The following is a 144,179-nucleotide window of genomic DNA, read 5'->3' on the forward strand; positions in this document are numbered from 1 at the left end:
GTATTTTCTGATCTATTTTAACATGATGCAAATATGTAAACTTTATCCTGGAACGGTTTCTGCTTTGAGTAGCCTTACATTCCTTAAGTCCTAGCAATCATCAAGCTATTGCATGCCCCATTTATGAAAAGTATGCTTTGTTGGAATGATGTAGCTTAAACAGTTATATTTCAAGCACTTCCTTACCTAGAGCTTCCATTAAATTATATTAATTTAAAATATCTATTGAAAGTTAAAAAAATAACCAAAACAAATTAATAGGTTGATTTTATGAAAATGACTCTTTACAGGGAGTAAAAAAGATTTATCACAGTTTTGGTAACTTGTATGAGTTCGTATTGAAACAAAATCCTTCACATGATGGATCGGATGTTGTTGTGCTCTAGGTACATTCACTGGTATGACCTGAAGCAGTAGACCCCATAGAGCTTGTGCTTTTTATCTGGAAAGCCCACAAAGCGTACTGCTGCTTCAGTAGGACTGCAGCGTTTCCTTGGCCTGGAGATTGGGTACCGAACACTGCCATCAGCCAGCCAGCCGGCATCACAGCGGTCATATCCTAGGAGTTTCCAGGCTGCAAATATTTGGCCTACTTTAGCAATCTGTGCACCATCTTTGAGGCAGGCTTGCACAGCTTCATCATAGGTCAGCTTGGTTGGATGTATTAGGTAGTAAAAACGGCCTAATGAAAGCAGAGAAAATCATATTAAACACATTAAAAGATGAACAAGATAAAGTTAAAATACATTTCAGAGCTTGGAAAAGTTACTTTTTTGAACTACAACTCCCACCAGCCCCAGCCAGCATGGCCACTGGATTGGGCTGATGGGAGTTGTAGTTCAAAAAAGTAACTTTTCCAAGCTCTGATTTTCTTCCCAGTTCATTAAAGAAATCTCTGTTGCAGAATAATGAAGTTAAAATTACAGTTCTCTTTTTAAAGAAGAATGACTTATTTTTTGACACATTCCAATAGCTCTCACTTTATAATCTGTTGCTTCAGTTCTTGGGGAAAACTACATTGATTGTGGAAAAGCTATTATGAATAATATCTCTTATTAAAAATCTTGGATATTACATTGTCTTTTGATAAACTGTAGGGTTGTATTTACCTACAGCCACAAACCAGAAACCTCTATTGATATGAAGGGATGGACTACATACTGAGATTAAAACCCCTTCAAAACAATAACAGCAGCTTTAAAAACATAGACCAAAAATCTCATTTTTTTTTCAAAAACAGTTTAAACAACTCAGCAATTTCACAAAAGCCTCAGCCCATTTGAAGACGTGTACTGTAGGGATAATATACAATTCAGTTGCTAGATCTTAATCTGACTCTTTGAGTCTTAAAATCTCAAAAAAACGATTTGCTGGTTTCCTTGATTCTGCCATTTGGGGGGCAAATCTACGTATTCTGTGGTTAAATTTACACTTGGAGAACACCTCTTCTGATTATCGAACATTCTCTAAAAGTTTGCATGGAAGGAATGAATGTAGATAACACTGAGTTAAAGAGAGAAAATTAGAGACCACCTGAAATTAGTCTTATAAGGTAGCTGAGTTCCACTGTGGGATGTGATTGTGTATATATATGTACACGTAATTAAAATATCCAATGTTATTTATGTCAGTTGCTCAATATACAATGGATCTGACTAGAGCAGTGACAGAGTTAAGATTGCTAACAGTCAACATAGATGAATTTTCATTCTGTACATAATGAAATGATTTTTTTCGTTCAGGCTTTACCATAGAGTTAATAGGGGGATAAGTGCTTGAGGTGCCCTTAACACAGCTTTATAAAGTCACCAACTGGAGAACTCAGTCTTTCATCCAGCAGCCTACTGATGCCAATGTTGGGTGTGAATGAGGGGGTTTCCTTTCTCTGCAAGCTCACTTGCTTTCTATACTGGGCACAGATGGAGCATTCTATGCCTCCTCCACCAACCTGTTCACTGACCTACATGCAATTCCTTGTCACAGTTACAAGGCAAGAGGCCCAATGCAAGGCTGCCTTAATGTATGGCCATTTCTGTTATCATTTATGTGGGATGGTCCAGGTGTAAATGGATATTCCTATTTCTTCACTGTAAATAATACCATGTTTGGGCCTTCAAGTAGTGCAATGAACATGGAACCTGTGCAGAATGCTACACTTTCTGCCTGAATAGGTGAAGCCAAGTGGTATATTACTTTCTAAAAAGGCAGATGCTGCATTTCAAGCCTTTGTGGAAGCCACACTCTGAGATGGAATCCCTGCCCCGATCAAAGATGTGTACAAGCACATGATCAAGGAACTCACTAGTAAGATGGAATGGAAATACTTTCTGCACAAGTTAAGTACAGCCAGCTTTGGTATGCTCTTATGCAGCCAGAGTCTCCCTACTTACTATGTTAGTCTTCAGGGCACAATAGTCAGGAAAGTGGGTATTTTTTTTTAAAAAAAACTTGGGATGCTAAAGAAGCAGTTTGTTCTATTACATAATGCAAGCATGCTCACACATCTACACATGGGAAGGAGTATGAAAGAACCAGAGCTTATAGGGTGAAATAAATTTTCATTACAATTATTCAAAGGCTAATTAGCCTTTTTTAATGTCATGGTACTTTGTTTATTATGTATTCCCTTTCCACAGATTGCATAAAACTGATAACATGGCAGAGGATTTATTTGAATTAACCAGCCCCTTCTGGAACAATTTAGCTGGATCTGGATCAGGTAAACATTTGCACAATGTTTTGACTCTGGTTTTGAACACTATTTGTTTTGGAAATGCAAATTCAGGATTGCTCAGAGCAAAATAAGTGTTTATTCTTTGCATGTTTTAAGGCAAATAAATTTCACTGTGAATATTCAGAGTGTGCGTAAGCAGAGAATGGGAGCATCTCTTAGTGTGCAGGCTATAGGCCAAACATCTGCTCTCCAGCAAGCATACAAGTTAAGGCACATGGGAGAGGCCCATGTCTGAGGTACAGAAGACAGTCCAAGTTGTTGCTGAAGAGGGAAGTCTGTTGTCTGATGGCTCTCCTCTCCTGAACAAAGCAGTGATTTCCAGGCTTTAGAGCAATTCACTTATATTTATCCGTTAATTTATTATTGTATTATTCTAGCACTGAACAAAAATGCAACTTCCCCTAATTTTCATGGGCCCCACCCCTGAAAGTTTGAGCAGAAGGTTCTCATTCATATTTAAATTAAATAAATGATACCAAGTCACACTATTTCTTCATCTAGCCCAGTATTGCTTACTTTGACTGGCAGTGTCTCTCATGAAAAACTACACATTATGCTTAATGCATAGCATGCAGCTATATGTCTTGTTGTTCTCAAATGAATTACAGCTGTGAGGTAACTTGATTGTTATCGGGATTGAAGCATGCAGGGAATGGAGGATTATTCATTCGCTCCCCAGCCGTGACCCCCTGAATATCACCCTTCATAGGCTAGGAGTCTTGGTAAAAATAAAGTTCCCACAAGCCCCTTCCCTGCATGTGCAATCACAATAACAACTGGAACCCCCTACAGCTGTAATTAATTAAAGAAAGATAAGAGGCATAGCTGTACAGTGTATATTAAGCATAACATAAAGCTTGACCCTCAAAGTCTCCAGCAGAGATCTTTCCAATCACCCATTACCTGATCCTTTTAAATGGAGATATCTGGAAATGAACCAGTGACTTTCTGCATGCAAAACATGTGCTCTACCAGTGAGCACATTGTTCTGGCTTGTCATTTCCCCCCTCCCCCTAAAGCTGCAATAGGCCCTTTAAAAAAGTAGTCAGAATTCCTTACCATTAAAATGAGATGTAAAACAGAAGACATCATATCTACTTTGATCTTTATTTGAGAAGCCATAATTCCGAACTCCAGGCACTGTGTTCTTTCCACCACAAGGCTCCCTGGGTTTTGTGATGGGGTATTGCACTGACCCATCGCTGAGCCAGCCTGCATTGCACCAGTCCAGGCCTCCTCTCCATGCTTCGTACAACTGGTCAAATGAAGCTATAACTGCATCTTGGTCCAGACAGGCTTGCTGAGCCTCATAGAAGTTTAAGTTGTAGCGACCCAGTCGTGGGAAGTAAGGAAATACAATGCCTAAGAGATAAAATAAAAGGAAGTGAAAGGCTATTGATTCTTTAGCCATACTTTTAAACATGTGTATCTGTGTGCCTTAACATATGTATGCCATGAGAAGAGCTGGAATGAAGTGGAAGTCGGTGGTGGTGGGAAGAGTTATATGCATGTAATGCCAAAATAGCAACCCACTAAATTTTATATCTCGAGATCAACAAGTCAGCTGTTTAGTCTGAGAGTTTTGCCTGTCTCCACAGCAGGCTTCTCTCCCAGACTGAATCACACCCTTTCCTGTTGGAATGCCACCAATTCTGTATGCTATTCTCAAGTCTGGGTTTTCACCAATTAGAAACATTACCCTCATTGATCAATTCTGCTCTCCACAGTACAAGCACACCGACATGGAGAAACTTACAGAGTACTGTGAACAGCAAGGCAAGCAACTTGGGAGATTGCTTCATTTAGACAGAAAAAACATATTGAGAACTGGACAAGCATGTTGTTTGGTATGGGTTATAAGGAACAGTTATAAAATAAAACTTTGTTTAATTCCTGTTGCATCTTGTAGTGCCATCTCCATGATAGCAAATATCATGTCACTGGTCAAATACATAGGGCAGGGCACACCCTCAATTTGGTGTTGGCTCCAGGTAGAGGAATGGGTGGTCTGGAGATATGGGGTGGTGGTGGATGTCACCCCATTGTCATGGTCAGACCACTTCTTGGTGAAGTTTAGATTTATGGCTCCAATCCTCCCCTACAGGGGTGGTGGACACATTAAGATGGTCTGCCCCTGGAGACTAATGAAATCCACTGGGTTCCTGAATGCTCTGGGGGAGTTTCCAGTAGATAGAGCAGGCCCTTAACATGGTTGCCCCTAAGTGCCCTCTCCAGCATTGTAGACCCCGGTTTGCACCTTGGTACACCAGTGAGCAATGAAACAGGCTGGATGATGACTAGAGTGCAAGTGGCAAAAGACACGCTGTGAGTCTGATCGGGCATGAGTAAAACATCATAACCGTGCCTACTATGTGGCAGTGAGAGCGGCAAAGAAAGCCCAGCTCTACCTCCATCACATCTTCAAGTAGCTGTCCAGTGGAGCCTTTTCATATTGTCAGGGGTCTGTTAGCATCATTTCCAGGAAATGTAGATCCTTTGGAAGCCCACTATGAATTGTTTGCAAGGCACTTTGAGGTGCTTGCCTCTGTAGCAATCTTGTTGCCCCATCTAAATCAACTGTAGTCCCCAGTGAGGTGTCCAATGCAACATCTGCTGCAATGTCTTGGGGTCAGTTTCAGTTGATGCAGCCTGATGATGTAGACAAGTTGCTTGAGATGATGCAGCCAGCAATGTGTTCTCTTGACCCCTGCCCTTCTTGGCTTATTAAAGCTTGCTGACAAGATGTGACTGAGTGGATCTAGGGTGCGGTCAATGCATCTTTGCAAGAGGGAGTGATCCCAGCCACCCTGAAAGAGGCAGTGATCCAACCACTGCTAAAAAAGCCCACCCTAGACCCATTGTTTTGTGACAACTACTGCCTGGTCTCAAAAGCTCCCTGTTTCAGAAGGTAATTGAGAGGATTGTGGCGCAGCAATTGCAAGTAGTCTTGGATGAAACAGAAACTTGACCCATTCTAGTGTGGGTTCAGGTCTGGTTATGGGACTGAATCAGCCTTGGTCACCCTGATGGATGGCCTTTATTGGGAGAAGGATAGGGGGAGTGTGATCTTGTTGTTCTTACTTTATCTCTCAGCAACTTTTGATGCCATTGACCATGGTATCCTTCTGAGCTGACTTGATGAGATGGGTGTCGGTGGCACTGTTTTACTGTGGTTCTGATCCTATCTCCAGGGTCATTTGCAGAGAATAGCATTGGGTGATTGCCTTTCGGGCCTTTGACAGTTGTGCTGTGGGGTGTCTCAGGGTATCATCTTGTCCCCAGTGCTGTTTAACATCTATATGAAGCTCTTGGGAGAGATCATCAGGAGATTTGGGATGAGGTGTTAGCAGTATGCTGATGATACCCAGCTCTATTTCTCCATAACATCTGAATCAGGAGAGGCCATGCAAGCCCTGGATCAGGGTTTGGACTTGGTGGTGGGCTGGATGCGGGCCAATAAAATGAATCTGAATCCTAGCAAGACGGAGGCACTGTAGGTTGGTGGTTCCTCAGTTTGGAAAATTGGTCAATTGCCTGCTTTGGATGGGGTCATACTTCCTCTGACAGAACAGGTTCATAGTCTGGGGGTGCTCCTGGATCCATCTTTGTTGCTAGAGGCCCAGGTGACCTCAGTGACTAGCAGTGCCTTTTACCAACTTCGGCTGGTAAGACAGCTGTGGCCGTTTCTGGACCTTGATAGCCTGATGACTGTAATGTGCTCTATGTGAGGCTGCCCTTGAGGTTGGTCTGGAAACTGTAGCTGCTGCAAAATGCGGCAGCATGACTCCTCACTGAAGCATTATATTGCTAATATGTTACCCCACTGCTGAAAGCATTGCACTGGCTGCCCATTAGCTACCAGGCCAAGTTCAAGGTTCTGGTTTTGGGGTACAATGCTCTATGTAGCTTGGAACCAGGATATCTGAAAGATCATCTTACCCCTTATTTACCCAGTCGATCACTGCACTCTGCAGGTGAGGGCCTCCTGCAGATACCATCTTATCAGGAGATCCATTCCACACAACATAGGAAGCAGACCTTCAGCATTGTAGCATCTTTGGAATTCCCTCCCCTTAGGTATTAGACAGGCACCATCTCTGTTATCTATTTGGCACCTACTGAAGACCCCCCTCTTTCAGCTAGCTTTTTAAGTAGTAGACCTTATCCCAGTCTATGTCTGTGATGGAATTGCTTTTTAACGTGTTTTTAAGTTGTTTTTAAAAAAGTTTTAAAGATGTTTTGTTTTAAGATGTTTTAAAGACTTTTATCTTTAAGATGTTGTAAAGTGCTTTTAGTGTTTCTGTTTGCTGCCTTGGACTCCTTCTGGGAGAAAGGATGGGATATAAATTTAATAAACAAACGAACAAACATATCAATGGCTGTTGGCACTGATAGCTACATGAAACCTGTATATCTGAACAGCAACTCAATGACCTGGTTCACACATCACATACTAAGCCAAGCAATGGCTTAGCATGAATGCATGAGCATATGGACTCCTGGATCATGGCCGCTTTGCTGTTCCCCAATCATTCTGCTGCTAGGTTAGCGTCAAAGATAGGTTAGGTGGAGAATAATTGGTTGTTTTTCTTCTTCTGCAGAATTAAACTGTTTGTTTTTATGAAGATTTATTAGTTGTTTATGTTTCAATGTTTTATTGTTTTTAATCTTGAAAGTCAATGTGCGTGTCCATGGACAGGAAAGTGGGGCATAAGAATAATAAATCAAGTCAAATCAACACCAGTTGTTGTGGGAAAACAATGGGGGAACAAGTGAACCACTCTTAGATACAAAGTTCTGGACTACATGGACCTTTTGGTCTGATTCACAGTTCTGTTTGTGCTCTTATAGCCTTAATATAAGGGCTAATTCTTACATCTAAGACAAAGCAGCAGTGCTTTGTGGGGATGTGGAGTACAAACAGACCATGTAAAATGCACCACCACCACTCTTTTTGACAAGGATTTAGAACAATCTTTAGAATACTCTAAACTGTAAAGACGTTGGAGTAAAAAGGGAAAAATATATACTTTAACTAAAACTGTGTTCATAATATTAGTGGTACAGAAGGAATAAGGAATTCATATTTACACAGTGACTGTTTAAAAATGTTTAGTTACATTTTTTAAAAGCATTGTTAGTTTATATTCAGGACTAAAAGCCAACCTGGCATTTTCCCCAAGCAAACAGATTTGTAGTATTTCTTTGCAAGACACCTACTTCCACTTCCTTCTTCAAATGAAAATTGCATTCAGTCTGAAATAAGAGCCTCGGTATTGGAATCAACTTTTAAATGTAAAAATCCTACCTGTTAATTTTAAGATGCTACATAAATTAACCCAAGCAATAATAAGGATGCCTGTACAACACTCAGACAGTAATAAGTACACAAATGCAAACCACAGATAATTGTGAACAAAACAATGTATAAATATGAAACAGATGAAAAGTGAAACAGGACTCTAAAGTATATCAGTAACAAGCTCTCCAAGATTGCCAACTCATTTCACACTTTCTCAAACAATAGAGGATGTAAATTTAAAAATCCTACTTGTTAATCTAAAGTTGCTGCCATTGCAATGATGCATACTTATTTATTTACAAAATCGATATCCCTCATTCTATGCCCTGAATGTGGCATCTTGAATGATATGAAAATGGAAATGGACTGCCTTCAAGTCGATCCCGACTTATGGCTACACTGTGAGTGGCTCAGGGGTTACGTGCCCTGCCACCTGTGCAGCCGTGGGCAAGCTGCATAGTCCCAAGGAGCCCAGTTGCCCCCCAGCTGGCAGTTGCGGACAAGGAAGGGGCTGGCTTGTGCAGCTGTGGCAAGCTGAGCAGGCCCTAGCCAGCTGGGGAGGACTAGCCTCAGAGGCAGGCAATGGTAAACCCCATCTGAATATACAACACAAGAAAAAACAATAAATTGCAAAAACATGTATCAATAATAAGACATTTTAAGACCTAGAAACTTGCAAAAACCCAGAAGCTGAAAAGAAGCCAGAGCAGCTGAACCACAATAGGAGTAATATGTGACTGTGTGACTCAATCCTATTAGAAGAAGAGTCACAGCATTCTGTACCAGCTGAAGCTTCTGAACATCTTTGGAGAATTCCCAAAACATGGATGACTGAGGCGAAATCCTTGTCTAAGAGAAGTTGTTGCAACTAGTTCAGCCAGCACCATGATTTACCCAGTAATAAGGCTCAACTGAAATAGCAGAATTGGATACAGCCAATTATAGCACACTTCCTCTATGCGCCAATGGAAAGCACTTCCTACAGGCAGTACTTGGGGCACACTAACAATGTCTTGGGTGAGAAGAGAGTGAATGGCATTCTGATCAGTTTCCTCTAATCCAAGTGAAGCCTTCTTTGTTCCATTGCCCATCTTATATTTAGATGGGGAAGGCACAGGAATCAGTGCTGTTGTTGCTACTAACTATAGAGTTCCTGGGCCAACAGGGTTGGAAGCAGTAGATGCACTTGCTTGGTCCCTGTGCCTTGCTTGGTCTCTAAGTCTGTCACCACGACTTGCTTCTATGGCTAAGAAATGGTAACAGCAATAAATAATGGCCTCTGCAGTTCAAAAAATACTACTTTATGCATACAGTCTGCAGCTAAGTGCACACAACCAATCCATCCCTTAAGTTTCATGAACTGAAGAAACAAAACTTTTACATTTTTCATTTCATGGAAGAGACCAGGTAATCTTGCATGAGTTCACTGCTCCCAACATTTCACTTCTCATACAACTACACAGTGTAAACATATCTTGTGCACAAGTTGGCTTCTGATGACTTTTTGGAACCAAGTCTGGAAGGCATAAAACTCCTATTTCACAGTTTCTTTGATGTAAAAAAGACCTCATTTGAAATAAGAAAATGCAATCACAATTTATTCAGTTATTGTATTTAAATACCACCTTTCTGCCAAGGCACCCATGGCGGTTTAGAATTTTAAAAATGCCAGAACAAATACATGTTGTAAAATGTAAAGCTGTTTGGGGGATGGGGAGGAAGGACTGTCTGACTGGAAAAGGCCCCAATGTGGTCTTTGCCTGATGCTGTAAATACACTAGTTTACAGCAAAGCATTTCCATTAGCCACACCTGGAGAGGGAACAGGTTGATCTGCCAATCAGTTGCAAAATCTCTTTGAAGCTGAATTTTTAAAAAATGCACTCAAGCTGATCCCACTAGGTTGCACAATAAAAAGGAGCAAGGGTTTGACTAGCGTCGTGTGCCCCTGTTTTCAGAAGAGAGAGGCGGAGATACACTGGAACCAGCAGAACAGCAAGTGTGTTTCTATCCTGACTCTCTTGCTGACTTCTTGGTTGTCTGAACTGATGCAGTACTTGTCCCTTCCAGATTAATGATTAGGCTTTGGTTTGTACAGGAAAGGTGAGATATAAACATACTAAATATACAATAGTTTAAAGAGATCTTATCACTGATAAACAGCTAGATAGTCTGTGTAGCTCAGTACTTCCTCAATTTAATATACTCCTTTCCATACAGACTTATGGAAATAAGTATTTATATAAGATATCAGTACATCACAGATTAGTCCTAAATTATGATGCATTGCTCCTCTTTAATTTGGATTGGTGCTTTTATTTCTGAATCATTTTATTTGGGTTTAATGCTTTATATGTTTTGAATATTTTAAAAAGCATTATCATCATCATCATCATCATCAACAACAACAAGACATTTCTGACAAGAACTTGGAAGAAATCTGCCTTTGTGAATCTTCAAAAATAAAATGTGTAGGAGAGCTGGAAAAGTATGGAGAAATGTAATCATTAGACCTCCCCAGGTTTGGCAAAATCCAGAACTGCGGCCTGCATCGCAATTTGAAACACTGTAGCTGAAGTAAGATCATTATGGACAACAGACTTAAACAAAACTCATAAACAAATGGGAATGTCACTGCTTAGCCAAGAAGGACAATCCAGAGACACAGTGGTAGAGGGAACACAACACTGAGGAGAACATAAGGACTAAAATTACAAATTTAAATATGGTCTCTCTCCCCTTACAAAATCACATAGCATCTTCATGGGTTCAAGCACACATTAAAGATATGTAACAAAAATGTGAATAGGTTTTATACATACGATTGATATCCTGCAGATATGGATGGCAGACGAGGTCAGCCCTAGCCCAAATGGCACACCAGAAGAGGAGCATCTTCAGCATCCCCTCTCTGTAGTCAACCACTGAGTACCTTATATTTGAATGAATTTGTGTAGCATTTCACAAAGTGCATGATCTGCATGCATTTTTTATCCCTGACATATAAGTGAAGGGCCATAGCTCAGTGGTAGAGCATCTGCCTTCCATGCAGAAGGTTTCAGGTTCAATCCTTGGCATCTCTAGGTAGGGCTTGGAGAGAACCCAGTCTGGAACCCTGGACAGCCACTGCCAGTCAGTGTAGACAATACTGAGCTATATGGACCATTGGATTGGCTCATTATAAGGCAGCTTCCTATGTTCCTAAGATGGTATATTTACATGCACGGATTTGATCACAATAATTCACTGTCATTCATGTTGTTTGCAATGAGAATGGGCACCGTGATGTAAATTTCCCTGTGAATGAATGAATGGATGATTTCAATGTCAGGGTAATGCTGGCCACACAGTACTGTGTGGCCAGCTTTACAAGTGTTGATGATCTGTTTGTAATATTCTTGTTTTAGTTGTTGAGTGGTTGATACTTTTGTTGTTGTTGTTAAGTGCCTTCAAGTCGACTACGACTTATGGTGACCCTATGAATGAGCAACCTCCAATAGCATCTGTCGTGAACCACCCTGTTCAGATCTTGTAAATTCAGGTCTGTGGCTTCCTTTATAGAATCAATCCATCTCTTGTTTGGCCTTCCTCTTTTTCTACTCTCTTCTCTTTTCCCAGCATTATTGTCTTTTCTAGTGACTCATGTCTTCTCATTATGTGTCCAAAGTATGATAACCTCAGTTTCATCATTTTAGCTTCTAATGATAGTTCTGGTTTAATTTGTTCTAACACCCAATTATTTGTCTTTTTTGCAGACCATGGTATCCGCAAATTTCTCCTCCACTACAACATTTCAAATGAGTTGATTTTTCTCTTAAGTAGGTCTTAATATTGTATGCCAATATATCCTAGCAGAATGGAAGTCACAATGTTTGAAAAGTGTTGTAATTGAGGTAAAATGATTAGCAGATAATACTTGGGGAAATGCATTAATACTGACATACTCTGGGTTTGGATTATCAAATTTAAATGCTCTAGCAGTTCATGGAGAGATTTATAATTTACCTTTCAGTTTTCAGGTTACCCTCTCAGGCACCTGGCTTGGGTGAACAACTGATATGGGCTTGCATGTATAGACAATCCTAAATATACATACTTGACAGTATGCCACATTGAACTCAGTGGCTCTAAACCAGCCTTTCCCAACCAGTGTGCCTCCAGATGTTGTTGGACCACAATTCCCATCTTTCCTGACCATTGGCAATGCTGGCTGAGGCTGATGGAAGTTGTGGTCCAACAACATCTGGAGGCACACTGGTTGGGAAAGGCTGCTCTAAACAGACATGTAATCAAATGCATCTTTGCATTTAACACTCATGCTTTTGAAATTGCAAACAGCAGCCACTAAGTGGGGTGATAATTAGCTGGATCATAGCAGACAAAGAGTGGGAGTTTAACCCTTTTCCCCTTTAGTCCTGACTAAAATCCTGACTAATATCCCACTGGAACCCATCAGTGGGTGTTGGTGGGATTACCTGGTGTTCTGGGCAGCACAGTAGAGTTCAGAGCATTACTAGTTGCCTGGGTGGAACCACCATTTAAATCCCCTACAGGGTCCCCAGTATAGTGGCTTTTAAGAGTATTGTGGGAAATTCATCAGTAGTGGGTTTTATTAGGGCACTGGGATCTAGGCAATTGCTCAAGGATGACAGGTGCTGACACTGGCCCTGTTGAGAATGCATTTTCCTTCACAGTTTTAAAAAGTTTTAATTCACACAATGTGAATTTGTATAAGTTAACAAATCCACACTTCAATGTCGAATTGTGCCCCTCCCTAATTAAGATAACATTACAGCTACTAGAGATACTGTATACACATTCGTATGTCAAGTAATCATCTGCTTGGTTCAACAGGCACTTATTTCAAAGAGAACAAATGGATAAATCAGATATAATGGGTATAACTTATTTACCCATAACATGCAAACATTTCCCTGTTACCAATGGTCACTTGACGTATCTGTCATCCAGTATATTGTACAAGAAACTGCTAACTGCAGTTGTTCAGCGCATGATGCTGATGTTAATGAGCAGGCATTCTGTACTTTTTTTAAAAAAAAGCTAAGGCCCTCTGACAGTGAAGTGCTATTAAGTACCATTGGAGAGCAATACCTAACATCTGCTTTTTACTATAGGATGAATATTGATCTACTCAGCCAAAGACTTAACTCATAAATATTCATGTGCCCCATCCAAAGCGTTGCCAAGATCTGAACACTGGGGAACACTGCTCTTCAGCTTGGAAGACCCAGCCAACAGAAAATGTTATTTTTTCCCATAGTCATGTAATTCCATCTTTATCCTATCTAGAGACTCAGGTTACCAGCTGCATGCATTGACACCCATTTACTTCTCCAAGCATATTGGCAAAAGATAATTTAGAGAGGATAGTCACATAGAGACATTTCATATCCATCAAATACCTTCTCAGTATTCATAATTCTCCATATTGATTCCTGCATTCTGAATAGCCTGGGGGCAGAAATCAACATGCTTTGACAGATACAAATTTTGCCTTTAATGATAACCAAGTTTAGGATTTTAACTGTGACACTTGCAAAGAGTTGTTGAGTTAACACTATAGTCAATTATCAGTTTTAAGAGTAACCACTCTGTATTTACACAGAGACTTAAATTTCCTGTACCATGAGTCCACATGGAAAATAGAGGCTAGCCTCAGCCAGAATAAAGAAAGTGGCTTCCTTCGGTGCTAGTCTAAACAGAAAAGTCAGACTTCTTATAGCCAGAGTCAACATGGGATACAGTAGAGCTTGCTGTATACTCCACTGTAGTGTAACCATCTTAACTTGGCATGGATATTTGCCTAACAAGCATTTTTCCAACTGATGTTACTGTAATACCGGGAAAGAAAATTATTTCACAACTTCAGAATTCATTACCCTCTATATATCAAGTCCAAGATGTATTCAGGAAGCTATCTTATAGTGAGACTATTGGTCAATCTAGCTCCGTCTCCTTAACTGGCAACAGTTCATCTTTCCCAGCTCTACCTGGGGATTCCAGGGCTTGAAACTATGGCTTTTTTCATGCAATGCATGCACTCTATTACTTTCCCCTAAACTCGGACATTTTACCAGGTTAGACTATTTGTCCATTGAGCTCAATACCATCTATCCTGACTGGCAGCAGCTGTACAGGGTCTCCAGCAAATTTCTTTCACTTTAATGCTACCTTATATTTTTAACTGGAAATGCCAAGAATTGAACCAAGGACCTTCTGAATGAAAGCATGTGCTCTACCAAGCTATGATCCCTCCTTTCAGGATTGTACCTTCTCAGTACAAATCTGAAAGTTTTGGCAGTATGTGTAAGATCCTCTGTCTCATGGATATGATGACCTCCATTGTTGGACTACAATTCCCGTCAACCCCACCTAGCATGGCCAATGGGAGTTGCAGTCTAACAACATTTGGAGTGTACCACATTGACTATACCTGCGGGCCTATCCCATAATGGACAAGGTGAATTTACAACTTTTTATGTCACTGTTACAGACACTCTCTAATCCAGGATCTATACAGCAGCTTCCAAAGTGAAGACTTTGCATCAGTAGAAGGATGCCCCTTGGAACAGAAAGAACAAGTTTTCATTGTTATGACAATTATGGTTTCTGTTAGCAAAGCCTACATTGTTCTGGACAGTGAACTCACATAGGAATGATAAAGCGTTTTGTCCAGCTTACAGCCATTCCTGGAAAGAAATGTTTTTTGTCAATCTGCCAAGGATCATCCATTAAGGCCAATATCTATGGACAACTGGCTATTGATTCACAGCTTTGTCACTCATTATACTCTTTCCATTGGACAACTGCAGACTGGGTGTAGATGTCATGTAGGGAAGAAACAGCTGGCACAGTTTATAGTGAAAAACTTACAAATATCCCAAAGGATGTATAGAGAAAAGAGGGAAAAAAGTATGTTATTATCTAATGAGGCTTTTTCCTAGTTCAAACTGGCTTTTTATTGGAATTTTGATCACGTTATGGCCATTTTTATCTCAAATATTGTGACTTAGGGCTGTTTGTGTGTGTGTAATGTAAAAGTGGTTTAACTGGCTCATCCAATACCCTACCTGCCTCTGCCAGCAGGGCCAAAGTGAGGGCACTTTGGGGCTTTGGATTTTTTAAACTTTAAAAAGTGTTTTTCCTCTATGGAAAGCAATGGTAGGTAAAGAGGAGACAGGTTTAGACACCCTCAAAAGCATTTCTAAATATCCCCCTGGCTTGGGGGCATGACAGGGAATTTTGAGAAGACTTAATATCCTTTGAATTTCAGCCACCTTGCAGCACACCCCCTTTTTGAGGCACCATAGCATTGCAGCCCTAGGCTGTGGGCACACTAGTTGCTTCAAAAGCAGCGAGAATGGTTTTTCTTGCTGCAGTTTGAAGTGACTCTGCCCTCTGCTGGACACACCTCCCTTCCCCACTGCTGACTTCAGACCTCAGACCTTTCAGAATCACCCACAGCTTTGGGACAATCACTGCCTGTGCCTACAGCAAAGCATTTTCACTGGCCACACCTGGAAGGCAAACGGATTGAACTACCAATCAGCTGCAAAATCTGTGTGAAGCTGAATTAAAAAAACAATGCACTGGAGGTGATCCAACCAAGTTTTAGAGTGACAAGGGGCAGAGTTTGACTAGCATTTCCTACACACACCCGTCTTGATACAACTAAAACAATTTAAAAAGTCAGATCCTAAAGGGAGAGGGCTTGCATGGCGACGGGACAAGATCTTAGACCTCCTACACAGTGGGGAACAGTGTGCGTGCATGAGGGATGAAAACAAGCTGTGTGAAAGCCAGTTGCGTGAAATGCCTCTGTATGGGCTGAAAAAGTACTGTCCCTTATCACAAGAGGTACTGCAGTATGAAAGGGATTTTAGAAACCGGGACAGAAGCGCTACCTTTTTAATCCGTTAAACTAGCGCTATTAGCCCCATGTGTGAAAGCAGCCCAAGTGCCAGGCAGGGGTGGCCCCATCTTACAGGCAGATTAGGTGGTTGCCTAGGGTGCCAAGTTAAGGGGGGCACATCAAATTCAAGGGAAAAATACATATTAAAAATACAAATAAAATAACGAAGATGTCATTATTTCAATTCTGCGTAGCATTAATGGGATTGCTGTGTCTCAGTGTAAACATTTCTGCTTGCCTGACAGAGCAATCTCCCCTTTCCTCCTCTTCCGCATGTGCTGTGGGGCCTGATGGGGATGTGTTTGCAAGGTTCTGCTAGCATGAATTGTTAGTTGACTGTCATTACATCAGTTCCCGTGTGCTTATAGAGGGAATATGAATTATAATTATAATAAATAAGGTGTTCCATAAAAGAAAAGTAACAGTGTTAACCAGGGCCTTTTTAGGCGGGGGACACAGAGGGCAATTGCCCTGGGCCTCGCACACAGAGGAGGCCACAGGAACATTGACAGTGCTGCATCTTTGCCAACTTTTTTCTTTCAGAATCCCACTAACTTGAGCACCATAAACCCCCTGGGAAAAAAATCACAAAACAAACTCTACTGCTGGTCGTGTCCCATTGTCATCATAACAGCGTGAGCAAGATGGTTGCAGCCACACAGGCAGGGCAATAGTAGCAATCCAGCCCAACCATAGTCAAGCAGTTAAAAAAACATTATATTTATATTTTGCCTTTTTTCTTCCAGTGAATCCAAGGCAGTTTATGCAGTCCTCCTCCTCTCAATTTTATTTATTTTTACAACAACCCTGTGAGGTAGGTTAGTCTGAGAGTCACTCAGTGACTGGCCCAATGTCACTCCCAGTGAACTTCATGGGTGAGCTGGGACTCGAACCCAGGTTTCCCTGTCCCACGCTCTAGCCACTACACCCCACCACATGCACTACAAACCCAGGGTTCTCCATGCAGACCATGCTGAAGGCATCAATCAGTGGGCTCACAGGGGCTTACCAAAATGGAGGACCCTTGGGTCTTTCTGCTCCCCTCCTTCATGGCACAACTGTACAAGGTAATGGCCACCGGTTTCTCTTCTTGGCTTTCCAGTGGCACAGTTTCCTTACTGGATCCTCTCCCTTTAAAATTGGCCACAGATCCAGTTAAGACTGTTCCCTCTCATCTTCAATGAGAGCGCTGATTAGAAGTGAGAGGTGCTGACTGAACAGGACCAGCAGGGAGGAGAGAGAGGACAGTTCTCAGTGGACACATGTGGATCCCAAGAAGAGGATAGTCAGGGGGGAAGCAGCAGCTGTGCATCTTGCCTCAGTGGAAGAAGGAAAGGTAGTTACTGGGGACAAAAAATGGAGGGCCAGTGGCTGGGGAAGGGAGAGAAAATGGAGGGCCCAGGGCCTGTGTGGGAGGGAGAGGGTGGGCACATGGGTGTATTTTATTCAGAGGGGATTTGGGGAAAGGACATGGCCTTCTGCAGAATGGAGGCCATGATACTGGAGCAGAGGACTGTGGTGGGCTCCAAGGGGTAGCTTTTATGTTTGGGGGCTCATGCCCCACTTTTTGGGCAAGTTGCTTGTCTTTAGGCCTTCCATGAAAAGGAATGTTTTGCTTACAGTGGCAAAAATTGGGGTTGTTCATACCCTTCAAGGCAGCCCTTTCATGAATGGTCTTGCCCTGCCCATGTAGGCCCTTTTGTGGCAGGGCCCATGACACTTTCTCAAAATCCCAAATATGCCTGTGGCCCCAAAAGATTGGAGACCATCCCATACACAGTTATACTTAATTTTTGCTTTTGCTGTTTCAAAGGCATACATTAAATTCAACTTGCCATTCACCTTGTGAGTTAAGTCCCTTCCTCTGGTAAATGCATACCTTTAAGAGAGATGGTTGGTTTCTACTGAAGAAGTAAGGAAGTTTGTTTGCGAAAAAAACCTCACAGACAGGTTTCCAAACATTGTTGTGGCTCTAAGCATTACTTTAACTTTGCCACTTTCCATAGCTAGTGGGAACTGCATCTTCTCAAAATTGATAAAGACATATCTGAATTCCATTCAACAATGAATGGTACAAGCGAGACTTGTTGGACTTGCCTCAATATCAATATAGAACATGCTAACCTCTGGAATGGAGAGATGCTCTTGGAGGTCACTGATTCATAGGGTCGCCATAAGTTGTAATTGACTTGAAGGCACATAACAACAACAACCTCTAGAAAACTGGATCTAAAAGAACTACTGACTGAATGTTCAAAATTTAAAGCAAGGAAAGGCATGTTTAAAGAGTACAGAGTGTTTTTGATTTGGAGTATTTTGTAATTACAGGTTAAAGTTCATTGAAGAGTTTTCTTAGTTCTTTCTATATTGGATGTGGTGGTAATGGCAGTTACAGCAGGATAGCATAATGGATGATTTTGGATTTGTAATAATAAAAATTATAACATTTTTAATACCTTTTCATTTGAAATAGGACTGAAATATCATCTAGCTGCTGTGTACAAATCTAATCTGAAAATTTCGTGTCTCTATTTTATATCCTCTTGGAAACATTGGTTGGACAGATGTATGGATGAACAAACCAAATATTATGCCTCTCCTTAAAAAACATTAAACAGAATTTAGTGGAGTTTACCAAAAACCTCAGCCTAGATCTGCCCTTGGGGTATGGGGGTGGGGGTGCCAATTGCATGGTTTGCCTAGGGTGACAGTTGCTGGCAGCTTGTCTAGGGGCACTCCTGGTGCCTGGTAGACTGTTGGTTGGGAAATGGCTGTTGAAAAGGAGATTGGCTGTGAGAGACAGAGAGAAAGAGGGAATAAGATGAGAGAGATAAGATGAAAACATATGCAAAAGAATTAGCATAGTTGTTACGGAGACGGGTTAGTCACATTAGAATAGAATATTAGAACTATGAGTATTCTGTATAAAATGACTATTTGTTCTGGTTGGTATATTCCTTAATCAAATATATAATTATGTTTTAACTGTCTGAACTGTACTCTGGGTAGATTCTAAGGTAAATTATCTCACCCCAAATTTTATGTAGATGTATGCGTGACCTTGGGCAATGGTAAACCCCCTCTGACCACTTACCACTTACCATGAAAACCCTATTCATAGGGTCGCCATAAGTCGGGATCGACTTGAAGGCAGTCCATTTCCATTTGAGAATATAAATGGAGAGTCCTACTGCTCTGTATAAGTCAGGAGGTAATGACAACACATATTTTAAGGGAAGCCTCGACTCTCTGGAACAACTGAAGGACTGAAAAAGGCAGACAATTGGGGGTGATTTCAAGCATGTCACTGAGTGCTATCTCTCTTATGTCCTGCTTGCAGGCTTCCCATAGGCATTTGGATAGACACTGTGGGAAACTGGAGGATGGGCTAGATGGTTCCTATTAAAAATAAATGAATGAATTCTGAAGCTGCCCAGCACAAAAAACACTGCCCCATTCTTCTGCAGTTTAGATGGCTTTATCCACACAGAAGGAACTACTAAGCCTTCAAATTTCACTCAATTCTGTAAAAACAAATTAAAGATATAGTTATATTTTAAATTTTCCGTTATCTGAATTAGGCTGATTTCTGGAGGGCTGAGTCAGGATCTGAACCAAATCTTGTGGTTGGTGCACACCAGTGCTAGATATGCCTGATCTCACATAGCAGGCCTCTTCTAATGTGAGTTCTTTTAATTCTTCTACCAGCTAAATGTTTTCAGTAATCACACTGAATAAACAATGTATAGAATCTGGAAAGTGGACCTTGGTATGAACAAATTGTTCTTCTTTCATCTTGAAACTGATTCTATTCAATATCATCCAAAAAACTGCATTATTAGCTATAATAATGTCTAGTTACTCCCGCTCTTAACTTCTACTTATTTGTTCTTCATTACAAGTCTCTACATCCTATGGGTCATTTTTTGGTCTGAGACTCAGTAATGGTGGTGTAACACTGCACTATTTTCCCTCAGAAGTAGAGGATTTCATAACAAGTGGGGCAAAGAGAGAGTGATTCATTTTAGTTGTCATAATGCAAGCTACTGTTTGTGCCACAGCAGCATAGAATTGGGCTGCTGGAGTCAAAGAGATAGGTTGAAGAAAGACCCTCAAAGCATAGGAAACAGAAACTGGTGCTACGAACTCGGAACAAAATGCTTCTTTAATAATATAATTACAGTACAATCCTATACATATCTACCCAGAAGAATGTCCCATTGAGTCCAATGCAGCAATTGCCAGATAAGTGGGCTGTGGTAGATAGGCATATTCACCAACTTTTAAAAAAAGCACTCATCACCTCATTCTCACATTAGACCAGCCTTTCCCAACTAGTGGGCCACCAGATGTTGTTGGACCACAATTCCCATCTTTCCTGACCATTGGCAATGCTGGCTGAGGCTGATGGGAGTTGTGGTCCAACAACATCTGGTGGCCCACTAGTTGGGAAAGGCTGCATTAGACCTTATTTTCATAGGTACAAAAATCTAGCCAAGCCAAGCAAGTCCTAAAATCTGGCTTGAACAACCATGACCTACAATACCCCACAGACAGATCAGCTTTTCTTATATAATACCCTTGTGCTTCCTTCTGAAACAGATCAGCATGATAAAATTGCCTGTTAAAACAGGAAAAAAGAACTCAGTGGTGGCAGAGATTAACATTAACAAGGTTTTAGACAGACTCCCTTTACCTGGCAGTCCGTCATCTGCTCCTGAAAGCCGGACAACCCAACCGAAACAAATCTAATAAAACATGTGCGACTGCAGCCAGAAGGAAAATCAATATAGCTCCTGTGTGCATGTGGATGTACCTTAGGCACACAAAGACCATTAAAAAGAAAGCTGGGACATAGTCAGTGATAGAGTACATGCATTGCATGCCAAAGATCCCAGGTTCAGTCCCTGGCATCTCAAGCTTGTGTCTGAAAATCTAGGGAGTTGCTATATGTCAGTGTAGAAAATACTGAGCTAGATGGACTGAGTCAGGGCGAGGCGGCTTCCCATATTCTTCCCACAAGAGAAAGTGGTGGCCACCAACTTGGATGGCTTTAAAAGAGGATTTTAGAGTGTTTTAAAAACACTCTATAACATCTTAATAACAAAAGACTTTAAAACATATTAAAACTTTTAAAAAAAATCTTGAAAAGCAATTCCAACACAGACAAATACATGGAATATAAGGCTATCAACTCCCCTAGCCATGATGGCTATGCTCTGCCTCTATGGTTGGTGGCAGCATGCTTCTGAATACCAGTTTTTGGAAACCACAGGAGAGGAGAACACTCTTGCACTCAGGTTCTGCTTGGGAGCTTCCCATAGGCATCTGATTGTCCACTGTGAGAACAGGATACTGGACTAGATGGGCCACTGGCCTGATCCAGTAAGTTCTTCTTATCTTATTTTCACCCTGGTTATCTATCCGCTCATGAAAAATAAACTACTGTATGTAGGCCTAGTTAATTTTACCTGTTTCTTTCAATAATAAAAAATGCAACAATTATTACAAAGCATCAGATCAAATAACTGCTCAGTCATTATATTCAGTGGGCAGCCTTGGCTTGAATAAGTCACTTGCTGTCATCCTATCTATTTTCAAGCGTTACTCTGAAGAAAACATGCCTTCAGGGGTTGTAGGAAATGCTGGCTACAAATTCAACATATCAATATTATTCCTTAAACAAATAAAAAAATTCATAACCAGTAAATCCCAAATCAGAACAAAAATATTTGCCTGAAGTAATAATATTACAGGTCTCATATAGTATAGAGGAAGGCAATGGTATACCACCTCTGAATACCGCTCACCATGAAAACCCTATTCATAGGGTCGCCATAAGTTGGGATCGACTTGAAGGCAGTCCATTTCCATTTTCATATAGTATATGTATGTATTAGTGTCAGTTATGTGGCAAGCGAAACTTGTTTAGGACTGGTACACACCTTGTAGTTTGTGAACCTGACTCAAAGCTGATAAAATAATTCATTACTCTCTTTCATGCAATTGCTGAGTTCACCACACAAATCAACATGGACTCTCTTAAAATATACCAAGACCAAATCTTGATTTCATCATCACCATCATCATCATCATCATCATCATCATATTATTAATATTATTACTACCTGCCCTTCACACAAAGGTCCCAGGGCAGGTTACAACCATTTTAAAACACATCATTAAAAACAGTTAAAAACAATCTAAACAACATCATAGGGTTGATGTTGTTTCTAACATTAAAAGAAAGGCAGGGTATAAATATAATTAATCAATCAATCAATGAATAAAATCACAGAAAATAGGGTGGGTCCCAAAATATGCATCTCAGGTGTCGAAGGCCAGGGTAAAGAGACAAATCAAATAATCAAATCAAATCAAATCATAGACAAATCAAATATTGCTCCTCTATAGATTTATAGAGCCAGTGTGGTGTAGTGGTTAAGGTGTTGGACTACGACCTGGAAGACCAGGGTTCGAATCCCCACATAGCCATGAAGCTCACTGGGTGACCTTGGGCCAGTCACTGCCTCTCAGCCTCATGACAACGCTATTCATAGGGTCACCATAAGTCGGAATCGACTTGAAGGCAGTACATTTACATTTATAGATTTATAATTAACTTCTGTTGACAGAATTGAAAATTAAGTGTGCCACACATAAGCACTTACAGATAACTTGCAACTGCTTTTTTTCTTGTGTTTTTGTGGTTTCTGTTTCCTTCAAGACAATAGGTAATTCCATGGCTAAATAAAACAATTCACCTTAATTTCACAACAACTATAACAGAAAAAACATTTATTGGGAAGTGAATTCAAAGCTAATATTTTCCTAGAAAAAAGAAAACTAAATTTAAAAGGGCAGACATGTTAGCCTGTAAACAGTAAGACAAAGAATGTTGTAGCACTTGAGAAATGACCTGGATTGTTTTGGCAAGAGTATTTACATGTAATAGCCTACTTCTAATGCATCTCATGAAGTAATCAACTTCCTACAAAAGGTCTTGCAACAACAGATGTAAGTCAGCTAATTAAGGTGACATAACATTGCTTGCCTCCTCTAGGATGTACACCTTAATGTAGTGAGGGGGTTTAAGTGTGTCAAAAAACCCGAGAGAAATGCCGTCAGGAGTCTAGACCAAGAGGCTAGACTCTTAGCAGGGGCACCCATGGCGGAATGGTCAAAGCTGAGACACCAGACTAAGATGCATCCAAACTCAGAGGAAGGCAATGGTAAACCACCTCTGAATATCTCTTATCATGAAAACCCTATGAACAGAGTATCCAAAATGCAACACGAGATAGTGCTGGAAGATGAGACCCCCAGGTCAGAAGGCACTCACCGAGCTACTGGGGAAGAACAAAGGACGAGTAGTGCTGTGACTAAAGACGCAGCTGGGTCAAAGCCGAAAGGAAGCCCAGAGGCTGATGCACACACATGCGAAAGGAGAGTCCGGAGTTGTACGACACACACAATAAGAACATGGAATGTGAGAAGCATGAACCAGGGAAAGTTAGAAATTGTCAAGCAAGAAATGGAATGCATCAACATTACAATACTGGTGTGAGTGAATTAAAATGGATGGGAATGGGTCATTTTCAATCAGGCAACTACACAATATTTTATGCAGGAAATGAGAAATTAAGAAGAAACAGGCTTGCTTTAATAGTGAGAAGTGATGTAGCAAAAGCAATTAGGAGCTATAACGTAAGGTCTAAGCAAGTAATATCAATGAGAATAAATGGAAAACCTGTTAACATAACCATCATCCAAGTCTATGCTCCAATGGCAAATGCAGAAGAGGAATTGGAGAGATTTTACACAGAAGTACAGGAAGAAATTGATCACACATCAAAACAAGATGTGCTGATAATCATGGGGGACTGGAATTTAAAAGCAGGGAACAGAGAAGAACAAAAAATTGTGGGGAAATGGGGCTTAGGAGATAGAAATGAAGGAGGAGAAAATTCTGTGAAGCCAATTGTTTGTTCCTTGCAAACACATTTTTTGAGCAACCGAAAAGACAACTGTACATGTGGACATCACCAAATGGTCAATACAGGAATCAAATTGATTATATAATTGGTAGCAGAAGATGGAGAAGTCCCATACATTCTGCGAAAACAAGACCAGGAGCAGACTGCGGTATAGTCATGAACTGGTAATATCGAAAATCAGAGTAAAGCTAAGGAAGAACAACAAAGCAATCCTAATGCCAAAATACAATTTAAATAACATCCCAGAACAATATAAAGATCAAATAAGGAACAGATTTGAGGCTTTAAAATTAGTTGACAGAGAATGAGACGAACTATGGACTGAAGTCAGAGACATTATCAGGGAAGAATGCAAAAAGACAATACCTCCAGTTAAAAAGAGAGAAAGACCTCAATGGATGACTGAAGAAACAATTAAAATGGTTAAAGAGAGAAGGAAAGCAAAAGGAGATAGAAACATGGTTAGAACCCTAAATGCAATAACACAACGACTAGAGTGTAGGGACAAAGAGAACGATTAAAATAGTTATTGTATAGAAATAGAAGAGGACAACAAAAAGGATAGGACAAGAGCCCTATCCCAGAAGATTAGAGAAATTAAGGGGAAATTTAAACCAAGAGTAGGGATGTTGAATAATCAACAGGGGATCACACTGACAGAGATAAAATAAAAGGAAGAGAGAAGCAATATACTGAAGAACTCTATAAAAGAGATGCAAGGATGACAGATTCATTCACGGAGGAACCATATGATGAAGAACCGTATGATGAAGAAATTTGAGAATGTGAGGTGAAAGCTGCTTTTAAAATACTTGGAAGAAACAAATCGCCAGGAACACATGGCATACTAATAGAGTTGCTACAAGCTACTGAGACTGAATCTGCTCAAATTTTGACAAAAATCTGTCAACAAATATGGAAAATAAAAAATGGCCCACAGACTGGAAGCGTTCAATCTACATCCCAATTCCAAAGAAAGGGAATGCAGTAATTATCGAACTATTGCCTCAATATCCCATGCAAGTAAAATAATACTCAAGATTCTACAACAAAGGCTCTTACCATATATGGGGTGAGAAATGCCAGATGTCCAAGCTGGATTCGGAAAGGGAAGAGGCACCAGAGATCATATTGCAAACATACGTTGGATAATGGAACAGACCAAGGAATTTCAGAAGGAAATCACCCTGTGCTTTATAGATTACAGCAAAGCTTTGACTATGTAGATCATGAAAAACTATGGAATGCATTAAAAGAAACTGAGGTGCCACAATATCTAATTGTCCCGATGCGCAACCTAAACTCTGGACAAGAGGCTAGTGTAAGGACAGAATATGGAGAAACTGATTGGTTCCCCATTGGAAGGGGTGTGAGACAGGTGTATTTTATCACTAGATTTCTTTAATCTATATGCAGAACATACCATACTGAAAGCAGAATTAGACCAAGATGATGGAGGTGTGAACACTGGTGGGAGAAAGATAAACAATTTAAGATATGCAGACGATACCATATTACTAGCAGAAAACAGCAATGAACTGAAACGAATGTTGATGAAAGTTAAAGAGGAAAGCACAAAAGCAGGACTACAGCTGAACGTCAGAAAGACTAAAGTAATGACAACAGAAGATTTATGTAACTTTAAAGTTGACAACGAGGACATTGAACTTGTCAAGGATTATCAGTACCTTGGCACAGTCCTTAACCAAAATGGAGACAAAAGTCAAGAAATCAGAAGAAGGCTAGGAATGGGGAGGGCATGAGAGAACGAGAAAAGATCCTCAAATGCAAAGAGGTGTGACTGAACACTAAAGTCAGGATCATACAGACCATGGTATTCCTGATCTCTATGTATGGATGTGAAAGTGGGACAGTGAAAAAAGCAGGTAAGAGAAAAATCAACTCATTTGAAATGTGTTGGAGGGGAGTTTTGCGGATACCATGGACTGCGAAAAAGACAAATAATTGGGTGTTAGAACAAATTAAACCAGAACTACCATTAGAAGCTAAAATGATGAAACTGAGGTTATCATACTTTGGACACATAATGATTCACTAGAAAATACAATAATGCTGGGAAAAACAGAAGGGAGTAGAAAAAGAGGAAGGCCAAACAAGAGATGGATTGATTCCATAAAGAAGCCCCAGACCTGAACTTACAAAATCTGAACAGGGTGGTTTATGACAGATGCTCTTGGAGGTCACTGATTCATAGGGTTGCCATAAGTCGTAATTGACTTGAAGGCATATAACAATAACAACAAGAACATTGCTTGACTTAGGGCCAAACTACATGTGATGTTGTTCATGATGTTTGCCCTTGAATGTATACTTTTTGTTTCAGAAGAAACCAGTGCAGGGCCCCCAATCTGGACTGATACCCTGATGTAGAGGTAGGGGACTTAGCAGCGGATAAAGATGTAATTTTTCTGTAGAGCTGCATGTAATTTCAAAGCCATTTTCCTACTGCTCATGGCAGCATCTAACCTGTGGAATTTCCTCCCCATCTTCACTGCATAGCTTTCACCATATGCTGAAGCCGCACCTCTTTACTCTGACACCTGAGTTAAATATATTTTTAGGACCCACAATTCTTCTGACTACAATTTGTTTTATCTGATTTTAATATTATATTTTATACTGCATTGTATTGTATTTGTAACCCTGGGACCTTATGGTAAAAGGTGGAGAATAGCAGCAGCAGCAGCAGCAACAACAACAACAACAGTAGTAGTATCATTATTCAGCAATTTATGTTATGCCAGGACTACTTGCCTTCTAAATCCAGAGATACAACAGCTGTGTCATCTTCTAAACCTTCAATCACTTCACATTTGTATTTTCCATAATCCTCAAGAATTATATTTGTGATTACAAGGGAGACATCATTTTCAGTGCTTTTCTTCAAGAAGACCCTTCCTTGGTAATTTCCATAGCTCTTTTTGTGGTATCCCATTTCAACATAGACATCCACTTCTTTGAGGTAATCTGAGGTGAGTTTGGTCCACTTGACCCTAATTTTATGGGCTCCTGAGTCAAATGATGCATGGTCACGATAAAATTTACATGGCAGTGTAATATTGCCACCCCGTTGCGAGAAGACTTTAGCTTGCTCTGCTTCCACAAGGAGGCGAGGTCCATTTTCTGATCATGCATTGGGAAGAAAAGAAACACTGATTAGTATGACATTCCACCCTACATTTCACAGATAAAAATATGGACATTTCTATGCATGGGTCTAGGGCAGGGTGGAGAAACTGTGGTCCTCCAAATGTTGACTGTGGTCATGTCAATATATTGGCCAATTGTTCTTTGCAAAAATCTTGAAGGCTCAGTGTCCTTTCTGACTCATAAGTATTTCATAATATGTTTCTGCCTTGGCAATAACTCTGGAATACCCAAAGCTGAAAATGGCAGATAGCCCAGATGGTACAGTAACTCTCTCTTCCAGTTCCCGTCTGCTCCCTGCTGCCTTACATGTTTAGCAAAAGAAGAAAAATTGGACTGAGCTGCAGATACAACTGTCTCTTGTCATTAGAGAGAAAGGAGAAGACAAGGCAGTGAATCAACATACATCCACATGTTGTAAGAGAAACAGTGATCTTACTTTAGCCTGAAAATAGTTGAAAAGGAAGCATTTTTTGGTGCAAAAAAAATCACACATGTGGCTCTCACATGTACCACCAAGAAATTTATTACAATTGATATTAATGAAAACGTTCCTCCATTTAGGACAAGGTTGGGGAATCTGTGGTTCCTCCAGGTATAGTTTGACTACATTCCCATCAGCCCTCGCCAGCATGGATTGTAGTTCAAACGTCTGGAGAACAACAGGTCCCCCATTCCTAATTTAGAATGGGATTGGGGACTGTATTCAATTAAAGAGAGTGTCAGTGGCTGGAGATGTGCACGGCAGATTCACAAGGAAGCAATAAAACAGCAGAGAAAGTATCTTGATGGGAATAAGGGATGAAAGCAGCATGATGTATGTCTAGAAAGTAGACTACAAAGAGTTCAGATTAGTTTCTAAAAGAGCAATTCCACAGTTTTCCATTCATTGTATCCTTGCATGGCAATGGAAGTCTTTCATTTCTGCCCATAATGACATGGCTTTTTGAGGAGAAACAGGAGAGCATTTATTTATACTCGCAAATAAAGTGGGTTAATGAAATTTTAAGCATCACAGCAACAGACTATGCTACAAGAACCTCGACAAATTTATTTTTTTATTTATTTTTATTTAATTTAATTTATATACCGCCCTAAGCCCAAAGGCTCTCTGGGCGGTGTACAAAAAGATAAAACAAGCACAGTGTATAAATACAATAAATACAATAAATCAAGAAACAAAAACAAACAAACAATAAAAGAACCAAACAACATCCAAAATACAAAATAATAGTGAAATACTGTTAAAATACACTTTAAAATGCCTGGGAGTATAAAAAGGTTTTCACCTGGCGCCGAAAAGATAGTAGCGTCGGCTCCAGGCGCACCTCATCAGGGAGACTGTTCCACAGTTCGGGGGCCACCACTGAAAAGGCCATATTTCTAGTCACCACCCTCCGAGCTTCTCAATGGGTGGCACTTGGAGGAGGGCCTTAGATGTTGAGCGCAGTGTATGGGTAGGTTCATATTGGGAGAGGCGTTCCACCAGGTATTGCGGTCCCATGCCGTGTAGGGCTTTATAGGTCAAAATCAGCACTTTGAATCTAGCCCGGAAACAAATAGGAAGCCAGTGCAGACGGGCCAGAACAGGTGTTATATGAGCGGACCTTCTGGTCCGCGTCAACAATCTGGCCGCTGCATTCTGGACTAGCTGTAGTTTCCGAACAGTCTTCAAGGGCAGCCCAACGTAGAGCGCATTGCAGTAGTCCAATCTAGAAGTTACCAGAGCATGAACAACTGAGGCGAGGTCGTCACTGTCCAGATAGGGACGTAGCTGGGCTACCAAGTGAAGATGGTAAAAAGCATTCCGTGCCACCGAGGCCACCTGGGCCTCAAGAGACAAGGAAGGATCGAAAAGAACTCCCAAGCTACGAACCTGTTCCTTCAAGGGGAGTGTAACCCCATCAAGAACAGGATGAACATCCACCATCTGGGCAGAGAAGGCACTCACCAACAGCGTCTCAGTCTTGTCTGGATTGAGCTTCAGTCTGTTAGCTCCCATCCAGTCCATTATCGCGGCCAGGCAACGGTTTAGCACGTTAACAGCCTCACCTGAAGAAGATGAAAAGGAGAAATAGAGCTGCGTGTCATCAGCGTACTGATGACAATGCACCCCAAAACTCCTGATGACCGCACCCAGCGGCTTCATGTAGATGTTAAAAAGCATGGGGGACAGTACCGATCCCTGCGGGACTCCACAATGGAGAGTCCAGGGTATCGAGCAATGTTCCCCAAGCACTACCTTCTGGTGGCGACCCACCAAGTAGGAGTGGAGCCACTGCCAAGCAGTACCCCCAACTCCCAACTCCGTGAGTCTTCCCAGAAGGATACCATGGTCGATGGTATCAAAAGCAGCTGAGAGATCAAGGAGAATCAACAGAGTCACACTCCCCCTGTCCCTCTCCTGACAAAGGTCATCATACAGGGCGACCAAGGCTGTTTCAGTGCCAAAACCAGGCCCAAAACCGGATTGAAATGGATCAAGATAATCAGTGTCATCCAAGAGCCCCTGGAGCTGGCCGGCAACCACCCATTCCAGCACCTTGCCCAAGAACGGAGCATTCGCCACAGGTCTATAGTTGTTCAGGTTATCTGGGTCCAAAGAGGGTTTCTTCAGGAGCGGTCTCACTACCGCCTCTTTCAGGCAGTCAGGGACCACTCCCTCTCTCAAAGAGGCGTTTATTATCTCCTTGGCCCAGCCGGCGGTTCCGGTCCTGCCAGCTTTCACCAGCCAAGAGGGGCAAGGGTCCAGCACAGATGTGGTCGCCCGCACCAGTCCAAGGATCTTGTCAACATCCTCAAGCTGCACAGACTGAAACTCATCCAATAAATAAGGACAAGACCGTGCTCTGGACGCTTCATTAGGTCCAACTGCCATAATATTGGAGTCTAAGTCCCAGCGAATGCATGCGATCTTATCCTGGAAGTGCCTCGCAAACTCATCACAGCGGGCTACAGATGAATCTATGATATCCCGAGGGTCAGAATGTAAAAGCCCTCATACAATTTTAAAGAGCTCCGCTGGGCGGGAGAGAGATGCCTTAATTGTGGCAGCAAAATATCTCATTTTTGCTGCCCTCACCGCTACTATATACCGCTTAGAAGAGGCACTTACCAAGGCATAATTGCATTCGTCGGGAGTTCGCCTCCATCTGCACTCAAGCCTCCTCCTCTCTTGCTTCATCACTCTCAGCTCCGAGGTATACCATGGAGCTGTATGAGCTCTACATAGGAGGGGGCGCATGGGAGCGATCGTGTCAACCGTCCGGGTCATCTCTGTATTCCACAATCCAACCAGGGCTTCGACAGGAGCGCCAGTCTTCTCAGTCGGAAAATCCCCCAGAGCCCTTTGGAAACCCTCGGGATCCATTAGTCTCTGGGGGCGGACCAATTTAATAGGTCCCCCACCCTTGCAGAGGGAAAGGGTCGCTGTGAGCCTAAACTTCAGCAAGCGGTGATCTGTCCATGACAATGGGGTAGATGAAAAACCCCCAACCACCAGATCACCATCTCCATGGCCAGTGGCGAAGATCAAATCAAGAGTAAGTCCCGACACATGCGTTGGGCCAGTAACAACCTGAGACAGCCCCATGGTTGTCATGGAGGCCATGAAGTCCTGAGCCACCCCAGATAAAGCAGTCTCGGCATGGACGTTGAAGTCCCCCAGTACCAATAGTCTAGGGGACCGCAACAATACCTCCGAGACTACCTCTGTCAGCTCAGTTAGGGAATTTGTTGGGCAGCAGGGCGGGCGGTACACCAACAAAATTCCCAGTCTGTCTCTCTGGCCCAGCACAAGGTGGAGACACTCCAAACCAGTCGTCACCTAGACAGGGTGCTTGGTGAGTGAGTAAGAACTCCTATAGACCACAGCAACCCCACCTCCCCGTCCTTCGGTTCTACCATGATGCTGAACCGTATACCCAGGTGGGCAGAGCTGGGAAAGAGCAACTCCTCCCTGATCACCCACCCAGGTTTCAGTTATACACGCCAAGTATTCAGGGATTGCGGCTTTGTATCAAATAATTTCAACAGATATGTATGTTCAGCATATATAAAAGAAACAAGTTGATACTTAAAAAATACCACTGTAATCCTTTAACAATCAGACACAAAGTTTCCCAAATACTTCTAGACTTTTGGTGGGAAAGCAATGTGGGGAAAAACTTTAACAGTGTACACGTGGAATACGAACATACACAACTCTAGGTAACTGCAATTTTCATTACACTCTAGATTTTCTTCAAAGGGACCTCCCACATTCCTGGGCCATCTGGACCTGTTGCACTTTGGGAGAAACCCTATTCTGGAAGCAGGAGGAAACAGAAATTTGCCATTAGACACTCTTGAGGGTGTATAGGGCATAATCCTATGCATGTTTACTCAGAAGGCAAGTCTCACTGTTTATGAGGGCTTTAGTGAATGGATCAGGGAAGCAGGAGACTTGACCACCTGCCTGAAATATTGTACTGCCCTACAAATTTGTCAAAATGCAAACACAATTTGGGTTGGTCTTTCAGAGTCCACTTCCTACGTAGCTTGGAAGAATTTGTTAACATGGGCCTCTGAGCATATGGTGAGTGGTGGCAACACCTGCAATCAGCCCAAATAACAGAAACAAGACAAGTTTTTTTGCCTATTAGTGAATTTCTCTGCTTTTTAATCCGAGAGGTATGTAATGGGATCCTGTGCAAGTTTGCTGAGAATGGATTGATCATTTGCATGCTTATTGAGTTAGTGGGATTTACTACCCTGCAATCATCCTTAGGATAGGTGAAACTGACAACAGGGGAATAGGAAAGGGAGGAGGGGAATGGAAGCAGCAGGAGGGGGAGGAGGGCAGGTTTGATCATTTGCATGTTCACTGAGTTCAGTAGGATTTACTCCTGTGCAATCATGTTTAGGATAGGTAAAACTGACCATGGGGAGGGAGGCCTGGAGTGGGCAAGGGAGGAAGAAAAAGGAAGAGGGGAGTGGAGGAAGGGAGAGGAGACAGGAAGGAGGGGAGTGGCAGGTTTGATCATTTGCATGCTTATTGAGATCAGTGGGATTTACTCCTGTGCAATCATGGCTAGGATAGGTAAAACTGACCATTGGGGAGGAGAAGGGGGAGGGGAGAGTAGAGGGAAGGAGGAAGGGAGGAGAGGGGAGCAGAAGGAGGGGATTGGAAGGGGAGGGGAAAGGAAGGGGAGGGAAAAGGCAAAAGGGAGGTGATGGCAGGGAGGAGGAGGGGAGGGCAGGTTTGATAATTTGCATGCTTATTGACTTCAATGGGATGTACTCCCATGCAATCATGCTTAGGATAGGTGAAACTGACCTGGGGGAGGGGCAGGGAGGGGAGGAGGAGGAGGGCATGGGAGAGAGGGGAGGGGAGGGGAGGGGATTGGGTGGGTAGCCACTGGGAGAAGGGAAGCCCCTTTTCTTTCCAAAAGGAAACCATAGTATCATTCTTTTTCAGGGTTTTCCCCACCTTTTTATTCTACAGTAGGCACATGTAGCCTCCCACCCAAATTTAAACCAAAGCTGTCCCTGGCCACATCCACACCTGACCTTTATTTCACTTTAGACAGTCATGGCTTCTCCGAAAGAGTCCTGGGAAGTGTAGTTAGTGAAGGGTGCTGAGAGTTGATAAGAGACGCTGTATTCCCCTCACAGAGCTACAATCAGAGTGGCTGACTGTTGAACCACTCTGGCCCCAGGAGCTCTGTCAGGGGAATAAGAGTCTCCTTTCAGCACCTTTCACAAGAGGTCTTCTGTATCTTTAAAAGTTGTGCAGGGGGAAGGGAGAATTCCACCTTGTGGTTTTTCCCATTACAGTGTTGCAAGAACATCTGCACTTGGCTGACTTTCTCTTCTTCTAAAGATACAGGATCAGTCTCAGGCCAAGAACCTGGCAACCCTAATTTGAACACAGGTCTCCAAGGTCCTAACGCAGTAGTCTTATCGCTATACTACACTGGCTTTTGCAGAACCTGTACACTACAGTACCTCTATAAATCACAATATAAATTACCCACTATACTTCCTTGCTCTTTTAAAACCTATTGAAATCAGTGGTAATGTAAATTCTGTTGTGTGCTTTATATTTCCTCCTAAAGGTCAAGAGAGAGAAATATAGCCTATTGATGTCTATAGGATTTATATCTCAATAGACACGTATAGGATTGTTCCATGGAAGCCTGCATCAAAAACCTGACATACTTTAAGAATAACAGGCAATGAAAAATGCAATATTTTAATAACTATAAATATGATAGTTACAGAAGTTGGGTTTTTTTCCAAAGTTGATGTTTTGATTTTAAAAACTTAAGAATCTGCAGGAAAAATGAACAGAGTAAAACTACATTTCCATTTCTGCCAAAACTCTTTCTATTGAATGTATGCCTTGATAAGAAACAGTTTCAGGAAGTACAACAGTCCCAGCATGCCTTGCCTTATTGCCAGTAAAAGGGAATTGCTTCAGTGGCGCATTTAATAAGTGTCCTTGAAGCCATTTTTTTTTCCTGGCAGCAGATGTGTATATGACAGAGACTGTACACTCCTTGAATGTTACATGTGAATAACTGTACAAGTGTACATCCCAACTACTTGTATACCCAGGTACACAGGCTGTACATTCATTGACTGTAACGTGTGAACAGGGCCTTCGTCTGTCATGTCACAATAAATCCTGAGTGGAGGGGGGGAGCACAACTCTAGAGGGAAGAGTGCTCCAATTCCCCCCCTTGGCTACAGGCCTGCTCTCACCCAATTACAATTGCCAGGATTCTTTAGGAGAAGTAATGAAAAGTAAGCTGTTATAAAATGTACATGTAAGCGTAGTTATGCTTTATCACAATTGTTGGACACATACAGACCAATGAATCCAAATTATTTAATTTCTGTTTATTATTTATTTTGGCATCAGAGAGACAGCATTAGCATAAATCAGTCATTTTGATTTAATTTGTTTGTACACCAAGCTGAACAATCCATGTCCATGTTGGATATTTTAATGTTTATTTTCAAACTGTCCTATACACTGTGACTGTTATACTGCTCTCTGCTGGATCTTGAAATAATTTTTATTCATCGGCAAAAAAAATTGCATTGCTCAGATGCAAATAGTGGCATAATATCTAAAGCTGACTGGAAGTAAATTTTAGCCCTTGACGATAAGCCATTTTTGGTCCAATTGATTTTTGTGTGGCTAAAGGCAATGAGATTACATTTTCTTAGATAAGTATATTGGCTAATATGGTTGCTGTTTGGGCTAAAGTATCTAGGCATGACTTCTCAAGGGGTGTACAGTGCACTTCCTGCCTGAAACTGGTTGACAACATCTGTTATATTTTTATTTCACCATTCCTCCAATGTGACAACTGATAGAAAGCTTAACTTTTGTTAACGTATAAAAAGTGCCCTGAGAATTGAGTCTAACAAAGCAAAATGGCATAATTCACCTTTTAGTACCTATTCTTTTCTGCTTGCAGAAGACAAAGTGGTAGTTTTTTTTTTTAAAGGGAGACTTACTTGGAGCCACAAATGAAATATGAAGTGAAACAGAATAAATTTTTAACATGCGGCATATCCACTGGCTCAGAAGTAACTTCCCAATGTTTAATGGAGTTTACTCCCAGGTAAGTGTATATATGATTATAGCTTTAATTACGGTTCTCAAACTTCATTAAAGAGGATTTCCAGATTCATTTTAATCTGGTTTGGAAATGGTCTTCCACAAGGCTGAATCTAGGTGGAGAGGAGCCAGGGGTGGGCAGGTGCTGATAGGGAACAGATGAGTGGAGAGCAGGCAGAATCCTTAGCTTCCTCCTGAAGCCTAAACCGAGTTAGTTAGTTATGCATGAGCACTGGATCAAAGGAGCACTTCAACAATGGACAGATCTAATTAGGAAGGCTGCAAAATCTCCTTCTATGGACTGTTTCAAGGAAAGGCAGGATGAACATCAAGTCAAGGGTGTTTAAGTAAAGAGTATTCTGTTTTAGGGCAAACTGAGTGACTGTGTTAAATTAAATGGATCACTCAGTCTGTTCACAATTATTTCAAGTCTGGTGAGTGTGTGATACTCTGTCATCTGCCTTGGTCAAGACACATGATGGCAGGTTTCATAAAGCTATTTGTACATCTCCTGGTGAGTGCTAGTGCCTCCCTTGGGCGGCCTGTCTCCCTGATACTGCATTTTTGTTTTGTTTTGTCCTCTTTTGTAACTGAGAGTGTTTTGTTATTAGCTACATAGTCAGCAAAGGCATTTTATATTGATTTGGCTCATTTACTTGGCTCAGTTTATTCCTGTCTATGCTTCTATCCCTAAGCATGTCAGAGAAAATACTTTTATCCACATTATTATTATAAGGATTAGTGCCAGATGGGGCCTCTGATAAACACTCCTTCATTAGCTGGAGAGCTAGATGTCAGATGGAACAGGCCTGAGTTCAAATTAAATTGATCCTATCAGTAAATACAACTTCAGATGCAAAAGGAAAGAAAGAAATTGTACCCTTTAATAGGCTAGCAGCTGCAAACTGTGTGAAATGACAGGTTATTTATTTATTTTAAGAAATCTAACCCTTCTATTTCTCCAAAGTGATTCAGGGCAGCTAAAAAACAGTAATAAGAACAGAGTAAGACAAACATAATCTCTGAAAAAATCAATATGCATGGACCTTAATACATAATACCTATCATAGTCCTGTGAGAACTGAGCCAATTAAAAACTGCACAAATAATCAAGGGCCTTTAAAAAAAAAAAGCCAGGTCTTCACCAACCACCTGAAGCAATATATTGGTTATACCACCTAAAGGTTATATTTTGCCACATTTCATCTTTGTGTATACTCTGAAGGGAGAAGGTATACATATGATGCCCTCTTTTCTAGGGCAACCCCACATAGAGTGCTTTACAGTAATCTAGTCTAGAGGTTACCAGCGCATGGACAACAGTGGTCAGGCTATCCCAGTCCAGAAAAAGCTGCAGCTGTCTTACCAGCCGAAGCCACTTAGCCACTGAGGTCACCTGGGCAAGTGACAAGGATGGATCATAGTCTAGCAGTCCCAGACTATGAGCCTGCTCGTTCGGAGGAATACAACCCCATCTAAAGCAGGCAATTGACCAATTATCCAAACTCGGGAACCAAAAACACACAGCACCTCTGTCTTGCTAGGATTCAGACTTAGTTTACTGGCCCTCATCCAGCCCACCACTGAATCCAGGCACTGGTCCAGGGCTTGCGTGGCCTCTCTCAATTCAGATGTTACAAAGAAATATCATTGTACTGCTGACATCTCACCTCAAATCTGATAACCACTCCCAAGAACTTCATATAAATGTTAAACATCATTGGGGACAACATGGTACTCTGAGGCACCCCACAGCACACCTGCCAGGGGACTGAAAGACAAATCACCCAATGCTATTTTCTGATAATGACCCTGGAGGTAGGGCTGGAACCACTGTAAAACAGTGCCACAGATACCCATCTCATCAAGTCAGCTCAGAAGGATACCATGGTCAATCGTATCAAAAATCACCAAGAGATCAAGTAAGAATGTCAGGGTTCCACTCCCCCATCCTTCTCCCAATAAAGGTCATCCATCAGGTGACCAAGGCCAGTTCAGTCCCATAACCAGGCTTGAACCCAGACTAGAATGGGTCAAGATAATCCGTTTTATCCAAGAGTACTTGCAATTGCTTCACCACAACCCTCTCAATATAACTTTCCCTAAAAAGGGGGGTATTTGCAACCTGGTGGTAGTTGTCACAAACCAATGGGTCCAGAGTGGGCTTTTTCAGGAGCATTCAGATCACTGCCTCTTTTAGGACGCCTGAGATAACTCCCTCCTGCAAAGAGGCATTGAGCCCACCATGAATCCACTTGGTCATAACCTCTCGGCAAGCTTTAATAAGCCAAGAAGGGCAAGGATCTAGAGGACATGTTGCTGGCCACATTTTCGCAAGTACCTTGTCCATGTCATCATGCCGCATAAACTGAATCTGATCCCAAGACGCTGCAGCAGATGTTGCAATTAATGTTGCACTGGACACCTTATTGGGGACTACAGCAGATGCAGATGGGGCATCAAGATTGTGACAAAGGCAAGCAACTTTACTATGAAAGTGCCTTGCAAGCAATTCACAGGACACTAAAGCATTTCCTCGAGTTGATGTCAACAGACTCCTGACAATACAAAAAAGCTCCACTGTACGGCTACTTGAGGATGCGATGAAGGCAGAGAAGTGGGCATGGTTATGATGTTTTACATAGTAGGCATGGTTATGATGTTTTACTTGTGCCCCATCAGCTTCACAGAATGTCTTTTGCCACTTGCACTCTAGCCGTCATCCAGCCTGTTTCATTGCCCTTAGCTCACTGGTGTACCAAGGTGCAAACCGGACTCCACAATTCCAGAGAAGATGCTGAGGGGCAACCATGTTAAGAGCCCGAAACAGCTTCTTGTTCCACAGTGTGACAAGGGCTTCCACAGGGTCACCTGCTCTATCTACTGGGAACTCCCCCAGGGCATTCAGGAATCCAGTGGATTCCATTAGTCTCCATGGGCGGACCATCTTAATCTGTCCACCACCCGTGCAAGGGAGGATTGGAGCCGCAAGTCTAAACTTCACCAGGAAATGGTCTGACCATGACAATGGGGTGACATTCACCCCCCCATCTCTACACCACCCTGTTTTTCATCTGGAGCAAAATCCAAGTCAAAGGTGTGCCCTGCCCTAAGTGTTGGACCAGTGACAACTTGAGACAGCCCCATGGTTGTCTTGGAGGCCATGAAGTACTGAGCTGGAACACTAGAGGCACTCTCAGCATGGACACTGAAATCACCCAGGACTATCGTTCTAGACTCCTCCAGTACCACAGCCGAGGCAGCCCCCACCAGCTCACTCAGAGAAGCTGTTGGGTAGCAGGGTGGATGGTATACCAACAGCAACCCCTTGTTTACTGTCTCCTAGGCCCGACACCAGGTGCAGGTGGTCATAGCAAGCTCCAAGACACAGTAGGTTTCCCGGTGCAGAAATGAAAGTTCTGTAGACTGCAGCAACCCCTACCCCCCATCCTTGCAGCCTGTGCTGGTGTTGCACCGAATATCCAGGTTGGCAAGGCTGGGTTAGATCCATTCCCCCCAGCTCACCTACCCAGGTCTTGGTAATATACACCAGATTGGCACCCTCATCCATGACCAAATAATGGATAGGTGTGGTCTTATTGTGTACCAATCTGGCGTTAAACAACAGCACACACGGGCCAGTGGGAGCAGATGAGCAATGAGGAACCCATACATGGGAGGAGTGGGAGCGAGGAACAAGGCATAGCCTTGCCCTTGTCTTCCATGGTAGGCCATCGCCTCCCCATGGCTATACCTCCCTCTACCCATGATCACTGCAACTGGGGTGGCATCACCCATATCCCTCCTTTCCAAGACTCCTCCTAAACATATGATATGGACACAACAAGAGCCCACCAACAAAACCTACCAGAAGCAGTTATCCCAGTATGCCTCTGAGAGAACTGGAAACAACCAGACCCACCCAATAACTTTCACATAGGGCACATCTACTCACCCCCCCATCTCACATCCATGGAGGGCTAGCCTTCTGCCAGTTGCAAACTCTCACTCTGAAGGCCTTTGGTGACTTTTTCCTATCACAGAGTTAACTGAGCAGGCTTTCACCCTGCGCAGGAACCACACATGTGCCTTACACCCTCCTTGCTACCAATCTCCTCCAGATTGGTTTAAAAATAAAATGAGAAAATAAAAATAGAAGGGGTTAGTGCCCACACCCTCACCCTCAGGACTCCCTAAGGGGCCACCCCCTTTGGAGTCCCAAGGGCTGCTGGGCTTTTATGCCCCCTGACCCAGCCAGGAGCCATTGCAAGGAGCTGCAAGACTGACCGCAGCCTCTCCCTGGATTCAGGGTCAGGCAGTGGGTCCCAGTCCTTACAGCACTTACCAGGGACCTCAGTTGTCTCAAAAGACAGCAACCTTCAGAAGCAAGCAAGTACGCTCAAGTACTCACTCCCAGGGCAGATTTTCTCCAGTCTCCCAGAACTGCAGCTGTATCTAAGCAAAGCTATCCCAACATACTATTCTGTCACAGTGAAACAGGGGTGTAGTCATCCAGAGTCCTTGGAGATCTTAGACCCCTTACTTTTTTGCAAGCCGGGTCCCAGCAGGGTTGCAATGTCTCCAACATCCTATGAGCCAATCAGCATGAAAGGGGACCATGTTAGCCACTGAGAAGAGTCTTCTAACATGCTTCCTTGTGCTTTTCTGCTGATTGGAGCCAATTAGAGTGAAAGAGGTGAATCAGCCACTGAGAAGACTTCTCAAAAACTAACACTTTCAAGTACTAAAGGACTAAAGTTATGGTCCCAAAAGAAATTTTAACAACTAGACAACAGCTACAAAGAAAGGCAAGAACTAAAAACTTAGGAATGGACCAATTAAAACACACTACAAAATCCATCTCTTCTAAAATTTGATTTACATCTTCTTTTAACCAGTCAGTTTGCATTCCTTTCGAGTGCCAGTGCCACACCAACCCTATGCAATTTCTTTTTTTGACCTTGAAGACAGGATCTATTGCTGGAAGATTTTTGACTCCTAAAATCTCCACTGAGAGAACTGCAAATACTAAGCCCTTCTTAGTATCAAACTGTAGTCTGGCACATGTTTATAAAAAGTGGAAACACTGCTTTAAAAAGTAGGACTGAACCGCCAAACTATATGGTACCCACATGTGTTGTCAAAATGTAATGTATACACATGAGAGAAGCTATAAATGTATTTTGTCCTGCCTCTCATTTTTGCATAAATAAATGTTTTGGCTTGCTTCATACAGGATGACCCTCAACTGCTGAAACTGGAACTGAAAAACAGCTGCATTGCACTGCAGCCTCAAAGCTTCATATAGCCAGCCCTAAGCTTTAGGATTCAAATGGATATACACGATTATGCAGAGAGGCAAAGTACCATTTTATACTAATGGAAGCTATGGGGAAAGACATCTCTTTAGCGAGGTAAGCTAATTTTTGTACTGCTTGAGTTTTCCACTAATGCCTCATTTTTTGATGCAATGTGTAAGTAATCCATCATCACCATGTATCTGTGACATGGAAATCTTTACTATATGATGTGTTTTAGGTCACATTTATTCTGTAGTAAACCAAATAAAGTTCAGGCTAAACCAACTGCTTGTTTGCTGCTTTTAATATGCATGCACTTTTATTACTGTTTCTGGCTCAGAAATCACTGTAGGGCTGTGTACTGAAAAACTGCAGTTCATATCTAAACTTGAACACAGTACAGTAATGCAACACAATAGAGTAATGCAACACAATAGCAAAGATAACTAATCATTGTCTTAAAATGTATCAAATCAGAAAATTTTAGCACATCACAATTGCTGCTTAAATTCCTTTTTTACTTACCACGGATGTGAATAATCCTGTCATGCTCCAGAGTGAAGTTGGCAGCATGATGGTCAGCCCAACAGAAAGAAATCAGCACCAGGAAAAGTAGTCTCTTCATCTTTTATAGCCTAGGAATCTTCTTCACTGCAAGAGTATACCACATACAAAGAAGCTGGTGAAATTTGGAAAGCTTAACAGTGATGCAGTGCACAGCTTGTTACAGCCTATCATTTTTTCATTGCTCTATGAATATTTAACCCACTGTGCATGAAAAGTTATAGCAGTGAGTGACTGTTTAAAAAATGTTAAGAAGAGTATCCTCTTTATTAGGGAGTTACCTACATACACTATTAACTGATGCTTAATTGAGATATGCAGTTGAATAATTTTGTCTATTAAAATATAATAAAAATTGAAAGCATTCAATTGTCTTCTCCAAATTATAAAGTAAGCCAGGATTGTGATTCTTAAATGTAAGGTGGACTTGATTTGTTTGTTTAAGTACTCTGCATTTATTTTATTTACGTTTATTAAACAATCATGTACTATATATCTCAGATATAGTGTGTATTGCAATACATCTCACAGATCTATCTATCCTGAGTATAGTGGTAATGACTTCATCTAACCTAAGGAACATACAGGCTGACCGAAAAGCACATACTTTATTTCAGGTACACTTACCATTTTAGAGTCTAGTCTACAGTGAAATGTTGAAAACCATGCACAAAGTAGGTTAGAGTTGCATGTGCTACCACTGCAGTTGCCCTGATTGATTTTTCATTCATTTCTATCTAGAATGCTGACTCACTAAATTGTGTGCCAGCTAAGGTCTCTGCAGTCAGCAGAGCTGCTGAGCGCTGCAGGGGAAATCTCTGCCAGCCTCAGAGTAGTAATTAGGCTATTGAAGACCAGAAATAGATAAGAATGCACAGAATTGAAGAGCTCTGATGGAGAAGGCTCAGATTGCCAAGTTCTTTAGAGGCATCATTTTCATAATTAATTCTCTAACCTTTTAAAATGTGCTTGAAAATAATTTCTTCTGGCCAGAAAAGATTCTGCAGATAAAAAAGAAAAGCGTTCGTATAGTTTGCATCAGAACTTAGGGTGTATCTGGAGCAAAACTAGAGATCAAACCCCTTCTAAATTTGGAGGCAAAGAGAATCTGGAATCAGAATCTGAATCTAGTTCTGATTTTACAGGCAATGCCTGCCTTAGCCACCAGCTGTTTTGCAGGCTGACAGCCTAATCCATGAGCTGCTTGCAAATATATGTTTAGGAGTGGAAGCAAAAGCTGTTGCCACAGGATGCTAAGGCCCATGCACTGCAATGGCATCTTGAGCCACTCCATAATCCTGCCCTGCTGCAGGAGCATGTTCATTACAGCATTGCTGCACTGATAATAATCATAACTCATGGCAGTTGGGCACAGAGAAGAAATTATGGAGGGAGGTCTTGAGGCTATTTAAAATCCATTTCAACCTCTGTGGAACCAGGTGCATCTGCTTAACTCTGACTACTTAATATTTGGTACTTGCAATCTTATAAAGCTGTGGCTGGCAGTCAGTGTGGGGCTATGGGAAAACCCAGCTTGCTAAAGCATAAGTGCCCTGATCCAATGGCATGTGTATAGAGTAGCTAGGGCAATGCATATGTAGACTTGGACAGAAAATCAATCATAGTGCTGATCAACAATACAGAAGAAGAAGGAAATGGGAGACCACACAGCTTATTGGTGCTATTTTCCATTTTGTGACCAGTGCTACCCATGCACAGTTTTCAAATCCTGTGAACTTCATAGTTTGCATGCATAATTCCTTATTGTCATGTGCCCCAAGGAGAATCTCTGGCAAGGTTAGAAGAATGGAGAAGGGGTTACCAACATTGCGGAGGACATTGCCAGTGCAGATGAAAGAAATGAGGGGGTTATAGAGGATGTGTCTCCAGAAGCCTCGAAGATTTCCTTGTCTCAGCAAGCTGGTGAGGATTCTGTGCAGGCACCAAGGCCAAGCATAACAGCAAAAGAGAAAAGTGCTAACAAAAACATTTCAATCTCTCAGGCAGAGGAAAATGCCTCAGCAGAGTCAGAAACTGCCATGTCTCCAAAGTCACAGATGACAGAGAAGAGATGGTTACAAGCAACTCAATTTTGTCCATCCCGCATTGCAGTCCCCGCTTTGAAGCTCGTGAGAATGAATTAATTCGTAGTGTTAAATGCCTATATATAAGAAGTAGCACTGCTTGCATTTACTGTTGTGATAACTCATCTGCTGTTGCTTCCAACATCTAGTGTGCCTGTTCTTGTTTGAATCCTGGCTTAGGCCTAGCATGAAATGCTAGATCCCTGTTCTAATTTCTGGAATAAAGCTTTATGCAGAAAACCCAGTCTCCAAGTCCGGAGCCTGCTTCTCTAGTTGGGAGCTAGGACGCTTATCCAGCTAGGTTTACATGCATGAAAGCTTACATGTAGGCTTTTCGGTTGCCAGGTCAGAAGCATCCCAAACCCTGAGGTTTCAGGGGCGGGCCCTAGTGATGTCATGGGATGGGCCCTAGTGATGCCATAGGGGGCAGGCTCTAGTGATGTCATTAAGCATGATACATTAAGCATCAACCACAGTTGCTTGGAGAATACCACTCAAACAAAAAAAATCTCTGATTGGAAATTAAGATAGAAATCTTTGCTAAATGAGGGTGTTTCCAGGTCCAGCTGAAGTGATGGGATCATTCCTTCTCACCTGCTTACAGAACCTGGGTAAGGAACATTTAATCTAGCCTACTTGTTCCTGTCAAGAACGGTTTAAGTGCCCTCAGGCCAGGCCAGTCACCAGAAGGCCATTGTAGAAAGAAAGGAGCCAAGTGAACATAACATAAGAACATAAGAACATAAGAATAGCCTGCTGGATCAGGCCAGTGGCCCATCTAGTCCAGCATCCTGTTCTCACAGTGGCCAACCAGGTGCCTGGGGGAAGCCCGCAAGCAGGACCCGAGTGCAAGAACACTCTCCCTTCCTGAGGCTTCCGGCAACTGGTTTTCAGAAGCATGCTGCCTCTGACTAGGGTGGCAGAGCACAGCCATCATGGCTAGTAGCCATTGATAGCCCTGTCCTCCATGAATTTGTCTAATCTTCTTTTAAAGCCATCCAAGCTGGTGGCCATTACTGCATCTTGTGGGAGCAAATTCCATAGTTTAACTATGCGCTGAGTAAAGAAGTACTTCCTTTTGTCTGTCCTGAATCTTCCAACATTCAGCTTCCTTGAATGTCCACGAGTTCTAGTATTATGAGAGAGGGAGAAGAACTTTTCTCTATCCACTTTCTCAATGCCATGCATAATTTTATACACTTCTATCATGTCTCCTCTGACCTGCCTTTTCTCTAAACTAAAAAGCCCCAAATGCTGCAACCTTTCCTCGTAAGGGAGTCGCTCCATCCCCTTGATCATTCTGGTTGCCCTCTTCTGAACCTTTTCCAACTCTAGAATATCCTTTTTGAGATGAGGCGACCAGAACTGTACACAGTATTCCAAATGCGGCCGCACCATAGATTTATACAACGGCATTATGATATCGGCTGTTTTATTTTCAATACCTTTCCTAATTATTGCTAGCATGGAATTTGCCTTTTTCACAGCTGCCGCACACTGGGTCGACATTTTCATCGTGCTGTCCACTACAACCCCGAGGTCTCTCTCCTGGTCGGTCACCGCCAGTTCAGACCCCATGAGCGTATATGTGAAATTAAGATTTTTTGCTCCAATATGCATAATTTTACACTTGTTTATATTGAATTGCATTTACCATTTTTCCGCCCATTCACTCAGTTTGGAGAGGTCTTTTTGGAGCTCTTCGCAATCCCTTTTTGTTTTAACAACCCTGAACAATTTAGGGTCGTCAGCAAACTTGGCCACTTCACTGCTCACTCCTAATTCTAGGTCATTAATGAACAAGTTGAAAAGTACAGGTCCCAATACCGATCCTTGAGGGACTCCACTTTCTACAGCCCTCCATTGGGAGAACTGTCCGTTGATTCCTACTCTCTGCTTTCTGCTTCTTAACCAATTCCTTATCCACAAGAGGACCTCTCCTCTTATTCCATGACTGCTAAGCTTCCTCAGAAGCCTTTGGTGAGGTACCTTGTCAAACGCTTTTTGAAAGTCTAAGTACACTATGTCCACTGGATCACCTCTATCTATATGCTTGTTGACACTCTCAAAGAATTCTAATAGGTTACTGAGACAGGACTTTCCCTTGCAGAAGCCATGCTGGCTCTGCTTCAGCAAGGCTTGTTCTTCTATGTGCTTAGTTAATCTAGCTTTAATAATACTTTCTACCAGTTTTCCAGGGACAGAAGTTAAGCTAACTGGCCTGTAATTTCCGGGATCCCCTCTGGATCCCTTTTTGAAGATTGGCGTTACATTTGCCACTTTCCAGTCCTCAGGCACGGAGGAGGACCCGAGGGACAAGTTACATATTTTAGTTAGCAGATCAGCAATTTCACCTTTGAGTTCTTTGAGAACTCTCGGGTGGATGCCATCCGGGCCTGGTGATTTGTCAGTTTTTATATTGTCCATTAAGCCTAGAACTTCCTCTCTCGTTACCACTATTTGTCTTAGTTCCTCAGAATCCCTTCCTGCAAATGTTAGTTCAGGTTCAGGGATCTGCCCTATATCTTCCACTGTGAAGACAGATGCAAAGAATTCATTTAGCTTCTCTGCAAACTCCTTATCGTTCTTTAGTACACCTTTGACTCCCTTATCATCCAAGGGTCCAATTGTCTCCCTAGATGGTCTCCTGCTTTGAATGTATTGATAGAATTTTTTGTTGTTGGTTTTTATGTTCTTAGCAATGTGCTCCTCAAATTCTTTTTTAGCATCCCTTATTGTCTTCTTGCAAGTGTTGTGGACATGTTAGATGGGAGCACTCAGGAGTAAAGATGGATACCCCTGAAGGCTACAATTCTAAACACACTTATTAAGGGACTAAGCCCCATAGAACTCAATAGACTTCTGAGTAGATATTGTTAGGATTTGCTGTCGGTAAGGCTTGTCTAGGAATCCTCTGCAACACTATCCATATCAAAGCAGGATTGGCAACCCCCTGCCTGGAATATCCTGCCTGCCTTTTAACGTGGCTGCTCCAAACTTCTTTACAGACTTGACCCTTCACTGCAGAGAGAGGTTTGAGAAATGAGTAAGAGTTAAGAAGATTATCTGCTCTTTTTTGCCTACTCTGTGGACTGCTGTAAACTCAGTTTGACAGCCAACCCAATTCCAGTGAGTAATAACTGACAGAATACACACATGGTTTGGTCTAGCTTCACAGGCAGTAGCTTGGGAACAATAGCAATTGAAGCCACACTTCCCAGTATGTGAATTCTGTTCTGCCACTATTGGGCAGGAAACAAACCATCATGCAAATAGCAAGGTGCATCATCAGTGGGTTTAAGGGGGTTTAGCTGATCACATGGAACCACTGTTGTTGCTTCTATGGATGTAAAGGAGTAAGGTCAGAGGTAAATGAAATGCAAACAGAAAAACAAAAACAAAAGACATTGATGATTTCCTAAATGCAATACTGTACGAACCACAAGAAGATTCCTATGAGAAAGACTGAAAACTCAGCATCCAACAACCAGTCAGTTCCTAACCAAAACTAAAAAAATCCTGGCAGCCAGTCAACAAAGGTCACATAAATCCTCATACAGCACAACCTGACCCAGGGGCTTCAGTTAGTGCAGAATGCTGTGGCATGATTGCTTACATGAGTGAGACTGTATCAGCACATAATACCTCTGCTCTGTACTGGTTGCCAATTTGCTACCAGACCAAGTTCAAGGTGTGCTTTCCATGTTACTTGTGGGTTCCTCATAGTACTTGTTCTGCTCTTGTAAGAAATTGATCCTTTAGTATGGCAGTACCTATGCTTTGGAACTCCCTGCCTATTTACATTAGGCAGGTACTTCATTGTACTAATTTTTGCACCTGCTTAAAATATTTTTGTTTAGGCAAACCTACCCAGACATGTAGAAGCTATTATGTTTTTATCTGTTTTTAACTCATTGTTGGTATTATTATTTTTAATGTTTTAAATACCTGTCTTTAACTGTTTTTGCCAATAATTTTATTGTTTTAATTCCTTCTATAAACTGCTTTGAGATTTTTTACAATAAAGCGATATACAAATGTTGTAAATAAAACACATAAATAAATTTTTGAGTCACTGGGGCCCTTGGGTCTCTTTCCTCTTTTAGGCACAAAGGAATCTGCCTTAGACCAAGTCAGGCCATTTGGTACCATCTAGCTCGGTACTGATGACGTGGGCTAGTATTGGCTCTCCAGGATTTGAGGCAACAGTATCTTCCAGAGATTGAATATTGGACCTTTGCGTGCAAAGCATGTGCCCTACCACTGAGCTACAACCCTTCCCCTGTTTAAAAAGTATCCTTTAAAATTGTTCTTTTCAATTCACTAATGAATGCACAGCATACAAGGAAAATCCACACCATGCATTTAAAGCACATTTAATATACATTTGAAGCACATGAATCCTATCATAGAACCATGGGAACTGTAGTTTGTTAAGGGTGGTGGGATCTATAACTGTGAGGAGGAAACGACACTTCCCAGAATTCTTTGGGGGAAGTCATGCACTTTAAATGTGAGTTGGATGTGCTTTAAATGTATTATGTGGATCTGCATTACTTCATAAACTTTGCCTGCATATAAATCATTTTAATTAAATTCTAAAATGGAAATAAGCCCCAAAGTTTAGTGGGTGACCATGGGCTACACACCATCTCCTAGCCTAATCTGCCTGTAAAGGTGAAAACAACAGAGGGGGGCCATGACCACTCCAAGGAAGGAGGGCATGTTTAAAATATAGATAAAATAATAATTTGTAAAAAATAATCATAGTGTGAAATCAGATACATATGAAGACATAGTATGAAGAAATATGTATATAAGCATGAATGTCAAAGATGGTTATTATTTACACAACCTGTAAATATATTTATAGTGCTATCCTATGAATATTTACTCAGAAGCAAGTCCCAATGTATTCAATGGGGCTTACTCAGTCAGGGAAGCATGCACAGGACTGCAATTCAGTGATAAGGAACTTCACTCCCAATCCAAAATTCAGAATCATGCTACTTTAAGCTGTTTTGCAACTGTTTTATACTTGTTTGGATTTTAAATGGCTTTATTTCTTGTTGTGAGCTGCCTTGGTTTTCAACCGTACCTCATAGGGTTGTTGGAAATATATACACATACACTGGAGATGTAAAAAATACATACACCCCAGTGGTTAAGGTGCTGGGAGGCCAGGGTTCAAATCCCCACATAGCCATGAAGCTCACTGGGTGACCTTGGCCCAGTCACTGCCTCTCAGCCTCAAAGGAAGGCAATGGTATACCACCTCTGAATACTGCTTACCATGAAAACCCTATTCATAGGGTCGCCATAAGTCAGGATCGACTTGAAGGCAGTCCATTTCCATTTTTCATATAATAGTTTATTGTCAAAACTAATTGGCCATTGCAGAACTTTTTTTAAAAAATGGATTACTTTCCTGCGAAATAATAGTAGTGACACCTAAGTAAGCCCTGCCTAACTGCTTAAAAAAAATAAAAGGATTGTAGGGGGAGAGAAAGATTTACAACACAATCCATTTCTATGGTCACTAAAAAGTCTCATTCATTTTCAGCACAATCCTAACCATGTCTACTCAAAAAAAGTCCTGCTGAATTCAGTGAGGTTAACTCCCAGGTATGTGGAATTAGCATTGCAGCTTTACTCCCAGAAAAGCTTCATATTGGGAAAGTTTTCAAAACAGGTTATGAATAAGACAAATAAACTGCCCTCTTCAACAGTCCAGTAACATTTAAACTTGTTTGACTCCTTAATTAGAAAAGTATAACACTGCAACATGTACACTTTTTAAAACTTCTGTGCAAAAATTATTTGAAAGATAAAGTGTATAATATGCCATTTTTTGTAATTAAAAAACCTGCATGTATACTTTTATTATAATGCTGTGCTGTGTGCTCGCACATGCCTGCCATCAACCAAGATGGTGGTGGGGCATGAGCCCGATACAGAAGCCTCTACTGCCATCTTAGTTGATGGCAGCTGTACGCACAGTGTGCAGGACATTCATAAAAAGGGAAGCGAGGTAGGTGGAGCAGGCGGGTGCCATCAGCCTGCACTGTCTTTAGAGGGGCTGGAAGATCCCTCTCTGTGATCTGTGGTAGGGTCGGTAGTCGACCCTGCCAAGGATTGCAGAAGGGGAGAAGTTGTTGGTCAGTGAAGCATGCTGTGAGACTCACAGACAGGGTTTTTAGCAAAGAGAGTGAAACCTGAAGCAGAAGGGTTAAGCTGTGAGAACAGAGCGCCAGGTTTGCCAAGGTCAGTAGCTGGCTGGGAAGCCTGATAAGGTGGGATGCTTGGAAAAACTCAGTGTGGGGGAAAAACTGTCTGTGAAGAGAACCGTGTCTAATGTCTTTGCCTAGTAAAGACTCTTACAAGAAACTTGCCTGGCCTGGCTTATTCCTGTTCTATGCGCCTCTTGGATTCCATCCTTGTATGATCTATACACGCACACACAACAGGGGTTATGGGCCCAGCTTATCATACAAGGTAGCGGGTTCGAGAGAGTGTTGACGTGACGTTGTTGCGGAGAGAAACAAAGTGCAAGTAAGAGGCAAGTAAGAGTGGACAACATGGCTGTAAACCTGTTATCCGGGATGCCGATGGAGAGACTGAATGCTGTAAACTACTCCAGCTGGAAGTGGAGAATGAGAGCAGTTCTGATTAAAGAAGATTTGAATGATGTCGTAGAAAACCCCCCTCCGGCAGCTCCTTCAGCAGTGTGGTTGAAGAAAGACGAGAAAGCGAAGGCTTTTATTACTCTGGGGCTGTCTGATTCTCAACTGTTGCTGGTGAGTAATGAGCCGACAGCTAATCAGATGTGGGAGAAGCTAAGAGCCGCTCATGTGCAGCAAACTGCTGGGAGCAGGCTGTGTGTAGCACGGAAACTTTATCAGATGCGTTTTACAGATGAAGTGACTATGACAGAGCATCTGGCTGAATTTCGTAGATTAAATTCTGAGCTGCAAGATAGAGGAGTGCATCATAGTGACATTCAGATGGTCTATATACTGTTATCTTCATTGGATCAAAAATGGGATGTAATGGTCTCTAGCCTGGAAACTTTACCCGACGGACATCTGAATTTGGACTTTGTAGAACAGAAACTTCAACAAGAGTGGAATAGAAGACAAGAAAATAAGAAAACAGTTAAAAGAGACTGTGACTGTACAACAACAAAATCAAAGAAGCAGGCAAGAGAATAAAATATGTTATTTTTGTGGGTCCCGTGGACATATACAGAGACATTGTTTAAAGAAGAGAAATAACAGGGACTTTGGAAGTCAGAGAACAAGCGTGAACTTTGTTACTAAGGAGGACAATAAACTAATTAACTCTAAGTGGCTGCTCGACAGTGGAGCGTCTAATTGCCTAATCACAGACTCTAGTTTATTTTACACTTCAAAGCCGACGCAGGAGAAGATTTATCTGGCTGACGGATCGACTCAAGACGCGATTGCAAAAGGCACGCTCAGGTTACGTAATTTGGGAACTATATTAACAGATGTGTTATTGGTTTCTGGTTTAAAATATAACATTCTATCAGTAAGAAAATTGGCTCAAATAGGTTGTAAAGTTACATTTGAAGAGGATAGATGTTTTGTGAGAAAGGATGGTGAAATATGCATGCAAGGGAAATTACAGAACCAAATGTTTATGGTTGAGTGCAATCTTGATAAACCCACATGTGCCTGGATAGGAGTTAATAAAGATAAACATGATAATTGTTTACATGAATGGCACAGAAAATTAGCACATGCACATTTTGAAAAGGTACAAAACACCCCAAAACATAGTCAAGATTTGAAATTAACACATTGTGAGCATGTGGATGAGTGTGAAGTATGCTATAAAACAAAAATGACTGTGACTCCGGTAAATAAGAGCTGTGAAAGCACGACCACTGAACCCTATCAGCTCATACATGTGGATTTGGCTGGACCTTTCCAGTGCTCAAAAGGTGGAGCAAGGTTTTATTTAGTGATTGTGGATGATTTCTCCAGATTTACACATGTGTTCTTATTGAAAAAGAAAAGTGAAGCAGAAGAGAAATTGAAGGCATTTATACAGAGGACAGAGACACAATATGGGGTTATTATCAAAAATATCAAGACAGATCAAGGTGGAGAATTTACCAGTAATTCATTTAAAACATATTTGGAAAAGAAGGGAATAATACAGAGTCTCACTGCTCCCTTCAGCCCATCCTCCAACGGAACTGCAGAGAGGAGGAACCGGTCATTGCAGGATTCAATGAGAGCCATGCTAGCAGATGCTGATATGAATAACACTTATTGGGGTGAATGTATTCTGTACACTGTTTATATTCAGAACCGTCTCATGCACAGAACAATAGGCATGTCTCCCTATGAGAAGTTGACTGGAAGAAAGCCCAGGGTGAAACACATAGAGCGTTTTGGGGCAAAATGCTGGGTACATATTGCAAAACAGAAAAGGCATGGTAAATTAGGCTCAAGAGCTCAGGCAGGACGCATTTTGGGATTTCAGAATTCATATTATAGAGTTTGGTTGCCTGAGAAACAACAAGTAGTGTTAAGCAGAAGCATAAAGGTGATAGATAAACCTTGGAGAGACAGTCAAACAGTTATACTTGATAGTGCAAGCAAGCAGGAAGCAGCAGATGTTCCTTTTGGGCAGCAAATTCCATTAAGAACTGCATTGACCGATCTAATACACGGTGGCAAACATACTGTAAAAAGACTGAGAGGTGAAGACATGGCAATGCAAGATACAGAAATGCCAAGTACAAGTGCAGACACAGGTGCAGGTCCAAGTAAAATAGAGAGTGAGGAAGAAATGGAAATAGATAATGTTAGGAGATCAGAAAGAAAAACGAAAGGTCAACCACCTCAGAGATTCACATTTAATGTTACACAACAGAATAATGAAACAGATAAATATCCAGTAGAATAGGAAAAAGAAGGACCAATAGATAAAGAAACAATGGATCTCATGTGGAAGTTTTGTGTTGAGGAATGAAATATAAATGTATTATCAAATAAAAGTGAAAAAAATGATTCTGTAAAACCTGTGTGAATAAAGGAATAAAGAAACAAGAACTGAACTGAAAATGTAAATAGAAACTGTAAGAAAACAAACCATGTACTGATATGTATTGTAATGAAAAGTTAACATTGTAGAAATGTAATAATGAACAATGAAGTTTTGTAAGTCTCAGGTGGGGGCTGTTGGTCAGTGAAGCATGCTGTGAGACTCACAGACAGGGTTTTTAGCAAAGAGAGTGAAACCTGAAGCAGAAGGGTTAAGCTGTGAGAACAGAGCGCCAGGTTTGCCAAGGTCAGTAGTTGGCTGGGAAGCCTGATAAGGTGGGATGCTTGGAAAAACTCAGTGTGGGGGAAAAACTGTCTGTGAAGAGAACTGTGTCTAATGTCTTTGCCTAGTAAAGACTCTTACAAGAAACTTGCCTGGCCTGGCTTATTCCTGTTCTATGCGCCTCTTGGATTCCATCCTTGTATGATCTATACACGCAACAGAAGTACCCCCACACCCTAAGGAGGGGCCCTTAAGGGGCCTCTCTGGGCTGCAGGGTTCTTCGGCCAGGGCCCGACCTTTGGTGCCAGTCCTAACTGGGTGAGTACTATACTGGGTGAGGTATTACTTGGCCCGCTGGCACTTGTGCTATGGGGTTCTGCAGGGTACTATTCTCTCCCCAGTGCTATTCAACATCTATATGAAACCATTGGGAACGGTCATTAGTTTGGGTGCAAGGTGGTGATGAATGGAAGCTGAATATGAACAAATAGTATGATGTGGCTGCAAAAAAGGCAAATGCTATATTAGGCTGCATGAACAGAAGTACAGTTGCCAATCGCGTGAAGTACTAGTTCCCCTCTATTCAGCATTGGTTAGGACTCATCTTGAATACTGCATCCAGTTCTGGTCTCCACACTTCAAGAAGGATGCAGACAAACTGGAACAGGTTCAGAGGAGGGCAGCAAGGATGATCAGGGGACTGGAAACAAAGCCCTATGAGGAGAGACTGAAAGAACTGGGCATGTTTAGCCTGGAGAAGAGAAGACTGAGGGGAGATATGATAGCACTCTTCAAGTACATAAAAGATTGTCACACAGAGGAGGGACAGGATCTCTTCTCGATCATCTCAGAGTGCAGGACACGGAATAATGGTCTCAAGTTGCAGGAAGCCAGATTTTGAATGAAGATCAGGAAAAACTTCTTAACTGTTAGAGCCATACGACAATGGAATCAATTACCTAGACAGGTAATGGGCTGTCTGACACTGGAGGCATTCAAGAGGCAGCTGGACAGCCATCTGTCGGGAATGCTTTGATTTGGATTCCTGCATTGAGCAGGGGGTTGGACTCAATGGCCTTATAGGCCTCTTCCAACTCTACTATTCTATGATTCTATGACACACAGCTCTATCTCTCCATTACATCTGAATCAGGAGAGGCTGCGAACACTCTGGATTGATGTCTGAATGCTATAGTGGACTGGATGAGGGCCAATAAACTGTGTCTGAATCCTGGGAAGATGGAGGCTTTTGGGGTAGATGGTTCCTAAGTCCAGGAGATAGCCAGGTTACCTGTTCTGGCTGGGGTACTCCTGGATTCATTTTTGTCATTTGAAGCCCAAGTATCCTCTGTGGCTAGGAGTGCCTTTTACCAGCTTTGTCTGGTTCATCAGCTACGGCCATTCCTGGACAGAGATAGCCTGACTTCTGTAGTCCATGCATTGGTGTCTATAGACCTGAGGATGGATTGCTGCTATGTGCTCTTTGTGGAGCTGCCCTTGGTCCTGGTTCAGAATCTCCAGCTGGTGCAAAATGTGGTGGCCAGATTGCTGATGGGAGCACATGACTGACAACATGTGACACCACTTTTAAAACATCTGCACTGGTGACCACTACCAAGCCAGGTTCAAGGTCCCTGTATTAATTTACAAAGCCCTGAACAACTTAGGTCCAAGGTATCTTAGGGACCACCTGAACCCTTACATCTCTGCTCAACCACTGAGATCATCTGCAGGAGTATCTCTGGTTGTACCCCGAGTTGGCAAGGGTCATTTAACATCGACACAAAATCAAACTTCAGTGTCATTGGCCCAGTTCTCTGGAATTCTCTGCTAACAGAGATTCAGCAGATGCCTTCTGTTTTAACCCTTAAGAGCCTGTTGAAAACCTTTCTGTTCTACCAGGCTTATGCAGGCAATTAAGAAGATGCTCTTTTCACAGTAGTTGATCTTTGTTTTTATTGAATTTAAATGTTTTTATTTTATGGTTGTTGTTTTTTAACATGCTGTAAACCACTTGGATGTTTTTAATGAAATAGCAGTATATAAATATTTTTATAAATAAATAAATTATTTTTCCTCTTTTTTAAAACGCACACACACACAAGCTACTTAATAGTTAATGAAGAAGTTACATTTATATACTTCTCATGCAACCAAGATCTTTGGGTAATTTACAATGACTATAAAATATAATTTACAATAAAAACTCTTAAAATAATCATTCAAAAAGCTCTCAAAAACAGAAAGCACAGCAATAAAATAAAAAGAAAAGCATAAGACCAATATAACAGAACACCAAGGGGAAGCTTGGTGCAGAAGCACCCAATAATCAAAAGGTATTGCAGAACAAGAAGGTGACTTCACCTTATGCCTGAAAGATCACATCATATACACCAGGCAAGCTTCTCTGGGAGGGGATTTGATAAGCAGAGCATCACCACCAAAAAGGCCCTCTCCCTAGTAACCATCCACCTCATTTCATTAGGCAGGGGGACCTTGAGAAGGAAGGTCTTGACCCTCAAAGGAAGATATCAAGGTCTAGTCAAATAAGTATGGGGCAATTTTAACCCAATTTTATTTGTGTTTGTTCAGGAGTCCTCAAATGCAGCAGTCAAACTGTTAATTGGTACTGTTAATTGGTGGAAACCATATTACTCTGGTTATCAAAGATCTGCACTGGTAGCCTGTTTATTACGGGGCCCGATCCAAGGTATTAGTACAAATGTACAAAGTCCTGAACAGCTTAGGACTTGGGTATCTAAAGGAGTGCCTCTCCTTGTATAATGCTGCCCCAGCCTTGAGGTCAGCTTGGGAGGCTCTTCTGGTGGTACAAATGGGACCCCAGCTATGGAACACTCCCAAGCTTTGACAGGCACCACCCTTAGCTATTTTTTTGGCACTCTTCTGGAAGGCCTTTTAACTGGACTTTTTTGTGCCCGAGATATATTTGTTTGTGGACTGAGTTACACGGCTATTCTGACTGTTACATTTAATAGAGAGCCTGGCTGTACTTTAAAGTGTATTCTATATTGTATCTTCAATTGCTGTTACTTGCCCCAAGATCACATATGATGAAAGGCAAGATATAAATCTTAGAAATGAATAAACTCAGCAAATAAATCCCCCCATCAACTTATTTCAGGTTAATTCCTACCCTGTCCTGTGAATAAGTGGTTCTCTCAAGAACATATCAATCAGCACTCGTTTGTCTTAGGTGGTGCAGACGTATTTATTTTCCTCATTCTCTGCTGATTGATAGCCTAGGGAATTACAACAGAATTGAGAAAACGTGTGTGATGGCACACTGCAAGGTACCCCTTTATTTGAATACAAAAGATCTGATTCACTATCCCCCTTAGGAAAAGTTTTATAATTTTGTAAATTGGCTGTAATTGGTTTTGTTTTGGCAATAGACTTAGTATTTGAAGACGTCTCAGTTTCTATTACAGTCAGTGATTTTTATGCCAGCAATGGTATGGCCACAGAGGGTCTAAAACACAGTGAAAGTATTGACTTAATGGACTTAATGAGACAGGCTGAGCTGGATAGATTTGTGACACCATATGTTTACTGGGGGTCTATTCCTACTTGAATTAATAATGGCCAAGAGGTGTTAGAGACAAAAGTGCTAAAACACATCAAAACATCATAAAAACAGACCTTAAAATACGCCAAAACAACTTTAAAAACATTTTTCAAAAAAGCTTTAAAAACATCTTTTAAAAAGGGTTAAAAACATATTGTTTTTTTTTTTTATAAAAAAAATTAAAAAGCAATTCCAACACAGACACAGACTGGGATAAGGTCTCAACTTAAAAGGCTTGTTGAAAGAGGAAAGTCTTCAAAAGGCACCAAAAAGATAACCGAGATGGCGCCTCCCTAACATTTAACGGGAGGGAATTCCACAGGATAGGTGCCGCCACACTAAAGGTCTGTTTCCTATGTTGTGCAGAATGGACCTCCTGATAAGAAGGTATCTGCAGCAGGCCCTCACCTGCAGAGCGCAGTGATCGGCTGGGTATATAAAGGGTAAGACGGTCTTTCAGGTATCCTGGTCCCAAACTGCATAGGGCTTTGTACACCAAAACTAGAACCTTGAACTTGGCCCGGTAGCAAATGGGCAGCCAGTGCAATTCTTTCAGCAGCAGGGTGACATGTTGGCGATACCCTGCCCCAGTGAGCAGTCTTGCCACCACATTTTGCACCACCTGCAGCTTCCAGACCAACCTCAAGGGCAGCCCCACACAAAGCGCATTACAGTAATCCAGCCTGGAGGTTACCAGTGCATCGACAACAGTGGTCAGGCTATCCCAGTCCAGAAACGGCCGCAGCTGTCTTACCAGCTGAAGCTGGTAAAAGGCGCTCCTAGCCACAGAGGTCACCTGGGCCTCTAGCGACAAAGATGGATTTAGGAGCACCCCCAGACTACGGACCTGCTCTTTCAGAGGGAGTATGACCCCATCCAAAGCAGGCAACTGACCAATTATTCGAACTCGGGAACCACCAAGCCACAGTGCCTCCATCTTGCTAGGATTCAGGCTCAGTTTTTTGGTCCTCATCCAGCCCACCAACAAGTCCAGGCAGCGGTCCAGGGCTTGCACGGCCTCTCCAGATTCAGATCTTATGGAGAAATAGAGCTGGGTATCATCAGCATACTGCTGACATCTCGCCCCAAAGCTCCTAATGACCACTCCCAAGGGCTTCATATAGATGTTAAACAGCATGGGGGACAAGATGGTTTCCTGAGGCACCCCACAGCACAACTGCCAGGGGGCTGAAAGACAGTCACCCAATGCTATTCTCTGAGAGCGACCTTGGAGATAGGATCAGAACCACTGTAAAACAGTGCCTCCAATACCCATCTCACCAAGTCAGCCCAGAAGGATACCATGGTCAATGGTATCAAAAGCTGCTGAGAGATCAAGTAAGAACACCAGGGTCACACTCCCCCTGTCCTTCTCCCGATAAAGGTCATCCATCAGGGTGACCAAGGCTGATTCAGTCCCATAACCAGGCCTGAACCCAGACTGGGATGGGTCAAGATAATCTGTTTCATCCAAGAGTACCTGCAACTGCTGCCACAACCCTCTAAATTACCTTCCCCAAAAAGGGGGTATTTGCAACCGGTCGGGTCCAGGGTGGGGCTTTTCAGGAGTGGTCGGATCATTGCCTCTTTCAAGGTGGCTGGAACCACTCCCTCCTGCAATGACGCATTGACCAGACTCTGGATCCACTCAGTCAAACCCCCTCGGCAATCTTTAATAAGCCAAAAAGTGCAAAGGCCGAGAGGGCACGTTGCTGGCCGTATCATCGCAAGCACCTTGTCTATGTCATCAGGATCCATCAACTGAAACCGTTCCCAAGAGGCTGTAGCAGACATTACTCTGGACACCTCATTGGGGACTACAGTAGATGTGGAGGGGGCATCAAGACTGCTACAGAGGTGAGCAACTTTACCCTCAAAGTGCCTTGCAAACAATTCACAGTGGGCCTCCAAAGGGTCTAAAATTCCATTTCCTGGAGTTGATGTCAACAGACCCCTGACAACATGGAAAAACTCCACTGGATGGCTACTTGAGGATGCAATGGCAGAGAAGTGGGCCTTCTTCGCCACCCACACCGCCACAGAGTAGGCACGGTTATGATGTTTTACTCGTGCCCGATCAGCCTCACAGCACGTCTTTTGCCACTTGTGCTCCAGCTGTTGTCCAGCCTGTTTCATTGCCCTTAGCTCACTGGTGTACCAAGGTGCAAACCGGGCTCCACAACGCCGGAGAGGAAGCTCAGGGGCAACCGTGTCAAGAGCCCAACGTGCCTCGCTGTTCCACAGCGTGACAAGGGCTTCAACAGGAGCACCTGCTCTATCTACTGGGAACTCCCCCAAAGCATTCAGGAATCCTGTGGATTCCATTAGGCTCTGGGGGCGGACCATGTTAATCTGTCCACCACCCGTGCAGGGAAGGATCAGAGCCATAAGTCTAAACTTCACCAGGAAGTGATCTGACCATGATAATGGCGTAGTAGATAAAGAGTGGTGAGCATCCAATTTGATATGTAGAAAAAGGGGGTCAAAGACCAGAATGCTGAAGTATTTTATAGAAAACTGGTTTTATTGCGAGATTTTTTCAAAGAAGCCCAAACTGGTTTTATTGCAGAATATTTTTCAAAGAAGCCCAACGCCCAGTGCCGAACAATTTTGGTCCTGTAACCATTGTAAAAGTTCATTATCCCCTGATGATTACAGGCTGAAACGCGTTGGGCTTCTTTGCAAAATATTCTGCAATAAAACCAGTTTGGGCTTCTTTGAAAAAAATCTCGCAATAAAACCAGTTTTCTATAAAATACTTCAGCATTCTGGTCTTTGACCCCCTTTTTCTACATGATAATGGGGTGACATCCACCCCCTGTATTTCCAGACCACCCCTTCCTCCATCTAGAGCAAAAACCAAGTTGAGGAAGTGCCCTGCCCTATGTGTCGGGCCATTGACAACTTGAGACAGCCCCATGGTCATCATGGAGACCATGAAGTCCCGAGCCGGAACGCTAGAGGCAGCCTCTGCATGGACATTAAAATCACCCAGCACTATCGTTCTGGGCTCCTCCAACACCACAGCCAAGACAGCCTCTGCCAGCTTGGTCAGAGAAGCTGCCAGGCAGCAGAGTGGATGATACACCAGCAGCAACCCTAGTTTACTGTTTCCTTGGCCTGACACCAGGTGCAGGCCTTCACAGCCAGCTCCAAGAAAGAGTGGTTTCCTGGTGACAGAGATGGAAGTTCTGTAGACCACAGCAACTCCTCCCCCCCATCCCTGCAGCTTGTGCTGGTGTTGCACCGAGTATCCAGATAGACAAAACTAGGTCAGATCAACTCCTCCCAGCTCAGCCACCCAGGTCTCGGTAATGCACAACAAATCGGCACCTTCATCCACAATCAAATAATGGATGAGAGTGGTCTTATTGTGTACCGATCTGGCGTTAAACAACAACACACACAGGCCAGTGGGCACAGGAGATGAGCAATGAGGAACCCATCCATGAGAGGAGTGGCAACAAGGAACAAGGCGCAGATAGCCTTGCCCTCGTCTTCTATGGTAATTCACCACATCCCCATGGCTATATTTCCCTCTACCCTTGATCACTGAAATTGGGGTGGCATCAGCCATGTTCCTCCGTACTAAGACTTCTCCTGAACACCTAATATGGACTCAATGTGAGCCCACCAACAAAACCTGTCGGAGCCAATTATTCCAGTAGGCCTCTGCAAGAATTGGGAACAGTCATACCCATTCAAACTTTTTCACACAGGACCCATCTACTCCCCCTCCTGGTTGCACTACAATTTCCAAAACTGCATGAGTACATGCACAATTCAAGAAATGAGCAAAGGTACATGCACACAAAATGTTAGCTACAGGTTCAAAAATATTGTTTTACTTGCTTATTAAGTAAATCTGATTAAAGCAGTTTTGATTGGAAGATTAAACATTAGAAGCACCCTGAAATGTAAAAGTCTTGAGTAATTGCTTGAAACTTAAAGAAGGCCCAGTGGATTGCCACAGGGAGAATATTTTGTGTTACCACCACTAAAAAACTCAGGTACACACCAATCTAACCTCACATAAAGGTGGGACTAAGAGCAGAGCTTCTGTTCACAACTGATGGACAAGCTAATACGGGACCATATATTGTTCTTATGATAACTATATATCTCAAGCACTTTAAAGACACAAGGAACAAGTAGCAGTTACCACCTATATGATTTAGTCCCTCTTGTAAAAGATTCAGTGACCCTTGCTTTTATATTTCTGTTTTTGTTTACTATGGGAAAGGATAATCACACCATTAATGACATGCTGGTACATACAATATTTTATATAGAACACTAATAGATGAGTGATTTTTTTAAAAAAAATCAAAGACATGTAAGATGAACAATATCCCTATGAGGTACTGTTGTAGTCTGTCCTCAGACTAAACAAGACACTGAATTACCTTTTGGTTGCATTTCCAGAAAGGAAGAAATAAACAATGAAAATAAGTAGACAGGGGACTGGGTTTAAAGATTTATTTACAATCATAGAATCGTAGAGTTGGAAGGGGCCTATAAGGCTATCGAGTCCAACCCCCTGCTCAATGCAGGAATCCAAATTAAAGCATACCCGACAGGTGGCTGTCCAGCTGTCTCTTGAATGTCTCCAGTATTGGAGAGCCCACCACCTCCCTAGGAAATTGGTTCCACTGTTGTACCGCTCTAACAGTCAGGATGTTTTTCCTGATGTTCAGCTGAAATCTAACTTCCTGTACTTGAGCCCATTATTCTGTGTCCTGCACTCTGGAATGATCAAGAAGAGATCCCGGCCCTCCTCTGTGTAACAACCTTTCAAGTACTTGAAGACTGCTATCTCAACTCAGTCTTCTCTTCTCAAGACTAAACATCCCCAGTTCTTTCAGTCTATCCTCATAGGGCTGTCTCTCCTCAACAGGCTAATTCAAAAGATCCCCTTTTTAAACTGAAGGCGTATGTAATTTTTTTTGGGGGGAGGGCCTTTGTATACTACCCTAAGCTCTTCTGGAGGAATATTGTAAATAAATAAATAAAATATAATGGAAAAAAAAATAGGAAGGGATCAAAGAGGGGGAAAAGGCGCAAGAACACGTTAAACTGGTGTTCTTAACATTAAAAGTTTACTATAGGTTGTAATATGCCAAATGCGTTTTCAGCTTGCACTCCTGCACTTTTTCCTGTGGCAACTGCTGCACAAGTTCATTTAGAATATGCTTTTTCAAAGCATGTTTTATCAGATAAATGTTAGCATTTTGGAACAAGGCAGTGCCAGAATTATGTTTTCCCTGGAAATCCTAGAAGTCAAAATGCTTTAGCTACATTACACACCAGAAGTCTACAATTTTTTGGAGCACCAATTTGAGATCTTTCCTCTTATTGGCCTTGACCAAATCATATGGCATATCTATTTCTCATTTTTCTTGTCTTTGATGGAGTGAGAACACCTTCTTGTGCATGACAAGTCAAAACTGAAGGGCAATTCAGCACTATAGTTTGCAGTTTGTGTATAAGAAAAAATCCCATTTATAGCACTTACCATTTAATCATCAATTATAGAGTGGCAGTCTTACACCACACTTGCTCAATTAGTCAATAAATCTCTAGAGTTGTATCAATTTTTCACTTCTACTTTGATTAAGGGCAGTTTAAAAAAAAATCTTGTAAATTTTCTGCATGCACAGTTCATAGATCTCACAATGGAAAGGACAATTATGATTTTTCATTTGATGGCATTATAATCCCACATCATGACTGCTCTGGGATTTACCCCATTTAATTATTGCACACAATACCATACTGTCCTGTCAATTTAGTGCTAGCATGGTGGAGGTAATAGCTAACAGAAGCCCAGGCTCTGGACATTATATAATGTTGGCACAGACATTCTTAGGTCCTATTCTACAAAGTAATTTACAGCAGATCACCAAAGATTTGACCCCCAATTATTTAACAAAGGAACACAGGAAGCTATTGTCTACAGTGGTGTCTCCTAGCCCTAAAGCTTGGAGATGCTGAGGATTGAACCTGTGACCTTTTGCATGCAAAGGGCACACTTTACCACTGAGCCACAGTCCTTCCCTGTAAAATAACAATCCCCTTCCCAAATCAGACTGCCACCATGTTGATACAGCAGTGTAGTGGCAAATTCAGAAGTGTAGGGCCCCTTCATGATAGACACATCATGCCCCTCACAGGAATGCCCCTGCATAGCCACACCCCCTTCTTATACAAGATTATACAATAAAATGAGCTTTCAGTCTCTCTCTTTTGGAGTACTTTCCCTTAGAGATGCATTGTAACGATCAATGAAAATCTCCATGTGTTGCCTTTCAGCTATATCTATTATTTTCTGTGCATGTACATAGGCAAATTTACTAAGATGCTGTCAGGTAAGGAAGTTCCTTTGCTGAGTTTACCTTCTTGGTTGTTATACTAAGACTTAAAAGTAACTGCATTTGGGCAGAGCTTATTAGTTTTAGGAGGAAACGTAAACTTGGAAATTCCTGATCCTAACCTCTGGTCTTGGCTGCACCAAACACACACACGCATTTGCATTTTACCTTACCATGTACCTATATAAAGAACATCATTAAAAGCTGAAACTCCATCACACACACACATTCTCTCCCCCTCCCGAACATACTTTTTTCTCTCTTTCCCTCCTCCTGGCTTTGGGCTGGAACAAAACCAAACATCTCCCCATTTTTTTTATTTTTTATTTTTGTATATTTTTGCTGCTGAGTTCAGAATAAGATGGTTGTTACAAACAAACAAACTGGATGTCATGCAGCAAAGAGAGAGAGAAAGAGTGACAGAGACCCCTCAAGCCCAAGTTCTCCCCTCCCCTACCTCCTTTCCCACTTTTCCTTGCTTGATTGCTCTCTGCCATCAGCTCTGCACTCAGTCGTTTCCGCATTTGCCTTCTCCCACACCAGATGTCCCTAGGAGCCAATTAGCATGAAAGAGGAGTGTTAGCTAATGAGAAGAGTCTTCTCAGTGGCTGACTCTATTCTTTTCACTCTGATTGGCTCCAATCAGTAGGAAAGAATGCTGGAGACATAGGGACCCTGCTGGGACCCTGTGCCCAGGACTCTGTGCCCAGGACGACACCTCTGCCTAGAAATCAGGAGTGGGAGTGCGGCATTGTGACAAAAATGGCAAACTGCTGGGAACTATCATAAGAGCTCCATTCTGCCATAAATTGCTTTAAAAAAATAATAAGAGGGAAAGCTGCTCAGAACTCCTGCAGGTACTGCCACAGAGGCAGATAATCAAAGGATTAAAAAAAAGGAGATGGAGGGCCCAAGACAGAGACAAGGAAGGATTCCATAGCACAAGCATTGCCTAGAGCCCCACTCAAAGTCTGTATTACACTGTGATAGGGACAGAAATGAGTGTTGCATGTGGTCCTACAACCAAGATAAGACAAACAGAAGAGGAGCTGGCACCTTCAGAAAAGATCAAAGGACTTTTTACAGAAAAAGGATCTTTGCTCACGATTTTATGAGCGTCTTGGATATTGCACTTAACAGTATTTCTTACATATAAATGCAAATCCCACCCACAATACAATGAATAGCAATGGAAATAATATTTTAAAAATGCTTAGATATTTATGTTCAATTTAGTGATTCCCATAGCTGGCTGATTCTAGCACAGTGAGAAATTGTTACTTTTGCTCATTCTAGTGGAATAGATAGGTCTTACTTATCTTACTCTAAAATATTAAGGGGTACAGAGCTTAATTCTTATCTAATTATTAGATTTTGCCATATGTCCTTTTAGAATACTTATTTATATTTCTGAATGTAATTTTCACAAGATCACCATAGTATCTATTATTATTGTCCAAGTCTTTTGTATTCCTGTTATTCATCCTAATATTGCTCAGATATTGTGCTCAACATTATAAGATGTAAATAGTCTTCACAGTGAATAAAAGTAACTGAAATTAATTTTATTTTGAATGAGACTAAAATTATTCCCATAATTCTTGTCCTTCAGAGAAAGAAAATCCCAAATCCTACTGTTTAAGGAAGAATTCAAGACATTTTAAAGAGCTACAATACACAATCAGTTTTAATAAGGTATTAATCAATTGCATGGAGGGGAATCTTTGTGACTGGATCTCATCTCTTTTGTGTGAAGTTGGAGGAGGAGGAGGAGAAGGAAAGGGCCTGTTGCATTTTTGCCGTCACTCCCATTGCCTCAAAATCCCACCAGGATCCCTTTACCAGTCTAAGACTGCATACATGGGAAAGGAAGTATGTGGAGAGACAATTACCCCACCTCAGACCACAGAGATTTCACAGGAGAGGCAATACAGCCTGAAGCTTTGGACTTTTTCTGCAGTTGTCTTTTGTGTGGTGCAATCTCGAAAGGAGGCAGTGGTAGAAAACCATAATGTGGCTCCATTGGAGCTACCTGATCAGGAACAGGAAGAAAGCCACAGGGAAATTTGGTGCTAATAATTGGTAAACAATATGGAAAAAGTGATATGCATGACTTATCATCACAGAGAAATCAGTGTTATTGATTCTAATGCTGAAGCCAAAGTTGTAGGATGGAAAATGACTGTGATAACCTAAAGTACCCTGAGCTACTGTTGGAAACCATACTCTCAATATGTTTCTTCATCTACTGCAAGCTCAGCCACCAAACAATGTTGTTAAGAGTGCTGATACTTTTCTTAGCATGTATTGTTCCTCAAGAATAGCTGATCCCATCTCAGTAATTGCCAGTAATGATTTTTTGTAGCCATCAGGACCAGCTCTACATCAAATTGAATTAAATGGAACTAGAGAATTTAGTATTTTTAAGGTTCTGTTTTGCTCTTCAGTAGTTGGCCAGGTGAGCATAGATACTTTATTTAAAAATATAGGAAACCTTCTTGCAATGAGAGATGCTGTGTGAAGTAACCCAAGACATTGATATGCAACTGAATATTCTTCACAGATGCTATAGTGCTGATAATTAAGCCTTGGTTATATCCACAATATGTGAATAGAAAAGTTTAACAGACTCAGCAATCTTGACCTTGCCCATTCATTAGTAAAGTTCCAGCTGAAAGGATTCTATAAAAACGTCAACATTTAGGGCTTATCAGATCTCCAGTTGCTGCTTTTAAATGCCAGATTGGTACATAATAAAAACCTCCCTTGTCCATGACTTGATTATGGATGAGGCAGCCGATCTGGCATGTATAACCGAGACCTGGGTGGGTGAGCAGGGAGGAGCTAGTCTTTCCCAGTTTTGCCCACTGGGGTACTTGGTGCAGCATCATGGTAGATCCGAGGGTCGGGGAGGTGGGGTCGCTGTGGTCTATAAGAGTTCCATCTCACTCATCAAGCACCATGTCCATGTAGTTACTGGTCTGGAGTGTTTGCACCTTGTGTTGGGCCAGAGGGACAGACTGGGAATCTTGTTGGTGTACCGCCCACCTTGCTGCCCAACGGCTTCCCTAACTGAGCTGACGGAGGTGGTCTCGGAGGTATTGCTGAAGTCCCCCAGACTATTGGTACTGGGGGATGTCAACATTCATGCTGAGGCTGCCTTATCCGGGGCGGCTCAGGACTTCATGGCCTCCATGACAACCATGGGGCTGTCCCAATATGTTAGTGGCCCAACACATGTGTCGGGGCATACTCTAGATCTTATCTTTGCGACTGGACATGGAGATGGTGATCTGGATGTAGGGAGTTTTACATCTCTCCCTTTGTCATGGACAGATCACCGCTTGCTGAAGTTTAGACTAATAGCGGCCTTTCCCCTCTGCAAGGGTGGGGGACCTATTAAATTGGTCCGCCCCCGGAGACTAATGAATCCTGAAGGTTTTCAAAGGGCTCTGGGGGATTTTCCGGCTGATAAGACGGGCGCTCCTGTCGAAGCCCTGGTCGAACTGTGGAATGCGGAGATGACTCGGGCTGTTGACACGATTGCTCCTGTGCATCCTCTCCTGTGTAGAGCTCATGCAGCTCCTTGGTATACTCCAGAGCTGAGAGCGATGAAACAAAATAGGAGACGGCTTGAGCGGAGGTGGAGGCGAACTCCCGATGGATGCAATCATGCGCTGGTAAGTGCTTCCACTAAGCTATACTTAGAAGTGGTGAGGGTGGCGAAAAAACAACATTTTGCCACCACTATTACGTCATCTCTTTCCCGCCCAACGGAGCTTTTTAGAGTTGTCCGAGGGTTACTTCAGTCTGGCCCTCAGGACATGGTAGAGTCATCGGTGGCCCGCTGTAATGAGTTTGCTGGACACTTCCAGAATAAGATCTTATGCATCCGTCGGGACTTAGACTCCCAGTTTATAGCAGCTGACCCTACTGAGGTGTCCGGAGCGCAGTCTTGTCATGTTTTATTGGATGAGTTTCAGTTGGTTCAGCTCGAGGACGTGGACAAGGTGCTTGGACAGGTACGTGCTACCACTTCGGGACTAGATCCTTGCCCCTCTTGGCTAATAAAAACTAGCAGGGATGGAACAGTTGGCTGGGCCAGGGAAGTGATTAACGCCTCTTTACTAGAGGAAGTGGTCCCTGGCTGTCTGAAGGAGGTGGCAGTAAGACCACTCCTGAAAAAACCTTCCTTGGACCCAGAAAATCTCAATAGCTACAGACCAGTAGCGAATGTTCCATTCCTGGGCAAGATCTTGGAACGAGTGGTTGCTGGCCAACTCCAGATGCTGTTGGATGAAACCGATTATCTAGATCCATTTCAATTGGGTTTTAGCAGAGCTTGGAAAAGTTACTTTTTTGAACTACAACTCCCATCAGCCCCAGCCAGCGTGGCCACTGGATTGGGCTGATGGGAGTTGTAGTTCAAAAAAGTAACTTTTCCAAGCTCTGGGTTTTAGGCCCGGTTTCGGCACTGAGACAGCCCTGGTCGCCCTGTATGATGACCTATGTCGGGAGAGGGATAGAGGGAGTGTAACTCTGTTGATTCTCCTTGATCTCTCAATGGCTTTTGATACCATCGACCATGGTATCCTTCTGGAGAGGCTCGCGGAGTTGGGAGTTGGAGGCACTGCTTGGCAGTGGTTCCGCTCCTACTTAGCGGGTCGTCTCCAGAAGATAGTGCTTGGGGAACATTGCTCGACACCGTGGGTTCTCCAATGTGGGGTCCTGCAGGGTTCGGTTCTGTCTCCCATGCTGTTCAACATCTACATGAAGCCGTTGGGTGCGGTCATCAGGAGTTTTGGAGTGTGTTGCCACCAGTACGCTGATGACATGCAGCTCTATTTCTCCTTTTCATCTTCTGCAGGTGAGGCTGTCAATGTGCTGAACCGTTGCCTGGCCGCGATAATGGACTGGATGGGAGCTAACAAACTGAGGCTCAATCCAAACAAGACTGAGATGCTACTGGTGTGTGGCTTCTCTGACCAGGTGGTGGATGTTTACCCTGTCCTGGAAGGGGTTACACTCCCCCTAAAGGAACGGGTTTGTAGTCTGGGAGGTTTTTTTTATCCTTCCCTATCACTTGAGGCCCAAGTGGCCTCGGTGGCACGGAATGCGTTCTACCAACTTCGGTTGGTAGCCCAGCTACGCCCCTACCTGAGCAGAGAGGACCTTACATCAGTTATACATGCTCTGGTAACCTCACTATTGGACTACTGCAATGCGCTCTACGTTGGGCTGCCTTTGAAGACAGTTCGGAAGCTACAGCTTGTCCAAAATGCAGCGGCCAGATTAATAACGAGGACCAAGCGGTCGGAACATATAACACCTGTTCTGGCTCGCTTGCATTGGCTGCCAATTTGCTTCCGGGCCAGATTCAAAGTGTTGGTTTTAACCTATAAAGCCCTATATGGCGCGGGACCACAATATCTGTTGGAACGCCTCTCCCGATATGAACCTGCCCGGACACTGCGCTCTACCTCGAAGACCCTCCTCCGAGTCCCGTCTCATAGGGAGGCTCGGAGGGTGGTGACAAGAACTAGGGCCTTCTCAGTGGTGGCCCCCGAACTCTGGAACAGTCTCCCCGATGAGGTGCGTATGGTGCCGACGCTGCTGTCTTTTCGGCGCCAGCTTAAGACTTGCCTCTTTTCTATGGCGTTTTAATTTAAATTTTAAAATTTGTGTAATTGATTTTAGATTGTTTCTTCTTTTGACATGTTTTTGTTGTATTTAACATGGGATTTTATGAGATGTATTTGTATTTTCTGTTGTACACCGCCCAGAGAGCTATGCTAGTCGGGCGGTATAAAAATCTAATAAATAAATAAATAAATGTCCCTGATAAGATATTGCTAGCCAAGCAACAAAAATCAGCATAATTTCTCAACAAAGCTTAGAAACGGAAACATACTGAACTTTTAAGCACCTTTTGTCTATTTAACTGCTCATCAGTTGTTTTGAAAGACACGGAGGTTGTCTATCCTTGAACAGGTGCTTCAAACATTGGAAACATAAGCAAGACATAAACATCTATGTTCCAATTCAATAAAACAGTGGCAGTGAAAATAAAACACTGTTTAAAGAAGCCTCCGAGACTTTGTTGACTAAATGTTACCTTCATGTTACCCTGAACTGCTGTATGAATTTCTTTGGCTTGATTAGAAAACTTTTCATTATGTTTATGAAGCTTGCATTGAGAGCCCACATCATTGTGGACTGCTACTTACTCCTTTGATCCAACATCATCAGAGAAAAATGGCAGGACATTAGTCCTTTGGCAATCTATGTTTGCACATCTTGCCTCCTACTAGAGGTGCATTGTTCATATAGGAACATAATAATACAGATTTGCCTTGACTGTGTCTGTTAGCCTGAGTTCACCAAGATCTCACAACAGCTCCAACTGCCGGCCTACCATCTTCAAGACCATTCTGGATGCATGCCTCCAGTTCAATTACTACTTACATGAAGTCTTGGATGCCAGAAATGTTTCAGTTAAAACATTGATTAAAAGTCTGATAGATATCCACTTAATGTCTTCATCCTACAGAAACTGGTTCCAAAAAATTATTAATAAAAGCTTTTGCTGTCTGGCCACACTCCAGAAAGTACAAGAAAAAATACTGAGAAAAAATACTCCTCTACCAATATTATAATTTTTTAAAAGTTTCTCTCCAGCTCTATCTCTAAAACTCAAGGAATATCATGGATTTTTTAAAGCAGAAACATACAGATCCCACCCCCCATGCACGTCTAAACAAAATGTAAAAAGCCAACAAATATCAACTAAATTAAAATCTCAGGCCATCTTCCTCCATAATCCATCTTCATCCTGACTACCAAGAGCCCCTTAGACCATAAACTTTTGCTGGGTTTGACAAGTCTCTGGGAGATATAATTGTATGAGTATGACATAACCACAATTAAGTAGGTTTGAACTTCAGTGTATTAAACTGAAGCCATTCCAGCTTTCAGTTTTTAGAATAGTAATCTAGGAATTTCTTTTCTTTCTGTCAATCAGCAATAATTATTATTTTATTTACATTTATACTGCACCTTTTAGCTGAAAAGGCTGTCAGAGTGGCTTCCAAAAAAATCAGTTCTAAGATGCTCACTGCCTGCAGGCTCACAGTCTTGGCACACAAGGAAAAAGGGAGGTGGAGGAAGAGAAAAGGAGGAAGGAACATATACAAGAATTTGTTTGAATATGGAAAGGATTATTGATAATTAGCAGGGAAATCAGTTCCATGGAAGAACAATTGAAGGGGACCGGTTGATTATAAAACTTTTTTAAACAATAGAATTGCATGCTTTCAATCTGCAAAACATTTGGAAGACTTTTATTTTTCATCTGAATTTCTACTGAAATCTGGCTCCATTTCTATATATATTTAATGCAATTACCATGGAATGTCTGGAAATCCCACCAGTTCTGGCAGCTTCAGATTCTTTTTCAACAGTACAGGAAGTGTTCCTGATGCAGACTTGGCAATGTTAGTAATGTCCAGGCATTCAAAATTTGTTCAGTTAACACATAGAAGGACACAACATCATAACAGAAGGCTTCTCCTTCTAACCTATGCATATTATTTACAAAAACCTAAACAGCACCCCCATACATAAAACTGTATATGCAGTGACTCCATCATTCTAATGTACATAGATTCTGATACATTCAAATCTCCTGTACACAGGCCAAGAACAGAGCCTGCCACCCTACCTCTATATATTTATTGTATGGACTTTGAATACTTGAAACTTAGAATCATAGAATACTAGGGTTGGAAGGGACCTATACGGCCATTGAGACCAACCCCCTGCTCAATGCAATTATCTAACTTAAAGCATACCTGACAGGTGGCTGTCCAGCTGCCTCTTGAATGCCACCAGTGTTGGAGAGCCCACCACCTCCCTAGGTAATTGTTATACTGTTCTAACAGTTAGGAAGTTTTTCTTGAAATCTGGCTTCCTGTAAGTTGAGCCCATTACAGCAGGGCCCCACTTATACGGCAGGTTAGGTTCCAGACCCCCGCCAAAAAGCGGAAACTGCCAAAAAGCGGATCAGCTGTAGCGCGGGGGTCTGGAACCTAACCTGCTGATTCCACCAGAGGAGGAGAAGATCAGATCTTCCCCTCCTCAGGCGCGATCAGCTCGAGCGGGAGTCTGATCACTTCAGAAGAACAGAAGATTAGCTGTAGCACACTACAGCTGATCTTCCCCTCCTCGGGCGCAATCAGCTCGAGCGGGGGGGGGGGCTGATCGCGCCAGAAGAGGAGAAGATAAGCTGTAGCTACATGTGATCTTCCCCTCCTCCAGTGCAATCAACTGGAGTGCAGGGAGCTCCAGCCCCCCCTCCAGCTGATCGCTCACTGGCACCATATTAGCAGAATGCCAAAAAGTGAGGTGCCGAGAAGTGGGGCCCTACTGTATTCTGTGTCTTGCACTCTGGAATGATTGAGGAGAGATCCTGGCCCTCCTCTGTATGACAACCTTTCAAGTACTTTCAAGAGTGCTATCATGTCTCCGCTCAATCTTCTCAGGGCTAAATATGCCCAGTTCTTTCAGTCTCTCTTATGGCTCTGTTTCCAGTCCCCTGATCATCCTGGTTGCCCTCCTCTGAACCTATTCCAGTTTGTCCCATCCTTCTTAAAGTGTAGTGTCCAGAACTTGATGCAGTACTCAAGATGAGGCCTAACCAGTGCTGAATAGAGGGGAACTAGCACTTCACATGATTTGGAAACTATACTGTTAATGCATCCTAAAATCACATTTGCCTTTTTTGCAGCTACATCGCACTGTCGGCTCATATTCAGCTTGTGAGCAACAGGAATCCCAAGATCCTTCTTGCATGTAGTATTGCTGAGCCAAGTATCCCCCATCTTATAACTGTGCATTTGGTTTCTTTTTCGTATGTGTAGAACGTTGTACTTATTTTTGTTAAATTTCATTCTGTTTTCAGCCCAATTCTCTAACCTATCAAGATCCCTTTTAAATTTGCTTCTGTCCTCCAGGGTATTCGCTATCCCTCCCAATTTTGTATCATCTGCAAATTTGATAAGCATCCCCTGTACCTCCTCATCCAAATCTTTAATAAAAACATTGAAGAGCACTGGGCCCAGGACTAAGCCCTGCAGTACACCGCTCGTTACCTCCCCCTTCGAGAAGGAACCATTGATAAGCACTCTTTGAGTACGATTCTGCAGCCAACTGTGGATCCACCTGATAGTTGTTCCATCCAGCCCCCATTTAGCTAGCTTGCTAATCAAAATATCATGGAGCATTTTGTCAAAAGCTTTGCTGCAGTCAAGATATGTCTACAGCATGTCCAGTCTACCAGGGAGGTTACCTGATCGAAAAATGAGATAAGATTTGTCTGGCAGGAATTGTTCTTGACAACTTGCAGGAACTTGCGAGGGACAGTTCTACCATTAGGCAAAGTGAAGTGGCTGCCCCAGGTATTAGATGCTGAGCGGTAGGTAGCAGCAGTGAGGTGTTGGAGCACAGAGCTCTGTGTGCCACGGACACGGCCCAGTGTCCCCTAAATTAGTCAGATAAGCTGGTCAGGTCCTGCTTGCAAGCTTCCTATAGGCATCTGGTTGGTCACTGTGAGAACAGGATGCTGGATTAGACGGCTTTTGGCCTGATACGGCAGGGCTCTTCTTATGTACTTAGGTTTAGGTATGGTGGAAAATATTGTTCCATTGCCAATGTTGAAGTAAGATTCAACTGCCAGTCTAGTTGGCTTCTGTACATGCAATGGGGGGAGGCATCATCTTGTCCTTTGCCTCAGGTAGCAAAATATCCCAGGCTAGGCTGGGCCTGCCTGAAAGGGCCTATTAAAAGTATAATTATCTAAATCAGTTGCTTCAAACCTATGTTTGAGTGGGTTCTTATTTTTCTGGTGAACAATGGGTATGCCAGCTATAGTCACTATTGTGTGAGTGGGCATATAAATTATTATAGGTATAACATACTCAGTTATACTTCACTAGTATTTTCTTTCTGATTGTATTAAGGTTTATAGGAGGCTTTGGAATAACTGATACTACATAAACATTTACTCTGTAAGTGTTTATATGATCAATATGGAAAAAAGTTATCGTTGCTCTTCACATACCACCAGCTGAATGTGGCTGAATCAGACTCTAAAACCATTTTGCTTGTAAAAACGTGTCCAGAATATGGGACAAACTGGCTCAAGACACATCATGAGACCTCATCTGGCAAAGATCACTAGAGGACACTGCATCAGTTTTTGCACTGTGTGAACCTCCTCCTGTGCTTTTGCTCACCTTGAAATACCCTTTGTGTATTTATATAGAAAATGGCATCACCATGGGTAAAATTATAAGGCCAAGGTTTTGTGTAGTTCCCAGGTAAACAATTTAGTCACACAAAGTTCCTCTGAGGGAAAACATAAACCAGAAATTTCTTGTCTGAGTGTGCCAGACCTAAAAGTACAAGAAAATCTAAAATGGGCAAAATGCACGTGTTTATGTGCGTATGAGTGTTTCTATCTGGGTGACCATAAAAGGCTTTCTTACAAAGAACATTGGTTCTGCATATTCAGTACAAAAAAATGCAGAAAACATTTAATGAAGTAAAACATTCATATAGCAATAAACAAAATCTATTCCAAGTTTCAAAGAGTGGTATAGATTATCACTGTAAGAGTTCTATTGCACAGATGTTATTGATTGATCTAATAACCTCAGTTGAGTCCAGGCCCGGTGCCAGCAGGCAGCCAGGATGGGCCCTGGCCGAGGCCCCTGCAGCCCAGAGGGGCTCCTAAAGGGGCCCCTTCTTAGGATGGCTTTCCTGCTCTGAGGTCCACAGCAGCATCAGGTCATGTGCCACAATGCTACCATGGATTGTGGAGCTGGAGCTCCTAGGCAACCCCCAATACAGGCAGCTCGCACATGCTTACCATCATCCAAGATGGCGGCAGGGGCATCACTAAGAGGTTGGCAGCCTTGCCACCATCATGGTTGATGGCAGGTGTGCATGCACAGTGCACACACCATGCACACTGACGCAGGAGGAGGATTTGGCGGGTGGGCATATTTAAGCCCCATGCTGCCTGTTTCCAGAGGGGGTGTTCGGCTGTACAGTGCTGTGGGCCCAAGGGAGGTTGGTGCCCAAAGGCCCGGTCATGCCTGGCACCAGCATTGGTTGAGTCTACATATGCTTGGGCCTCAGTGACTGACCCCAAGCATTGAAATGGCTAGAGTACTTCCCAGTCAGTTTGAAAGAACCCTGACCTTTGGTAAATGGTCCAAGACTCCTTGCTTATTTGATGTTTATACAGGACACTGATACTTTCCCCTCAAAATGGGAAACTCAGAAGCTCTACTAAGCTGTTTCCTTCCATGTTCCCAGAATGCCAGTCTCCATTGTACCCTTCCCTGCCTACTGCAGTAGTCTGTAACGTGCTGAGAGGAAAGTTTGAAGGGGAAATATTCAAGTGTTCAGCTGACCATGCTTAAAATCCTCCACATGAACAGGAATCCTGCATGACTGGAGTTTCCATTCCATTTGTATGTATTCAGCCAAACTTGCTGAAGGTGTTACTCAATGTGTAAAGGCCTGAGATTGCAGCTAGTGGCAGCAGAGATGTTTGGGTGAAGCTGACATGCATGGTCCCACTCATCCCTCCAAATCCCTGAACAGGTCAGAGTGTGCACCAAAATGATTAAGGTATCTCTATATCACTGGGAAAGAACGCATTTGGCAAGCATATAATCCAAGACACCATTGATAATGCCAAAAATCTGAAAGAGAGACAATTGTACACCTGTCTCTTCAAATAGGACAAATCAAAAGTGTAGAGCGCTTATGAGATGAAGAAGAAGCCATGCTGCTGGCCTTAGCTCTGACATCACGTTCCTGGGCTAGTTTTGCCTCCAGCATTCATGTCTTGAGCACAGAAGCCTTAAGAGGAATCTCTGTGCATGAGCAACTGCCAACATGTAGGGCTTCTTCTTCAGACATCTACATTCAATGCACAGAAGCTAGGAGGAACGGCTAACCTGGGTATGTGGCTTTAAGGGAAGTGACAGCAGTGTGACCCCAATTCTTGCTCTATCTCTGGACTCCCTTTACACTATGTAATATGTGAAGGGGACTAAAGTGTACACTGAAACAGTTAAGGCATTCCTCCACTGGCTAGAAAGCTAAAGCTTTGTACATACATGGTCCAAGATAGCCTTATTACTCTAAAAGTCTGAAGGGAGGACATTTTGTACAACATTTTTCCAAATCAGGAGACTCAAAATGTACTCCAAAATGGTTATCTTCAGTGCCAGATTTACGCACAAGATAAGCTATGTCTTAGGGCTTCAGATTGTGGGATCTCTACATACAAAACCCCAAAATAAATTTCAAGTTTTATATAATTACATAATTATATGTTGTTGTTAATAATGCTATGGAGCCTCTTAAACATGACATAGGTTAGGGCTTTAATATGTCTTCATCTGGCCCTGGTTATCATACTTTCAGGCACTTCAGAAAGGTAAAATTTCATACACAGATCCAATACACATTGATAACTAGAAAAGTCTAAAAGGCAGACACTTGTCTCTCCCTAGGAATAGGGGTAGGAATTGTATTCCAAATACTACAGCTCTGTAAAAGGATAGGGGAAATTTCAATATCAACAATATGTAATCAAGGCCTAACAAGCAGAGCATTACCAATAGTATAGAATTATTATACATATTCTATATATTATACATATTACAGTGTTGAGATACTGCAACACAGAGGCCAAATCTATCCCTGATGGGGGTACAACCCCTCTTTCTCCATTACTATGGCATTTACATGCATTGCTTTGGACTGGAAAGAAAATAAAAAATATAAACAAACCTAGAAGCTATGTATACTATGTAGAGAGGGCTGGTGTCTGGAAACAGGGCTCATTGACAGGGTTTTTTTTGGGGGGGGGGGCGGAAGCAGGGGATAGTGGCCTATCATCCTGCAACTCTCTTCGTTAAAGTGACCATCTTGTAAAACTGCCTGCTAACCAGGTCTATAGTGTAAATAAATACATTTGCATGTTAAAGTGTTTTCTATTTTTTCACATTTCCATCAAATTGCCATATGATTGATACAGAGAAATATTTTGGAAACCTGAGCTACATAAAACTGTTAGACTTGTGTTCTGCGTGCTTCATTTATTGTTGTATACATAAACTGCCTTGCAAGATATCCTGATAGGTATGGTAAAACAGACCTTATGAAATAAAATAAAAGATTATCTGAGGGGAAAATGTTTTTTTGTAATTTCTATTCAAGATAATTGTGCATATTATGTGTTTAATTCTACCCAATGGGTAAGTACATTGTCTGAAGAAAAACAACATTTTGCAAATTTATTTGAGATCTCTAATTTAAACAAATGTGACTATAATGAATACCTGTTATTTAAATTTGCAGTGGGCATAAAGATGTTAGAGAAAGCAAATAACTTTCCTTGGCAGCCTGCTAGGCTCAACAGAGAAGAATACTAGGATGTATTCCAAATAATGAAGTATTTCTCAGATTCTGTAAGGATTTCACATACAATCTCACACTATAGTCTGCCAGTTCTAACCTGATTCTAAATAATGGCTTTTGATTATATCAGACAAAATAATCCTCACTGAAATAAAAAAATATGTTCTCTGTTCCTTTCTCTCTTCCCAAAGCAGCCACATTATTATTATGTTTATTATTATATTTATTATTATTGCTGCTGTACTGCAGGAAAGTTTCTAAAAATGGGAAACTTTCTTTGGGTAGTAGGTAGTCTATTATCAAACACAATAGCTGCATGCAGACATTTGGAATCCACAGATAAGACTAGAAAGCAGGATCCCTGGTTAAGATCTAATGGTCTCCACAGGGCTATACACATACAAGTATATATACATGTGGGTTCTCTCTGTACACTTGAGAACCTCTCATTTGCTCACCCATTTGAACATTCAATGTGCATATAGTCGTTCTTTGGATATATGTATGAGACATTGGGAGTGAGGACAACAGGTGTGATCCCAATCTTTTCCCCACTCCACATGTTCGTTGAACATCTAAAAGTGTTCATTTAACAGTAAGCTGTTCTTTTCCCTACTTCATTCACATTTAAACATTTTACCTAGCTGGATAAAATTATATAAATATTGAAGTATACTTTTATTTTATTTTACTTTTATTTGTAAGACTCAGCAGCACATGTAAATTTACATCAGCCTTTAATAGAATAATTGTTTTATAATACACAAGGATTATTTATTAAAGCATACCTGAGTGGAAGTGCTGACCTATCTGATTTAAATTATCATAACTTTGCAAGATTTAAATGAAATGCAATCGTCTTGTTTGGACTAATGGTTTTGCTCCCACAAGTAAGCGTATGGTTGGTGCAGCTGCGATAACTTCAGTAATTATCAAAACTTGAACAAAATGTGCATTGGCTTGCAGTCAACATGTTTTGTAGTATTCAGTCCTATGGATTACTGTGGTTACCAGACTGTAATGAGGTTACAGTGGAGTTATGGTTTTTCTTTATGGTGCCACTGGGAACATGCCAGGAATGAGACACTGGCTCACTGTTTGATGTGGCACTGGAGTTGCTGCTCAAAGGAAGGATCTGCATCAGGTACAAACAGGACTGTGAGCTCAGTTTTGGTACTAATAGTGATGCTAGAATTCCTGGTGTGTAATAGTTGTAGATTTATACTTGCATATGCAGGTTACCCAGCATGTTGCTTGTGGGATTACTACTTACTAATTGGCTCCAGCTCCTGAGCCACTGTGTTGTATCTGGCTCTGCCCCCAGCTCCAGCCGCCTTCAACTGTCTGCAAACTACAACTATCTTAAAACTGGCCAAACAAGTGTGCGTTATTATTCATGAAGTACCACGGAACAGAACCATGGGGAAGAAAAATTCAATGCCATGCTGAGTATACATTACATTACTGAAAGTGACATGCTGTCATATCACCACACACACAAGTATTGTGTCATATATATATGATGTACTAACATGGCATAACTCTGAAAATGTTTGAGAACATAAAATAAAAATAAAATACTGACCCAAGATAACCTGTTTGAATTTTTAAAAAGCCAGCAAAATGTATATTCTAATGAAAGACAATAAGCAGAATTGGCTTAAAAATAACCACAATGAGTTCTTTTTTGGCACAAAAGCAGTCAGAAGAAAGCCACTGAGGGTAATATAGAATGGTGCTTCAATAATGTGTAAAGTACAACATGCTGGCTTCAAAAGAAGAAATTATACTGTCATGCACACCCAAATCCTTTGAGCAATATGTGTGAGGCATCAGAGGGTTGTTGTTTTTCTTTTGTAAGGAGGTCACTGGAGGCTTATGGGCATTTTGTATTATTTGTCTTCATTTGCAAATAGGTGGAGGTAACAACATTAAGCATCCCAACAGAGCCCCAAAGCTAATTGCACTCACATGAGGTCTTCTAGGGGGAACTGTCAGCAGAGCCTTCCAACTCCCAACCCTGTCCTTTTCTCAGTCTGACTCTTGACATCCTGAAATTGCCAGGCTATGCTTTTTGTTTCCTGCTGGATTAACACATACCTTAGCCAGGAGAGAGCGAGAGCGAGCAGGCATCCTCTTTTATGTCACTCCACTCATTTCTTAGTTGTTGTGGGCCAGCTACAGAAAGCCATCAACAAATCTCTTTAACAAACCAAGGACTATAAACAGTTCCAAGGCTCTGATCAGGTATGCCTCAGGAACATACATTGATAGAAAACCTGTTCACAGAAATCTTATGCACCAAGAATTATGAGTTCGATGGTTCCCAGAGGGGTCAGCCAGACCACCCTCCCAACTTAACTACAATGTTGTTGTTTTTATTCTACAGCACCCTAATGTATCCATTCAAACTAGTGCTGTGTCAAAATCTGTCCTCCAATTTCTCCAGTTTTCATCCTCTGTAAAAGAGGTTCTATTCTTCTGCCTAATTCTCAGAGCACTTGACAATTCCTTTAGAAATTTGGTGAGTGTATTGGTTTTGAGATTACCATATTATTGTGGGGCAGCCAAAGGTGGCATTATGTGTTGTTCTTTCCAGTAAGTATTTCTCCTGCACGCTGCACCCTCCCCAGCTGCTCACACTTCCCGATCTGAAAATGGTCCATGGGATGAATTACCTTATTACATCTTTCCATGAGCTTTGAATGAAGTGCCAGGACTTGGGGAGGTTACAAATTGCAGGCAATTGGTGAGATAATATGCACAACGAAGGAAATGACACAAACACTGCATGAAAGTAAGAAGCACATAAAAAGCCCTGCACCCCACCCATGAGAATTTCACCAAAATTGATCTCCCCTTTGATAATTTTCAAATACATTTTCTCATGAATTGATGAAGAATATTTGGGGTGGGGAGCAGGAGAAATTTTCGGCACAGCACTTATTCAAACATATGCTCTGAAGATTCATTGCCAGTGCAGCACCCAACTCAAAAGGCATTCTTGCAAAGCTCTTTTTCTTTTGATCAATTGTAATTTCTTCTTTTGCTCATCTACTGAATTTTCCTCTTATGGTTCCCTGGCTACCCATTGAGTTCATGACTGAAATACTGATACCATTTAGACAACACGAGTCCTGCAGCAAAATTCATCTGTCAAACACTGTACAGATAAAATGTTATTAATCTATAAGTCTATCCTGCCCAATACTTTGCTTGTAGTTGTGGCCAACTCTGAGGACTCATCCAGAAGACCTATTTATTGAGCAATCATCCTGATTTGCTTGCACAAAAGGTTATGGAGTGGTTACACTATATCCGGTCTTTAGTTAGCATTCATTTTTATTTTTTTGTGGGGCAGTTATACAACAATGAACATTTATTCTGTATTCATCCTGATTTGCTTGTAGGTTATTTATACCTCTTTCCATTACTCATTTGCCCCACACTTTTGAACTGGCTGCTGTATAAAGGACAAACTATGTAATTGGAAAGTAATTATGGAAAGCAGTTGGATTTTTTTTTTACTGGTAGCTGGGTTGATTTTTCTGACCACAAACCCTGAAAAGGCCTCATGCTGAGCTGCGCATATTAGGAAAATCAGAAATTAGGCCTGAGATACAGCCTAGGTGGCCAGCCAACCAGCTAGCTAGCTAACTGTAGTATACACAGCAATATTTCTATTCCTCTATAGCTGTTTTCATATTTTGCCATCAAGTATTCAAGAAAAAAAAATAGCCACTATGATTGAGCATAGTGAGTGCTTAAAAAAGTAAAAGGTAGCCATTTTTCAGATCACTATCTCTTTATAATTTTAGCAATAAGCACCTAATACTGCTCTATTCATTATAATAACTGCAAAATAAACAAACTCTTACTCCTTACTGCAGTAAAAAAACATGCTTCTTTATTGCTGGCTGAGTAGTGAACACGTATGAAAATGAAAAGGAAAGTCCAAGGGGTGGAGTCTGCAGCACATAATACAAAGTTCTAATGTTTAACTCTTGAATGGTCATGTTACTATATTGGCTGTTGTTTTAGGATCACTTAAATAATTTTAGGGTGACTGTGTTCAAGAAAAATACACCTTCAGTTAGGGAAAATCTTGAGTGAGCAGACTTGGGGGGGGGCTCTTTCAGATGGGGCTTTTCTTGTGCACTCACCCTTCCTTACTCATTGATTTTTTCAGAGAGTCCTATTCTTAAATGACTCCTGTTCTTAAAACAATCTGTCATTCTTTAAATGGAGATTGTCATTGTCTGTCATATCACAAATTAAAACGAAGACAGTTTTCCCCAAAAATCTTAGGGGGGCAAAGCACAGCTCTAGGGGCAGCGGTGCCCCCATTTCCCCCCCCGGCTACAGGCCTGGTGACAGAGCGCTTCAATCCAGTTTTATTGTGAACTTAAAAGTCGTGTTTATTCTTGAATCCCTCCTGTGAAATATTGTCAGTCTGGAGGCACCCTCATTCATGATTTTTAATATGATACTTTAGTTGCTTGGATATGGGATTTCCTCCCTTCTCATTAGCTTTTGTTTTCCTTTTGTTCCTCAACTAATGTACCACATGAAGTGGTACTTTACCTTTTGAGGGGTACATGCCCTCCAGCCACTAGATAAAACTACCTTGAACAGCTCGAACTGACTAGAACACTGCCCAAAATTAATATCCAGCTTTGCTAGGATAAAGACTGCCATGGTTCTCTTTTCTTTTGCTCTCTGCCTAACAAGAAGCAGTGTGTTCTTCTGAAGATGGGAAACAGATCTGGGTAACTGGTAGACCATATGTTTCCAAAAATGGGTTTAAACCATTGCTTCTTTGTTCCAGAATCCTAGGTGTAACCTGACACCTGCAGCACCCAGCAGAGACAGAGGCTGTGAACAAACTAGTCACCAGAGCAAAGCATTTCCATTAGCCACATCTGGAGGGGGAATGGGTTGATCTACCAGTCAGTTGCAAAATCTCTTTGAAGCTGAATTTAAAAAATAATCAACTCAAGCTGCTCCCAGCAGGTTTTACAGTAAAAAGGGGCGGGTTTGACTAGCATCATGTGCCCCTGTTTTCAGAAGAGACAGGTGGAGACACACTGGAACTGGCAGGAGTGTGTTTCTACCCTAATTCAATCAAGTCTGCAATTCCAACTGAAGATCCTATATATATGTTTACTAAGGCGTAAACCTTTCTGAGTTCAACTCAACAAGGTGATGAAGCCAAAGAAAAGGTGCATTATCAATATTATGGTTCCTCTTTTGGAAAACAAAACAGCAGGAATTTTATTCACTTTGTGACATAAACCCCAATTATTCAAGAAGCAATAGATATATTCTCACAGGCATGGCTCTTGGTTTGAAGGGGGCCTCAGGAAAGTGCCCTCCAGTGGGTTCCAATATATCAGTGGACCACAATGGGCTTTAGGGTTGCCAAGTCGGAAGCATTCCAAAACCTGAGACACCACGAGGTGGGCCCTAGTGACATCATGGTGTGGGGCCTAGTGACATCACCGAGTGGGTCCTAGTGACATCATTATTTGTTTGTTTGTTTGTTTGTTTGTTTAATTATTTATTTATTACATTTATATACCACCACATTGTCAAAGCTCTCTGGGCGGTTTATAGCAAGTATCAACCACCGTTGCTTGGAGCATACAATTCAAACACAAAAATTCTCTGACTGGAAATTTAGATAGAAATCTTACCTAAAAGAGTGTGTTCCCAGATCCACCTGAAGTGACGAGATCATTCCTTCTCACCAGTTTAGGGAGCATGGATAGGGAACATTTAATCTAGCCTACTTGCTTCTGACAAGAAGGATTTACGTGCCCTCAGGCCAGGCCAATCACCAGAAGGCCACTGTAGGAAGAAAGGAGCCTACTGTAGCAGACATGTTAGATGGGAGCACTCAGGAGTACTGATGGATGCTCCTGAAGGCTGCAATTCTGAACATGCTTACTAAGGAACTAAGCCCCATAGAACTCAAATGGTGCCCTTGTCCCCCAAATAGTACTGAAGGGCAGCCAAATTATTATCACATCTGAGGCAGAAAGTCCTCAGAAGTGCCTCTCCACCTCCTGGCCAGTAAAAATACAATTACATTAGATTATTTAATCTAATGCAGGAGAGTTTTGTGAGGAGTTTTGCCTGCAGTGATCTTAAAACAAGGTATTTTTGTGCTGTTTACAAGAAAAAATAATGGCCCTTGATGAAGGCCTGTTTGGGCTGAAACATTAATAAAGAGTGCATGACTCTTCAGCATCTTTGAGACTGGTTCTCTGTTTTTCGTCTGCTGCAGGGATGAGCAACCTTTTTTCTGTAAGGGCCACCATTTCCCTTGGGGTCATCTGCCAGGGGCTGATTGTCAGCGGTGGGTGGCAGGGCCAGACCTGCTATTAGGGAGAGTGAGGCAACCTCCACAAGTGGCAATAGTGGCAGCCCCCCAAGTCCAGAGCTTGGAAAAGTTACTTTTTTGAACTACAACTCCCATCAGCCCTAGGCAACATGGCCACTGGATTAGGCTGATGGGAGCTGTAGTTCAAAAAAGTAACTTTTCCAAGCTCTGCCCCCAACCCACCATTGCCTCCTGTTGAAGGACAGAACTATAGATGTTAAACAGTCTGTCCTGGGGCCATAAACTATTCTGCTGCCTCAAGTGACCCATCGTAGTGTTTGAATCCCAGTCGAGTCGGGTCCTGTACATGGAATGGGAGGAGGTGCCATCTTGCCCATGCTTGGAGTAGAAAAATGTCATGGGCTGGCCCTAGTGGGCAGGCAGAAGCCAGCAAAGGGTAGACCAGAGGCTAATCTTCTTCCTCTCTTTCTCTCTCTCTCAGTTTTGGACACCCCCTTCCATTTCTCTCTCTTCCTGCCTGTGGACTGCCGGGGGAAGGAGCAGATAACCCTTGCTGCCATAACAGACGGACAGATGGGCGACTAATAAATAAATAAATTATTATTATTGTTGTTGTTGTTGTTGTTATTATTATAACTGATCGCTTGCAAAAGGCTCTGCTGTTTCAAACTCAGGGCTGCATTGGTCCTAGGGTTGTAGGTTGCCAGCCCTGGCCTAATGAGAGGGCCAGCTCTCACCCTGACAGCTCTGAAAGGCCTCAGTCTGCCATGTGGACAGGGCCGATCACATAAGTCTTGGGCCCCTCTGTTTATCAAATAGCAGCTTCCCAAAATGCCTGGCAGAGTAATTTTTGAAACAGTTAAGTTTTCAGCAGCAGTTCACAATATGGCCACAGGTGCCTTGTTGTTGAAAGAAATTTCTTGCATGAAGAAGGCAGAAGCTGTTTTGTTAGTCACTATAACAAACATATTTCAGTTGTATACATACAATTTTTTAAAGCATCAAACAGCATATCAGTCGAGGTTGTTCTGGATCAGGTGGAAGGATGAAGTTAGGCTGCAATCCAATACACATTTACCTGGGAGTAAGTGCCATTGAAGCCAATAGAGCTTTCTTCTGAGTAGACATGTATTGGATTGTACCCTTAGGCTGCAATCCAATACATGTCTACTCAGGATAAAGCTCCACTGGCTTCAATGGGAGTTACTCCCTGGTAAGTTTGTATTGGATTGTAGCCTTAATCACTTACAGTGCAATCCTAACCACGTTTGGGCAGATGTAAATCCTATTGCATTCAGCAGGGCTTACTCCTATATTAAGTGGAGTTAGGATTGCAGCCTCAACGCATGTATTTACAGACACTTGCCGAACAGAGATATACTACCTTTGTTTTTATGGAATTTGAATCTATGGTGGTGGTTTTTTTAAAAATGTGTTGTAAACCACTTTGATGTTTTTTAACAAAATAATGGTATACAAACATTTTTATAAAATAAATAAATGAGCCTTCAAGCAATATCATTTTATGTTTGTTCCCCCTGTTGCAAATATTTTCTATAGAAAGTCAGTAAAAACAAATGAAAAAAGCCACACGAGACAGGGATGAGCAGCAAAACTATAATGTCACTGCCATTCCTTTCTCTCTCCCCCCCCGCGGCAGAATAGGCTTTTCCTTAACCCTCCTCTTTACCTCTCTTCCTCCCCCCTCCTTTCCTTTCCAATAGATAAGAAAACAGACACTCCTCCCTCCCTTCCGCTCTCTGATTGGTGGCACCACCGAGGAAGCCTGGACTCTCATTGAGCCTCAGGGGCAGCCAATCAAAATGCAGGGTGGTGCTTTTTGGGGAGGCAGGCAGAGTCCTTTCCTGGCCCCTCCCATCCTGTCCTCCACTTGGTGGGTTGTCCTGCTGCGAGGGCCTCTGTGCATGCCAGGGCAGGTCACATGTGCATGTATTAAGCAGTGCATGCACAAAAGAGAGACAGGGAGTCCATTAGGGGAAGTTGGCACCCCTCCCTCTACCTGCCCGTCTGTCCCAGCTGAGGTGAAGGAAGGAGGTGCCAAAGTGACCATGAAAGTGAAGCCTGGGGGGATTTGGCATATGCATGGCTGGAAGACCAGAACACTCATGCATGGCTGGGCAGCCAGTTTAGAAAACTAGAGATCCAGAGACATGGGGGTGATATGTCTGGAGATCCAGAGAGCATCCCCAAAGGCCAGAGGCTCCAGCCAAAAGCCGAAGGTCTGGTAACCCTAATGGGCTTACTTTGCAGCAGGCAGCAGAAGCCAGCAGCGGCAGTCTGATTAGTGTGAATGTCTGGGAGCTACCATTTAAACTTCTGATGGCAGAGAATTGTGGGACATGTCATTAATGAATCCTTGATCCAGCTGCCCAGTGCTGATCAGAGTGCTAGAAAATATTGTTTTAATGGGGGATCCAGGACAGGCATCTGCCTTGGTCCTGTCTGAGCGTTTGGCTCGGCAACTACCTGAGGGTACTGATGCCAGGCGTGAATGTTTACATGACCTCACTTTGACCTCACCATTATTGAACACACCCCACCAGCTGGACTGTACTGAGGGAAAAAACAAACTAAAACACCTCCCCTCATAATACACGTGCCAGTTATTAAGGCTCCACATTTTGTGAATAAGAAATATTCTCATGTGTACACACACATATGCACCACCACCACCATTCCTGGCCCTGGAGATAGAAATAGAACCACTACATCATGCCTCCAACTGCCAAGCCCAGAGCCAGTCCAGCAGGATACCATTGCTGATAGCATCAAAAGCCACTTAGAAAGCAAGGAGTAACAACATGGTCACATGCACACTTTCTCCTGATAAAGGTCACCAATCACGGCAACCAGGCCATTTTGGTACCAAATCCAGGGCTGAACTCAGAATGAAACATGTCAGGGTAATACACATCTTCCAAGAGTGTCTGAAGTTGAACAGTATAACCACCATATGATGCAGTAGGTAGGGGGGATTGCAAAAATTGGGTGTCTCACATTATGTGAGTATAAGTGTTTTCTGCTAATACAAGCCCACATCAGATGTAACAAGAGAGACAGAGATGCCCCATGAAACATAACACATAGAAAGGCATAATTTCAAGAGAAACAATAAGAGATAGTATTGAGGCAAAAGAAATTGCTTTGGTTTATAGCAAGTGATTCCCAACAGATGGTTTTAGGGATGGATTCCAAAACCCATTGGTATGCCTCGAGTTATAATGGCTGCATTCCATAAAACATATTTGTACTTAATTCAGATCAGTCTGATTAGAATCAACCCGACTAACCTTGTTTAAGTATGCAAGTTAGAACACTTTGTGGATCACAGCTTCAGGCTGTATATTGATAGTCCTCCCTCCACTATTCCTTTGTGTGTAAGAAGGAAGGGTTTATAGCTTAGGGTTAGGTTCAATTTCTGGCTTTTCCAGTTAAAAAAAATCTCACCTAGGAAAGGCCATTAGGAGATTTGGAATGAGGTGACATCACTATGCTGTGATGCTCAGCTCTATTTCTCCATAACACCTGAATCAAAAGAGGCGGTGCAGACCCTGAACCAGATCCTGGATGCACTGGTGGGCTGGATGAGGGAAAATAAACTGAGCTTGAATCCTGGCAAGACAGAGGTGCTGTAGGTGAGTGGCCAATTGCTTGTCCTTGACAGTTGCACTCCATCTGAAGGACCAGGTACACACTTCGGGGGTGCTGCTGGATCCAGCCTTGTCACTGCAGACCCCAGCTTTGGGTGGTGCAATAGCTGTGGCCATTCTTGGACTAGGATAGTTTGACCACAGTAGTTCAAGCATTACTTACTTCAAGATTTGATTACTGCAATGCACTAAATGTACAGCTACGTTTGCAGTTGGTCTAGTAGCTTCAGTTCATAGAATCATAGAACAGTAGAGTTGGAAAGGGCCTATAAGGCCATCGAGTCCAAGAACGCTACAATACAATTGCTGACAGGAATGAGCATATTGCATCTCCACTCAAAGATCTGCACTGTCTGCCAATTTACTACTGAACAAAGTTCATATTTTTACTATTAGACTATGTGGCCCTTAACAGCTTGGAAGTGGCTTACTTGAAAGATTGCCTTGCCTTTCAACCACTTCAGTCTGCGAAACTTGCACTTCTAGGAAGTGCCATATAATGTCCATTCTGCATCTGTTAGGAGTTGATCTTTTTGTGAGGCATCTTCCATGCTTTGGAGCTCCCTGCATACTAACATTAGGAAGGCACCATCACTATACAGTTTTAGATGCTTCCTAAAACAACTTCTTATTTCAGCAAGCATATCTAGACACATAACTTAATTATGCATACTTAATGTTTGCTGATTTTATCTCTGTGTTACTGATAATCATTTATTTAGTTTTATGTGTATGGCTTAAATATTTTTTTGATTAAGCAGTTTTCCTAAATAAATAAATAAAATAAACTCTAGGGTTTTTTATGAACAAGTTATTGATCCTTGGAGAACTCCACTTCTTACATCCCTTTACTGTGACAATAGTCAATTTTCTTCCTGCTCTGTCCTTTCTGTTTTTTTAACTAGTTACCAACCAGTACCTGTCCTCTCCTCCCATGACTTTTAAATTTAATCAAGAACCTTTGGTTAGAGACTTTTGTCAAAATCTTTTTCAAAATCCAAGTATACAGTGTCCTTCCCAATAGAACTAGGAAACGCCTATGCGTGTATAAATTGTAACTGCACAGGCTTTGTCTATGCAAGTAGGGCTTCTTTGGGGAAGAACCTTAGCTCAGTGGTAGAGGGGCTGCTATGCAGGCAAAAGGTCTCAGGTTCAGTTCCCAGCATCTCCAGGGAGGGCTAGAAAATCCTGGAGAACTGCTACCACTCAGTGTAGACAGTAATGAGCTAGATGGACCAAGGATTTGACTTGGTGTAAGGCAGCATCCTATATTCTTATGTAAATACGCTAAGGTATCACAATTTGCCATAAAATGTAGTATATGCATTTTTAAACATTTGTAAATCACATTGATTACATTTTGGAAAAGTGTAATAGACATTCCAGAGAGAAAAAGAGAGAGGGATAAGCAAACAAGCCTCAGGGTCCAGCATCCTAGAACTGCCAAGTGACCAGCAGACTGATATGGCTTCTGTTCCCCTATCACCACAATTAATGTTGATTGTGCACTGAAGAACAAGGTCATTTCTTCAGCATTACCTGCCATATTGCCTTTGCTGGAGGCCATCACATCCCTGCCTTCAGATTCAGAGATTGTAGTTAATTGGTCCCATTGCATCCTGTTTTTTCTTCCCATTTTCCTTCCTTCTCATGAATTTGCTGTCTTTATCCAATGTACAGGCACCAAACACAGTAGGATGCGAAGAGCTGGTGTGGTTTACCAAACCTTGTCTCTTTTTCTTACTTACCCCGATGGTAATAGTTTACTGCTTTTGTGATTGTTCTCTTTTTCCAACCTTCTTGCTGGGAGGATAGATATTTCTGCTGCTGCTTCTCCAGCAGTGAAATACTGTGTCAGAATCGAATGTATTAGTACACTTCGCAAATCTATGTTTTCTTCTAGCTAATATCATGCTGGTAACATCCACTATATCTTCACTTTAGTTTTGCTGTAACCTTGCTTGTTGTATCAACTGTAGCAAGGTGGTTTAGGAGATTAGCACATGATGATAAAAGCTAGCTCATCCAGATGTCCCAAATGTGAAGAGTTTAGCTCTGTGAGTTTTCACTATAGGGGATGCAGGGAATGATCTGCACTAAGCAAGAGTTATAACATATTATTATCTAACCTTGAGCAAAATTGTTCAGAAATGTAAGGGAGACAGCAGTGCAGCTCTGCATCATTCTTTATGAATGGCCATGCCTAAGGGTACAATTGGCAATGCATGTGCATACTGAAGTGGAGACTGCCATTACTGGTTTACAGAACAAATGGCTACCCAGGTTGCTGAGGATTACAAGAGCACACACTATGTCCTAATGGGAAATCCTCACCAATTTGACCTGCACATAAATGTTTAATTCCTCCACCCCTATCAAATGATCCATAAATGGCAAACACATTCATTTTAAGAAAATACACTTCAACTCTTGTCCACCCCTGCTAACTTGTCTAATTATATCTTTTAAATGAATTTTTTGAGAAAAAATATGTTGACACATAGAGAGCTAAGTACTTCTTTCCATCATGGAATTACATTTCTAGCTCACAGACTCTATTTATAGCAACTCTCTTGTAGGATTTACTTTCATGCTTCTAAGAATGGTGTGTATTTTTGTACCAGGAAATAATTTTTGCAATTTTCTCATTATTGTTAACTAATTGTTCGCTATATCTTTAGTATAGTAGCAATTCAGAATAACTACTCTAGCTCAGGGGTAGACAATGTGGTGCCCTGCAGATGTTGCTGGAGTACAACTTATTCTCTAATTCAGTGGTTCTTAACCTTTTCCACTGACAGCACCCCTTGGATTTCCAAAATATGCTCTTGCACCCCCTGAAAAAATACCGTTCATTTTTTAAAAAAAATATCTTATTTTAATGTGTGTTTTAGCCTAACTTAGCTAAGATAAATGACAGTTTTCCAAAATCTTTGGTTGGGCCTCTCACCCCTAGAAAAAGTGTCTTGCACCCCCGGGGCTGCGTGCACCCCACGTTAAGAACCACTTAACCATTAGAGTCTAATTGGGGGGAAAACTCCATTGGGATGACCTCTGCCAGTAATTTGGTCTGTTGAAAAGAATTTTACCAATGGCCTAGACTAGGGGTAGCCAACTTGCGTGCCCTCCAGAAATTGTTGGAATATAACTCCCATCATCCCTAACTAGGGGGTAGAGTCCAACAACATGTTGGCTGGGGCTGATGGGAACTGAAGCTCAACAACATCTAAAGGGCACCATGTTGACTACCTCTGCTCTTGCTGATTATTATTATTATTATTATTAAAAGCTGTCCCAAAACAGGAGTTCGCTTATTGAGTCAGCTGACTTACAGTGCATGTTTACTCAGCAAATACATATTTACTCAGAAGTAAGTTTCACTGAGTTCCATAAGCTCACAAGTAAGTAGGCAGAAGACTGCAGACTCAACCAGCACTCAGACTGCAACTGTGAATTGCAATAATTATATATAGGTATAGATTACAGAGATAGATATCCTGGTTTTATTTCAGAAATTCAAAGCAGCTAACAACAAAATGATTGGGTTGGATCTCCAGACAAGTTAGTCATGAGTAAATTAAGTGCAATTTATTTCAATGAGTATACTTTAAGCATGATCAAGTGGGCAATCCAAACTCCTTCCATCAACTGGCAGGGCTTTATGGGGCAGTGGGCCACTGCCACATCTGCAGCACTGTTGTTCATGAAAGCTGAGGCAGAAGGTGAGGGGTAGAACCATTGCTGCACTATTCTGAAATTGCTACAGTGATTGGGTCCAGATTGAGTGCAATGCCATCATGTGATGGAAGTGGGACTAAATTGGGAACCAATGGATTCCAGGTTGGCTTAGCCAGCACAGCTGAATGGAGGGACCAATCCAACCCTGACCCCATCCCAGTGCTAGGAGGAACTGAATTGCTCTGTAAATCAAGGCCAGCTCCCTCCTGAAGCTAAGTAGGTCAGGTCTGGTCAGTGCCTGGATGGGAGACCACCTGGGAACCATATGTAAGCCGCCTTGGGTTTCTATCATGAAAAGAAAGGCAGGGTATAAATATAATCAATCAATCAATCAAAATTAAATAAAGCAAGAGTTATATTGCAGCAAAATAATATAATGCAAATGAAAGGCATCAACAATTAACTAATGAAATACTAATTAAAAGAGTAATTTTATTTATTTATTTTTTATTTAATTAAGCTTATATACCGCCTGACTAGCAACAGCTCTCTGGGCGGTGAACATTAAAAATACAATAAAAATAACACAATACAGTATATCACAATACAAAACTGTACAAAAAACTGTACAGTCTAAAATCAAAATATAATAATTTAGAATTAACAGGAATTAAAATGCCTCAGAGAAGAGAAAGGTTTTAACCTGGCGCCGAAAAGATGATAGTGTCGGCGCCAGGCGCACCTCCTCAGAGAGACCATTCCATAGTTCGGGGGCCACCACTGAGAAGGCCCTAGATCTTGTCACCACTCTCCGGGCTTCCCTATGAGTCGGAACCTGGAGGAGGGCCTTCGTAGTAGACCATAGTGTACGGGCCGGTTCATATTGGGAGAGGCGTTCCGACAGATATCGTGGTCCCGCGCCGTATAAGGCTTTATAGGTAAGTACGAACACTTTGAATCTGGCCCGGAAGCATATTGGAAGCCAGTGCAAACGGGCTAGCACAGGTGTTATATGCTCAGACCGCTTAGTTCTTGTTAGCAGTCTGGCCGCCGCATTTTGCACTAGCTGTAGCTTCCGAATCGTCTTCAAAGGTAGCCCTACGTAAAGCGCATTGCAGTAGTCCAGACGCGAGGTTACCATAGCATGTACCACTGATGTGAGGTCCTCCTTACTCAGATAGGGACGTAGCTGGGCTACCAACCGAAGTTGGTAGAACGCATTCCGGGCCACCGAGGCTACATGAGCCTCAAGTGTGAGGGAAGAGTCTAAGATGACTCCCAGACTACGCGCCTGTTCCTTTAGGGGGAGTGTCCATCCAGGACAGGGTATATATCCACCATCCGATCAGAGAAACCATCCACCAACAGCATCTCAGTCTTGTCAGGATTGAGTCTCAGTTTGTTAGTTCTCATCCAGTCCATTGTCGCAGCCAGGCAACGGTTCAGCACGTCGACTGCCTCACCTGAAGAAGATGTAAAGGAGAAGTAGAGCTGCGTGTCATCAGCATACTGATGACAACGCACTCCAAAACTCCTGATGACCGCCCCCAGCGGCTTCATATAAATGTTAAAAAGCATGGGAGACAGAACCGAACCCTGCGGGACCCCACATTGGAGAACCCACGGTGTCGAGCAACGTTCCCCAAGCACTATCTTCTGGAGACGACCCGCTAAGTAGGAGCGGAACCACTGCCAAGCAGTGCCTCCAACTCCCAATTCCGCAAGCCTCTCCGGAAGGATACCATGGTCGATGGTATCAAAAGCCGCTGAGAGGTCAAGGAGAATCAACAGAGTTACACTCCCTCTGTCTCTCTCCCAACATAGGTCATCAAACAGGGCGACCAAGGCAGTCTCAGTGCCAAAACCAGGCCTGAACCCCGATTGAAATGGATCTAGATAATCGGTTTCATCCAATAGCGCCTGGAGCTGGTCAGCAACCACACGTTCCAGGATCTTGCCCAGGAACGGAACATTGGCTACTGGTCTGTAGCTGCTGAAATCCTCTGGGTCCAAGGAAGGTTTTTTCAGGAGTGGTCTCACTGCCGCCTCTTTCAGACAGCCAGGGACCACTCCCTCTCGTAAAGAGGCATTAATCACTTCCTTGGCCCAGCCAACTGTTCCTTCCTTGCTAGTTTTAATTAGCCAAGAGGGGCAAGGATCCAGTACCGAAGTGGTCGCACGAACCTGTCCAAGCACCTTGTCCACGTCCTCGAACTGAACCAACTGAAACTCATCCAACAAAACATGACAAGACTGTGCTCCGGACACCTCAGTAGGATTAACTGCTATTAAATAGGAGTCTACGTCCCGACGAATGCATGAGATCTTATGCTGGAAGTGTTCAGCAAATTTATTACATCGAGCTACCGATGTATCTGCCGTATCTTGTAGGCCTGGATGGAGTAGACCACGAACCACTTTAAAAAGCTCCCGTGGGCGTGAGAGAGATGACTGAATAGTGGCGGCGAAATGTTGTTTTTTTGCCGCCCTCACTGCTCCTACATAGAGCTTAGTAGAAGCACGAACCAGCTCATAATTGCATTCGTCGGGAGTTCGTCTCCATCTCCGCTCAAGCCGCCTCCTGTCTTGTTTCATCGCTCTCAGCTCCGGAGTATACCAAGGAGCTGTATGAGCTCTACATAGGAGAGGGCGCGCAGGAGCGATCGTGTCAACAGCCCGGGTCATCTCTGTATTCCACAGATCGGCCAGGGCCTCGACAGGAGCGCCAGTCTTATCAGCCGAAAAAACCCCCAGAGCCTTTTGAAAACCTTCAGAATTCATTAGTCTCCGGGGGCGGACCAATTTAATAGGTCCCCCACCCTTGCAGAGGGAAAAGGCTACTGAAAGTCTAAACTTCAGCAAGCAATGATCTGTCCATGACAACGGGAGAGATGTAAAACTCCCCACATCCAGATCACTATCCCATGTCCGGTAGCAAAGACCAGGTCAAGAGTATGCCCCGATGTATGTGTTGGGCCACTAACATATTGAGACAGCCCCATGGTTGTCATGGCGGCCATGAAGTCCTGAGCTGCCCCAGACAAAGTAGCCTCAGCATGAATGTTGAGATCTCCCAGTACTAATAGTCTGGGGGATCTCAACAGTACCTCCGAGACCACTTCCGTCAGCTCAGTTAGGGAAGCCATTGGGCAGCAAGGTGGGCGGTACACCAAAAGGATTCCCAGTCTGTCCCTCTGGCCTAGCACAAGGTGCAAACACTCCAGACCAGTGATTGCATGGACATGGTGCTTGGTGAGTGAGATGGAACTCTTATAGACCACAGCAACCCCACCTCCCCGACCCTCAGATCTACCATGATGCTGAACCAGATACCCCGGTGGGCAGAGCTGGGAGAGACTAACTCCTCCCTGTTCGCCCACCCAGGTCTCGGTTAAACATGCCAGATCGGCCACCTCGTCCACAATCAAATCATGGACGAGGGAGGTTTTATTATGTACCGATCTGGCATTAAAGAGCAGCAACTGGAGATCTGAGAGTTGGCTGATAGAGTTGGCTGATAAACTAATAAAACAATTTATAACAATTTATAAATGAAATACTAATTAAAATAATAAACTAATAAAACAATTTATAACAGTTTATAAATGAAATACTAATTAAAATAATAAAACTAATAAAATATTTTTGAAATATTTTGATATGGAAATGAATTAGGAGCTAAAACACTTTATACAAATACACAAATGCTGCCTGTATTTTAGCTCCTCCTTTACTGCAATTGAGCAAGAGTGGCCTATCCTTCCTATGCCAGACTGGTATATCATTGAGTGATTGCCTTGGTCATGCTGCTCTAACATGTAATAATCATGTGATAATTTCAAAAGCGCAGTTTTGAAATGGCAATTGCAGATTCCTTGGCAGTGAAGGCTCCCTCTAGCTATTTGCTGGTATTGCAAATTCTACTCAGAATCCTTAATCCGAGTGGCTGAGGGTCAGGGAGCATAAAAGGGATTGTATATGGAATATCACTACCTTTGTCTGATAAGAAATTCTGCCAAAATTCCTGCTTGCATTAAATGGAAATCTGTATTTAGAGGAAATCATGACCTTTCTAGTTCTCAACTTATTTGGTTCATGCAGCTGTGTCTTTTGACTTATTCCTGTGTCATCTGTATTTCAGGAAGAAGAAAGAATTTGCCTGTACCAGAAGCATTTCAATTGGGATCATTCAAATAATTACTTTGAGCTGAGCAGCAATGCCAAGTAGTCAAGCATATTTACAGTCACTTTGATGTTAAAGATTATCACCAGCTGCCCTTGTAAGAAGAGATGCTGCTTTGCAAGGGAATACCACTAAAGACTGAAGCCAAAATGCACCAATCGAAAGCTGCTGGCTAGGCATTAGATAGGGGGAAAAACCTCCCTTTACTGAGACTTTTCTTCCATGTCATCAGTGTTTGATTCAAGCATAAAGTTGCCAATATTGTCCCCTGGAACCTGAAACTTCCATGCATTAGTTAGCATTGCATTTCTCTAACTGTTTTTCTTTCTGTGTTGTAACTATCACATGGTATCACCTAAAGGAAGCATTAGTTTTTGGATAGCATAATGTTTTACACATTCTTGCTGGGAATAAGGCTGTTTGCATATGCCAACTGTATATAACACACTGACTATAAACAGTGTTCCTCCCATATGCCAGATGTATACTGTATATTACACTGACTATAAACTGTGGTTCCTCAATATTTTAGATGCACTTCATTATTGCACTCAAAAAGATATTGACATGTTTTTTCAGTCATCAATGGACAGACTTCTTTCTTGCAAACATGGGAGGGATCAAGTTAGTATCCCACTTTGCTTAGCCATTCAGAGCTCAGGAATGATACTGTGATGCTTCCTCTTTATCTAACACCTGTAGCACTGGCTGTATCAGGAAGTACTTACTCTCTGTGCCTAGAGTGCATTAGCAGGGCTCAGCATAGGTTGAGGGCAACAGTGGTATGCACCTTTGTTTGGTGCTGCTAACCCCTCTCATGGCATGGAGCCTGCATTTGCTACCCTGGGCTCCTTCTGGGAGGAAGGATGTGAGATAGATAGATAGATAGATAGATAGATAGATAGATAGATAGATAGATAGATAGATAGATTCAGAATTCCTCATCCTGTTGGTTCTCATTCAGTGCCAGCAGTAATTCAGCACATAAAACTGCATGTACCAACATTGGTCCTAGCTTGGACTCTTTAGATAAAATAATACCATCTATTCCTGTCATTCTTTGTATTAAAAATAAGATCACCATGATTTAATCAGTGTTTTCTGCTTTGAAATTAAGTGTTTTTTTTCACTTTGGACAGCATTTTTTTCCCAAAGGCTAGAACCATTTTTTTCTCTGATACTGAGAGACCATTATCCTGTATCTATGTTCAATTCAAGTGACATTATCTCCTAATTACCTGTAGGTTTTGTTTTGTTGACAGGGATCCTTTTCAAAGGATTGTACACTATGGCTTTTTATCAACCTGTTTCCTAAGATGCAGAGTAACAATGACTATTTGAATAACACGAATCATCGAATCACTTAAATTAATGGTTAAAACCCAGAGCTAGAAAGCAATCCTAGAAGAACAGTAATAACCAAAGGATATCAGTACTACTGCCAATATTGCTGATTTAGAGATGTATCCTGGATTCATAATGAGTAGAGCAGGGGTGGCTAATCTCTGGCACTCAAGGTGATGTTGAACCACAAGTTCCATTATCCCTGACCATTGGCCATGTTGGCTGGGCCCTCCAACTACATCTTGAGGGCCACAATTTTGTCACTCCTGAACTAGAGGATAATGAAAGATTACTAATCAGATTCCATCCCAAAGTAACAACCCTGTATACCATATATCAGGGGTTCCCAAACATGGTCAACAGCATGTCTGTGGATTTGTGGTTGAAGACAGGAGACAGCATATCCATTACATTAAATATTCAGGTTTTGATACTGGAGAGGAAACAGACTTCCAACTTTCTGTGGTGCAGTTTATATTTTCACTTATCTTGATATGACAACAAATACAAGGAAAGAGCTTTTGATTATAGTGGGCATTTCCCCACTCCTCTTCTGCTATTGATTTCAACCTCAAATTTATTGCTTCAGCTTGTTGGCAGAGTGAAGTTGAGAGGGATTATTACCCTAGATATGCTATTAACTGTGTGGCTCTAGGGCAATTAATTTGAGTTCATTAAACTATATGTTAGAAGGAACCTTGACAGGCGTAAGATATTAAAGTTGCATTTCTGCTATTTTGAATGTTAAAAACAAGACATTGCTCAGCAATCAGAATATATGGTTAGAAATCTTATGACTCTATTTGGTAGTGGAAACAAATCATGCAAATAGCAGGCAAGAACACTGGCTTCATAAACATTGCTTGAGCCAGAGTTAAAGGCACATACGGCCAGAAATAACTGCTGAAGGGATTTTATAAGGGGAGGATCCTCAGTTAACAAACATAATTAAATAACTGATGTGTCACAAACAATATTTGCAAAAACATCAGAACAAGTATATAACTGAAAGTAGAGCTTGAAATGTCATCAGCCCATAACAAAACCTCAAGTCCAAACTCTAATCACACCAAAGTATTTTGAAACTGATTTATGCATTTCATACAAACATATTTCTGCAGCTTGAAGTAAACATAAGCTGACTTTTTTTCCAGCGGATACACACTAGGGATGGGGAAGAATTTTTATTGTTTGCATTTCAAGCCAAATTTATCAAACTTTCTGAAACAATATGAGAACCAAAACACAGCGATCCTTCAAAATTCGCACTTATCCGAAGTTTGCAATGCAGTTCATCAACCAAAACCATGTTTGCATAAAAATGAATATATGAGTGAAAATAACATGCAAATATGCATTATATGATGAGAAATAGCTTGCAAAAATGTGTGCAGTGGTTAAAACTGCCTACATAAATCTGTTTTTTAGGAGAGATTTGCACTAAGATGCTGGAGAATTTTGCAAATTGCTACAAAAATGTGGAGGATTGAATTTAAGACTGGAAAAATGAGAAAACGAGAGTACTGAAATTGACAGATCTTTCCATCCCTAAAACACTATATAAATTATTCCATGGGATAAACATAAATGTATTGTTGAATTATTTTGTGAATGGTTCAAGTATCCAGATAACAACATGACACATCCTAAAAATCTTTAAAAAGAAGGTGGAACCAGACTGTGGTGAAACATATTATGAAGAAGCTCAGTTTGTTGTTTCCCATTACTCTCTATTCATATTTGCGACCAGTCCATGCACACATTCACCAAAAGGCTGTGTTTGTCTGACCAGTGTCAGATCTGCATGGTTTATATGAAACACAGATCAGGAGATCTTAGAGTCTAGGCCAAGGTAGTCATTGTCATGTTCTCCAGATGTTGTTGGACTCCAAGTCCCATCAGCCCTAGCCAGCATGACCAGTGGTCAGGGATGATAAAAGTTGGAGTCCAACAATATCCAGAGGGCACCAAGTTGGCTACCCATAGTCTAGGTGATTGGTGAAATTCTTTTCAACTTACCAAATTACTGGCAGAGTTCATCCCAATGGAGAAACATATTTTTCTGATTATACAAACACAGTAACAATTTAAAAATTTGTGTGTTTGTTTTTGCAGATTTATAATCTGCTTCATAGCTAAAAGCTACCAAAGTGGTGTGCAATACAATAAAATGCAAAACATACAGAATAAGCTACAAAACATTAACAGCATTTCTACAACTGTACATTAAAAATTCTAAAAAAGAAGAAGAAAAGGACAACACTGGGTCACACTTCAGGGAAAGCCTTCTTAAACAAAAATGCATTTAGTAACTGCCTAAATATCAAAATGCTAGGGGCTGGTCTAATTTTACTTGGCAAGTGATTGCAGAGGGCTGGAGCTACAACACTAAAAGCCTGATTTTTGGTACAAACTAAGTACACCTCTGGAACATGTGGTACTCTCAGCAGTGCCCCATCTGAGGAGTACAATTACTGAGCAGTAATGGAGTGAGGCATTCTCTTAGGCAGCAGCAGTGATTTTACTTTCGATAAATCATTACCTGTACTAACTGATGTCTCTCACCCTGTCATTCTCTTATGTGCAATGCAGTCCTCAACATAGGTGTAAACTTGGGGGTGGGCTGCTGGGCTCAGTTCCCCCCGGGTGGCCAGTGCTGGGCAGCAAGTGCCAGCTTGTTTCTTCCCCTGGAATGTCCCTTCTACTGTCTGAATCACTGAAGAAAAAGACAGGTTTTCTAGGTATATGCTTCTGCTTTCTTCTGCTGAAAACCTTAGTTTTCTTGATAGTCCCACAGATCTCTCTGGAACTTCCAAAATTAAGATTGATGTAAGATTGTTTTGTATTTTTTGTGCAGGATTGATAGAATCTGGTATTTGAACAAGTCTGATTCTAGTTAAGAATTTCTGTATTAAAGCCTTTGGGCGAATGCCATTACCACCACATATATTGTGATTTTAAGAGAATTGTGTACCATCTGAGGTATAAACCACTCTTATTCATATGTATTTTGTTGATAGATTTTATTTAGTTGGCCACTGAAGAAGACTAAAAAGTGGAAACGCATCAGGCCTACTAACTCCAGGAGCACTGGTTTTAAACAAACATGTGCCTCATAAGGGTATGAGAGTGTTTTGTTATTAGTTGTGTTTATTTTACTTAAATATTTGTATTAGTATCTGCAACACATTTTGAATTCTTTTTAGTCTACCTGGAGTCATGTGCCTCTTGAGATTGTTTTGAAGTTAAGCTCTTGTGTTCCTGAGCTTAATGACTTTAAGATCTGTAATTGAATGGCCAGGAAGTTGACTGGATAGTGTTATAGGATTGTGGGGATGGGTTTGGGCTCCCCCTCCAGCTTATAATTGTGTCTCTGTAGGAGATATAGTCTGCAATGGAGAGACCAGCTAAACTGAACAGACCAGTTTCATTTGTCCAGTGAATAGCTCTGGCTGGGTGAGTCAGCCTCATTAACACTTCTATGGACCTTTTAAGGGTATATGTGTTGCCATGGGAACGAGGATGGCCATTCCCCCACCTCACCTGGCTGGGGGCCTCCTCATCCTGGAGCCAAGGAGAGGCATGTGTCTTTCAGTCTAGTACAAACTGGGAACTGGAGACACAGAGAGGTTTGCCTGCTCTCTGTGCCATGGCTTTGGGGTGCATCCCTAGAAGCCTGATGGGAAACCAAGATCTGATGGACTTTTAATGCTGAGAACCGCTTCATCTTACAATCAGGTTATATTTCAACAGAAGATCTTTTGTTAAAGCCAAATGGGTTTAACAAGTTGAACCTATACAGCAGAAATAAACACCATTGAGTTCACTGGTGCTTACTCCAGGGTAACTGTGCACAGGATTACAGTCATGCCCATAAACCTAATTATGAGATGATCTTAAAGTGACCATCCTATCTGTGACACTATCTGGACAGGGATAACCTAGCTACAGTAATCTATGCTCTGGTAATCTCAAGGCTGGATTACTGCAATGCGCTTTACGTGGGGCTGCCTTTGAAAATGGTTTGGAAGTTTCAGTTAGTGCAGAATGTGCCTGACTGTTGACTGGTTCAAGGTGAACAGAACATATAACACCAATTCTGTTCCAGTTACATTGGCTGCCTGCACATTTCTGAGTTTTGACCTATAAAGCTCTTTACAGCTCAGGACCCCAATATCTTTTGGAATGCCTTTCCTAATGTGAACCTCCCAGACCCTTAGGTCTTCAGAGGCCCTTCCCCAGGTCCCCCCTCTGAGGGAGGCTTGGACGGTGTTGACAAGGGAGAGGGCCTTTTCAGTTGTGGAATGTGCTCCCCAATGAGGTTCACCTGATGCTTTCATTTACATCTTAGCGCCAGGTAAAGACTTCTCCTTTTTCCCAGGCATTTGATAGACTAAGATGATGTTTTATTTATTTATTTATTTATTGTACTTATATACCGCCCCATAGCTGAAGCTCTCTGGGCTGTTTACAGTAACTAAAAACATTAAAACAAATATACAAATTTAAAAACACATCTTTTTAAAACACAATTTAAAAATTTAAAACACGTGCTAAAATGCCTGGGAGAAGTGGAAAGTCTTGACCTGGTGCCGAAAAAATAACAGTGTTGGCACCAGGCGCACCTCGTCAAACAAATCATTCCATAATTTGGGGGCCACCACTGAGAAGGCCCTCTCCCTTGTTGCCAGACTCCCAGCTTCCCACAGAGTAGGCACCCGGAGGAGGGCATTTGATTTTGAACGTTGTGTACAGGTGGGTTTGTATTGGGAGAGGCGTTCCATCAGGTATTGTGGTCCCAAGCTGTGTAAGGCTTTATAGGTCACAACCAGCACCTTGAATCGAGCTCGGAAACATACAGGCAGCCAATGCAAGGTGGCCAGAATCGGTTTTATATGTTTGAACCATCTGGTCTCTGTTACCAATCTGGCCGCTGCATTTTGCACAAGCTGCAGTTTCCAAACCATCTTCAAAGGCAGCCCTACATAGAGTGCATTGCAGTAATGTAACTTGGAGGTTACCAGAGCATGGACAACTGAAGCCAGTTTATCCCTGTCCAGATAGGGACGTAGTTGGGCCACCAACCAAAGTTGGTAGAAGGCACTCCGTGCCACCGAGGCTACCTGAGCCTCAAGTGACAGAGATGGTTCTAGGAGAACCCTCAAGCTACGAACCTGCTCCTTCAGGGGAAGTGCAACCCCATCCAGGCCAGATTGGACATCCACCATCTGGTCAGAAGAACCCCCCACTAGCAGCATCTCAGTCTTGTCTGGATTGAGCCTCAGTTTATTAGCCCTCATCCAGTCCATCGTCGCAGCCAGGCACCGGTTCAGCACATTGACAGCCTCACCTGAAGAAGATGAAAAGGAGAAATAGAGCTGCGTATCATCAGCATACTGATGGCAATGCACTCCAAAGCTCCGGATGACCGCACCCAACGGTTTCATGTAGATGTTGAACAGCATGGGGGACAGAACTGGCCCCTGCGGAACCCCATACTGGAGAGTCCAGGGTGCCGAGCAAGGTTCCCCAAGCACCATGTTCTGGAGGTGACCTGCCAAGCAGGAGTGGAACCACTGCAATGCAGTACTTCCCACTCCCAACTCAGTCAGTCTCCCCAGAAGGATAGCATGGTTGATGGTATCGAAAGCCACTGAGAGATCAAGGAGAATCAACAGAGTCACACTCCCCCAGTCTCTCTCCCGACAAAGGTCATCATACAGGGCGACCAAGGCTGTTTCCATGCCAAAACTAGGTCTGAAACCCGACTGAAATGGATCCTGATAATCGGTCTCATCCATGAGTGTCTGGAGCTGGAGTTTTATCAGTATGCTGCTAAACTTTCTATGGCTGTATGTGGGGGGTTATTGTTTCATTTCATTTTGGTTTTGTTTTATGCATGGCATGTTATTTTGCCTTTTAATCATGTTGTAAGTTGCTTGGAGATCTTCAAGAAACATGCAACTAATAAATCTAATTTGTAGTAGTAGTAGTAATCCTAAAAGTTAATTTCAAAGACAGGACACAGTGGGAGACTGCTGAGATACCACTATAACCACTGACCCGTACCCACCTTTTCCTAGGTTTGACCCAGCCCTGCCCCCCCAAAATGGAAAGTCTATGCCCGTGATCCTAAGCATGCTTACCCAGCAGTATATTCCATTAAGCTCAATGGAGGTTACTCCCTGGTAACTTTGCTGTAGGACTGCAGCCTTAAAATTGTAGGTTTCAGAAAAAATACTTCATCTAATAAGTGTCAGTTGTGAGAGTCAGTGTGGTGTAGTGGTTAAAGTGTTGGACTAGGGTTCAAATCCCCACACATCCATGAAGCTCACTGGGTGACCTTGGGCCAGTCACTGCTTCTCAGCCTCATGAAAACCCTGTTCATAGGGTCGCCATAAGTCGGAATCAACTTGAAGGCAGTACATTTACATTTATTTAACATATGATAGTTTCAGAAGAAAATACTTCATCTAATGAGTGTCACTTAACATATGATAATTTCCTAAACAATTGCATTCACTTTCACACTGTAAATAAAGTGCAGCATGCCTTTCTGATGAGGTTTCAACATCTATGATATCTACATGAGGGATAGCTAATCTAGTGCCTTCCAGATGCTTTGGAGTACAACTCTCAGCAGCCCCAGCCAGAACAGCCAATGGTCACATCTGGAGGACATCATGTTAGCTACCCCGATACACACAAATATGGAAATTGTACACAACTTCTACATTGACTACAGCTCCCAACTTCTTTATATCTTGTCAATATGATGTTGAATCCAGGAAAAGTGACAGCAGTCATTTTAATAAGAGAGATAACTGAGATGAATTTTAATTTGGACTGATAATAAGAATTAGAAAAATGGTACAAGTAAGTAATATTTCAAATAGGGTAAGTGTCTGAAACTAGGTAAAATAAAAATGTGCCCTAAATTTCTGGGAATTTTGAAATTTTAGCTTTCTAAAATATCTCAACTTTTATTGTATCATGCATTAAAACAGCATGCCACTGGGTAGAAGCACAATAAACACTATTACATGTAAATAAATAATATAGCTTAAACCAGAACAAGCTATTGTTTCTGATGTGCTACATTCAGAATTTTGGATGAATATTACAATGCTTTTTAATATTGCTAGTCATGCAAAAATGGTTTTGTAATTGTTATGTACTTATATGATCCTCATTATAAGGATATGATAGCTGAACATTTTAAAACTATTATCTTGAGAAATAAAAATTATTTGCTCAATAGGGTAACACATGTGGAATTTTCTAAAATAATCATGGATGTAAAAAAAAGTATTTCAGTGCTACATTCTTCTAGCACTTTTGTATGCTATGATTTCCAGTAATCGTAAGCATAATATTAAACCATAATCACAAAATGGTATTACAAGAACTACTTTTGTGAGTTGGACAAAAAACCCAAGACAGAACAGAGTGTCAATGTGTTGGATTAGTTTAGACTTATGTTGCCACCTACAATTATTTTCTTTACACCCAAGTGACTTTGGGGGATGGGTAAATTGCACAGACTGAATGCATGGCCCTTGAGAGGAGTGCAGGCTACTGGACTCACATATGAAGGTGCATTCCATTATATGCAGTGATCTGCAGGCACATGAAGTTCATCTAGCACTGTGTCCACTCATCAGGGGAAGAAGTGTGTGTGTGTGTGTGTGTGTGTGTGTGTGTGTGTGTTGAAGGATACCATTGGGTCCTGGATTCTTTCCTGTTTGTGTAACTGAGAGCTATGAATGCTAGAGAAACTAAATATACTCTCAATTTTTAATCCACTTTTTTGGTATTCCTCTGAAAACCAGTTTTTCATTTTTAACCTTTGTCCACCGACTCAATAAATTTATCCTTTCAATACTGTAAAATCCAATCACATCCTTTCACACACTTCTCCAATATATTAATCAAGTTCAGGAAAACACTACACACATTTGTAGTATTCTTAACTCCTAAGAATAGTTATACAAAATCTGACAGTGTTTTGCATCATTTATTCATTAGACTGATGCTTAAATGAATAGGTTTGCATTGTGATGTGAGTTTTTCGGAAATGAGCTTTAAAACAGTAACAGTTGGTACCAGCTTCTAGCCAAGAAAACAATGAGGTACCAGTTGTGAATCAATGGGAATCTATGGCCAGTGTGCAAAGAACTGTAAGTCGGCAATAGTGTGCAGCCTAAAACAATAGGCTCTCAATCAGGAGGAAGAGCAAAAACAAGCTCCAAAATGTGCATTATATACAAGCACACACACAACTACATATGCATATGGATGGATATGTATGTATGTACAGTAAGACAACAGACATAATTAGACAACATTGAAAATAAACATGAATTTGGCAAAGAAGATGTATTTTCTAATATCATGCCTTGATATCAAAGTGACAGAGCACATGCTTTGCATAAAACAAGGTTCTAGGTTCAACCCCCACATCTCCAGATAGGGCTGAGAAAGACTCCTGTCTGAAACTCTGAACAGCAGCTGCCAGTCAATGTGGATAATATTGAACTAGATGGGAAATTGGTTTAGCTCAATATAAAATAGTTTACTATGTTCTTTTGAGATAATCTAAATCCTTAAAGTTCTCCACTGCTGCAAACCTTTATTTTATTTCATTTAATTTTATTTAAAACATTTATATACCACTTAATCATTTGCATTTCTAAGAGGTGTGTGCATAAAACCAAGAAATACACAAAATGAAACAATAAAACAATAAAACCATCATAAAACCAAACGCTACCTTAAAATGCGTGCTAGAACAAGAAACTCTTAGTCATGCATCTGAACAAGGAACTTGTTTAATTTGTACCACCTTGAATTCCTTAAATATTATTATTCTGATATTAATATACTAGAGATGCTGATGATATATTATGTGGCCTCTGTTTAATGGTTGTGAAATACAGAAAATTCTCAGCTCAAGAACTATGGATTTGTACTGCATTATCACTTCAGTCTGGCCACTTGCTCTCTCAATTGTATGCAACGCTCCATACAATCTGCATAGTGACAAACACTGCAGAGCCATCATGCAGAAGCTTCCCATGCAGTTGCTATAACATACTGCTCTGCTTTACAAAGAAGTGACGACGCTTTATATTTTAAGTAGTGAAATATGACCAAAGAAAGTCAATATACCAGTATTCACAATTGCAAGCTTTTTCTACAGCACCTGTCACCATGTTAACAGTGTAGGAGAGCATCATAGATCATAGAATCATAGAACAGAAGAGTTGGAAGGAGCCTATAAGGCCATTGAGTCCAACCCCCAGCTCAGTGCAGGAATCCTGCTTAATGCAGGAATCAGTCAATCCTATATTAATATGAAGAACATAAGAAGAGCTCTGCATCCTGTTCTCACAATGACCAATAGGAAGCCCACTAGCAGGACAAGAGCACAACATCACTCTCTCCGCTTGGGCTACCCAGCAACTAAATCTATGTCCCTCCCCCATCCTAGCATTTGTTTTCTGCTACTCAACTGTCTGCTATGCACACATCTTATCTACCTTGTATCCATTGCCTGTTTGGTATTCTGTTAGCCTTTAAAATAATTTTGTTAATGGGATGCTGTGGCAAGATAATAGTCCCTTGATGCTAGATAAAATGTCAATTTGACATTTATTTCCTAAGCAGGAGGCAAGTATCCGGTAACAGCCTCCTGACTTAATAATTTTGTTTCTGTTAAAGATCTCTTATCTCGACCGATGAACTGTGAAATCATATATGTTGGCCCTATTATCTGTGGATGCATTTTATGAAGCACAGTTTTAGCTTTTAAACTATACCTTTATCATGAGAAAGGAAAATTCCTACTTGCTTCAGCTATTAGCTCATACTTCATATCAACAGCATAATAAAGTTATAATTCACATAGTTCTGCTTCCCCACCCCGAATGGTCTTCAGATGGGCTATTCATATGTCTTCTTTTACATGTTTGATTTCAGTGAAGTCAATAATGCTCAGGATTTCCTTTCTGATGTACTAATTAAAGGGAAACAGCCTGTTCTGAAGTGGAGTGAAGGAGACAAGGAAGCTTTCTATGTAGTGACAGAGTTGTTGTTTCCTTTATCCCCCCTCCCCCCTCAAAAACAACAACAGTGTGACCAAACAGTACCACTGAAACTTAGTACTGGAAGAGATCTTCATAGATTATCTAGCCCAGTTCCTGTTGTAAGCCTTAGGAACATAGGAAGATGCCTTATAATGAGTCAAACCATTGGTCCATTTAGCTTAGTATTTTACACCCTGATTGGCAGCGACTCTCCAGGGTTTCAAACAGGGGTCTTTTCTAGCCCTACCTAGACATGCTGGGGATTGATCTTGGCCCCTTCTGCATGTAAAGCAGAAGCTCTACTACTGAACTTTGGTGCTTCTCCAAGTCAAAATACATCTTCATAGAAAACAATTATCCATTGTTTTGCTATAAATTAAAGTCAGGGGAAACAAAAAGTGTCTACAGCATGAATGTCTAATAACCTCACTCCTACCTTGTGCCCCTTTACAGCACTGTATATCTCCTAAGCAACAGGAAGATCCCTCATAGCTCCAGCTTCTTTCCTGCATTTCTTCCTTCCTAAATTCTCAATTATATATTGTTATAGCCAATGGAGACTATATATTAGCTGGGATTCAAAACATTTAATTCAGCAGACTGCAGTAGTTGCATCATAATGGTAGAAACACCCTCCTTTAACTTGTGTCTTGCCCCATTATGTATGGGTGTGTAGGTGAGCACTGAAGACCTTCCTCTTCAATTATGCCTTCACTGAGTCCTAATTAACTTAGGTGCTACAGAGCAGCTTCATAATTATTCTGTATGCTTGCTAATGTAGCTGTTAAATCTTTATGTCTTGCTTTTCTCCTGTGTATATGTCACTTCGTGTAAGTGTAGCCCTAAAAAGCAACTAAAATACTTTAAATAAATAAACAGATGTACAGACATTGCATAGCTCCTGAACCATGAGTTAGAATCATAAAGTTGGAGAAGACCTTTAAGGCCATTTTATGCCCAGCCCCCTGATGGAAATCTAAAGCTAGAACATCCCCAACAGATGGCTGTCCAGCCTCTGCTTGAAGTTTTCCAGTGACGGAAAGTCCAGCAACCCTACAGGTCAGGGGTTCCCAAATGGTGATTCATGGACCACCAGTGATCCATGAGCTTCAATCAGGTGGCCCATACTAAATATTTATATTGATTTTTTTCATTGTATTTTATTGCTTCTTTTATTTCTTATATTGTATTAAATTGTATTACATTTTACATAATGAACATTATAATACAATAAAATACAATATAAGGAAAAAGAAGCAATAAAATGCAAAATCATCATGCACAGCACATTGTAATTGCTACAACAGACAGAAAAACCATTAAGTGGTCTTCCAAGACCATGCACAATTTTCAAGGGGTCCATGGGGAAAAAAGGTTTGGGAACCACTGCTCTAGGTAATTGGTTTCATTGTTTAAAAAACCAAAAATGGTCTTACCATTACAAAAATTCTCTTAATGTTCAATTGAAATCTGCCCTCCTGCAGCTTAAGCCCATTAAATCTATCCCTTCTCTATACAGTAGCAAAGGATAAGTCTTTATGCTATGACAGTCTTTCAGGCTTCTCTTCTCCAAGCTATATATAATCATTTCCTTCAGCTTTTTCTCATAGAACTTGTTTTCCAAACCACTTTCCATCTTCATTGCCTTCTTCTGAACCTGTTTCAATAATAATAATAATAATAAACTTTCCACAAACATCTCAAGGCAAGGTACAAAATAGAATAAAAACAGCTTAAAAACAATTTAGAACACCACATAATCCAAAAAAGAGCATATATTGGATATTATGCCCATTATAAACCTTGATTTGAAGCCAAGGCTACCACCCAAGGAAATTAAAGGGGAGAGGAAATATAGTATGGAAGCTGACAGGGTGAAGAAAAAAGAGCCAAATCAGAGGAGGGAGAGGAAGAGGAGAAAGGAGAGAAGAAGGAAGATGACTGGAAAACATGGGAGGACTTTGGGAAAAGCTATAAAGGTGGTTAAGTCCTTTTTCTGCAAAGATAGAAAAGGGGACTCAATTATTTTGACAGGCATTGCTTTCAATTTTGTGATTAAGTTTTGAAAGCAATATTGGCAATAGTTGTGATCATTGGCACTGTTAATAGCAATGTCTAAGTCCTGATTCAAATAGGGTTATTGCTGTTATTATCTCATAAATCCCCTCTAGGATGCACACCTTAATGTGGTGAGGGAGTTTGAGAGTGCTGAAGAAGCTGAGAGCAATACCATCAGGAGTCTAGACCAAGAGGCTAGACTCCTAGCAGGGGCACCCAAAGCAGAATGGTCAAAGCTGAGACACCAGACTAAGATGCATCCAAACTCAGAGGAAGGCAATGGTAAACCACATCTGAATACCTCTTACCACAAAACCTCTATGAACAGAGTATCCAAAATGCAACACGAGATAGTGCTGGAAGATGAGACCCCCAGGTCAGAAGGAACTCAATCAGCTACTGGGGAAGTACAAAGGACAAGTATGAGTAGCACTGTGACTAATGATGCAGCTGGGTCAAAGCCGAAAGGAAGCCCAGAGGCTGATACGCACAGATGCAAGGAGAGTCCGGAGTTGGACGACGCACACAATAGGAACACGGAATGTGAGAAGCATGAACAAGGGAAAGTTAGAAATTATCAAGAAAGAAATGGAACGTATCAACATTACAATACTTGGCATGAGTGAATTAAAATTGATGGGAATGGGACATTTTCAATCAGGCAACTACAAAATATCTGATGCAGGAAATGAGAAATTAAGAAGAAACGGGGTTCCTTTAATAGTGAGAATGTAGCAAAAACAATTAAGAGCTATAACACAAGGTCTGAGTGAGTAATATCAATGAGATTTAATGGGAAACCTATTAACATAACCATCATCCAAGTCTATGCTCCAATGGCAAATGCAGAAGAGGAACTAGAGAATTTACGCAAAGTACAGGAAAAAATTGATCACACATCAAAACAAGATGTTCTGATAATCATGGGGAACTGGAATGCAAAAGTAGGGAACAGAGAAGAACTAGGAATTGTGGGGAAATGGGGCTTAGGAGATAGAAATGAAGCAGGAGAAAGACTTATTGAATTCTGTGAAGCCAATCATTTGTTCCTTGCAAACACATTTTTTGAGCAACCGAAAAGACGACTGTACACGTGAACAACATCAAATGGTGTATACAGGAATCAAATTGATTATATAATTAGTAGCAGAAGATGGAGAAGTTCCATACTTTCTGCGAAAACAAGACCAGGAGCAGACTGCAGTACAGATCATGAACTGGTTGTATCGAAAATCAGAGTAAAGCTAAAGAAGACCAACAAAGCAATCATAATGCCAAAATACAATTTAAATAACATCCCAGATGAATATAAAGATCAAATAAGGAACAGACTTGAGGCTTTAAACTTAGTTGACAGAGAAACAACTATGGAATGAAGTCAGAGAAATTATCAGGAAAGAATGCAAAAAGACAATAACTCTAGTTAAAAAGAAAGACCTCAATGGATGACTGAAGAAACAATTAAAATGGTTAAAGAGAGAAGGAAAGCAAAAGGAGATAGAAACACGGTTAGAACCTTAAAAGCAATAACACAGCGACTAGCATGTAGGGACAAAGAGAACAATTAAAATAGTTATTGTATAGAAATAGAAGAGGGCAACAAAAAGGGAAGAACACGAGCCCTATCCCAAAAGATTACAGAAATTAAAGGGAAATTTAAACCAAGAATAGGGATGTTGAATAATCAACAGGGGGACACACTGACTGACTGAGATGAAATAAAAGAAAGATGGAAGCAGTACACTGAAGAACTCTATAAAAAAGATGCACGAATGACAGATTCATTCACGGAGGAATCATATGATGAAGAACAAGAAATTTTAGAATGTGAGGTGAATGCTGCTCTTAAAATACTTGGAAGAAACAAATCACCAGGAACAGATGGCATACTAACAGAGCTGCTACAGGCTACTGAGGCTGAATCTGTCCAAATTTTGACAAACATTTGTCAACAAATATGGAAAACTAAACAATGGCCCACAGACTGGAAGGGTTCAATATACATCCCAATTCCAAACAACGGAGATCCCAGGGGATGCAGTAATTATCAGACTATTATCTTAACATCCCATGCAAGTAAAGTAATGCTCAAGATTCTACAACAAAGGCTCTTACCATATATGGAGCGAGAAATGCCAGATGTCCAAGCTGGATTTAGAAAGGGAAGAGGCACCAGAGATCATATTGCAAACATACATTGGATAATGGAACGGACCAAGGAATTTCAGAAGGGAATCACCCTGTGCTTTACAGATTACAGCAAAATCTTTAACTATGTAGATCACGAAAAACTATGGAATGCTTTAAAAGAAATGAGGGTGCCACAGCATCTGATTGTCCTGATGTGCAACCTATACGCTGCACAAGAGGCTACTGTAAGGACAGAATATGGAGAAATCGATTGGTTCCCCATTGAAAAGGGTGTGAGACAGAGGTGTATTTTATCACCCTACTAGTTTAATCTATACGCAGAACATATCATACGGAAAGCAGGATTGGACCAAGATGAAGGAGGTGTGAGAATTGGAGGGAGAAATATCAATAATTTAAGATATGCAGACGATACCATACTCTTAGCAGAAACCAGTAATGATTTGAAACGAATGCTGATGAAGGTTAAAGAGGAAAGCACAAGAACAGGACTACAGCTGAACGTCAAGAAGAGTAATGACAACAGAAGAGTTATGTAACTTTAAAGTTGACAACGAGAACATTGAACTTGTCAAGGATTATCAGTACCTTGGCACAGTCCTTAACCAAAATGGAGACAATAGTCAAGAAATCAGAAGAAGGCTAGGACTGGGGAGGGCAGCTATGAGAGAACTAGAAAAGGTCCTCAAATGCAAAGATGTATCACTGAACATTAAAGTCAGGATCATTCAGACCATGGTATTCCCGATCTCTATGTATGGATGTGAAAGTTGGACAGTGAAAAAAGCAGTAAGAGAAAAATCAACTCATTTGAAATGTGGTGTTAGAGGAGAGTTTTGCACACACATGGACTGCGAAAAAGACAAATAATTGGGTGTTTGAACAAATTAAACCAGAACTATCACTAGAAGCTAAAATGATGAAACTGAGGTTATCATACTTTGGACACATAATAAGAAGACCTGATTCACTAGAAAAGATAATAATGCTGGGGAAAACAGCAGTAGAAAAAAAAGAAGGCCAAACAAGAGGTGGATTGATTCCATAAAGGAAGCCACAGACCTGAACTTACAAGATCTGAACAGGGTGGTTCACGTCAGATGCTATTTGAGGTCGCTGATTCATAGGGTTGCCATAAGTCATGACCGACTTGAAGGCACATAACAACAAAATAATAAACCCTTGGAGTCAACAAGAAAATATTTAATGTCCTGCTTCATTAACCTCATGTTAAACTTATTTTTAGTTGAAATAACTGTCATTTCTCAAGGAAATAAAGCTAGCCAGTGGTTGTTAATGACTTGTTAGAGTTCACTTTTGTGCAGGATTGGCTACAGATGTGTGGAATTTTTTTTGGTAAAAAATATTTTTTTGATGGTAGTAAACTTCTGTCATATCCACTAGGTGGCACATGATGACCATGGTTAATACATTATACTTTGACAAAACCTCCCATTCATGCCGTAAATAAAGACCAGCATTATTAATTTATACCATTACATCCACTCTGCCCCCAATATTTGTTTAGCCAGCTGTTTCCTCTAATCCTGCTTAAACACCATTGATTAAAATCCCAAATATGTTCAGGATTGTTGTTTTTACCCCAAAGAACATTTTGTTACCTTCAAATTACAAGCTGCCTTTTCAAGTACATGACTGTACATGACAGTTGCTAACTGTGGAGCCAGAATGTCTAATAATTCCTTAGTAGCAACCCGAAAGATTTGTGAGCTGAAAATAATTCAATTAAATATCTTCCAAAAATGAAAAAGATTGCTAAAATATATATTGAGACAATGTTTCTGACTTTCCAACGTAAAAAAATAAAAAGTGAAGCTACTTTAAGTGTTTTAGGGCATTTTAATTATCACTTGAGTGGCAAGGCAAATATTATTGCAGATGTTTTTAATTCTTCCCATGACTTGCTGGCCAACTCTGAACAATATTTAGAACTTTAAGCCTAGATATACCTTCAGGAAGAAAGTTCCATTGAACTGATGGGGGGGAAACAGAAACTCATATTGCACAAGCAGATTTCCACTGCTCAAGCCAGTGGACGTTACTGGATGTCACCCAGTGGATTTTTGTCTGCATGGACCCAATTTATTTCATCTTTATTTTCATAATAGGAAATTCAAGACCAAAACTTTAAAAGGCAGAGTAGCATAAACAGCTCAGGGCTTATGTGTCATTTCTTCCTCTTTAAAGGTCTTCTAAGTGAAATGGAAATGGACTGCCTTCAAGTCGATCCCGACTTATGGCGACCCTATGAATAGGGATTTCATGGTAAATGGTATTCAGAGGGGGTTTACCATTGCCTCCCTCTGAGGCTAGTCCTTCCCAGCTGACTAGGGCCTGCTCAGCTTGCCACAGCTGCACAAGCCAGCCCCTTCCTTGTCCGCAGCTGCCAGCTGGGGGGCAACTGGGCTCCTTGGGACTATGCAGCTTGCCCACGGCTGCACAGGTGACAGGGCACGTAACCCCTGAGCAACTCACTATGAGGGTGATCTTTAGCTGGCCCTTGATACCCAGGAGACAAGAGTGGGGATTTGAACTCACAGACTCTGGACTCCCAGCCAGGCTCTCCTCCCCACTATGCTATACCAGCTGTCTCTTCTCCTAAGTAGCTTGTTCAAAATATTGACTACTCAACTTAATCCTACAACTCAGAAATAAGTCAAATTATTGTTATGTTCAGAAAGTGATATAACAGGTTGCCAGTCAAAGCAGGACTCTCAAACTTTAACAAATGTAGATTAACGAATAGTCTGGTCAAGGAGTAGAATACTGTCTAAATAGCTGAACCTTTCAGGTGCAGAACAGGTTGAGGTGAATGCAAAGCAGACTGTGAATATTTTGCAAAGAGAAAAAATATATTTTACAGTCTGATGTGGGCAAGCTTAGATTCAACATAGTACTTCCACTGCCCATAAGCCATTTTTCCTGATGTTCTGTCTCATGCCCCCACCCCCTGCCAACATACTTCATAGACACTGATCCTGTGATCTAGAAGTATGGGATAAGCATAGTTTTCGCACTGGTGGCTATGGTGGTGTGTGGGGGTTGTTGTTTTTTTACCTTATACCAGCTGACAGGAGGGTAGCCCCACATGCATCAGTGTATTGGCTCTTTTGAATTACAAGCATTGGAAAACCAGTTATGTAACCAATTGTGGCTTATGTACATGTAGCAATTGAAAGTTGTGCAGACATTCCCACTTATGATCTATACCCTTTTCAGTTCTTTATTAATAACCACTGAGCACAAAATTAACACATAACATAGTTTTCAAAGTTACACAGCCACCATGGCCAACACCAGAAGTTGTCAATCTCGCTAGGCCCTTCACTAATAGAAATCACCCTCCTCCAAGCCTCATGTCACAGCTCACAGCTCAAGGGATTATAGGGCAGTTACATGCTTCCCTCATCTCCACCCTTTTATAACCATGTTTCATTTCCCATCCTCAAAGCTAGTTGCCAAAGCATCTTCAAAATGGTGGTGTTGGTTCTATCAGCATTTATAAACTCAAGTTCTACATGAACTATGACTTCTATTATTTATATTTCCTAGAATCATTCCTGCCTACACTACCTTATATTCCTTATGGTATTTTTTTAACATGAGTACAAGTAACAATAAACTGATTCCATTAGAAATTATATGAGACATTATTCTTTACATTAATTATCTTCTCATGAACGTCTGGTTCATCTTTTTATCATTTTTATTTTTTGCTGAATCAGAAAATAGATACAGTGGTACTAAAACATTGCTTTACAAGAAAGCTTTTTCCCTTTAAAAATGCATACATAACAACTTCATACTTAAAATAATCTTCTTGGGCATTAAGGCTAATTAGAAAGACAGCCCTCCTGCCACCTACATGCCACAGAGCAGTTGTTTCTTCATTGCACCACTGAAGGTTTTAAAACTAGTTTCTTTGAAGAAGGCAGTTGTTCAATACTGAATTTGAGCTTGTTGTTTTATTTTGCCGGGCTTGTCAGTTTAAGAGCATGTTGTTTGATAGATCATGACCACTGAACTGAAGAGATCTGGGCCATTTGATTCTGGCTGAGTATCAACCTCCACTAACAATTCAAAACTTATCCACATTAACATCTTAAGCTTATTTCTTCATCACCCTAATGTGGGATCATTGCTTGAATGTTGCTTAGAGAAACAGAAAGAAAAAAACCCAGGGAATTTTATTTTGTGTCCTACTTCAGCACCTTTGGAAAGAAATGTGCTGGAATAGAAGCCCCTCCTATTATTCAAACATTGGATGACTTCCACACTCTAATTCAGTCTCCCTAGTCCACCGTCCCAGATTATTGAAATAAAACTGATTGTTGTTTTTGGAGGGTCAGTGTGTCTTAGAGACTAAGTCAGTGTTTCTCAACCGGTGTGCCTCCAGATGTTGTTGGACCACAATTCCCATCTTTCCTGACCATTGGCAATGCTGGCTGAGGCTGATGGGAGTTGTGGTCCAACAACATCTGGAGGCACACCGATTGAGAAACACTGGACTAAGTGAACAAGAAGTCGCCACTTACCTGTACACTTAGAACATTATTCAGCTGGAGCTAAGCACTTTCAAAATATGCTGATTTCAATGGAAGAGTAAGGCAAATCTTTCCACCTGAAACTAATGCAACTGAAAACTTTGGCTGAAATGTGCCCTTTTTGTGTCACTTCAGGCAAGTGAATGAAAGTTGCAGGAATGAACAAGATAAACATTGTAATGTATTTGCAAATTTGAAAGTGCTATACAGATGTTAATATACTGAATTAAAATCATCTAGTACTATTGACTCTGATGTGACTAGATCTGGCTGGAATCCAGGTATTCCAGTTCAACAGCTCAGAGTGTCAGCCTACGACTTTCTTAACGTGCAAAAAAGTTGACTTTTGAGAACATAATTATTTAAAGAGAATAATAATAATACAAACCAATGCCTTCATCATCTGGGAATGTGCATTACAAGGCATACTGCATCACGTCATATATAATTTTGCCAGAGCAGAAACTCTCATTTTGCTACCACCTTCTTGCTTTTTAAATTCAGTGAAAGTGCTTCCAAATTGAAAATGTTAAACTCACAGTTATTAAACTTTCCATTAAGCTCTTATCACAAATTGCAGCACATGTTTCATTTCATGTAATTTGTTTTTTTCAACTTAGGTTTAGAATTCCAGGACACTATATTTTTATTTGATTTTTATGACATCCTCTTGAAACTATATACATGCCCTTTCCACCCTGAAAAATCTTACTAGAAATATGCAGATTTTCTAGAGATTATAATCATATTTTAATCTCATTTATACATTGCCTGCTATGTAATACATTACTGATCTAACCCAACTCTACCAAAAGTGTCAGTTCTGGAATGTGAATTTCAGATTATTATTCTGTACTTAACTATAAAAGTAAGAAAAACACAATAATTTTGCAGGGGGGGGCTTTTGAGATAATACTGCTGTGAGTCTACTACTATTCCTTTAGACAGCATTTTGATAATTTTCTAAAGTGCTTCAGGAACCTTTTTTTTCCATTTAAGATGTGATCACAAGGAACTCAGTGTTGGAAAATATGCAACATTTCTCCAATAACATCAAACATTTGAGACGAAACCATCACAATTTTATGTCTTACCGACAACTGTAATCTTTAAAGTGCAAGAGGGGGGATGGCAGTCCCTAGAAGTGCAAACTTCTTCATGCCCCTTCATCCCTTTTGTGCATGTTTATATAAGTGCATGTTCATATAGGGTGGTCCCTTTGTGCATTTTCATACATATCCCTATGTATCCCTTTCCTCTTCCAAGAAATGCTGACAACTGTAGGAGGCTAAACCAAGTTGGTACTGGCCAAGCTAGGGACTCCTATTCTTTGCAGGCTTTCCACTCTTCCTGTTTCTCTCGAACATCATGTATGTTGATTTATTAACCTGGCTTAATTACCACTCTAACAGATCACCCTGTTGTACTGATGTGATTGAATTTCCACTCCATCCTTTCAATGCATGTTTATAGGTGAAGCAAGGATTGGTGAAAGGTGTTGGCCTTTCTGGACTCAGGGGATACAGGTGTGAAATTACGAATGTTCTTTCAGAGATCTGAAAGTTCACTAGGATTCCTGCTTTTTCCCTTCTATTTCTGCTTCCTTACATGCCTGCCACTAGCTGGGTGGTGAATGGTGTTGGCCTTTCTGGACTCAGAGGATACAGGTGTGAAATTACGAATGTTCTTTCAGAGATCTGAAAGTTCACTAGGATTCCTGCTTTTTCCCTTCTATTTCTGCTTCCTTACATGCCTGCCACTAGCTGGGTGGTCCTTGGCTCCTCTAGCTGAACCCAGACACTTACAACTATTTTCCTCCTTGCTTTTCCCCCTCCTTGCTTTACAATTATTATTGCTTCATTTGCTATCACTGTAGTAATAAATGTGAATAATAAGTTGAGTGGTGCCAGCAGTTAATAACACTTGAACAAAACATCCCATTTTCATCTCCAAACATTATCTGAGGTTGTAAAAGGCTGCCCTATGTATTCATATACAGGAGGGATGGAGAACCTGTGGCCCTCCAGAAGTTGTTGGACTCCAGCTTCTATCAGCCCCAATCAGCATGCCCAATGGTCAGGGATGATGGGAATTATAGTCCAACAACTTCTAAATGACCACAGGTTCCGCCACCCTGAAATACAGGGTTGCCATGCGGTAAAGATTTCCCCTGCATAAAGATGTGGCAATAGGGAAGGTTGCTTCTGTTGAATTTCTGCCTGCCATGCATACGTTAAAAGTCAGAGGAGCTCTGCCAAAGACAGCGAAAGAGAGAACGAGATGGCAACCCCTATCCACTGAGCGCTCCACACTTTGGAACTGAGAAAAGTCAGTTCCGAATAGCCCCTCACAATAAATTAGAGCATTCCCAGAGAAGCTGGCGCCTTCAGATTATTTTTTATTGGTTGAGAGCTGCTTGCTGGAATTCCCCCCACCGACCCCCCTCTTTTTTTTTTTTACCTTTCTCAAAACTTCAAAGCGAAGATGCCGCCCCAAAAATCAACTCTCGTGACGTTGGCTACTAGGCGCGAGGAGTTCGCCTCCCCTGTGGGCGCTCGCTTCGGAGTTGGTTTTGCGCGCGCTCTTACTCTTTGCCTCGCGCCTGAAGCTGTGAAGGTGAAAGTCCGAGATCCTCGGGAGAGTGCGTGAGGGAGAAAAGAGCCACTTTCAGCCGAGAAAGCACCACGTCGGACGTTCCCAAGAATGCTTAATTACAGCTCGGTATGAGCTTCGTTCAAACCCCAGGAATGACGAGGAAAAGTCGAAAGCCAAACGCACTCAATCGCGCGCGCGCGCACACACACAAACAGTGCCCGGCGCAACAGCCTTCTCTCCACGCAGCCTCCTCTTCAACCCCGTGTCCTGAGAGTCTGACGTCCTCTCTCCCAGTTACCTCAGGGCTAGGTGCCCTGCCCTCTTGGCTCAGCCACTGAAGAACTCCCCTCACGCCACCCGCGCCCCCGCCCCGGCTTGCCCACCAAGTGGAACAAGTTGTCAGGAGTTTCCCTGGGTGTGGGGATCACTGCAAGGCGAGAGACCGACACCTTCAGGAACATGATACTCCCCAGCTCTGTCTGTTCTGCCCTCCTCCTGACGCCCACCCCCTTCCTCCTCGTCTTGGGACGGTGTCTTGAAGCAAAGCAAGAGAAGAGAAAGAGGGGGAGTAGGAGGGAGAGAAACCCCGAGGAAAAAAAGAAATGACCATCCTTTTTCAGCGAGTCTTTCGCTCCGGAACGTATCTTACAGCCAAGAACAAAAAGCGGCAGCCGAGGGGTGCAATCCACATTCATGGATATCACGGACAATTTGGTTCCGAACTTCAGTGGAGTGGGTTGACCGTTGCATCCTGGGACCATTAAGCACTGAAACTAATCTTGGTCAAGATTAGGCATTTGGAGTCATACAACATATTCCCTGGTCCCCTAAGATAATATTCAGTTAACAATGAGGAAGGGAGAGTAACAGAAAGTAGAACCCTGGTACCAGCTAAGGATGCTTCCATACTGCAATTTATTGTGGACTTTGCATAGCAGCCATCCACACAATATCATCCTCATCATCTCATGTTGTTTTCCCATTTAATCTCGATTTCCCATTTCCTAAAAGAAGCAAAACTGGTGGAAATGGTAAATGGTAAAACCAGATTAAATGGGGAAAAATATGGGATGCATTTTGATGAGGAAGGTGCTGTGTGGATGTTGCAATAAACTTGTGCGCATGAGCAGTACCAAGCACACAATAAACCACTGTATGGAAGCAACCTAATCTAAAATATATATTAAAAAACAGGCTTTGTATTGCCTGTCCCTTCACCCCCAACCTGGCACTTTGGGGAAACCCTAGGCTGTGTCATTTCATCAGAGGGAGAAAAATATTGCATCTTCTGTTTCACTGGTGGAAAAAACGCTTTCCGGTGACCTCATAGATATGGTACATGGATCATGCCTAGTTTTAAATCCAAGATTTTGGAAAGGCTCAAAATGTGAAACAACTTTTTTGGAATGTCTTATTACACTCTTACCCCACTGGGAAGAAAATCTCCCAAGGGTGGAAGTGGATGAGTCTTGATCTCACCATCTGCAACAGGCTTCCCATCAAGGCCCAACAACTGCTGTTTGAATAATAATATAAAATACTCAAATTGTAATGCAAACCTTCCCATTTCTTAACTCCCACATTCTATTTACTGAGATGTCAAATATCAGCTGCCATAGTGGAGCCTCATGCCATTATTTCCCTGTAGGAAGAGACATGGCACTATGGAGGAGCATACTATTTATAACCTGCACTGTACTGTCTAGATATAATAATAATAATAATAAAATTTTATTTAATTAGTCGGCCATCTGTCCGCCTAAACAGACACTCTGGGCGACGTACACAATATAAAAACAGTATAAAAACATATACATACAGCAAATTACAATATTAACAGCAATTCATCTAACCATCCTTCAGTAATACAATATAAAAACCTAACCCACCCCAGAAATCCCATAGGCCTGCCTGAACAGCCAGGTCTTTAAAGCTTGGCGAAAAGCCATCAGGGAGGAGGCGTGACGAAGGTCAAAAGGAAGCAAGTTCCAGAGGGTGGGGGCCACGATCGAAAAGGCCCTCTCTCTGGTCCGCACCAGTCTAGCTGTTTTCACTGGTGGGACCGAGAGAAGGTCTTGTGAGGCTGAATATGTATTACTCTTGCTTGGCCACAAACAAGAAGGATCTTGTCAGATCCAGCAGCAATATTTTGGTCACAAACATCTAGTTTACTGAACAAAAAGAGTTCTTTAGTAAGCTACAAGAATATCCTGACAGCATGTTTGAAATATCCATACATAGATGTAGGCGTAGTAAGTTCTGGTGCCTCACACCTCAATGTCAAACACATTAGGAACATTTCAAAAAAGTTAGGTCCTACTGAAAGAAGTAGAAAGGGTCCTTGTCAGACTAAGAGGCATGTACAGATGTAAACAGTTTTAGCAGTGAGTCCACCGTGGAAAAATATATCGCAACTTGAGCACATGCACCATCTTCTCCAACTGATCAAGCTCAATGGAAACCTGTTCTGCTTTTCAACAGATGCTGGATTTCCTCAGTGTTGACTGGATAGCCTTTGGGTTGCTCAAGTAGTCATTGGCTAACCTTTGCATCACTCACAAAGTGGCATGGCCCCCACCCTATCTTTGGTGTAGGGTAACACACGATGCTGATTGACTGGCTGTTGTGTCAGTCATAAAACCAACTTTACCTGTTTTGCTAGGAAGAGTGTTCCCTCCATCTGGAGCAAAAACCAAATTGAGGGTATGCCCTGTCCTATGTGTCAGGCCGGTGACAATTTGAGACAGCCCCATGGTCATCATGGAGGCTATGAAGTCCTGAGCCGGAACACTAGAGGCAGCCTCAGCATGGACATTGAAATCACCCAGGACTATTGTTCTGGGCTCTTCCAATACCACAGCCGAGGCAGCCTCTGCCAGCTCAGTCAGAGAAACTGCCGGGCAGCAGGGTGGATGGTACACCAACAGCAACCCTAGTTTACTATGTCCTTGGCCTGACACCAGGTGCAGGCCCTCACAGCTAGCTCCAAGACAGAGTGGTTTCCTAGTGACAGAGATGGAAGTTCTGTAGATCACAGCAACCCCTCCCCCATCCCAGCAGTCTGTGCTTGTGTTGCACCGAGTATCCAGGTGGGCAAAGTTGGGTCAGATCAACTCCTTCCAGCTCACTCACCTAGGTCTTGGTAATGCACACCAACTTGGCACCCTCACCCATGATCAAATCATGATTATTATTTTTTATTCGATTTCTATACCACCCACAGCCCGAAGGCTCTCAGGGTGGTGCACAACATAGGATAAAATACAATAGAATCACAAAAACAGTAAAAGCATACATATTAAACAATTAAATGACCTGATATACATTAAAAGCTAAAAGATAGATTAAAATGCCTGGGAGAATAAAAAGGTTTTAACCTGGCGCCGAAAAGATAAAAGTGTAGGCGCCACGTGCACCTCATCGGGGAGACTGTTCCATAATTCGGGGGCAACCACCAAAAAGGCCCTAGATCTTGTTACAACCCTCCGAGCTTCTCTGTGAGTCGGAACTCGGAGGAGGGCCTTAGATGCTGAACGTAGTGAACGGGTAGGTTCATATCGGGAGAGGCGTTCCGCTAGGTATTGTGGTCTCGCGCCGTGTAAGGCTTTATAAGTCAAAACTAGCACTTTGAATTTGGCCCGGAAACAGAAAGGTAGCCAGTGCAAACGAGCCAGAACAGGTGTTATATGTGCGGACCGCCTAGTCCTCGTCAACAGTCTAGCTGCTGCATTTTGCACTAGCTGTAGTTTCCGAACTGTCTTCAAAGGCAGCCCCACGTAGAGCGCATTGCAGTAATCCAATCTAGAGGTTACCAGAGCATGCACAACTGAAGCGAGGTCATCGCTTTCCAGATAGGGACGTAGCTGGGCTATCAACCGAAGGTGGTAGAACACATTCCGTGCCACCGAGGCCACCTGCACCTCGAGAGACAGGAATGGATCGAAAAGAACCCCCAAGCTACGAACCTGTTCTTTCAGGGGGAGTGTAACCCCATCTAGAACAGGTTGAACATCCACCATCTGGTCAGAGAAGGCGCTCACCAACAGCGTCTCAGTCTTGTCAGGATTGAGCCTCAGTTTATTAGCTCTCATCCAGTCCATTATCGCGGCCAGGCAACGGTTCACTGAAATTGGGGTGGCATCACCCATGTGCCTCCTTAGTAAGACTCCAAAACACCTGATATGGACCCAACAAGAGCCCACCAACAAAACCTACCTGAACTAGTTATTTCAGTAGGCCTCTGGGAGAATTGGGAACAGTCAGACCCACTCAATATCTTTTACACAGGGCACATCTACTCCCCCCATCTCACACCCAGAGAAGGCCAGCCTTCTGCCAGTTACAGACTCTTCTGAAGCAGGCTTTCCCAACCGGTGTGCCTCCAGATGTTGTAGAACCACAACTCCCATCAGCCTCAGCCATTGACAATGGCTTTAGGGTAAAGATACACTTACTGTTGTGCCAGTTTCAGTGCATCTCCACCTGTTTTCTGAAAATGGGGGCACATGATACTAGTCAAAGTTCACCCTTTTTATTCTAAAACTTGGTCAGATCAGTTTGAGGTTTTTTTAAAAATATTCAGCTTCTGGCAGCTTTCACAACTGATTGGTAGCTCAATCCATTTGCCTTCAAGGTGTAGCCAATGGAAACACTGCTGTAGGCTCAGGCAGAGACAGTAATTGGCCCAATGCTTTGCTGTGGACAATCCTTAAAGGTCTGAAGTCAGCAGTGGGGAAGGGAGGTGTGTCCAACCGAGGGCAGAGACACTTCAAAATGTAGCCAGAAAAACCATTCTCACAAATTTGAACCTACCCATTCGCTTCGTTCGTCATCGAAGGCCCTCCTCTGGGTACCAACTCATTGTGAAGCCCGGAGGGTGGTTACTAGATCTAGGGCCTTTTCTGTGGTGGCCCCCGAGTTGTGGAATAGCCTCCCCGAAGAGGTACCCCTGGCACCTACACTATTATCTTTTCGGCGCCAGGTAAAGACCTTTTTATGCTCCCAGGCATTTTAATCACTCTAATCTTTTTAGCTTTTTAATCTTGTATACTAAGTCTTTATTTTTATTTTCTGTTTAACTGTATTTGTTTTTATGTCATATATGTTTTTGTGATTTTATTATTGCCATATATGTATTTTACCCTATGCTGTTTACCGCCCTGAGAGCTATTTGCTAAGGGCAGTATATAAATGCAACCAAATAAATAAATAAATAAATTTTGAAGAGACTAGTGTGCCCACAGCCTCAGAATACTGTATGCCATTGATTTCAATGGCCTTGTATGCAATCAATGTCTGTATGCCATTGATTTCAATAGGATAGGCTACTCTTTACAGTAGGCAAAATGTTTTTTAGTGTATGCACAATAATGAATGCAACAAACATGTTGGCAAAGATGCCTCATATAGACAGACTCATCAGGAAATTCCAAATGGCTGTGGTTTCCCATCAAATGTATGTTTGGTGGCAAACCTAATTTTGCTGATTGTAAGTGTGAAACGATGTCTAGGCCTGACTCCTGACTTGCTGGTTTATTCCACTATTTGGAAGATCACATTAAACTCAATAGGATTTTCAAATTATGGGTTGTATTCAATTAGGTTTTACTCAGAACAGACCTGTTACAATTAATAGTCCATAGGTAGTTATATCCATTAATTTCAATGGGTCTACTTTGAGTATAACTGAGATTGGATAAAATCCAATGTGTATTTAGGGTCAGGGTGTCAGCCACTTTCTCTGCTGGCCGTTTACTTTGTAGCACACAGAGTTACCTGGATTCAGCAACTATTCAGATTCTCAAGAATATATATCTTCTAAATAGTTTTGAACACTAAAATAAATCCACAGATGTTTTCATGTGTGGCAGTAAATCATCTTTGAATATCTCTTTTGTCAACATGCAAATGTGAGTATGAAACAGAAAGGAAAAGAGTGCAGTTTTTAAGTTAAAACATTTTAACCAAAGCAGGTTTTATGCTCAAACTATAAGCGTAAGAAATGAAAATAAATGTAATCATCATATGTGAAAACGGCCAGAAGAATTCCCGTTTCTCTCTATGGCTTTGACCATCTTAATCATGTGTGAAACTAGAACTACTAGCAGCATAATGGTATCATTTTAAGAATTCTTCTATTGAAAAAAAATCTGTTTCCTAAAACAATAGCAATGTGAGACAAAGTTAGCTAATATTTACAGAAGTCAACATTTCAGATCATTATCATTATCTCTTTGTTCAAACATAGGTTATCTAATTAAATACTGTTTGTACTGTGAGCCAGAGTATATTTTCTTTTTAACAGAATAGTGACCAGCTGTCAACATTTTCTGTTCATGGGTAATTCATTGTAATCCTCTTCCTCTCCATCACAGTCATTTGTCAATGTCTTTTTGGACCCTTCTGCACTGTACTTGCAATAATAACTTAAGCAAGTCTCTTATCAGTGCTAATAACCTGACATCCTATCTACATAAAAAAAAATTAAAAAAATAGAGGACAGTGGTCCTGGTGGATTTCAACGTTCATGCCAGGGCAAACTTGACAGCATCACTTCAGTACTTCACGGCTGCCATGACAGCCATGGGGCTGTCTTAGCACATCGCTGGCCTGACACATGAGGAAGAGCAGACTGGATCTGTATTTGTGGGGAGGCTGGTTGATGGTTTGCAGGGCAATACCCTGTTGTCATGGACATTTCCTGGTAAGGTTTAGTTCAACAGTGACAGTTCCCCTCTCAGGTTGACTGGATGGGTCCAGGGTATGGTTACTTATACATTAGGCAATTTGTTTATTTATTATTTGATTTATATCCCGCCCTTCCTCCCAGCAGTTCTTAGCCTACCCTTCATTAGAATAATCCAAGAGGTGCAGCATATAAACACAATATATAATGCAAAGCAACATTATAAAACAATCTTAAAAAGAATAACAAAACAAATAATCAAAAACCAATAAATCATCAGATCCTGAATTGTGGACTGCCCCACTGCACAACTAGGTTAATTAAAACCCTGAGTGAATATAAAGGTTTTTAACTGGTGCCAAAACCCCATCACATTCAGCACCAGTTGAATCTATAAGAGGGCATTCCACAAACAGGGTACCACTTTTGAGAGTACCCCCTCATGTGTTGCCCCATATTAAACCCTTCACAAATGTAGTACCATTAAGAGGATGTCTCCACTGAATAGGAGTTAATGCCTTTTTGAAGGAGGGGGTTGTATCAGCTGCACTGAGAGATGGTGGTGTGTCCCCTTCTTCAGAGTGTCTCCCTGGACCCAGAAGTGTGTCACAACTATCACCCAGTCACAAATATCTTGGGCAAGGAGCTTGCATATGTTTTGGCTGTCCAACTTCAGGCATACTGGAAGCTGAGTCTCTTGACCCATTTCAATCGCCTTTCACACCTGGTTTCAGCACTGAAACAGCTATGGTTGCCCTGCATCAGAAGAAAGACAAAGGGAGTGCAACCCCTGCTGGTCCTCCTTGATATCTTAGCAGCTTCTGATACCATAAACCACGGGATCCTCCTGAACCAACACTCTAGGTTGGGATTTGGAGGCACCGTCCTACCTACAGGTTCAGTTCTAGAGAACAGCGTCTGGTCCCATGATAGTTTTCTGGGATACCATAAGGTTCCATCTTGTCTGCCATGCCCTTTATATGAAGCTGTTGGGAGTGGTCATCAGGACACTTGTGGTGTGATGTTATCAATATGCTGATGACATTCATCTCTATTTTTCCTTGCTGTCTGAATCTGGTGAAGCCAAGCAGGTGCTGGACCAGTGACTGGAGGCAGCAGGGCCAGCCTAATAATGAGGTGGAATGAAATAAGTGTCTCAGGCGGGCACAGCGGAGGGCAAATTGGCACCCATCTCCTGCTTGCTGCCCTGGGCTCCTGTTGGGATGAAGGGTGGGATATAAATAAATAAATAAATTATTGTGCACATGTCCACACCAGGCAAGGCTTGCTGCCTACTCCTCGTCTCACTGAGAAAAGTCCATGGGGGTCCTTCTTCAGGGGCAGGCATTCTGGGTGAGGTGGCTAGCAGAATGCCTGCACCATAGTCAGTTTGCTGCAACACCTTTAAAGGCTTTTCAAAGCTAGTTTGGGGAAAAACCCCGCCCTTTTAAAATCTAAAATCTTTTTTTTAGCCACTCCAGCAAACCATGTTGATGGTGCAAGCATTCTGCTGGCCACCTTGCCCAGAATGCCTGGCTCTGAAAAAGGAACTCCTGGACCCTTTGTCAAAGGAAGGTAAGGCAGGGAGGTGGTGGTGGTACAGAAGCCGTCACTGCTGCCGCTGCCAATGTTAACAGCAAAGTAAAAAAAGGAAAGAAAAACGTAAGTAAGAGGGAGCAGGAGGGAGGCTTTCAAGTAGCTAAAGTTTAGTGAATCATATGCTCCAGTGATGCTTACCATGAGTATGCTAAAACAAACATTAAGTGAAACACCCACACTCTAGTTGTGCAGCCTTCAGAATAAAGGTCTATGTGAACAAAATCTGAATGAGAATGTGCTACACCAAGGGGGTCCATACATTTTTATTATATTTGGTGGCCATCCCAAATTTGTGCTTGCCCAAACTCCTTCATCTCCTTGAGGGAAGACTTATCCCTAATATCATATTGAGCTTTGGAGGAACCTGGAATGCTTCTGAGGCCCAGTGCCACTGCAGATATGAAGCAGCACCCCTCCTCTTCAATTCTAGGTTGGTGGGGTGGGGGTGGACCAACACAACTGTGGGGGTGGCCTCCGCTCTACTTCCCAGCTCTTAGCTGGGGATGGCCTTTTCCCTGTTGCACTAGCTCTGGAGAAACCCAGAAAGTGGTAAGACATCTCACTGCTTTCAGAATGGCTCCCAGGGCCAGAGCAATGCCAGGAAGAGCCCTAACTTTGCCCTTCTATGAAATCCCTCTGGTGAACCATCCAACTTTTGGGGAGAGATTCAATCACATACTGACAAATTCAGTAGATTTTGTGCTGATGCACAATTAAACGGGATTGAGCACTCTTGAGCAACAAACCCACTTCCTCCCAAAATTGGACTTTTTGTGATAAGGAAAGTAAAGGGGAAATGCACTGGAAATTGTGGGATAACACATGCTTAACACAGCAACATACCTGTATCACTCCTCTCAAACAAATTGGAGTAAGAGTTCAATGAACAATCAACAGTATATAACTTTCCTCAACCCCAACCCCCATGCTGTGCAAGCAAATCTGGATAAATATTCAATAAACAGGTTGTTAAAACCTTTGACAGTTAATCAGTTTAGGCTGCCACATACTCACTTACCTGGGAGTAAACCCCATCCAACCTAGTGGAATTTACTTCTGAGTAAACATGGGTATGTTCAAGCTGCTTTCATTGACCCGATCAAAACCTGGCAGCCCCAATAAAGGCAAATACCTTGGCCCTACTGGCTCGTTGGGCCCTACTCACGCCATGCATCATCTGTGCATGCAAAGACCTGTATCTGTCTGTGCTGAGTTCCGTACAAGGCCCAGGAGCTGCGAAATAACGGCAGCAGCAAAGCATAAATTAAGTAAGTTGTCTTCAGGCTGAAAACTAGGTGTGTATGTGGGGAAGGGGGGGACAGTGCACTGAAAAGGAGGGATGCTTTTTGGGGAGGTGGCAGAAGGATTGGGCGAGGTGGCCACAAGGGGCACGTTTAGAAAGTCGGTCCCAGGTAATTTCTCAAAGCAACCGGAGAGTGACAGACAGCGGGACACGACCCTCCCTGCCGAACAAACAGGGTGTATTTATTTATAAGTCCGAGGAGAATACATAGGGCCATTGATTCCCGCCTTGAGCAAGCAGCTTTCGTTGGAGAGGAAACGGCTTCCTATTTCAATAACAGAGCGGCCTTTGACGGGTCTTGGAGCCAGAAAGAAAGCCAAAAAAGCACACGCCCTCAGGAAACGGGGGGAGAGTCGAGGACAGCCCACGGGGGAGGGAGAGGATGGCTCAGGGAGTTGATCTGCGGGGGAAAGGGAGACGCGAGAAACGCGGAAACGCAAAGCAAAATATTCGGTATTGAAGAGGAAAAGGGAGAGCTAATCTCTTTGCTGAAATTGCTAACGAAAAAGCATCGGCTTGAGGAAGATCCTTTCACTCACACCTGTAGAGATCTAGAACTGAGCTAGATCTCAAGAACGAGCGAGAGCTCACGATCGCGTTCGGATCGTGTCTTCGCTTTGTGAGCTGGGCTTAAACAAACGAGAGGCAACGGACATATTCCGGCCTGGGAGCTTTAGATGGCGCTATTGGCTAAACAAACAGCCTTGAATGTGCTTTCCCAGCCGAGCAGAGACTCGACGACAAGCCATCTGCAAAAGGTAGACGAGGCGGAAAACGGGTCGTCAATGGTGGCGCAAACGAACTGTCGCGTCCTTTGATTTGATAAAATTCTTAAAGTGCAAATCGGACATTTTGCAAGTTGTCGAAAAATATCCAGGTTAGGTAACAGACAAAACAGCGAAATCGGAAGCCGGTCGGTTTGATGGAGAAACAGAGTTAAGTCCATTGCGCTTCGTTTATTTGCTTTTTGGCGTCTCTAGGAGACGCAACACAACCAGCCAATTGCATATCCCGTAAGAACATCCCGTAACTAGGAACCTGCAAATTGGGCTCAAAGATAGGACAATTTGGCTACAAGCAACTGTGGGAAGAAACAGAGAGAGCATTGGGCGTGGTCACACATTTATGGGGGCTATTTTATTCCAATATGCACTTACAGTTAATCTTAGCCAAGTCTCTACATCGGGGATGGAGGACCTGTAGCCTTCATATGACTGCAACTCCCATCAGCCCCAGTCAGCATAGCCAAACAACATCTGGAGGGCTACAAGTAGTGCATCTTTGCTCTGTATCTTTGACCTTAAAAATGATCTTTGCATATAAATAGGAATATTGAGATCAAGGGGGACTGAACCTGAGAAGATATTTTAAGTAATTGGTTTCTAGGAGAATTCAAGTCTCTCATATTTACACTGATTATTTCAGATTCATTGAAGTAATGTTGATGCTATGTTGTTGCTGCTATCCTTATGATGTAAAATTTTCTGTTGCATTGTTTGGATATGTTGCTGAGTTTTATATGTTGATGCACATGATGGTTTAGTTGTTTTTAATACTGAATGCTGCTTTGGGCATAATTTCTTGCAGTGTACAATAAACAGGGTCTGATTAGCATGTGTACGCAGGCTGAGCTTCAGTAGATCTTGCACCAAGGTTTCCCATCCTTGCTGAAATGTGAAGAAAGGAATCTAGTACTAGAAAACATGGCTAATGTTTCTCTCACCTGTGCATTCCAAGAGAAAGGCCCCTCCCCACCTGACCTTGTGGCAAAGGCTGCTGGGGGCATGAAAAAATACGGTGGCCAGTGAAGGTGGCATTGCCTGCCCACCTTCCTCAGGTAAAGTGGAGTAGAGAGGGGAGGTCCAGTATTCATTGATTTCAGTTGATCATTGGCAAATAATTAAGTTGTGGCCAAATTTTAAATTCAGCACTGGTGTCCATCTCTTTCTTGATAGCTCTGACATAATCATCTTTCCACTGAATACAGAATACACTCACATACAATTGTACATGCACGAGAGGTGCTTCCAGCCTGTTAGTATTTTGGGGTGGGATTCATGTTGTGGACTTAAAGTTGATTTGGAGCTCTTGTACAACAAATCTACCTCCCCCCTCAAAAAAAAAATCAATAGGAAAAGTGATATGAAAATACTTTGGAAAGTGTGTGATGATGCAACTTTGTCTAACCTCCTCACAAGAATATTTGATATAATCTAATCTCCCTGCAAATAGGTCAGAATGAAAGCTCCATAAACAGGTTGTCTGGAGGTGATCAAAGTCCCAGCTCCATAGCATCAAAGGGCTTATCCAAACGGAGCGGGATACTCCACGGTTTCCATATTCAGTTTGTCATCTGATAGTCCTCACTTTGCCTTTTAGTTCGCTCTTTCCCAATAAAAAAAATGCTTTTTTGCACCCGCACATGCAGCGGTAAGACCCCTACATTCTTTTCGCTTTTTCCAAGCTGTGCCTCTAAAACCTCCCCCTATCAACCAATTGGTCAGCAAAAAAATGACGTATGCTCCTCTCCCCCTTTGCAACGAAGCACAATATGGCTGTAAAGGAGTTCTGGCAGTGGAAGGAAAGGGAGAAGGAGGGGGGTGGTCAGTTTCAGCCTGCCTCTGGAAAGCTTTGTCAATTTCATTCTACTCACTGGGGTTTTTGTTTCAAATCATTTCGCCTAGGGAAGGAAAGGGAGAAGGAGAGGGGGTGACACATTTCTTGCTTTTTTGGAGAAATAAGTGCAATTGCCAGTGTGTGTATCTCCTTAAATATCCATAAAGGCAGAAAAGCATACATTCGTTTAAGCGTAATATTGCAAATACAAACAAGAAAAGGGCTGCTGGTCGGTTTCACACCTGCCTCTGGAAAGCTTTGTCAATTTCATTCTACTAGCTGGGGGTTTTGTTTCAAATCATTTTGCTGCGGGAAGGAAAGGGAGAAGGAGGGGGGGTGATACGTTTCTTGCTCTATGGTTCTCCAGTCTCTATGGTTTTGGGCGGCGGGGACGCTGTAGCAAACCACTCATATGCAGGGCAGGGAATGCCCATTACTTTCAACGGGTAGAATTGGGGGCAGAAAAGCCCATGTGTCTCAATGGGTAGACCTGCCGTCACAACAGCCAATGCATTTCAATGAGTAGATCTGGCATTTCAATGGGTAGACCTGGCATCCGGAAAGTCTATGCATTTCAGTGGGTAGACCAGGCCACCAGGTCTACCCATTTGAAGCCTGCTTGCTTTCTTGTTTGTATTTGCGATATTACGCTTATGTATGCTTTTCTGCCTTTATGGATATTTAAGGAGATACACACGCTGGCAATTGCACTTATTTCTCCAAAAAAGCAAGAAACTGTCACACACCCCTCCTTCTCCCTTTCCTTCCCACTGTGAAATGATTTGAAACAAAAATCCCAGTGAGTAGAATGAAATTGACAAAGCTTTCCGAGGCAGGCGTGAAACCGACCAGCAGCCCCTTTCTTGCTTGCTCTGCATTGCAGATCTCACCCAGAGCAGCCACCCAGTTTGCAGGCTGGCAAAAAATAAAATGCATCTGCGCAGTAGTTGCAGACCCCCCCCAACACCCCACCATTGCGATGATTGGTTCAATTTTCCCGGGCTTATTCTCGCACATGCACAAAAGTGCAGATACATGATTGGCTGGAATGAGGAGTAGGGGCAAGGGGAAATGCCCAAGAACCACCCATCAGCTGTAAAGTCCGCGGTATTGCATCCTACCTCCTGAAGGCAGAGCGGATGATTCCCGATTTTAAACAGCAAATTGCATTTTTGCCGGTATTGCAAGGAGCGGATTTAACCCGCAAAAATGCGTAACAGCGCGAGACATTATTTGGACGACCGAAAAATAATGAACACACATAGCGGGTGTGTCACACATTTTGCAGTCTGGATGAGCCCTACGTCTATCCTCTTCTCCAGATTGATCTAGGAAGTGCTAACACAGAGTGTACCTGCCCATGATTCCAAAAGCTGCTGCACTAAGTAATTACAGAAAACTGTAGATTGTGGGCACATTTATGATGATGCTATTACATAAGTGTGCCATAACATCTTGCCCTGGGAAACAAACACAATTAAGTGAGTTGGGTCACTAGACTTATGTTAAGAGAAAGGTGAAGTAAGACTTCAGAAAGCTAAACCAAATGGGCAGTAAGAAACAACTGCTAGCTATTCTATTTGGCATTTTAATTGCACTTCAAATTCATCGTGCTACTGCTTCTGCTTGGGAATTGATTTTTCCATGATCTAGCCTTTGGAAGAATGTGCTAGGAATACCTGGTTAATCTCACTTTCTAGCCAGCAGGGAATTCATTATTCTTCCTTGTTATTCATATGTCCTTGTTTTCTGTTGATTATTTTTCCAAACAGCATTCCATTCCCTGGTCATTAATGAATGTGGTAAATAATTGCATGCTCCAAAGTATTCCCTACAACAGCTCAGGAAGTATATCCTTTCTGTTTTACCTATTGCCACTTTTTAATTCATCCAGATGATTTCTGGTTCTTGTAATACGAATTTTCTTGCTCGAGCTGTAATAATTGTGAATTTGAATGTCTAAAGCCTAATCATTAGCTAAAGGTAAGGAAAGACCCCAGAAAATCTTACTTATTTAACAGGGCAAACTGGCAAGATCCATGTGGCATTTACTGGTGCTAGGGATGGGAACCTTGGGGCCCTCCAGATTTTGGACACCAGTCAATCCTGACTGTTGGCTGGGCCTGAGAAGAGATGGAGTCCAACAACATCTGGAGGGCCACAGGTTAACCACCTCTGGTTTAGGAGGGAGGGAAATACCTCAGTTTATTCCAATAGTGTTTGATGATTATTTCTAAATGTTTCTCTTTTTAGAGTGGAATTGGATAGTTCAAGAAAGACACAACTTTATGGTAATGCCGTCCTAAGCTCCTACTGGAGGAAGGGCGGACTATAAATCAAATAATAATAAAGAAATTAAAAATTAATGTATTCAGATTTGGGAAGTGAATCTAGGACCAAACTATATGCTATTTTTATTTTCATTTTTAATGTATTTAAATCCCACCCTTCCTCCCAATACATGATTGGCTTCAGTCCAAAGGGTGCCAATGGAAAAGAGAGGTTCTCTGATTGGCCATGCCTGAACAGGGCTATAGTGAATGTTGCATGTGTTCAGTGGTGTTCTTTATTTTATTTTTATTTATTTATCAAATTTATATCTCTCCCTTCCTCCCGAAGGAGCCCAGGGTGGCAAATAGATCAATAACATATTAGCAGCAGCAGCAGCAGCAGCAACAACATAGCAATCTAAAAAGAATACACATAAAACCTTCTAAAAACAGTTACAGGTAAAAACACTCTAAAAACATTTACAAAGAAAAACATTCTTCTATCCAGTGATCTCTGCGTTGCTAGGAACAGTCTCCTTCAGTTGTCAAATGCCTGGGTAAACAGGAATGTTTTTAAATTCCTCCTGAAAGTCAATAGTGCATAGATGCTGATGGTGAGGCCCAGAGTGGCCTGCCCAGTGTTTTGCATGAATGAAGCTACCCGAAAACGTGCCCTCGAATCTATGGCTGGCATGCAGTAGTTTGGCAGAGGGGCTTGCACATACACCCCATTTCCATTTCTGCTTTTAAACATCATGGGTGGTATTCAATGCTGGTTCTACTCAGAGTAGATCCATTAAAATTAACAGTCATGGCTAACTTAGGTTCATTAATTTTAATGGATCTGCTGTGAGTAGAGCTTAGTTGAATGCAACCCCATGCCTAAATACAGCTATAGTGTCATTCTGAGTAGCACACCCATGCTCCCATATTTTTCACCAGTTAACATATTCATATGTCTTCAAAGGCATACAACACATTACAGTAATCCAAATAGGAGGTTACCAAATCATGAATCACTGCAGATAGGTAATCTACCTCTAGATAGCTTTGTAGCTGGGGTGCCAGCCTAAGCTGGTAAAAGCACTCCTTGTCACCAAAGCCATTTGAGCACTTGCATCTTAAATGACTAGTCTCCACTTGGTCCTATATTTTATTTAAAAAGGATTGTATTAATTTATTTAATTTATTTAATTTAATTTAATTTATATACCACCCTAAGCCAAAAAGGCTCTCTGGGCGGTGTACATAGAGGATAAACAAGAAAATATATAAATAGAACAAATATAAGAAAATCAAAAAGCAAAACAAACAAAGAACAGAAACCAAACAACATCAGAACATACCAGCAATGAAACACTGTTTTAAAATACACTACAAAACAATTTCATTTAAAAAGAATATTTAAAATTTTTAAAATGCCTGGGAGTATAAAAAGGTTTTCACCTGGCGCCGAAAAGATAGCAGCATCGGCGCCAGGCGTACCTCATCGGGGAGACTATTCCACAATTCGGGGGCCACCACCGAAAAGGCCCTGGATCTAGTCACCGCCCTCCGAGCTTCTCGATGTGATGGCACTCGGAGGAGGGCCTTAGATGTCGAGCGCAGTGTACGGGTAGTTTCGTATTGGGAGAGGCGTTCCACCAGGTATTGCGGTCCCATGCCGTGTAGGGCTTTATAGGTCACAACCAGCACTTTGAATTTAGCCCGGAAACAAATAGGAAGCCAGTGCAGACGGGCCAGAACAGGTGTTATATGAGCGGACCATCTGGTCCTCGTCAATAGTCTGGCCGCTGCATTCTGGACTAGCTGTAGTTTCTGAACTATCTTCAAGGGCAGCCCAACGTAGAGCGCATTGCAGTAGTCCAACCTAGAAGTTACCAGAGCGTGAACAACTGAGGTGAGGTCATCACTGTCCAGATAGGGACGTAGCTGGGCTACCAATCGAAGATGGTAGAAAGTGTTCCATGCCACCGAGGCCACCTGGGCCTCGAGAGACAAGGAAGGATCGAAAAGAACTCCCAAGCTACGAACCTGTTCCTTCAAGGTTATTGTTATGATTATGAAAGATTTCTGAACATGGACATTTTTTTTAATGCATGCCTTTTGTTTTTAGGTCCTGACCAACTTAGAGGTTACTAAAATTCTTAAAGTGCCTTCACGGTGAGATGATGCCCCATCTGTGGAATGCCTGACTCTTACAGATATGACTGGCACTTACCTTTTCATTTCAGCTCCAGGTTAAGACTGACATAATCCGCTTTGTAAATTGATGAGTGCTTAATCTGCTGTGTTGTTTTTAGCTGCCCTTGATGGTATTTTAGTATGTTCTGTTTATTTTACACTTTTTAGATTTTTTATGTTTTGTGCCCCACCCTGCTATCTGTATTGATGAATGGTGATTTATAAATGTCATAATAAATAATGACAACAACAACAGTAATGGCTATGTAAACCTTTTGCTAAATTAGACATTAAGGAATTATAATATCTGCAAATGGCCATTTAGAGAGAATTCAAACTGGGCTGCAATCCTATACATATGTAGCTGAGAATGAATCCCAGTGAACTCAATGGGGGTTATTTCTGAGTAGGCAAGTTTAGGATTATGAAGTTAGAAAATTACACATTTTCATGGTGTGCTGACAAACTTCCAATTAGGGTACATGTTGAAAGAGCCAAGTCTTGACTTGTAATATTTGAAAATCCCTCTTGAAATCAATATTCACAGCAAATTGATTTGCATTCTATGAACTTATATTTATTAAAAAGTATGCATTTATTTTTTACAGAAAAGTAAAAGCATGTCTGGAACTGAATTGTGATTTTGTAATAGCAACATTATGCATTTGATTTAGATAGAAGTATACTGCATTTCATTCCTCAGCAAACACTCAACTTCTAACCATCCCGCATGCATATTTCAATAGCTTCCTTAAAGAGTCAGGGCCCTCACTGTTGGTTTAGGTCAGTCTTTCCCAACCTTTGGGTCCCCAGATGTTGCTGTACTATCATTCCCATCATTTCTGACCATTGGCCTTGCTGGCTGGGGCTGATGGGAGTTCTAGTTTAACAACATCCGGGGATCCAAAGGTTGGGAAAGGCTAGTTTAGGTTATGAACTGATGAATCCTGTGAATTAACGAAGCTCCTATTTTTAGGTACTGTCACATTTGTCAGGCCACAACTGATGTTTTTGTACCAGCATCAGGATTCAGCTCTCAGTTTAGCAGCAAGCACTGACACCATTGTGAAGTGTTGGCCTTTATGCCTACAAAAGTAAAGTTATGTTTTGCAACAGCATTTGTACATTTCACTGATATGACCAAGGAAGGGTTTTGAAAGAGGTGGGGAAGAGTCAGAATGATGGGTAGCCCTGGAACATAACACCCTAGCCTTACCCAACCTGGTGCTCTCTCAATGTTTTGAACTACAGTTCCCACAATCCCTGCACACTAGCCATGCTGTCTGTTATTGATAGGAACTGCAGTCCAAACACCTGGAGGACACCAGGCTGGAAAATGTCTGTCCTAGAAATACTAGAAAAATCCTTGGTGGAAGGATAGCATGCAAATTTAACATATAGTAGTTAACGCTTAACTAATGTGTGGCAATACTAGGATTAATGGATTGCTGCCATGGTTCTGTGGTTGATAATAAGTAAGCAAGAGTGGCAGTTGCACTGTTTTGACTGCCAGCCATATGACGCTACTGAACTCTGACAGTAAGCATGAATTACTAAAACTGTCCAGAAACCTTATTTGGAAAAATGTATAATGATGGAGACCAGTACATGGACCAGTATATGAATATGTGATCCTTTTCATTGAGGTTATGGCCTGCAAGGTGATGGACTGCAAGTGTGAATGAATGATCACAGTTTAATGACCTTTCAAACCACAGTCTATTTTGTAAACTGAACTCTGATTAATATCCATAGAGGCCTTCTGTGGCACCTGCAGAATCTCACCCCTCCCCGCTCTGAAATTAGGCTTGAAAGCAACATTCTGTAGGTGTCAATAGAATAGGTTGTGTGTGTGCTTGCTTGCAGTGTTTGTGGCACCCACATTTTCTCCAGTTTGTGAATGTGCCCTCTGACATATCTTCGTAGAAATAAATTTGCTCACTTTTCAATTTCTGATGGAAGGACAGAACCTATACCTATTCCATCAACAGAAGGGCTCCTTCCATTCACAGAAGGTTTTTCGATCTAGTGCATGATTCCTGCATTGAGCAGGGGGTTGGACTCGATGGCTTTGTAGGCCCCTTCCACTCTACTATTCTATGATCTCACTGGTGGAAGGAGTGGCAGTGTTTGCCAATGTCCCCTCCTTTATAACCCACACCATGTTCTAGAGGGTACCTAACTACCTGGAGCAGATTTTCAGAGGGTGCATGGAGCGTCAGGGTGAAGGGAGACTCAGAGAAACTTGTCTGTCTCTTCAGGTGGTGAGAACATCCCCTGAATGGTTCTCTGTGATGGCTAAATGAGACCTCCATGTTCAGAGGCTGTATACTATCTGATAGTTTAATGCCAGATGCTCGAAAGAAACAAGCCGAAAGGGATGTTTCCTTCTTGTCCTGCCTATGAGTTCCCAGAGGCATTTAGCAGGCCAATGTTTGACACAGAATGTTGATGGACATTTAGTCTGATTCAGCAGCATTCTTCTCGTGTACTTAAATAAATAAAATTAAACCCAAAGCATAAATAACTACAGAAAATTATATAGCTGAGTTCTCCAACAGTAGCTGACCAACTGCTCCCTAGATATCTTTGGTTGGGTCCACATTCTAAATAAGAAAGTAGTCTTTCAGTTCTTGTTCCACTGAGAACTTGCGTACCATCAGTCTTTAAATCATGCAGCTTCAACGAGACTTCACTTACATTTTCTTCCCCCTTTCAGATCCTGTGCTCTTTCTAGTTACCTTTCCTGCACACAGAGTTATTAAAGCACTAAACAAAACACCAGCAATGTGTTCAACTATAAATATGATCTATCTCTGCAACGACAACAGGAACTTTTTTTTAAGGTACCCTTGAATAGATAAAACCATGTTTCTTCAGAGGTCTGATAACACTTCTGTATGGGCAAAGTTAATGGCTAGCACTTGAGATGACAGCAGACATAGCTCCTCTCCGCAAACAAGAAATTGACCTCAGAGGGTGCTCAATGCTGACACCCCTGTAGTAAATCAAAACTGGGCCAATAATGAAAAGGCACTATTAGTTCCTCCTGTGGAAGCCTGGCAAGCCACTTGGGTAGGAAACCAACCCTGTTTCCCAACATGATGGACAATTCCATTTACCACCTCCCTAAACCCCAGATTCCTCCTGGTGTTAAGTGTGAGACCACAAAACAGAAGGAGACTTGCATCCTGTTCCAAGCTGACCCCATAGTATGCGTAACTTCAGGCTAACATGGACAACAGTCACTGTTCCTTTTGCAACACTGAGGGACATATTTCCACTCACTAAGTGTGGTGGCATTTGAAAAAATTGGAACATATTTGTGGGGTTTTATTTTGATCCTCCATGTCCCTGTCACGTCTAAAATAAGAGCATCTTCAATAATCACATTTGTGCAAGGGCCAAAAAGCATGTAAAGAAGGTGAGGAGCAGATATAGCTTCTTCTGCCATATACCAGCACTGCCATCCTAGAGGCAATTTCTCTCTCACACACACAAACATCTAATGCCTTGTAAAATACTCCGAAAGACTCCTTCAGCGAGCTTTCATTACACTGAACAGTTTTGTGTTTTTCTAAACTGTTCTCTATCAATTCATAAGAAAAGAAATTATATTTGAAAATTTCATGGGTGACTTGGTGCTGGGTTTCATGGGTAGGGTGCAGGGTTTTTGTTGCGCTCACCTTACTTCAAGATGGCTGAGGGATGTGTGTGAATGTCTTTTTTTTTTCATTCCACAGATCATCTGTCTGTTGGTCTGCATTCTGCAGCCTCTCCAGGTGCCCATCCTTCCCAAAAACTCCATTACATCCTCAGCAGGGCTTTCCTGTAAGCACAGGAAATCAGGGAGGCTGCAGGGAACTGGAGACATGTTAATGGGAAATAAACACCACATAGAATATGCTCTGCCACCTCAGAATGATAATGTGAGCAGCTCCATTCTGCACCTACCAATATTCTAATGGAATTTTAAAGCAAGGGTAGCTAATATTTTTTGGCCCAAGAGCCGCATTGACAGTCAGCCAGCTCTCCTAGGACCACATGTTAGTGATGGGTGGAGCCAATGTATGCATATATGTTACACGCACACACACTACACTTACAGCACACAGAGAGATCACACACACACACACATTGTGTGTGGGGTACTCACCACACATGCACATTCACTGCACACTCTGCGTACAGGCACACATTATTTTTCTCCCCTCTTTTTCACTCAGTCACTCAGTCACTCATCCATGCATACATCCATGCAGTCATACACTCATAAATACACTCACACAAAGATCGTGCCCCCACCCCCAGCATTTCTGGAAATGCAGCCTTTTACTTTGCAATACCCGTAAAGAGCAGGTAAAGGTCTTTATCTCTGATTTCAGCTATTTAGTGTTGAGATCTGAGATAAAAGATCATTCTGGCTGCTCTTTAGAGAGGATTTCTAAAGCACTGAGATCAGGAAATAAAGCTCTCTGCCCTTTGGAGATCATTCTCTAAAAATCAGGATGCTTTAGTGCTTGATCAGATGGGATATAGTTTTCTGGGGGGCAACTTCACCCAGCTTGCTGGGCCAGATCTGGCTTGCAGGTTGCAGGTGAGCCACCAGGTTCTAAAGTAACCTGCAAATGAAACAGAACATTTGGCTACTTGTTTTAAAGATGAAGGAGGTGTGAAAATTGGAGGGAGAAATATCAATAATTTAAGATACGCAGATGATACCATACTACTAGCAGAAACCAGTAATGATTTGAAACGAATGCTATTGAAAGTTAAAGAGGAATGCACAAAAGCAGGACTACAGCTGAACGTCAGAAAGACTAAAGTAATGACAACAGAAGATTTATGTAACTTTACAATTGACAATGAGGACATTGAACTTGTCAAGGATTATCCATACCTCGGCACAGTCATTAACCAAAATGGAGACAATAATCAAGAAATCAGAAGAAGGCTAGGAATGGGGAGGGCAGCTGTGAGAGAACGAGAAAAGGTCCTCAAATGCAAAGATGTATCACTAAACACTAAAGTCAGGATCATTCGGACCATGTTATTTCCGATCTCTATGTATGGATGTGAAAATTGGACAGTAAAAAAGCGGATAAGAGAAAAAACTCATTTGAAATGTGGTGTTGGAGGACAGCTTTGCAGATACCATGGACTGTGAAAAAGACAAATAATTGGGTGTTAAAACAAATTAAACCAGAACTATCACTAGAAGCTAAAATGATGAAACTGAGGTTATCATACTTTGGACACATAATGAGAATACATGATTCACTAGAAAAGATAATAATGCTGGGAAAAACAGAAGGGAGTAGAAAAAGAGGAAGGCCAAACAAGAGATGGATTGACTCCATAAAGGAAGCCATAGACCTGAACTTACAAGATCTGAACAGGGTGGTTCATGACAGATACTCTTGGAGGTTGCTGATTCATAGGGTCACCATAGGTTGCAGTCGACTTGGAGGCACATAACAACAACAACAAAAAAGGGTTTCATTCTAGACCCTTCAGAAAAGCTGTCAATGTTTTCATTTTCTTTTTGGCAGGGTTAGCCCAAGACATTTTGGTGTCTGAGACAAAACAGCAAATGGTGCCCCCCAGTGATCAAGATGCATAGTACCAGTTATGTTGGCACCTGAGACAGAATATCCCCCATGCGCCTCTTCTTGGAATTAAAATACAACAACAATTTAAATAATTAACAACTTGCTATAGTTCATGACACACAAAATCAGCTGCCTCCGTCTTCCTAATGGCTGGGCTGCCCTGCTTTTGGGTAGATCATGCTGTGTATACAGCAATGCAACTAACTAGTTATGGCTGCTACCTAGCAACAGTTACTTGGGAGTAAACCCAGATGTACTCAGGGGAACCTTTTGAATAAACATGAATATGATCAAACTGTAGGTATGTGCATGCAGTGTGTGTATACAGGGTTGTAGTCTAAATCCTACTCAGAGTAGACCCATTAAAATGAATGAACCTGTTAGTCATGCCAATTAATTTCAGTGGGTCCACTCTGAATAGAACTAACATTGAATTCCACACAAAATAATTATAATTATTTTGTGCCAATTTGTTTTCAAAATTGCTCTATTTCTTTTAACATGTTAAATTTACTAAATACAGGGCTTTTGTTTTTTTAAGAGTACTTACCAATATGGAGTATCATCACCTCTCTCTCTCTCTCTCTCTGGCTCCCCATTGCAGCCATTTTTTGCTAGCACCCATGTCACTTTTATCAAGATATGAGTACCAAAACAAAAACAAAAACAATGACTAAATACAATAAAGGGGAACTGAGATTCAGCTAGTTTAATTGGATAATAACATTATAATAACATTATCCAGTTAAAAAGAGTTATTGCGGCTGCAATCCTAGGCTCCTTTCACATGCCAATAAGGCCCATTGATATCAGAAACTTTCTTCTGAATACAAAAACTTAGGATAAGGGTTTGCTCAAACAAAACCATTCTCTAGTAATATTATGTAGAGCAGGACATCTTTCAACTTGGTCATCAGTTAAGACACTAGCTGTTCAAGTCTCCTGAAGTGTAGGTTTAAAGACTGATTGAAGAGCAAATTCACAAGCACATTGCTCATCACTCTACCGCTTGCATTCTCAACAGATGTTTTGCATGTGTGAAACAACTATCATTGATTGAACACCACAGATAGAGTTTTCATATTTTTTTTAAATGCAAAACATTTCTGTTGAGCTGACTCAGGTATTTGGCTGAGAATCATTGTTTATGAATAAATCAGTCCTCAGTCAGATGGCTTGCCTGGCAAGGCTCATCCTTGTCATCATGCAGGGGGAAAGCAGTTCAAATCAAAAGGAAGTTGCAAGGCCCAAATGCCCCATTGCACTCTGTGGTATGCAACACATCCCTTTCTGGCCCAATAAAATGTTGGAGTGAGCAAGGCCAACGTCCTCAATTATATGGGCCTCTCCCTTTGGGGAAAAACAATGCTGCCACAGATCAGTCCCTTAATTCTGCACCGTAAATGACAAGATGGAGATTGCAGGCTGAATTTTATAGGTGCCATATAATGTTCATTCTGCATTTGTAAGTAATAAATCTTTCAGAGTGGCAACACCTACAGTCTGGAAGTCCGTGCCCATTGGCATTAGGCAGGCATCTTTGTTGTACTTTTTTTGGTGCCTACTAAAAACTACTGAGATATGCAAAGTTGACATGTATTTTAATATGTTATTATATTTTATAATGTATATGTTTTAACTGCTGAGTTTATTTATATTTTGATTTATTTTAGGCCAACTTGTTTTTAACTTCTAACTTTTATCAATTTTAATGTATTATTTTATATTTTATGTAAACTGGTTAGAGGTTTCTAAGATTAAATGGTATAGAAATTCTGTTAAATGAAATAAATATAAATAAATAAGTCCTTCCCAGTTTCTATAGCATCAGGTTACACACCTAGGTTTCTGGAACAACAAAGCAATGACAGTACCATTCAGGGCTGAAACTACAACCTAAGGAAAATGATATTCTGTCACCTGTTATTCCTTGTGGATTGAATCATCACAGTGGATTTGATCACACTACATGTGTTAGTTGGGGCTGCTTCCAGACTGTTGCTATTTTGTGGACGGGATTCAGCTGCCTACCACTAAACTCAGGTTATGCAACTAAAGTGTGTTTGGTGCTCTTGTGCAACAAACCTGCTCCCCAAAAATAAAATAAAATGGACTTTTGTAGAAAGGAAAATGACAGGAAAATACAGTGGAAAGTGTGGGATAGCACTTGCTTGCAATAAATAAGAATGAGTGCTCAATAAACAGATAGTGTCATATAACTTGCCTGCAAACATCAGGACGAATAGTCAATAAACCGGTCATCTGGCAATGGCCTGCCTTACCAATGCTAGGATGTCTGTGTTATCAACACGTGTGTGTGTGTGTGTGAGGGAGAGAGAGAGAGATTCCCCCCAAAACACACAGACAGACAGACTTACAACTCAGGATAACACTTCATACATCTCATGGACTGTAGTCCACTCTCAAGCTTATGCCATAATAAATGTGTTAGTCTTTAAGGTGTCACAAGACTCTTTGTTGTTTCAATATATATTGATTCCAAAGGCCGCCCTCTGTTCAGCCATCTGTTGCCAGTGCACAAAAACATGCGGGAAGGGGAATGAAATTCAGTGTAAGTGTGCAGATGCACATTGGGGTTTTAAAAAATAATAATCCAAACTTCACATGTAAACTGTTTGGCAGTGACACACCTGGAAAGAGATCTTGGGGGTTGTTGTGGTTAGCTGAACAAAAATGGCAACTCAGTGACAACAGCTGGGGTGGAGTTGGGGAAGCCCAGAACAAATGCCATACTACAGATGATTAGGAAAGGGGCTGAAAATAAACTGACATGATTGTAATGGGATTATATCCAAAGGTGTCTCTCCACTGAAAGTGGATCAAATCCTGGCCTTCCCCACTTGCTCCAATTCCCATGATATTTCAAAGGGTCCCCCAACACTCTAGCACAAATGTGGGAGGTATGGGGCAGGAGGTGCTTCAGAGGAGAGGTGAAATCAGCAAAACTTGCCCTCCTCCTCATTCTGTTGTTGGGAGATGGATCAAAGCACCTTCAATCAGTGGTGGAACACTATTAGATACAACTGAGAGAGATGAAGGGCAGCTCAAAACATTAACAAAACTACAGAGAGCCTGCATTTGATGTGGAGCCCTGCTGCTGGATGACCTACTGGCAGCACTGTGACGCCGAGGAGGAGCTGGACATCTTCAAGGTGCTCAACCTCATCACCGGTGAGCCCCCCCGAACCCGACAATGATGACGAGCTGGCCGCCAAGTGCCTGGGCATTGAGAATGTGGGTGCCATCAGTGCCTCCTCCTCCGCCAGTGACTCCCCCCTCAATGGCAAGGGCAGCTGCTGGAAGAGGCTCCAGCCTCAATTGTGGGCACTCTTCTAGGACCCCTACTTTTCCCGAGCTGCCAGGGCTCTTGATAATCTGATACCCTAAGACGCAGCTTACTTAGCATGTGCGTAAATCCAGCACTGGCCATCCGCTACCCCATGTCTTACTCTCTGAGCAACACCGAGCTCTTAGCTGAGTACCAGTTTTTCTTCTGTTCTTGTTGCATTGTTCTTGTTGTATTGTATTTGCATTGTTTTTGTTGCACTGTATTTTTACTGTATATTTTTTACTGGTTATTTCTTATGTCATTTTTTTTGGTAATATGTTTTATAATGTTTTGTTCACCACTTTGGGGGCCTTTTGGCCAAAAAGTGGTATATAAATAACAACAACAACAACAATAATAATAATAATAATAATAATTGTGCTCTTTCAGAAATCTATGGTGCAGCTACATTTACTATGTACAGTTCTGGTCACTTCACTCCATTTCTGGGTATCATGAAGCTAGAAAAGGTACAGAAAAGGGCAACAAAATAGTCAAGAGATATGGCGCACCTTACGTATGAGATAAGGCTAAATTGTTTTTAGTTTGGACTAAGGATGGCTATGGAGGTAGGGACATGATAGAGGTTTATAAAGATCTGCATGGCATAGACAAAGTTTTTCTCGCTGTTGCATAATACAAGAACTCACAGTCATCCAATGGATAAAAGAATAAAGTTCCTCACACAACGCATAATTAATGTGTGTGATGATGACAACTACTTAGGGAGACCGATTCATGGACGATGAATGTATCAATGGGCATCAGTCATGGCGTCTAGATGGAATCTTGAGGGCCAGATGCAATAGGCCTCCAAATATCAGTTGCTGGGAACAATAGCTGGAGAGGAACATTGTTTGTGGGCTTCCTGGAGGCATTTGGCTGGCTGCTGTGGGAAACAGGATTCTGGACATGATAGGCATAAGAACATAAGCAGAGCCCTGCTGGAACAGACTAAGGGACTGTCTAGAATAGGGAGCCAGTAACTTTGTAGGTGTTGCTGGACTACAGCCCCATCATCCCTGACCATTGTCCATGCTGGTTGGGCTGATGAGAGTTGGAGTGCAACAACATCTGTAGTCACAGGCTGCCCTTCTCTGGTCTATCTAGTCCAGCATCCCGTTCCTCACAGTGGCCAACTGGGGAAGTCCATAAGCAGGACATGAGGGCTATAGCCATCTCCTGATGTTGTTCTCCAGCAACTGGTATTCAGAGGCATGGCGGCTCTGATTCTGGATATAATATTTAGCCATCACAGATTTAGCCTTATCCTTCATGATTTGTCTAATCACCTTTTTAATGCTGTTTCAGTTGGCGGTCATCACCAGCAGTGATCTTATTTAGGTTCTTAGCCCCACATTCCACATGACTGCTGTTCTTTTTAATAAATAAATAAATATATAACAAATACACACACCAAAGAAAGAAGAAAACAATACAAAAAGACATGAATCATTATAGTACAAACAGTTTCAGGAAGTAAAAAAATTAAAAGATATACATCCACAAATATATCTAGTCAGCAAATAATTATAATGATAGGCAAAGAGAGAGGGAGGAGAAAACCTTGAGTTGATAGAAAGCATGAGCCTCCTGAAGACACCATAGTTACCCTGCCCACCTGTTTGCATAGCAAGTGGGAACAACAGCCAGGATGGTGTGTGCTTTCTTGTCTGCTCAACCTATGGTGTGAGAATACTGTGTTCCATCATTTATCATTTGACATTAAAACTGGAGACAGGAGGAGTCCCCATGCAGACATGTTTGACTCCTTTAAAACAATTCATGATCATCATCATCCTGGTCCTTGCTGTTTTGCAATGCAGTGCTAATGCTTCGCTGTACGAGAAAATGGAGAGCACTTTTAACTGTTCAATGGTCATGAATCTGTTCAGGTAATGGCACAGCTGTCTGCTTCCTTTGAAGTCAAAAGAATTGCCCTTTTCTAGGGTAATATTATAGCAGTGACTGGTTGTGCTCTACAGGCAATTCAATATCAACCAAGATTGTCTTGAGGAGCTGTTGTAGTCATTTGTTTGCTATTGGAGTATTATGGATTCTTTGATTCTCCACAAAGAAAATTCACCCTTTGTGAGTCTATTAAATCATTATTTCTCTTGCTGCTGCTTAACTGTAACATAATGTTCCTTTGTTTTCAAAGCCATATTTTTATCCGAACAAATAGCCTTCAGATAATCATGGGGAGAATTATCTATTGAGATTAATCTTTTCAGAATTTTTATACTCACTCAAGCATTTGGTCTACTGTGCCACCTTTGCAGTGTTTATTAGCACACTACAGAAAGGTAGTTGTAATTATTCACACTTTAGGTTTGTCTCTGGGGAAATTACCATAAGGTAGAAATATCTTGTATAACTTGCCAAGAGTGACAGAGTCATCAGTATTGCTTTTTTGGCTGCAGTCTGTG

The 144,179-nt window shown here is 41.9% G+C and overlaps 1 protein-coding gene across 1 annotated transcript; it reads right to left on the reverse strand.

Moving 5' to 3' along the window:
* Positions 1-269: 269 nt before the first annotated feature.
* HAPLN1 (hyaluronan and proteoglycan link protein 1) lies at positions 270-116,171 on the reverse strand. Its single transcript, XM_061622016.1, has 5 exons — positions 115,998-116,171; positions 40,574-40,699; positions 26,741-27,109; positions 3,794-4,096; positions 270-682 (listed from the first exon to the last, which is right to left on the reverse strand). Exons 2-5 carry the CDS (start codon positions 40,671-40,673, stop codon positions 393-395), a joined length of 1,062 nt encoding a protein of 353 aa, XP_061478000.1. The 5' UTR covers positions 40,674-40,699; positions 115,998-116,171; the 3' UTR covers positions 270-392.
* Positions 116,172-144,179: the final 28,008 nt, after the last annotated feature.

The sequence above is a fragment of the Rhineura floridana genome, chromosome 1 (genome assembly GCF_030035675.1).
Source record: "Rhineura floridana isolate rRhiFlo1 chromosome 1, rRhiFlo1.hap2, whole genome shotgun sequence".
Classification (NCBI taxonomy): domain Eukaryota; kingdom Metazoa; phylum Chordata; class Lepidosauria; order Squamata; family Rhineuridae; genus Rhineura; species Rhineura floridana.

Coding starts and splice junctions, on each gene's coding strand:
- HAPLN1 (XM_061622016.1), bottom strand. CDS start 40,673: ATGAAGAGACTACTTTTCCTGGTGCTGATTTCTTTCTGTTGGGCTGAC. Junction 27,110..40,573: donor CAGGATTATTCACATCCGTG/GTAAGTAAAAAA, acceptor ATGCATGATCAG/AAAATGGACCTCGCCTCCTT. Junction 4,097..26,740: donor TGTATCTCTGGATTTAGAAG/GCAAGTAGTCCT, acceptor TTTATCTCTTAG/GCATTGTATTTCCTTACTTC.